Source organism: Rhinolophus ferrumequinum, chromosome 7 (genome assembly GCF_004115265.2).
Source record: "Rhinolophus ferrumequinum isolate MPI-CBG mRhiFer1 chromosome 7, mRhiFer1_v1.p, whole genome shotgun sequence".
Taxonomy (NCBI): domain Eukaryota; kingdom Metazoa; phylum Chordata; class Mammalia; order Chiroptera; family Rhinolophidae; genus Rhinolophus; species Rhinolophus ferrumequinum.
This window is the reverse complement of record NC_046290.1, coordinates 93,806,603-93,925,957: the sequence shown is the minus strand read 5'-3', so window position 1 is coordinate 93,925,957 and position 119,355 is coordinate 93,806,603. Positions and strand designations below refer to the sequence as shown.

The window sequence follows — 119,355 nt, the reverse complement described above, 5'->3', positions numbered from 1 at the left end:
CCCTGGCAAACTTGTGAGGATGAACCCATTTAACAGATGAAGAAACTGAGACCCAGAGAAACAGAGGGATTTGCCCGAGGTCACTCAGGGCTTCGGTGTTGGAATTCGACCAAGTCCTTTCATCTCACCCAATAGGGTCTCCTGAGCTCTATGGACTCCCAGGGTATTTGGAGAGACCAGACCTCCACTGCAAAATGATGACAGGAAAAGTGAGGCAAGCCAGAGGCACAGTCCCTGAGGGCTGGGGCAGCCAGGAAACCCTTTTTTGTTTCTCCGGTTTCAGCCCCAATTTGCCTCCCTCGAGAAGTCTTCCCAGATCACTTGCTTCTCTGAGCTACTTTGTCCCTTACTGTCCATGTTGCCCACCATCACCTGATCCTCTCAGCTGGTCCTCTTCTCCCAGCATGTTCTGGTCTCCTTGCTGGACAGGGCTTCACTGAGGACAGGGATGGAATCCCCTTCATTCCTGGTTTTCTTGCCTCCTAGACCCATATGTGGCTTAGCAAACAGGGCTGGTAGTCCCTGGCTGCCTGCATTTCCAACAATTGGCAGGACACTCCACATGCGCTGGACGTGTGAATGAGTGCCCAGCGCACACAAGGGTCTCCCTTTCCTCAGCTGGACTGAATGTACGCCAAAGGCAGGGCCCGAATTATCTCCTCTTTTTGGCCAACAAGTCCTACCCTGTAGGGCTAAATTTACTGTTGGGACTCAGTAAAGCATTTGGGGATTTAGGTCACTTTGCTTCTCAGGTCCGTGTCTCCTCGTCTGGAGAATGAGAATTCACATGTTTTTATGGAGCGTCGCTGTGTGCAGGGCACAATGATAAACCCTGGGACCCATAGAGGAGGCAGATCGGACCATCCTGGTCCTCTCAGAACTTAAATTTAGTTGGGAGACAGACACATCTAGGAATAATACCAGTTAATTAGATTGATGCTCTGAGCAGGGTAAGCAGCAGGCCATGGTGGGAGAGACACCAGTGTCTGAGTGTCTGAACCGCACCTACGAGGCTGAGGCCAGGCTAGGAGAAGGCAAAAGCCTGAGCACAACTGAGGAGACAGGTGATAGTGCAGGAAACCAAGAATAATGAGTTGTCCAGCTTGACCCAAATGTGGGAGAGAAGGCAGGAAAGGGAAGCGGTAGTGCTCTTGGAGCTGGGGGGACCTCTGTTGTAATGTTGGAGGGGGCATGGCACTTTTACCCACCTGGCTGAGATGGTTGGTATCCTTCCCATATGCCCTTGCCCAATCTGGAGTCCCCTGCCAACAGCTTCCCATAACTCTGAGGGCAATGTCTGGTCCCAGGTGAGTGCCTGAACACCCTGGGGGACGCTCAACCACTGAGGGGCAGGAGCTGGTGACTGACCCCCCCCCAGCAGCCCTCACTCAGTGGGACGATCCTGAGGCATGTTGTCCCCAGCTCTCAGAGGGTCCCTAGCAACATGGAGCCCTGGAGGTTACCTGCTCGCTAACACGTTCTTCACTGGCATCCGAGTGTCACCTCCCAATCACTTGCACCTAAATCGTTGGGGAATCCAAGAGAAGACAGCCAGAATTTCCCATTTCTCTGGTCAAGAAGGGGAAGACATATTGCAGACAAGATGGGAGGAGCCACCCAAGAGGGCAGAGCTGAAGGAGCCCTGGGGAAGGGAATTGTTTGCAGCTGTAGAGGTTGAGACACCCGGAATGTAAGGGTCTGTGGGAAACAGTGGCATCTTCATCCTTTCATTTGTTCTGTTATCTGGATTGCACCTCGTTTCAGAGAGGACGTAAAGCCACTTTTAACCACGTACATACAACACTCATGTCAGTTGGGGTTCACCCTGTGCCCTATGAAGTGACATTGTTCCGTCGCAGGGGCTTGGTCCTTCAGGTCACCACTGCAGCCTCCCGTTGTGCACGCTGAAGCCCAGTGTTAACATGACTGGTTTGTCTGGCACACCTGCCCAGACCACACCTTTCTGGTCTCTGTTGGGTACATGCAGGTAAGTTTCACGTACTGGGTTTTTATCTTTTTTTAATTGGTTTGTAGGAATTCTTTATATATGCTAGATCCCAATCCTTTGTCAGTTATATGCATGGCAAATCTTTTCCCAAACTAATATCTTTCATTTTGTGTCCAATATTTAGTTAGTAAGAGAATTCACATAATTTATTTATCAGGAATTTTAGATTTTAATTTAGTAACATTTGTCAATATTTTTCTTAAAGATTTGTGCTTTTTGCATCTTGTTTCAGAAAAATTTTCTATGACCGATTCTGTTGGTGATGTCTAATATCCATTCTGTTCTTCCTTAGTAACAAAATTCCAGTTTTTAGGTGGACATAATGACACCCAGTTATAAGACTACATGTCCCAGTCTCCTTTCCAGCTGAGTGTGGCCATCAGACTGACATCTGGCCAATGAAATGTGAATGGAAATGTTTTATGGAAGTTCTAAGACATTTCCCTCCTTTACGTTCCTCATTGTGCCATCTGGAAGGCAAATGTGATGGTTGGAGCTCCAGCAGTCATCTTAGACTTTGAGGTGGTATCAGTTTGGAAGCAACATGCTGAGTACAGCAGCCACAAAATTAAAAGCCTATTGCATGATATGACTGTGAGTCAGTCATAATAGTTTTGTTTTGGTTTGGTTTTGTTGCCTACTTCTAGAGTGATTACACTGGAGACAGAAATGATCATAAATAAAAGAGCTTACTTAAGCCATAATGGCTTTGGGTTTTTCCAATGTAATACACTTCCCTATCCTATGTGTACATTTTCTTTTAAAAGTTTCACAACTTTGCTTTTCCCACATAGTTCTTTAATTCATCTGGAATTGATTTTTGCTTATGTGGGAGGTGGGAATCTAATTTTATCCTTTTTCCATATGGACAACTAGTTGTCCTAGCCATCGTTTATTGAATAGTCCAAAACAAAACAGAAGGTATTTTGGAATACATTTAGTAAAAGCTATTCAAGACCTTTATAGATAACATCATGAAATTAACTTAGAGATGGAAAAATTTAAAACACTTAGATAAACACAGAGATATACCTTGCTCACAGATGGGAAGATAATTCTCCCTTAAATCAATCTATAAATTCAATGACACTCCAATCAAATCCAATCAAATCCTGTTGTGGGGTTTTCAAATTATATATGCAAAGATAAAACAAAACAAAAAGAAAACAAATTAGGAAATTAGGAAAAATAAGGGCAAGAAAATAAGATGAAATCATAGGTGAGGACACATATAGTTGTCAGAGGTGGGCCACACATTTTCCTCGGAAATTCTTGGCAACTGATACACAGAGGGAAACATGATCAGTTTTTGTCTAATAGATAAAAGCACACCATTGCCAGGTAAACAGAACAGTTCTTGGGGTCGGTGGAGGAATGGGGTGGAGGGTAGGGGGGCAGGCGGTGGGTGATGGCTATAGGGCACAGTTTCTTCTCAGGGGGATGAAAATGTCCTAAGATTGATTGTGATGATGTTTGCACAACTCTGTGACTATACGAAAAACCTTTGAATTATGCACTTTAAATAGGTGAATTATATGGTATGTGAGTTAAATCTCAAGAAAGCTGTTAAAAGAAATAAAAGGAGAGCTGACTATAATTAAATATATATATACCAAGGGTGCCAAAAAAATGTACACAAGTGGACACTTTGGTCAGCGTTGCTCAAGCAGTAGTTTGCCGTAATCAGAAGTGTTTGGATGCTGATGGTAACCGCTTTGAGCACCTCTTGTAATTGCAGAAGTCAAACGTGACTTGTGTTCATCTTTTGTTATCAGTGTATATTGAGTATTACAATTTTAATACAGTTTTCCTTTCTTAAAATGTGTATACTTTTTTTTGACACCCTCTGTATATATAGTCATGGGACGTGGAGTACAGCATAGGGAATACAGTCAATGGAAATATATAATAACAATTAAATACGATACCAGAGGGGTAGTAGGTCGGGGGAGGGTGTATCACTTTGTGAGGGATGTAAATGTGTAACTATTACGTTGTTTTGTACACCTGAAACTAATAAGAAAAATGAAAGAGGCACAAAGAAGTACACATAGGCAGGGACCAGAGACGTGGGGTGAGCACGCGGCCTCCTGACAAGCCATTCAGGGTAAACGGGCTCTGAATCAGGCCTGAAGAACTCAGGAGGGCAGCTTGCTGACATGGTCATCACCTGAAAGTCTGTAAAATCTGAGCATTTCCTAGTTGTAATCTGGGATGGTGGGTCTGAGCCCTCTGAGACAGATAATTAGAGGGCAGGCCAGCCAGACCTGGTCCAGGCCGTGGGAAAGCCATATTTCTTGTCTGCAGGAAAATGCTTCCTTTTTTGTTGGATTTCATGAACTGAGCAGTTCCCTATAACCAGCACCCAGATCAGGAAATCAAATGTTCCAGGCCCCTAGAAGTCCCCTCAAACCTCCTCCTGCTAATTATCAGCCTGGAGAAAAAGTACCTGGACTTCCAAGAGCATAGATTACCATTGTCTGTTTTATTCCTCATACACATGGAATCCTACAGTATGTACCGTTTTGTCTGGCATCTTTCAACTGTCTACTACTTTTCTCTTCTTTATAGCTGGGGGAGAGGGGTGGGAAAGAGGTGAAACAAACCTGACAGATGGACATGCTAAGGGGTCCTGGTGACCAGTGTGGGTCCTGGCAAGAAAGGGCTGGGATGGGATGGAGTATCTCCTGGCTGGCCTGAGTCAGGAGCCCACGTGAAGCAATCGTAGGTGACCCCAAAGACGATCCCTGTCTGGGATGAACCCTGCCAGAGCCGACTGCTCCTTTTCCTCAGCTCCTCAGGAGAACCCTCACACCGTGGCTCCGTACGGCGCTATGTGAACAGCACCTGCTGGAGCTGTGCAGCATGGTCGCTTCGTTGTCACACAGCCTGAGGGGGGACAGGACCAGGCCATCCAGGAAATCAGTGTATCAGGGCAGCCTGACATGAAGCTGGGCCAGTAGCCTGGACCTCTCCTGTCCTCCCTCCTGCCAGCTCTCAGGACTCCAGCATCAGGTCAGGCCAGGGTCCCACCAGAGGGTGGGGGACATGGGTGGGAACTCATGCCCAGTGCCCTCTGTAGGTTCCTGGCATCCTCCTGGCATAATCTTCCCTGCTCCAATGGCCGTGGGTGTCAGAGATCACAGATTCTAAAACATGCAGGTCCTTAGAGGAAGCTTGGGTGGCATGAGATTCAAGGCAACCACATGCTTCAGTAAATCAAGAGCGATGTTTGCACAGAGGGGCTACTCAGGCTCTTGGAAGGAGGTTTTTGGGAAAAGCACTTGTGAAAGTTCAGGGAGACCCAGGGGCAGCCGGAGTGAGGCCCCTGGCCTTCCTGGAGGGCACTGTGGGTTCCTAGGGTGAAGGGGAGGCAGGAACCAGGAGACCAGAAGCAGAGAGAGAGAGAACCCAGACTCGGTGACTTGGCCGGTTTGCCATCCATCCCACCACTGACGAGCCCTTTGACCTGGAGCAAGTGCTTAACCTCCATGGGTCTCCTTTGCTCATCAGCAAAACAGGGATGATGACAATCATAGAACACCGATTGCATGTGTGAGGACTGAAGATTAAGAAGTAATCACTGAGATAAATAAGGATTTTAAACTGAGGAAATCAAAAGCCAGAAAAAAGTTCAAATAAAAAAAATTTTTTTAAATAATGAAAAAATTTTAAGATGAAAGAAAGAAAAGAGTAGGACCAGTGAGATGGCAGCTTTGAAATATAAATGTGCAGAGAGCTAAAATATAATGCAAAGTTAAAATAAGCAAATACGAAATTAAAATGAAAAACCAGGAAGTTGGGCTTAAAACTTACAGTTAACAAGAGATAAAAGTTAACAGGTTTAAAATAATGATAAAATAAAGTGACAAAATGAATGTGATTTAAGTTAGAAGATCAAAGCCTAAAGTCTGAGATTAAAAGATTAAACATATGAAAGTTAAAGATGTAAGAGTTTAGGAAGACGCAGACGACCACCCATGAGATGAAGAGAGATTTTCAAGAGGACGAGACCGCGGGTGAAGAACTGACATTAAGAACGAAGCCAGTAATGTTTATCTTCTAAACAAGAAGTAAACTTTAAAGATGACTAAGAGAAAACCTATTTTAAAGGAAACAATAACAAAAAGCTTGAAGATTACAGATGCAGATGATCAAATAAACTCAGATTACAAAAAAAAAATGGGAACAATGAAGTGACTTGTAAATGGCTTCAGGAGAAGGAACATTTTTCAGAATGGAGGGCAAATCTGGGAATGTTTGGAGCTCAGGGAAGATGACAAAGAGGAGGGGAAGATGAAAGATTTAGGAGAGAGAGAGAGTGTGTGTGTGTGTGTGTGTGTGTGTGTGTGTGTGTGTGTGTTCACATGGAAAGGCTTCTCTGGAGGTGTGGGGTTTGAGCCAGGATCTGGGGGTTGAGCTAAGAGAAGGGGGATAGGGATACCCCAGGAAGGTCTCGGAAGGAGGGGGGATAAAGGACAGAAAGTGATGAGCATAATGAAGTCCAGGGATGTGCACCTCGCAAGGGTAAAATGAAGATGCTCCTGGTAAATTTCAGGCTCCAGGATTCTGGGAAATCAGATCCCAAGTTGTCCGTGGGGTCAGAGGGGAGGGTGGCCACTGCAGCTGGGAGATGGAGGCTGTGAGGGGCACCTAGATAGATATTGGGGCAGCCCTGGGGACAAGCAGGTTCTTCCCTCCGCTGGTATGCCTGAGGGAAAGAGCAGAAAGCTGTGCCCAAGGTTCCAGAGCTAAGTCTCCTGGTTATTTGCCCTATCCAATGTTGCCTCTTGAATTTACACTGGACTCCAAACTTCAGTCTTAAGACATTCTTCAGTCACTCCTGGGAAGTAACAGAGGGAGCAGGGTGAGTGCCTAGAGTTGGGGTTGGCAAGGGGGAGGTGATGAGAGAGTTTAGGACAGAGATCCAGGCGCTGGAACCAGCTCCATGGAGAGAAGCAGAGCCTGGAGTCAGGAGGCACACATCAAGACCCGAGGTCCTACAGGGTGGGGAGGCCACCATGATGGGAGGAGGAAGAGTGGATCACGTCCTGGTCTGTGGGGTCCTGGAGATGGAATGGACACCCACCTGCTAGTTGGCCTCTGTCAGATGGATACTCTTGTGTAGGGGCCGGAACCAAGTCCGGGAGGCCACAGGAGCAGAGAGCTCTAGGGCTAAGAGCTGGGACGTCTGGGTGCCCATCTAGCTCTGGCTTGGGAACGTGGCCACGTGCCTTCTGCGCTGTGAGCCTGTGTCCCCCTGCATCCATCAATGGTGGCGTGATGTGCAATGGTGAAAGGGATGAGGGTGACACCTGGTGGTGAATGGGAAGCATGACAGGTGAGGCTTGGCTGATGGTTCACCATAGAGCCAGGGGTGGGAACGTGTTCCACCTTCCAGCTTCACCCCCAGTTTCCTCAGGAGGAGAAGGCCTCCCAATTGACCTAAGATGGTCCGACCGATGTCATTCAGAACAGGCAGAGCAAAGAGGGGAAGTGGGATAAGAGAGGTCCCAGTTCCTGAGACCACTGACACCCCCATGTGACAGACCCTGTGCTGGGGTGAGGGAATGTCGCCTCTGATGGTCACAACAGCCCCATGCAATGTATTTCATTGTCCCAACCAGACTGGAGATGAGAAAACGGGCTCAGGGAGGTTTAGGCGTCTGGTGAAGGTCATAAACCAGGTAAGTGGCTGAGCTGGAATTCAAACCCAGATGGTCTCATCCTAAGTTCGTTCAGGTTCCTTTCATGTCCCAAGGGGCCAGTGCTGTGTGCATGGGGCAGAGGTGTCACAAGGACACCTTGCTGCTTGCTGCAGCCCACCCACAGTGGATCAGTCCCACACCCGAACGCTGCTGCTCCAGGTTCTACTTAATCTTCGAAAGGTGGGACCCGTCTGAATCTATCCCAGGAGGAGCGACCCAGAGAAGGACGCTCCTCCGAACCCCAGCCAACTCATGATTCCCAACATTTCCCTCTGTGACCCCAACACCTGGGAATCATGCTCCCCACTTTACAGATGAGGAAACTGAGGCCTCGTCCAGGGCCACATGGGTAAGCGAGTCAGAGGTGGAAGCTGGGTCTCAGCCACTGCATGGCGCTGCCTCTGGATGACGAATGTAGGACTCTGTGAGCGATCAGGTGCCTCACCCCAGCAGGAGTGCAAAAGAGGGCCCCAGTCGTGGAAAATGAGAAAGAACAGAGGAGGACTGCTTTAGAGCAGCACCTCTCAACCGTGGCACTACTGACATTTCCGGGCCGGATGGTTCTTTGTTCTGGGGGCCGTCCTGTATATTGCAGGCTACTTAGCAGCACCCCTGGCCTGTACCCACCAGATGCCGGGAGCATCCTACCAGAGTGTCTCAAGATGTTGCCAAATGTCCCTTAGGGGGAAATGCATGTTGGGTTGAGAACCACTGGGTTGGAGAGAGCCGTGCGGTGAGTCCCACCTGCCCAGTGAAGGTGGGGTTGCCACCTCCTAAGTGTAGCCTCGCAGGAGGGGCTTTAAGAAGACCCCTTGAAGAGCTTGTTGTGCCTCCCTTGAAGTTGGGGGACACAGCAGACGGGTGCCCAACATTTTGAGTCATGAATTGAGACTATGCTTGCAATGAAAGGGACTTTGAGTGCCTGCCGAGGTGAAGGGTCCTCCCCAGGTCTCTTGCAGGTTCAAGGGCAGGAGGCCCCCCACGTGAACAGGTTTCATGACAAATTGGGAAACAAAATAAAGTTGCTGTTATGATTATATCTTATGACTCCTGTTTGGATCTTGGTCTTTGGCATTCTACAAATTTAACAAAATGTGCCTAAGTGTGGACTTCTTTTTATTTATTAAGCGTGTGATTCTTTGTATTTCACGTTTATATCTTTTGTCAATTTGGAAGTTTCTCAGCTGTTTCCTCTTTAAATAATGTCTGTCTTCAATTCTCTCTATTTTCTTTTGGAACTCAATGAGACACGTATTAGCCTTTCTTTTATTCTCTTTGTCTCTTATTTATTCAGCCAATATTTTCTGAGCACGCTGTCAGGCACAATCGTAGACATTTGACCCAGGTAAACTCTCTTGTGCATTTTCCATCTCTGGGTAATCTCTTCAGATCTACCTTCTAATTTTCCAGGTCCCCGTCAGCTTTTGTTTTAAATATCTATTGAATTTTACTTTTAGTGATGAAATTTTTCATTTTAGAAGTTTTAATTAGATCTTTTCAAATTAGTCTTGTCTTTTTTTTCTTGATAGTATCATGTTTCTTGCTCCTGTTTTGAATTCAATCTTATTCCTTTAAAACTTAAAGATAAGCATTTCATATTTTGTATCCAACAATCGCAGTACTTGAAGTTCCTTTGTTGGCTTTTGCTTTGTGTATTGTTACATTTTGGATTGTGAGCTTATGTCCCTCGAAATCCGGGGACCTCGGATGATAGCACATTCCATCAGAAGGGGGACACACTGGCTTCCGCTCTGTACCAAGAGCACTTTAAAGTCATTTGCTGGCTTAGTTGTATTTCTTTTTCTTTTCTAAATCTTTGTTGCCACTAGAGCTTTTATGGCCAATCAACAAAAGATTTGTTGATTCCTTCTCTCTCTCTCTCTCTCTCTCTCTCTCTCATTGGGGAACAGTGTGATTCTCCAGGGCCCATCAGCTCCAAGTCATTGTCCTTCAATCTAGTTGTGGAGGGCGCAGCTCAGCTCCAAGTCCAGTCACCATTTTCAATCTTAGTTGCAGGGGGCGCAGCCCTCAATCCCATGTGGGAATTGAACCGGCAACCTTGCTGTTGAGAGCTCGCGCTCTAACCAACTGAGCCATCCAGCCGCCCCTCTGGCTTAGTATTTCTTGAATCACTCCAGTGGCATTAATTCAAACTCCAATCTCTCATGAGGCATGGGTTGTTAGAAAGTCTCCTGTGATTTTTTTTTCCCCCACCCAGAGTCTAGGCCAAGACACACAAGTTTCCTTGTCACCTTCCTTTGCCAGGCCAAAGTTTTTCTAGTCCATACTTCTAAGGAGGTTATAGCTCTGTAGTTGTTGACTTTGGGCAGGCATCTTGGTTCCAGTTTTCCACCTTGCAAAGCCTTGTCCTCTGTGGCCATGAAATCCCCAGGCTTTGGGTTTCCAACATGGCAAATGCCTCAGGCAGCTGCAGCTCACGCATCAGCTTACCACTCTGGTTTCCAGATCTTGGTTTTCGGTCGGTGGGGATTTCCTGTACTTTCCTACAAGCTCAGCATATGCTTAAAAGCCTGCATGTTGTATTTTATCTGGCAAATTACATCAGGAGAAATTATATCAAGAGGAATTTTTTAAATGAAGCGTAGTCTGCTATGTATTGTCAGAAACAGAAATGTCACTGTGTCTTCACTGTGTAATTGTCTGAATTCTGTGGGAGATGGTTTTCAGAGGTTTGTTCTTAAGTTCCTAGTCTCCCAAGTGCTGTTCCCTTTCTTTGGTTCTGCAGGGTTTTTATAGATTTTACTGCTGAGTATTTTCCCCCTCTCTCCTGGATTTGCTCACTCCTGGGTCCCGTGTTCCAGGTGGAGTATGGGTGGGAGCCCCTTCTCTGTGTGCCTCTGCTGGGCCTCCCATCCGGTACCGCCTGTGGGGCTGCCTTGGTGGTGGCCCCACTTCCAGCACATGTGCAGCTCCCTGAAGTCTGGGTCAGGGGACTCAGAAGCTGGATTAATGTCATCAGACCTCCCAGATACTGGCGTCAGTTTGTCTGTCCACCTTATTGTATGGTGTTATTATGGACCTTCGTCTTTTCCTATATCTTCATGGGTGTAGCATATGATATTTCTAACCCAGTTGTGCATCAAGAGGAGAACGGATAAAGACAAATACTGTATGATCTCACTTACACGTGGAGTCTAAACAAAACGAAACAATACCCAAACTATAGATAAAAGAACAGGTTGGTGGTTGCCAGAGGCAGGGAGGTAGAAGGTGGGCAAAATGAGTGAAGGGGTCAGAAGGTACAAACTCTCAGTTACAAAATAAACAAGTCGTGTTGACTATAGTTAATAACACTGTACTGTATATTTGAAAGTTGCTGAGAGAGTAGATCTTTTTTAAAAATTAAATTTATTGGGGTGACAATGGTTAGTAAAATTACATAGGTATCAAATGTACGAGAGAAGATCTTAAAAGTTCTCATCACAAGAAAGCAATTGTGAGCACAAAGGTGATGGGTGTTACCTAGACTCACTGTGGTGATCATGCCACAATACACACATCTATCGAATCATGTACACCTGAAACTAATATATATGTCAATGACACCTCAATAAAAAATGAATATGAAAACAGAGAAGAGAATGGATGCATAAATCACGGTACACTCATACAATGGAATACCACACAGCAGTAAGAAAAGAAGGGATTATTGCTACACACAAGAAAGGGATTAATTTCACAGGTGCAATGTGAGCTAAAAGAAAACACCCAGACCCCGAATTACATAAGCAAAAGTCATCTATGATGACAGAGGTAGAAATATCGGTTATTTCTTAGTGGGGGGCGGGGATGAGCATAGCTGGGAAGGGGCCCAAAGGTGCCTGCTTGGGGTTGGAAATGTCCTAGCTATTGATTTGCGTAGTGATTACACAGGTGTACACGTACGTAATTGTTAATTAATCTGGACACCTAAGACTTTTGGACTTTACTGCGTGTAAATTCATTCTCAGTAAAAAAAAAAAAAAAGAAAACCTAAGACTCATTAAGAAATATTCCAAACACCCAAAGAATTATAAAGGACCATCGCTTGACAGAACACGTGAAGAACGATGACCCCAATCCAGTGATACCCACTGACGTCTCAGGTGTAGATGGTCCGTCTCCCACTCCGTCCCATTCCAGGACACCTCCGACCTGAAAGCGCCGTGTATCATCCATCTTTTTGTGGTTATTATATTGGAGAGTTGACAGAGGCTGCATTGTGGGCTTTCCACCAGAACCCCAAAGTCCTTACTTCTTTCTTCCGTTCGAAATTTTAAGGTCAGTTTATTAAGTTTGATGATGAAAGTTATCAGAAGAATATTCTCCTGAAAATTGTTTTTTCTTAGAATGAAAAATTAGAAAATCTCAACACTTCCCGGGTAGCCTCAGACGCTGAGCCTGCAGATGGGAACAGGCAATCGGTCACTCTCTGGTCAGCAGGACTATCGCCCGGACCACCCTCCTGGTCCTCTTGCTCCAAGCTGCCCGTGCATTTCTAGGCGCGAAGCCTCTGCCCGCCACGTGTTTGCTGCCACCTCCTGCAACTGGGTGTCAGCGCATAAAGGTCACGACCTGTTTCTGTTTATTTTTTTCAGTTACAGTTGACACTCCCTATAATTTTATATTAGTTTCAGGTGTACAGCATAGTGGGTAGACATTTATATAATTTATGCAGTGATCCCCCCGATTAGTCTAGCACCCAGCTTGCACTGTACACAGTTGTTGCAACATTATTGACCATATTCTTTGTGCTATAATTTACATCCCATGACTGTTTTGTAACTACCGGTTTGCACTTCTTAATCCCTTGTCCTTTTTCACCCAGCTCCCCAACCTCCCTCCCGTCTGGCAACCATCAGTTTATTCTCTGTATCTATGAGTCTGTTTCTGTTTTGTTTTTTTCGTTTATTTTGTTCTTTAGATTCCACATATAAGTGAGAGGTCACGATCTGTTTCAAATTGCTGTTTCCCATTTATTTTGTTCATTTTTTCCTTTTTGTTCTTCTCTCACTCATTTCTTTTTAATTTCCAAGAGTCCTGCATCAAACCTGGCCTTCACCACGAAATAACTGCTTTTCGGCTCCTGCTTCTTTTCTGTTCTGAACCGTCTTTGTTTTTCTTCTGGTTTTTATTTCATTTACTCTTTCATTTAATGTTTCTTGCATAGCCGACACTACAGTAAAAATCGTCACCAAGCCGAGGGTTTCTTCTGCCCACGGTGCTAATATTAAAATGTCTGAGACATTCTTGTTTTCTAGATTCTTTTCTAGAGAATATTGCACGAAGGGGGAATTCATCCGGGTGTTTTTCACAGCATGTCAACTTGAATGTAGTTTGGGCAGCTTTGTCATTTTCTCCAGCCCCGGAGTAATGGTGAAGTGTGTGTGTGTGTGGTGGGGGGGATTTCCTGATAATTCCAGATAATGACACTGGAAGCTGTCTTCACTAGTCTTGCTCACATTCTTACAGCCTGACAGAACTAGAGCAGGCCTGGAGCTAGACGGAGGCCGGGTGGGTGGACCCTAGAGCCTCCAGCTCACGGTGCTGCTCCTCGACAGAATCTGGCAGGGTGGCCCTCTCTGCTGCCCATGGATGGCCAGGGCACATGGAGGGACCACAGTCACCAGCACAAAGCCAGGCCAAGTCAGCTGAGCACAAGCACCCCCGCTCCCTAGTTCTGCATTCGACTCTCTCATAACTTTGTTTTGTATTTATTTTTTACTAAAATGTTTTTCCAAAAGGATCATTGTCTTCATTTGCCCCCCCGATTTATTGAGATATAATTGACACATAATATTATGTAAATTTAAGGTGTACAGCGGGATGATTTCATATATGTACATATTGCAAAATGATTACCATCTCTTGTAACTTTTAAATCAAGCGACGTCAAACGAATTTATAGGGCGATCTAATGTACACCATGAGGACTGGAGTTAATAGCACTGTATTGCATGCCTGAGCTCTGCTGAGAGTCGTCTTAAATGTTCTCACCACACCAAAAAATGGTAAGTATGGTGTGTTTAATTAGCTTGATTGTGGTAATCGTTTCACAATGTATATGTATATTAAAACATCACATCGTACACCTTACGTGTGTGTGTGTGTGTATATATATATATGTATATATATATATATAGTTTTTTATTTGTAAATTATACCTTAATAGAGCTGGAAAAAACAAAATGATAGGTAGTGGCAAATGGAAAAAGAAAAAAGCTATATATACATATAATGGAATATTATTCAGCCTTAAAAAGAAAGGAAATCCTGCCACTTGTGACAGCCTGGATGGACCTTGAGGACATCGTGCTAAGTGAAGGAAACCAGTCACAAAAAGACAAATTTGGCATGATTCTACTTCTATGAGATAGCTACAGTCGTCAGACTTATGGACACACAAGGTAGAATGGTGGTTGCCACTGTGCGGTGGGGAACAGAGTTTCAGTTTTGCAAGATGAAAAGCTCTAGAGATCTGTTGGAACGCAACGTGGACATAGTTAACACTACTGCATTGTACACTTTAAAATGGTCAAGATGTTAAATTCTATGTTATGTGATTTTTACCACGATTAAAAATGAAAAAAAAGAGAAGAGATTCATTCACCCCTGCCCAGCCCTCCCCTCACCCCAAGTTGAGTGCAGATGCTGAAACGGTTCCTGATACTTTTCCCTCCTTTTTTCTGTTAACATGATAAATTGCACCAACTTATTTTTTCCCAGAAACTATATGAACAAATAAGCATATTCACATATTATTTAACAAAAATTCCTAATACAGGTTGGTGTTAATATTAACAAATCACACTCTTTCCACAATCTTACTGGTACGTATGTGGAAACATGGCAGTTATCATAATGTAAAGTTTCTTTTCTTTTTAAAAAAATAACTTATTGAGGTGAAAATTACATAATATAAAATTAATCATTTTAAAGAGGCACTCAGTGGCCTTCTGCACGTTCCCAAAGTTGTGAAACCACCACCTTTATCTAATTCCTAAACATTTTCATCACTCCAAAGCAAGTCTCTTGTCCATTGAGCAGTCGCTCCCCACGTCCCCTGTCCCCTCAGACCCTGACAACCAGCAATCTGCTTTCTGTCTCGATGTGTTTATCTATTCTGGACATTCCCTACAAACGGAACCATACGCTACGTGACCTTTTGTGTCTGGCTTCTTTCATTTAGCACAACGTTTTGGAGTTTTATTCATCTTGTAGCATGGATCGCTACTTCACTCCTTTCTATGGCTGAATAATATTCCATTGTATGAATATGTTACATTGTGTTTATGCATTCATCAGTTGATGGACATTTGTGTTGTTTCCACTCTTTGGCTGTTATAAATAATGCTGCTATGAACATTTGTGTACAAGTTTTTGGGTTGACCTGTTTTAATTTATCTTGGGTAAGTACCTAGGAGTAAAATTTCTGGGACATATGGTAACTCTCCGTTTAACATTTTGAGGAACTGCCAAACTATTTTCCAAAGTGGCTGCACCATTTTACATTCCCACCGACAGTGTGTGAGAGTTCTAATTTCTCCACATTTTTGCCAACCCCTGTCAGTGTCTATCTTTTCTTTTTAGCCGTCCTAGTGGTTGTGAAGTGTTATATCAGTGAGGTTTTGATTTCCATTTCCTGATGACTAATGAGGCTATGCATCTTTCATGTGCTTTGGACATCTGTATATCTGCTCTGGGAAGATGTGTATGTAGATCCTTTGCCTATTTTTTAATTGGGTTATTTGTCTTTTCATTGTTAAGTTGAAAGAGTTTTCCTTATATATTCTGGATGCTAGGCCTTTATCAGATACATGATTTGCAAACATTTTCTCACATTTGGTAAGTACCCTTTGGCACAAAAAAGTTTTAAATTTTGATGAAGTCCAACTAGTCTGTTTTTTTCCTTACGTTACTTGTGCTTTGGGTTCACCTCTCAGTGACTGAATCCAGGGCTGTGGCAGGGAAAATACAAGTTAAGTTTGGAGAATATTGCAGTACAGAAAACAAGGAAGTGCTTCAGAAAACAAAAGGATAGGGCATGTCAAAGACACAGGGGAGCCAACCGAAGGGCCAAAGCTAGCACAACTTGAACAACAAAGTAAATAAAATGGTAGTATTGGGTAATAACCCAAAGTATAAAATAAATAGCCATGTATCCTTAGTGATATAAATAAATAACTGGATAAATAAATAAAGGAGAGAGAAGAGACAACTCTTCCTTACAGAAGAATTCCAGTTCATAAATGGAGACAGAACGAGGAAACCAGAAAATCACTATTAGACTATCACAGTAACAATTGCCTCAGGTAAGATCCACAAATCAATGGTGAAAGTTTAAGGAGAAAATGGACATTTGCATAATCTCAGAGCATCTCCTCCCAAATAGTTATGAATTATTAAGGAAAAAATGAGTAACTGACAGTGGGGAATCCTGGCATACATCAGGTGATGGTCACCGGTACTAAGACATCAAAATCCGGTACCCCTGCCATGCGCACTGAGCGGGTACATCACCTCCACACTCAATCTAATCACGAAAAACACCAGACAAGCGGAACTGAGGGGCGTTCAACAAAATAACGGTTCAGTGCTCTTCAAATGTGTCAAGGTCATGAAAGACCAGGAAAGTCTGAAAAACTGTTTCCAACTGGAGAGTAAGCAGACGTGATGTCTGTGTGCCCCTGCGGGGTTCTCGGTGGGAACCTGGAACACAAAAGGGCCATTAGAGGAAACACTAGTGAGACCCAAATAAAGTCTGTACTCTCGTCCATAGTATCCTACCGATGTCAGTTTTCTAGTTTAGATCACTGCACTGTGGCTGTGCAAGAGGGTAACGTGAGGGGAACTTGGTAAAGGGTGTATGGGAACTCTACTATTTTTACAGTTCTTTAAAGACTGGAATTACCTGAAAATTTAAAAGTTAGAAAAGTCAATGCAGGGGTGTTGTGTGAATGCCCGCTGTCCAGAGCAGCCGGGTCCCAGGCCCCTCCCCCATAGACCAGACCGGACCCTGGGGGCTGCTTGCCCACTGGCTCCTGGGGCGTCAACGCTGGGATGCTGCCGCAGGGGTGAGGAGCTGCGCTGAGCTCTCGGGGCTGCTTCACATCATGTGAGCAATCTGCTTACCCTCACCTGGGCCATCGGGGGCGCAGCAAGCTGAGACCGGGGCTCCCAGGGCCCCACAGGCGCTCTCCTGCAGGAGAAGGACACCTTCCCCCTAGGCTGGGAGAGTGAAAGAAGTGGGCTGAGCTTTTAGTCTAAGGCCTTCTCTGGGGTCTCCTTTAGACATCACTGTGCACGAGATTGGTTTTATTTTCTCCATTTCACAGATGAGGAAACTGAGGCACAGGAAATAGAGCAATGGGCCTGGCCTGCATAGCCAGAGGGTTGTGGGCTGACCTAAACCCCATGGTGTCCAGTGTCTGAGCTCTTTCCAGGCTGGTCCGTCAGAGATGACTCCCCATAGGGTCACAGTTCTGAAGGATCAAGGCTGCCCTCCAGGCCTTGGGTTTTGCACACCCCTCCCTGAGGTCCCCCCACACCGCGTGTGCATGTCCGGGGCTTCCTGCCCTCAAGGCTGGGAGCCCCTGAGGGCCACTCCAGGTAGCAGTCTATCATGGCCACCTCCCCCCTCAGGAGGCCTCTCGCCCTCCAACAGGTCCCCTTGCCTTGACTTTGGGTTGGTTTCAGCTAAGGGGAGGGGTGGCAGGGCTATTTACTTCTCCGGCTCCTTCCCTACTGGGCCACACCCCCTGCTGAAGTCGTCTCCACAGCAGCAGCTTTCGCCCAGTTTCAGTCACAGCCCCTTTGCTTTGCCCCTTCAGGGTAGCAATGGCTCCTGAGTCCTTTGTGGGCTCGCTTAGTCCTGTCCACACCTGTGCACTCAGCCCTTTCCTTCAACTCCTGCCCCCTGCACGGCCCCACTTCCTCCTCCAGGACTGTGCTGGTCCGGCTCCTGCGAAAGGGCACGAAGCTTCCGACATTCAGCTGTTAGCTTCCAGAGCCTTGTTCAGTCTCCCAGGGAGGCACCCTCACCTGCAAAGCCTATCAAATGACCACAAAGCTTGCCAATGTTGACACCAGCTTGCTGCTGGTGACAGAATTAGTTCACTGATGTTGTAAGTGTTCTCACCTAACTCAACAAACTGTCAGCCGATCTATCGCTATTTTGCCTAACGGGGCGGTTTTTCATTTTTTTCTTGAAGGCCCACTTGTAACTCGAACAGATTCAAATCCAAACGAAGCAGCTCAGCTCCGGACTTCTTCACGGCCAGGCCCTCGTCCGGCATTCACACCCGAGTCAGACGGCCCACCAGGAACAGCATCAAGACCAACTCCTGGCACCAGGGTGCCCACAATTGGGGAGACGATAGGGGAACCCAGGGCACCAACAGTGAGGAGCAGACAGCAGGGGTCCTGGACCTCAGTCACAAGCTTTATTGTCTCGAGCACGGACTCGCCACACTTCAACAATTCCACTTTGGGAGGGGAAGGGTGCGGGGAGGACCTGGGGAAGGGGACGGCTGAGTCCACATCGGGCAGGCGGAGATCATCACTGGGAAGTCGCTTTTTGACACCTGCCACCTGCAAGCCGTGGGGGCTCAGCTCCTCCGGGTGAGGGCCTTTGGCTGTTAGTAGACTGATCAGGCCTCCTGTGGGTGGGCGAGCTGCCTGATTTTGCTGGAAATAGTATTTGACTCTGTTAGGCCACTAAAGCATCATTTCTAGACGGTTGTTAATAAAACGGCATGCGAGAGCTACCAAAAGCCAATGGGAGAGTGGAGGGGGCCGATGGGATTAACCGGCTGCCCTAGGATGGGCACCACCCCTCTGTACCCAGGAGCACTGAGGCTACCTGGGCTGCTCCAGGGACAGACTGCACACCTACCCTGGCACACCTTGGGAACGCCATGATGGGATGCCAGGAGCCCCCCTGCAGCCCCGCTGGGGTGGGACCCCAAGTGAAAACTCTCCCTGAACTGGGGAGGCAGGTCAGGCCCTCTGCGGTGGTGCTGCAGCACAAGGCATAACCTGCAGGTCCTCTCGCTCTGGAGGTGGGAGCTGCAGGGCAAAGGCTGGCTTTCCCCGCCACGCACAGGCCTGGAGAAGCTCAGCAGGGCTTGAGAGGAAGAGGGACAGACGGTTAGATTTTTCTTGCCAACAACATCCCTTAGGTTCTTTTCCTGGAGAACAGGGCTTACGAAGCTCTGGGCGGGTGCCTGGTAAGACTGAAAGGGGGCTGCTGGTACCTGTGCACTCTGGGGCATGTGCTTGGCACGCACACCCCTGAACATTCACCCACATGTGCACAGCCAGGCTGCAGGAATGCTTGTGGTGTGTGCGGGCACAGTTCTGCCAGGCCTGAGGCCCAGTCCTGGAACCCAAGTGTGTGCGTCTGTGTGGCCTGAGCGTGGCTGACTACAAACACCCCACCTAAATGCCCACGTGTGCATGTGTGACCCCTCTGAGTGTGCGTGTGCCAAGGGTCACTGGGTGCATATGCCAGGGCCTGCACGGGCGCACCTTCAGGAGAGAAGCCCAGTTTTGGAATATCTCGTCAGCCCAGAGGGCACCGTATCACTGACCAGTCAAAACATGCCTGGAGCCCTGTTCTGGGCTCCCCAGGGGCCGCCTTGCTCCAGCTTCACGCCAGGTCACTGGTGGGGGGTTGAGAGGGGCTTCCAAACTTTCCTAATACTGTGGCTCCTGGCCTTGGTGACCACCCTCTGGCCAGCAGCGTGGAGCTGTGTGTAACTGTGTGTTGGTGTTGGAGGGATGAAGGGCCTTGTCCCCCAACACCTTGAACCCGGGATTTCACTGGGCAGATGGGCCAAAGGGAACTTGTGCCAGTGCTTGAAGGAGGCTCAGGATGTGGGGACAAACAGCCCTGGGGACTGCCTTTGTCTGGAAGTGGCTACAGAAAAGGGGGTCCCCCCCCCGGCTTCTGAGGACTGGATTCCCTCCACGTGCCTGCAAGGAGAGGACCTCCTCTGACTCTTTCCTGGGACAGTGGCTCTCGGGTCTGACGGGGACCCAGGAGAAGGAGGGGAAGAAAGGGAGGGCAGGGACATGCCTAGGGCACCAAGATGGTCCTCAGGTCATCTCATTCTGGGGAGAAGGGCCTGGCCGGATTGCTTCAGCCTCCCAAACTCCAGAAACTGCCAGGTTGTCCTGGGTGTCCAGGCTGAAGGTCCGGGGCCAGGCCAGGGCTGTACCGCTTTCTGGAGAAGGTCGTGCTTGAGGAAGCCTCCTGGTCCGGCAGGGGGTCTGGGTGGGGGATTGTCCACGGCGGTGGGTACGTTATTGTTACAAACACTGTTCTTGTCTCCAAAGTGACAGTCCTGGCCCCTGCCTGGAGGAGGTGCCGCTGGGGCAGAACGGAGGGGCTCTGGTGCCAACTGGGCTGCTCCAAGGTGTCCCTCAGGGTCAGTGCTTGTCCTGGAGAGAGCAAGGGCTTGATCATCAAGTGTCTCCAGGAATGGTGGGAGGGTGGGGGGGATAGGAAAGGGAGGGTGGGCTGGGGGAGAGAGCCTCCCTGTGCCAAGTAGAGGAAACAGTATTGGCAAAGAGCCTGCGGCAGGAAAAGTCGCTTTGCCGCGTGTTTGAGGCATGGTAAGACAGGAGATAGGGTGGGAGCTGTTTAGGGAAAGGTGAGGGGAAGAGGCAAGAGCGGATGGGTTTACAAAGAGCCCTGAGTGCCTGCGTGGAGGCAGGAACCTCATAGTAAATGAAAATTGGAGGTTTTCATGTTTGTAAATTGGGATGACCCCACATGCCTCACAGGGCTGCTGGGAAGACAAAGCCACACAAGGTATGGAGGTCAGCTCCCAGGGTTGCTGGCACAGGCGGCAGACACAATCCAGCCACTTCCCCCTACATCTCCACGCCTCCACCCTGCTCACAAGTCCGATGCAGGGTGGGTCCCCTCCTTTCCCCACTGCCCCTCACCCACAGGCCTGGCCCTTGGCAGATTCTGTGGCCAAGGTTCTCGTGTCTCTAGGTGAGCACCTGTGGCCTGGGGTTCCCTGTCAGGGTGGGAGGGATGAGTTCCTTCCCCCACTCCATCCTCACTTGCCCAGGGTTACTCAGCAAGCCAGGGACAGAGCCGGGGTTGGGATCCTCCCACCTACCCAAGCTGGCACCACTAGGTGGGTGCCTATAAGACTGCGGGTGAAGGCCCGGGGTTAACTGTGGGGTGGGGGGGGGCCCACACACTTAAAACGTAATAGTCCAGCACAGACATGAAAATCGTGGGAGTCACAGGCTCCCTTCAGGCCCATGAAGTTCTAGAAAACTAATTTTACACCCATACTTTTATAAAACGTAGAATTTATAAGGATTGCTTAAGGAAGAGAGAAAATACCTATGCTTAAAATATTCAGTGAAAAAAAACAGGCGGTACAACTGAATACAGAGTATGCGACCTCCTCTATTAAACTGATGTACGTGATGCTTTGCGACCTCATAGTAAAGACTGGCTCAGGCAAGAGCCGTCACGCTGAACTGGTGTGTGTGTGGGGAAGGGGTGGTGTGGAGCCGGGTATTCACACGGTTGTACAGTCTCTCAACACAGGCAGCTCATTAGGAAAATACCAATAACTACACTGTGGAGAAATCAGATAACTCCCTGGCTAGGTGATCAAAATTCACATCAGGAGGGAAGGGCAGACAGACGTCACGTCCCCAGGTCGGATGCCCGGAGAAGGCACAACACTGACCAAGTGCTCCAGCCGGAGATGTAGAACCCAGTGCTGTTCACAGGGACCCATCAGACAAACCCTAAATGAGGACTCTTCCATCAAGAAAAAGAGTGGGGACTATACATCAAAATGTCAGTGTCATAAAAATCAAAGAAAAATTGAAAAAATGTTCCAGATTAAAGAAGACTAGAGAGACATAATTAAATGCGATAAGCTAACTCAACCTTTGAGTGAATCTTACACTGAGGGGATAAAGACGGAAGACGCTCCGAGAGTATGGAGAGCAGACTGGATATAAATCTAGTATCAACGTTACATTTGCTGAGATAGAGAGATAACTGTATCGTGGTTATGTAAAATCATGTCCTTTTCCTCAGGAAATACAGACTTAACTGTTAAGTGCCGTGACACATGCAATTATACTCAAAATGGTTTAGAAAAAAATTACAGGTATTACACACACATCTTCATAAAGAGAGCAAAAGATAAAGCAGATGGGGCATAATGTTTACAAAGTTATGGAGGAAAGGGCCTATGACATTCTGGGTACTATTTCCATTCCTGCAACGTTTTTGTAATTTTGAAATTATTGCCAAATAAAAGCTAATATATATACACATATACATACACATATAATAGCTTCTCATTATTCATAGTATTTCTGTTCTATAAAGACACCAGCAACGCTGAATTAGTGAACCCTGAGCCATTGCTCCCGGGGGAAATACCGCGTTAGGTTCCTGAGAACCTCTAAGCACAATGTTTCTGTCATTGGTCAATACACAGCCATGTTTTGTGTGGGATTCTGTGCAAAGACACCTTAGTTAATGTATACGCTGACTTATTAACAATGAACTCAAGGCCAATAGTACAGCTGGTCCTTGAATAACATCATTTCATTATAACGTTGATGAGAACAACAAAAAATTGAATCCCAGCCGGGGCCACTGTCCGCGCGGCATTTGTAACGATCTCCCCAGGCCTGTGTGGGTTTTCTCTGGGTGTTCTGGTTTCATTCCACATCCCAGAGATGTGCACACTGGGTGAACTGGCGTGTCTAAATTGTCCTCGCCTGAGTGAGTGCGGGTGTGAGTGGCCCTGAGATGAAAGGGCGCCCTGTCCAGGGTGGGTCCAGCCTCGAACCTGAGCCGCTGGGAGAGGCTCTGGCCAGTCTCAACCCTGCACTGAAATAAGCAGCTGGGAAAATAATCAGCCTACTTGTTTTTATTCATCTTCTTAAATGTATGTATAGCTCACACTTATTTCAATGTTTAATATCAGACGTGTGTTGGGTCTTTGTTTAGAAGTTTGGTGATGTTCTTGTGACCAGGAATATGCTGTAGGAACTTAACTCTTGCTTATATCAATTAGCCAGTGGTAAAACTGGTTTCGTTATGTCACTGGGTTTCAAGTCAGTTTCCAAGAACCTACTGACATTAAGTGAGGGCTGACTGTCCAACTCCTGCCTGAAGGAGGCTTATTTCACACATGGATTATCTTCATGAGGCGCACAGCTGTCTTCTCACTAGACAGCACTCAGCACTGCACTGTGGCGTCATTTTAAACAGCAGACATTACCGAGGAAAAAAACACAAAACTGTGAGCAATGTGGCACCGAACAGACTGCAAAACGGACACACTCGCAGTATGAGCTGAAGCAAGAAGGCAGAGCATGGTCTTGTCACTCCTCAGCGTGAATGTGCGGGTCTGGCGGCTCAAGTTTTGCTCTGCTCTGCACATGTCCAAGAATGACCACAAAATTGCTGCAAATATTGATTTTGGGGTTACAAATAAATTTTAGTGAGTAGGCAAGTCTGAAAATATGTAATCTATGAATAATGAGAACTGACTATAGATGTACACATATATGCACATACACACACGCTTAGGAAAGTCCAGGAAAGATATCACTTAAAAACATGAAGTCATGATCTCTGGGCCATCTCTGGGTAGCAGGACTACTGGAATTTTCTTCTTTATATATTTTTGGGTTTTTTTCTCCCAAAAGTTTCCCAAGAGGCATTAATACTTTATAATAAAAGTTTCTTTTCTTTTCTTTTTTGTTTAAAAGGGAAACAAGGCTAAAAAAAGCAGGATGGATATTGAATCAAGATTGCAGCATCTTTGTATTTTTGGTGACTTTTCAGGCTTTTTTCTGCCTGTACAGGAGGGCTATGGGAGCGCCAGTGTGTCTCCCAGGGGCCAGGGTGCCCCTTACCTCTTGTTTGTGGGCCTTGTCTTGCTGGTGGATACCGTTTGCAGAACCGGAGTTGCCGATAGCCTGTAAGAGTCAAGCATGCGCAGGGGCTGAGTGAGGTTCACCAGGCAGCAGTTCCCGGTCCGTCCACTAGGTGGCGAGGTCTTCCTGACCGGATCATCTCAGACTCCAAACTGACCAGAGCCCTTCAGAATGCAGGTCCCAGGACGCCGGGAAACCAAGGCTCTCAGGGCACAGCTGCGTCTCCCCTCTTAGGCTGAGATACCTCATGCTAAAGCCATGTACCCCTTGGACTGGGGCTCCCAGAGGGCATGCCTGTGTCTCTCCTCTCAGAACAGGGTTCCCAGAACAGACAGGGTTGCCTCCCTTTTCAGACTAGGGTTCCCAGGACATAGCCCCTGGCTTGCCTCCTGGTCAGCCCACCCTGGCCCATGGCTCACCGGGGACTTGTCGGGACAGCCCCTCATGGCCTCCATGAGCTTCTCCACCTGCTGCGCCTGGTCCAGCGCGTCCCGCAGGGCATCCTCTGTGCTCATCAGCTGGTGCTGCAGCCGCAGGAGCTCCGGTGCTGAGGATGGGTCAATGAGGGAGTAGCGCCTCTGCTCTGACAGGGCCTTTTCCTTGTCCTGCAAGCAGCCAGAGCGCAAGGGAGGGAGGGAGGGAGTGTCAGTGTGTGTGTGTCTGTGTGCGTGTGTGTGTGTGTGAACGTGTGTGTCGCAGGAGGGCGGCCTCTCCGCTACATAGGAAACATCTGGCCTCACCTCATCTCTGAGCCGAGCCTGAACATCACCGGGACGCCCCCCAGGCCTCCCTCCCTCACCTGAGGGTCCCCACAGACGCGTTTTCCCTGTCCCGGCCCTGAATGCCCAGGCTGTCAGGTATTTCACGTCCTCCAAGTCCCCAAATCCAGGTTCCTCCCTTCTTTCCTTCTTAATTCCCCCCTACTTCCTCCATATTGTCTTATGCGGGTCCCTCATCTTCACCCCCAGACCCACAGCCTCATCACCTCTTAACCTCCAGCCATCTCAGCCCCTGCCATAGTGGCCCCTCTACCCGTCCTCTCCCACCCAGCAGGACACAGCTGCCCCATCCACCATGGTCCCGAGACACACCTGCCTCATTCCCACACAAACTTGCCCCCTCCTTCCTGACAGTCGTGTGTCAGTCCCCACTGCAGTACCCTAAACAAAGAGTGCTTTCTGGTTGATTACTTCCCTGAATGGGGAGCTCACCACCCAGCAGCAGCCCATCCTACCTCTGAATTAGTCAGATTCTTAGGAAGTCTCCCTTTGCAATGCATTATCCAGACTGCCACACAGCCAGCCATATGTCTGCAAAAGCAGCCAACCATGCCCCTCCACCAGCTATGTCACTGACCCTGTGGTTCTGGGGGATTCTGAACTTTCTCTGCGGCCTGGCTGTTCCTGGGGTAGCTCTAGGAGGTCACCACTCTCCATGACCTGATAGCATGGCAGCCCCAGCCCCACCTTGGTACTGCCCTGCGCCCAGACCACCCTTCCCCACATACCAGCCCGGTCAGCTTTTCACGCAGGCCCCGGATGTCATCCTTGAGTTTCTGCTCCTTGATCCGCCACTCAGCCTTGTGGACCTCGCGGCTCAGGTCCCGTTCAGGCCCTGGGGAGTGGCGATTGGCCTCCAGCAACAATACCCTCAATTCGTTCAGGCTCCTGGAGAGGAGGGGGGTGGGGATTACAGCACAGCTACAGTCAGCCTTGGGCCCTCTGCTCCCACATTCCAGCCACTTCCCAAGTGCCTAGAGACTGGCCGTTTGAGGGGGATGCTGGCTACTAAAATGTCATCTGTACCAGGAGGGGTCAGAGTGGAAACATGAGGCATGAAACCATTTGACCACAGCCCAAGAGGGGCCAGGATTTAGAGAGAGGACAGTCAAGAGGACCTGGCCTTTCCCAGAATGCTTCTAAAGTTTTTATGTAAAAGAGAGTATTTGTTTAACTAAACAATTAAGCAAAGCAAAAAAAATATTCATCCAAGAGAGCTTATATAGCCAGGCATTTTAAATAGCTGATACCAAAAGAGTCTTGTTTCCCATGTCAACTATTTAATCAACCAGCAGTAGCTGCCTGGAGGGCTGGGATGAGAATGATTCTGAGGCCACTCCTCTAGGCTCTGCAGAAAAGCGTGTGGTGGTCAATTAGCAATGTCTGCCACAGGCACAGGACGAGAGATTAGAGCACACTCCTTTTAAGCCTTTTCCTTGCCTGCATCTACTATAGGGGAGGGGAAAACTCCCTTACTCGGTGGCAATGGGTAGTTGAGAACAAAATGGAAGTCTGCCGGCCCTGCCCCTTTCCCTTTTCTCCTCCTTCCTGCTATGAATGTGATGACTGGAGCTTCAGCAGCCACCTTGCAACCATGAGGCAGAGTCCAAGAGAAACAAAAAGGTGTTGGCACTGCTATTTTGAGACCCTGCACTAACTGTCAGCCATAACTACTCCCAGATTTCCTGTTATGTGAGAAAAATAAATCTCTACTCGCTCAATCTGCCAACACATTCCTAGCTGATCCCCCACTCCCATCCTCAGCACCATAGGAGCATTGAGGAACCCAAAGCGGTCTCTTTCAATCAAGAAAGTCTTCAGGGAAGAGATGGGCCATAAGCTAAGCCTTGAAGAATGGACTGGACTTCGTGAAATGTCCAGAAAGAAGAAAGTAAGAACTGCATAAGTGACGAGAGAGGAAGGGAGGAATGAGTCGGTTGACAGCAGGACAAAAGACTCCTCAGAGGAGGCGAGACTGGGCTAAACACCGAGAAGAAAACACCTGATTTGGACAGGCGAGGGTATGGGGAGCAGGGGAGCCGTGGAGACGATGGAGGGCCTGGCTGGTTCATGCTGGGAAGGAATGTTCCCCGGGTGTACCCGTTTATCTCCCTCCTGGGCAGGGCCATATTTTCTAGAAAGCTGCTAGGTTTGACGCAAATTTAGCATAGAAACTCCCAATTTGTATATCAGATGTACAGGAGGGGAGGAGAGGACACAGCATTTCCTTTATAACATGATGCTTGTACTCCAACAAGACTCCTTTAACTCAGGGGCTGTGAACCATGTCCATGAAGTGGGTGTAAGTAAAATAAAGAAGGGGGGGGGGGACATGGGAGACTCGTCGAAAGGGGCAGGTGCTCCCCAGCAATGGCTGGTCGCTGCCATGCTGGATGTCAGTCTAATGTTGGCAGAACTTCCAATTTTTTAAGAGAATCTGGAGAAATCTCTATTTTATGTGAAATCTTCTGATTTTTAAATGGTAATCTTTTTTTTAAAGCAACATACAGCTCCCACAAATCATGTCTATTGACTGGAACTCAGCGGTTCTCAAAGCGTGGTACAGGGGAACTTCAGGGGTCCCCAAGACCCTTTGAGGGGGCCCCAAGTGTCAAAACTATTTTCACAGTGATAATAAAAATATTTTCACTGTCATTTCTCACGAGCATACAATGGATATTATTCCTGGGGCCACGTGGCACATTAATTATCTGAAAAAGGTATTAAAACATGCTCTTCTCCAACTATATATCTCTGTAAAGCCAGATTTTCATACTATACTTCAACCAAAACAACAAATTGCAAAGACTGAATGCACAAGAAGATATGAGAATCCAGCTGTCTTCTACTAAGCCCAACAATGAAGAAATTTGCAAAATGTTAAACAGTGCTGCTCTTCTCACTAGATATTTTTTGTTTTGGAAAACACTTTTCATCAACAGCATGTTATTTATGTTACATGCATTGGTTTATTTGTTTTAAATGGATTAGTAAATATTTTTTAATTCCCCAGTTTTTATTTCTAATATGGTAAATACAGAATAAATCAACAAAAGCTCTTTGGGAATCCTCAATAATTTTTAAGAGTTTTAAAGGGGTCCCTGAGACCAAGAAGTTTGGGAACCACTAATCTTTCCTATAAGCTCTGTTTGGAGAACTGTGTTAAGAAGGATTCTGAGGCTTCATCTGAGCATATCAGAGGAGAGGACGGTGATCACTGGTGATGCCAGCCACCCGTCCCACGCAGTGCATCCGTGCCCACCTCTGGAGAAGACTGGATAATGGTAGGTGGAGTGAGGGTCAGGGCCAGAGGGTGGAAAGGGGGGTGGCAGGGCCAGGCAGGTCTGACCACACAGCCCACGGCTGACTCACCGCTCCTTCCTGAGCAGCTCCTGGCTGATGACCACCAGCTGGCCTGAGGCATCGTGGGTCTTCCGGGACACGGCCTCCAGCTCCGACTCCAGGCGCCGCTTCTCCTTCTGGAGGGCCTCCACCTTCTTCTCTCCTGACTTGCACTTGCTCTCCAGTGCTGAGGGTCAGCCGGCAGAAAAGACAGAGAGGGTCAGGATCTAGAGAGTGGGAACGTGTCCCACCCGAGGGCCAAGGCCCGGGCAGGAAGCTGGTTTTCCCGGGGGGGTCACAGTGACACATCTACCGTCTTTCTCATCCTGCAGAGCCAGGCAGCTTGGGGCTGAGAGAACAGCAACAAAAAGCAGACCAGGGCACCCAACACGGCAGCCCAGGCCCTGTGGTGGCAGGAAGCAGTCCACCCAAGACAGGGCCTGGCGTTACAATGCTGCCTGGACCAGGGAAAGCTCAAGCTCCACCCAAGCCTTGGAGGAATCTGCGGTCAACTGACCTTTGTCAGGACCAACTATGCCACGTGAAGGTAATGGATACTGGAGAGAAGGAGGGGTGGGAACCAGTCCCCAGGACGGGGGCCATCTCACGCACACCACCACTGGCACACTGGCGGACAAGAAGCAGGGCCAGTTTGTCACCAAATGACAAATTCCAGACCTCCTGCCTCTCCCCAGGTCCCCCTCTGTCCTCACTTCCCCTGTGCCTTGCTCTATGCTGCGGCTGGCATCCTCTCCCTGCCCCCAGGCCCCGATTCTAAAATCCTCATATTTCCTCTAGGGCCCGGGGGCAGATATGCTATATCAAAGTGGCCGATGAGAAACCAAAAAGTTCTGATGGAATTTCAGAGCATGAAACAGCCTCTGGCAAGAGAAGCTGGCTGGCGCTGCCAATTATATTACAGAGCACGGGTGGGCTACTATTCTCCCACCCGCTGCTGCCCAGTGGAAGTCCAGGGTAAGAGAACTGGCCCAGGCCACCTTCTTGGCAAGGCTGAGTGCCAGCGCACTCCACGCTCCACTGGCCTGTGAAGTCGCCCACATCTGCCCTGCGTGAGGGAAACTTACCACTTACTTGGGCCCTGAGCATGTCGGTCTGCGACGTCAAGGCTGTCACCTCTTTGTCCCTCTTGTTCAGCTTGTCTTGCAGGCCTAGGGGAGAAGGGAGACATGGGGGACCATCAATACTCCAGGTTCACCACTTGTGGCCTGATCACCACCCCGCTCTGAATCAGAGGCTCTGATTCCCTGTGGTCTCAGGCAACTTCACTCGAGTGGAAAATGGAGATAATAATAACGGTGCCCCTGTCACTGGTCGTGTGCACTGAGAGCTGGGTGGCCTCAGTCATAGAAAAGATAACGCACGGGAAGTGCTAGGAACATACTACCGTTCCATAAATGAATTTATAAATTTAATATAATACCAATAAAAATAACAACAAGATTTTAATGTTTGTAGAACTAGATAAGCTGACTCTAAAATCTCGGAAAAGCAAGCATGAATAGCCAAGAGTTTGGCACTAACTTCTTAAAAGTTTCACACAGAATTACCACGTGACCCAGCAATTCCACGCTAGGTGTATACCCCCAAAAAAGGTACTCAACAAGTACCCGTACAAGCATGTTTATAGCAGCATTATTCACAATGGCCAAAAGGTAGAAACGGCCCAAATGTCCATCAACAGGTGGACAGATAAACAAAATGTGCTCTACGCATATGATGGAATATCACTCAGAGCCATAAAGACGAACGACGTACTGACACCTGCTACAACACGGATGAACCTTGAGTATGTTGTGACGTGAAATAAGCCAGACATAAAAGGCCACAAATAATATGACTCTATTTATATGAAATATTCAGAACAGGCAAATCCATAGAAACAGAAAGCAGATCAGTGGTTGTCAGTGTCTGGAGGGAGGGGAGAATGGCTGGTAGTGTGTGTGAAGTCTCCTTTTAAAGTGATGAAAACGTTTTGGCACCAGACCGAGGTGGTGGCTGCAGAAACACTGTGAATGTACTAAATGCCACCGAATATTTGCCTTAAACTGGTTAATATTTTGTTAATTTTGCCTCAATTAAGAGAAAAAAAAGAATGGCCAAGAGAAATTTGGAAAAGCAGAGTAAAAGACTCAGGCTTGCCAGTAATTAAAGAACAAACAAAGCTTGAATAAATAAAACATTATAGAATAAATAAAACATTAATGAACACAGAAAGGTCATTGGAAAGGAATAGAAAGTCTAGAAATAGAGTCAGTTACATAAGGGAATTTAAAGACGATAAGGTTGGCAATTCACATCTGTAGAGAGAGGAAGACGAGTTTTTCAAACATGGTGTTGGGACAAGTGGGTACTCTTTTAGGGAAAAAAAAAATCGATCCTTACCTCACACCTTATAGAAGGATGAAGTTTAGATGGATCAGAAATTTAAGCATAGGATATGGAACTAAAATGTACTAGGAGAAACCATGGGATACATTTTTAAAATAATAAACCCAAAAGCCCCCCCCCAAAAAAAAAATTTAATTTAAAAAAATCTGCATGGCAAACACCACCATAAAAGTCAAAAGACAAACCACAAACGGGGGGAAATGTTTGCACTGTCATATATAAAGAGCTATGAACACAAAGATCAATAACCAAATAGGGGGGAAAAAATGGGCAAAGGATGCAGAAATGGAAATGCAGCTTCATTCACAGTGGGGTGATGGTGAGTTGGAATTACATCAGGGAACATCTTTATCTTTTACCATTCAGACTGGCAGGGATCAATCACAAAGTCTGATGAAACATTATTTCATCAAAGGCTTGTGGGGAAACACACTTTCAACCACAGCGGGTGGGAGTTAAAATTGGTTGAGCCCAACAGAGAAGAAGGTAATAGGGTTTGTAATAAGCAAAGACTGAAAACAGCCTACAATCCATCAATAGAAAATTGGCTAACTACACGATGGTGGCTCCACGCAATGGAATATTCTGCACCATTGGAAACAGTGTAATGATAAGGAAGAGGCTCCAAGATACATTATTAAATGGAAAAAAGTAAGGGGCCAGAGAAGGAGGAATGGTGCCATCTGTTACCTGTATGACTATCTTTACGTGGGGACAGAAGCTGGCCTTTGGAAAGGGAAACAGGGAATAGGGGACCCTTTACCTTATACCCCTTGAACCATTTGTAGTTTACACCTATTTTAAAAATAAAGTAAAACCAAACAAATAACAAGACAGTCACACAATGCCTGACACTCAATAAACTGAGCCGCAGCCCTCCTCACCTGGAGAGCAAGTTGCTGTGCACACAGTAGGCCCCTCTCACCAAATGGCAGATGATGCAAAACTAAGTGGGACTCGGCTCGAAGGCAGAACCACCCAGCCTGTTCCCGAAGCCCTGCGTCCCGCCTGCCCAGCGGCCACTCACCTTCCACAGTCTCCTTCATCCTGATCTTCTCCCCTGAAATGTCGTTCGACTCAATCATCTGAAAGAAGAGGCCTGTAAGGGGGACGCTCACCTCCCCTCTCCGCCCCCAGCCCAGCCAGCCCGGCAAGCACACTCCACCCCACACACGGTGACTTTCAGGGACTTGTCTGGGAGAGGCTCAGGTGTCCTTGGTCTGGCCTCCGACCACAGAGGACGCCCCCTCCCAGGGCCCTCAAGGCTGCTTGTGCAGCTCCCACGTGAACACCGCCTCCCCCTTACTCTGCTGAAAATGTCTTAATACAAATGTCTGCTGTATTAAATAGATGTCTCCCCGGGGACGCCTACAAAAGTCAATCCTGAGACTCTGCTTTCATCAACATTCCAGCCTCGGTTTCCCACCCATGAAACAAGTACAGACTGCCATGGAACTGCGTGTGCAAAGCATGCCCAAGGCCGCCTCCCGAAGGGACTGGACTACTTCCTTTCTCTCCAACGCTTCTTTTAAATAATAAACCCAGAAGCTGAAACATTGATTAAGAAAAAACATCTGTATGGCAAACATCAACTGGCTTCGCACTGCTTCTTGCTGCAGAAGTTTCTGGCACCCTGTCCATGCTGGCTGTCTTCTGAGCTTGCAGTCTGCCAGCTAACACAGTGGATTAGGGCAACACAGAGGTGAGCAGGCAGCCACCTCCATCAACCTGCCCCTCATACTTCTTCTCATACATCCCAAGTCCCTTTTTAGTTCTCAGCTAGCTGTGATTAACTGAGCCCTCTAGATATTTATTTACATACATGGCAGGGAAAATGGGGTACACACTAAAACATTTTTTAAAATTCCCATCTTATTATATGAGATCAAAAATCTAGTTGTCCCTGGACTTAAACCTCTGAATCTGGAAGGCATGTGGGTCCAGATGGAGGCCCCGTGTGTGTGGAAATCAAGAAGTCTTCCTGAGGTCACCACCCACTCCTCAGCCTGAGGTCTGTGACGTAGGAGCAGGGGTCACCCTCAGGCCTCTGCCCCCCCCCACGCTGTGTGGAACTACAACAGCCTCAAACCTCCCCCACTAAGGGAATCCAGATCCTGGGGTCCCAGGCCTGACCCCACTGCCCTGAGGAGCCAATCAGGCCATGTGCACACAGGCTAACAGAGAACTCTTCCTTTTCGCTCTGCCCAGGATCCTGGGAGAGCACCAGCTAAAAACGGTCACTTTTTGGGAGAAGGGGGAGGGAAGCCTGCTGCAGTGGGACCTCAAGGCATGACACAGGCCTTTACCAAAAGGCGCCCTGTACTCAGAACTCCTGAAGACTTACTACTTGAATGCTAAATACTAGTTTAAAACTACAAGGGGACCTGCAAACTCAAGAACCCGTGGTGTCTGTAAAAAGGCAATGATCATGCTGCTAGCTGTCTCTTCATGTAAGATTTGACTTTTGTCAACCTAGGTACCCTCTGTCAGCCCTTTGGCAGCAGGATTGGGCACGACCTCTGCCACTGGTGGGCAGAAACCCTGGGAAAGTTACTCTGTCTTGGGGTCTTGGTCGGCTCATCTACTATGTAATGGAGCCAGTACTGACCTAGAGGGAGTGAAGGGGAAATGGGGCAACACAGAGCCTGGCAACAAGTGTGGTGCCTGGAACCACTCAAAGGCCCTTCCTGAGCCCACTGGAGTGGACACAGCCCATGCTACCAGTGTCCTTAGCGGGATCTCTAGATTTGGAAAAACAGTGCTATTAGTGGCAGCAGCCTCTCCAAGGCCACCCCCTTCCAGCCTTCCAGACCCCACTCTGAGGACCTCCTGAACTATTGCTCAGTTCTCATTAGGACTGGCAGGAAGGAGGCCACCCTCAGATCTCCAAGGTCAGTGATCAAGTTGGAGATGGGAGCCCCGGGGATGGGCAGGCTTGACCTCACGTCCCTGCCAGCCTCAGGGAGCCTGCATAGTCGGGGTGCACCAGGGCCTTGGGGCCTGGGAGGAAGCCGATTCCGGGCTCTGAGGTATGTTTCTCCCAGGCCTGGTCTTGGGGGACCCAGCTGGGTCAGCTCAGACCACCTCGGGTCCTCATGGTCACCCAGGCCAGCTGCCCTTAGACAGATACGAGGGGCTCCTCCTCTGAGCCGGAGCCCTCCAGTCCTGCAAGGACATGTACCTGGGGGCAAGGAGGATGCTTCCCTGGGCTGGAAAAAAAAGAGGTCAGGAAGCAGCTAGGCCCTCCCCAGCCAGGTCCTGGAGCCCACGGGCCCCCCACACCGCCCGGCAGGAGGGGTGGCTGCCTACGTTGGTGTGCTGGGACGAGCACAGGGACTCGACAGCTTGGAGTCTGTTTTCGGCGACCAACAGCTTCTCCCGCAGCCTCTCAGCCTCCTGCTTGCTCTGGGCCTCCGACCGCTGCAGCAGCTCGTAGTCCAGCATCTTCTTCTCGGCCAGGGAGATCTGTTCCTTGAGGAACTCGATGGCCTGCGCCTGGCCCCGGTACTCAGCATCCAGCTTCTCCAGCTCGTGCACCCGCAGCTCGGAGTCACGGCGCTGGTCCTGGGCCTCCTGCAGCTCTAGCCGGAGCTGGCTGGCCTGCACCTCCAGCTGGGCCCGCCAGTGCTGCTGCAGCCCGGCCAGCTCCTCCTGGGCCTCCTGCAGCTTCTGCCGCAGGCCCTCCTTCTCCTTCACGTGCATGGCGGTCTCGATGTCGTGTTTGGCCCGCAGGTTGCCCAGCTCCAGCTGGTGCTCCATCTTGATGCCCTCCATCACGGCCTTCAGCTCCCCGATCTCCTTCTGCTGGGCGCCGGGGCCTGAGTTCAGGGTGGCCTTGAGGTCCTCCAGGGACTTCTGGTGGTCTGAGGCCAGGGAGTCCAGCTTGGACTTCCAGTTGTCCATGAGCCCCATGTTCTCGCTGGTGGCCTGCTGGACCTTGGCCTTGAGGTCCACCACCTCCTGCGCGTACTTGTCGTTGGCAGCCCGGAGCTTCTCCACCTCGGCCTGGTAGGCCCTCAGGGCCTTCTCATACTTGTCCCGCAGCACGCCACTCTCCCGCTGGTGCTCCTTGCTGGCCGACAGCAGCCGCTCCCGCAGCCGCAGGGTCTCGGCGGCCTCGGGGTGGTGGGCGGGCGGCGGGCCCGAGTGCAGCAGGCACTGCTGCAGCTCCTCGATCTCCCCACGTCGCAGGGTCAGCTCCTCCTCCAGCTGCAGCACCCGCGACTTCTCGGCCACTGTGGTCAGCTACCGGGGAGAGAGGGAGGGAGCGGTCAGCGGGCCGGCTGGAGAGCGAGAGGAACACAACAGGGGCACAGGGAGAGGGGGTCTCACCACTCAAGGGCCCCAGCCCCAGTGGGGGAAGGTCATGGGCGTCCACCCCTACCTGAACGCCAGTTTTTCTCAGCTGCCCTGCCCACCGCAGCTCCCAGCAAGACACCCCTGGCTTGTACCCCAGTAATTTGGGGGCTCAGCTGTCCCTGCTGCCCTAGGCTTGGGACAGATTGGTGGTTAAAGCCATATTTGAGGTTATGGCTTCCTTTCAATTCGTGTCATTTTTAAAGGGCAGAAACTACAGAGGGAATTTTGCATTATCCTGCTGTAGAAAGGCGCCCAGCCAGAATGGGCTGATTCAGAAGGGCTGTCTGGAGGGAATGGCTGAAGAAGGGTCGGTTGGATGCTTCAAAGCAGAACAAAATTAATGCTACCAGACCCGCCTTCTGATGGAAAACTCTGAAATCAGAGACTCCACCCTCCAAAAATCTACACCTTGATCACGTCAGTGGTTGTAGATTTGGAAACAATGTACATAAAAGTTTTAAATCTTTTACAAGACTAAAAAATTTTGTTTCTGAAGCTGACATTTAGTTCCATAAACCTGTTTTTGTTTTTTCAATCAAGTTGAACCCTAGATCAAGATGCCTCGTCCTTGTTGTGGGGGCTCCAGCCTGTCAACCGTGACACGGTCAGTTTCTGCAAGTAGCCTCTGTCCACACGTGTTGTGTACTACACGAGCACACATGGTCACTGGGCAACAGTCAGGGTCTGCAAAGGAACTTCCGTGGGTCTCCAGACACCCACACGCATGCACACACCCCCTCGTGTGCTGAGGCCGAAGTGCAGAAGCTGACTGCCACTCGCCACCCACCCACACTGTTTACGCCCCAGTCACTGCTCGCTGGCTGTTTAGCTCGGCTACCAGGAGAAGTCCTGCTGGGCTGTCCACGGGGCTAGGCCAGCCAGCTGTTTGATGTATGTGTCTGCACAAGGGGCCAGCCCTTGGATATGCATGGTGGCTATGGAGGGGCCAGCTGGGCCTGGAGCCTGGACTCAGAACCAGGCCCTGGGACCGAGGGGACCTTACCACCAAACAGCTTTCTCTAGCCTAGGAACCGCTTCCTGACCTATCATATCACAACAGCCAGACCCTGGGGCTGACACAAAAACCCATGTCCCGGGGACACCCTCCCTCCCCCAGCTCACGTCCTTCAGGCTGGCTTTACGACTCCCAGGTTAGAGACACCTGGATGTACAGTCCCCGACGTCCAGCCTTCTCCAGCTGGGAGAAGGGAGGCATGGATAGGTCACCTCCATGCCTGCCCACAGAAGCGGGAGAACATTCTCAAGAGGCTCTGGACTTCTGAACATGACAAAGCCTTGTCAGAGCAATGCATGGGGAGGGAGGAAAGGGGTCGGTCTCACAGGACACTGCCAGTCAATGGGACCAGCTGGGGAGCAAAATCATAGACAGCCACGCCCCCTGGTCCCCAATAAGCATCAGGTGGCAGTGGAGCTGGCAGTGGCAGCGTATGCACGTTCCTGAACCTCTACTTCCCTCCTAGAAAGGGCGCGAAAGTGAAAAAAAATGAGGACAGCAGTCAAGGACAGAGAAAATAATAAAACAGAGGAGCCCCAGGGGCACCAACGGGCCAGGCGGGCGGGCTGGAGGCGGCGGGCGGGCGCGTTACCCTGTTGTCGGCTAATTCTCGGAGCAGCCGCTCGGCCTGCGCCTTCTCCAGTAGCAGGCTCTGCTCCAGCTCCCCAATGCGCGCGTGCTCCAGCTGCGTCTGGGTCTGGTCCACCCGGGGCGGGTGGGGAGGTGGGGTCAGGGGAGAGGGCACAGGGAAAGGAAGCCGGAGGAAGAGAGAAAGAGAGAGAGGCGGCGTCATCTACCGTGAACAAGACAGAGCAGGCCAAGGAGAGGAGGTGGCTCGGGGAAAGAGAGGAGGTCTGGGTGCGTGCGACAAGGGGGCCTGCTTCCCGCCCCTCAGTGTGCAGCACGGGTTTCTTTAAGGGCCCAGGACGGGCTGCAGCAACGCTGCACAAGTTGGCCCCTGGTGGAGGTGGCAATGGGCACCCTGGGCCCTTCTGTCACCCTCAGGTAGCCCTTCCCCGTGCAGCTCCTGGGGAGAAGCCCCAGCCTGCTCCCATGCCACACGGGGAGCCTGAGGGCTAGTTTTCATCTCAGGCACAGGATTCTGCACACAGGATGGACGAAGGAGTAAAGGACCCCAGATTCCTGGCCTTCAGGCCTGAGCTGAAGGGGGATGAACCAAATGAATGGAAGGTTTAAAAATATATACTCACACCATCATGACTCTCCCGGCCTGGCCCCCCTGGCGGAGGCCAGCTGTGCCTCCCACCACCTAGCCCCAGCCTGGCCCTGTCAGTGCCCACCCCCCAGAGTCCTGCCGAGGACGCCTGGTCTCCCAGAAGCACAAGGGCACTTTTGTCCCAGCTTCACAAACCGCCACTTCACATGCTAACAAAGCCCGACATTCTCTGGGTGTCCAGACTGGCATTTGGGTTTCCCTGACAGATCTGCGAGCACCCAGAGGAGTCTGGAGCCCAGGATCATCATAGAGAGAAGGGAGAGGGGCCCCTCATGCTCCTGCTTGTCCCCTCCTCATCCAGGAGAGACAAGGTGAAGTGAATCTGTGTGGAAGTTCCGAAGGGGCAGGGCTTAGCAACACGGCACACACGTGTGAAAACAAGAACACACCCGACACTCACTCGCAAGGGAGGTGGTGACGACACTGGAAACTGGAACCACCTGTCCCAGCAATACTCTTGCAGTTCATCAAGAGCTACAGAGATGTTCATGCCCTCTGACCTATGACCTTATTTCTGAGACTTTTCCTGAAGGAACAGTTCCCTCCCTCTCTCTGTCTCAGGGGGCAGCATGCTGCACTGCTAACAAGTAGCCAAGCTCAGTCTCTTTCAGAAAATTACAGGCTGACGATGGCGCCTCAATGCAGGCCTCGTAGGGGCCGTGTCCACCCCCCCCCCCATGGCGGGCACAGCAGCTCTGCCCGGGGACCCATGCAAGATGAAGCATGACCATAAGTGCCATACTGGTGGACCCCCGGGCAAGAAAAAGCCCGTTTCACAATTCCAAGGGCAACCTCATGGATGCCCTCCAAAAGGACTCTTTCTCATCACTTTCAGAACTGGGGTCTCCACGGGGGCACCGGGGATCCCAGTGGAGTTGCTTCTGTGCTTACTTAAGATAAAATCAACATAGGAGCTTGGGGGAAAACAGCCCTGGAAGCTCTGGAAGCTAGATTTGAGGTGGGGTGGACGATTTGGCCTTCCCTTCTGCACCGGGGACTCTGCCCGGGGGTGAGGAGTGGGACCCCCACACTCCTGTGTCAGGCGTCTCCGGCCCCCTGGAGCTCATGTTCAGGAAACACTGTTAAGGCAGTCTTCCCGTCTCACAGGAGAGACGCCACTCCAGAGAGAGGAAGCCTCAGGAGCACGCAGCGGCTTTGGGCGGCGCGGGCCCGTACCCAGACCTCTGGGTCCCAGAACCAGTGCCTTTCTTTCCCTGACCAGCCTGACTTCGCAGAGGGGAGTCACACAGAGCTTTGCAAGTGGGGGACTCCCCGTTTCTCTGCCCCCATTAAAATTCTGGAAGCTCAGTCCAGCCCTGCCTGCGCCCTTCACCTACAGCTCTTTGCCTTCCCCTCACACACGTGCAGTGGGGTGTCGACCCCCCTGGAAAGCACACAGCCGAGCCTTAGGGCACTATTATGATTTAATTATTAATTATTACTGATTAGTTGGGGGAGGAGTTTCCTCAACTGCTCAAGGGGCTCCTGAAGGTGATGGGTACATGTCACTTCTCCTGATGCCCCTTCAGGCCTGGCACCAAAGCCTTCTCAACCAACAGCTGATTCTGAGTTCATAAAACTGGCTCTTTCTGTTCCCATGGGTATTTCCATGCAAATGAAAAATAACAGTGAGATGCTACTTAATTAACAAAATCATAACACTCACTGCCTGGATGATTAAACAGTACTACCCCAAGTCTAAGGCTATGGATGCCCGCAGGTGGCAGCAGGGAGCGGCACACATTTTCATGATGCAACATGGCCACCATCCCAATTTGAGAACCACAAAGCACGGCCCCAGCCTGTGACCCAGGATTCCAGTCCTGGAGAAGCCCTGGCCATGCTCCTGCCCTGTTTCAGCACTGGAGTCCCATGGACAAGCCAGACAGGGTGCCCACCTCCAAGGGACTTCCATTCTGGGAAGGGACACAAATCATAAATGACTAGTGAAGATACCTTCAGGTTGAGACTCAGACTAGGAACAGAGCACCAGGTGGTGGGCAAGTGGAATGGGGGTAAAACGAGGAGGCAGCAAAGACCTCTAAAAATACAATTTAAGGTGAGAGCTGAAGGAGAAGCAGGAACCAGCCGACCCGGGCAGGCGGGAGGAGAAGCAGGCCAGGCAGAGGAACCAGCATGTGCAGAAGCTCAGAGGCAGACAGAGCTTGGGGTGTTCCAGAGCAGAGAGGAGCACCACGTGCCCGGAGCAGAGGTGTACAGCCAGGCTGGGTCTCAAGGGGCTTCCCTGCGCCGCCCTACAGAGCCTGGGTTTTACCTTGGGTGGTGGCATGAGCTGTGTGAGCGGAAAGGGGAATGGATCTGATTTATGTTTTTAAAAGATTTGGTCATATGTTGTCTGCGGTTTGCTTCACAATAACATGAGAGGGGGCTGAAGGCGGGGGTAGCCGAAACAAGAGAGGCCATGAGTTGAAAATCATCGAAGCTGGGTAACATCTAATGGGGGTTCATGACACCATCCTCTCTACGTACATATAAAACATCTATCTGGCTTCAGTGTGAACGATGGACAGATCAGGAACAAGACCGGAAACTGAGGGGCTAAGTAGAGGCTGTGCAGTTGTGCAAGGAAAAGTGCTGTGGCCTGGCCCACGTACGTGGCCGTGGGGTGAAGATAATTTTGGAGGAAAGGATTTCTGATGGAGAGATAAGGAAAAGAGAAGGATCAAGATGAATTTTAGCTGTGGGGCCTGAGCAACTGTGTGGATTGTGGGGCCAACTGCTGAGACGGGAATGATTGGGGGGAAGTGGGGGCGGCGTTAGGGGGAAACAGGAACAAACGGAGAGATTTGTTTGGGACATGTTCCATATGGGGTGCTGTACTGGGGTGAATGGCACTCCCTCCAATTTCATACCCACCTGGAGCCTCAGAACACGACCTTGTTTGGAACAGGGTCTTTCACATGTAATTGGTTAAGATGAGGTCTTACTGGATTAGAGCCGGACATCCAACGACTGGTGTCCTTATAAGGCCATGTGAAGCGACACAGGAACACACGGGGAAGAAGGCAGTGATGATGGAGGCAGTGGCACAGCTACAAGCTGAGGGCACCAAGGGTTGCCAGCAATCCCATCTGAGCTGGCAGAGAGGCATGGAACATTCTCCCGCAGGGACTCCAAAGGAACGACCCTGCCCACACCTTGGTTTCAGACTTCTGGCCTCCAGAATTGTGAAAGAATACATTTGTGTTGTTTTAAGCCACTCAATTGTGGTAAATTTGTTTTTTTACTGCAGCCCCAGGTAAGTGCTACGGGTGCCTCTCACTCACTTACTCTTCCTGGAGATGTCCAACAGGTGTGCCAGTGCAGAGCGCTGGGGAAGCAGGGACTTATAAAGGGGCAGTGCACGCTACAAACTGGAAGCTCTTGGGGAGAGTGTAGACTGACAGGCAAATGAGCCCGGACCGAACCCTTGGACAGGCCAACATCAGAGGTCAGGAAGGAGGCTGAGAGGCTGGAATGGGCACCTCGGGGGGTGGGGCAGTGAGGCCAGGAGGACACGCAGAGAGATGGGGTGAGATAGCTGGAGGGGGACCAAGAATGCAAGGAGGTGTTCTGGAGTGTATACTTTACTTTTAAGGTGGGTGGGGATGAGTGGAACTTTGAGTCAATTTGCCTTCTAGTTGTAATGAATATGGTCACAATAAAAACAGCAGCAGTGGGACTCTATGGCCCTTGAACTGAATTAGTTGTCAGTCACTGTCCCATCCCGATTCTCCCAGCCAGGGCCAATTGGATATGTGATGTACAGCTGATCCAAAGCCGGCCAGCTCATTGGCTAGCCTGGGACCAATCAGATTCTCTCAAGAAGACAGCTAGTAGATGGTGGGTGCTAGAGGTTGGGTGGGACCAGGAGGGAGGGTGGGTGGCAGGGAGAGCAGGCAGATGTGCCAAGGGACATGGAAACATACTAAGAGAGACAGGCACACACGCAGCCTGACCAGGAGTCATGAGAAGAGGGAGGACCCTGAGCGGGAGAGAACAAGCTTAGACCTGAGGTTGTTTCTCGTTCCAGTTCCCTGAACTGCCTGTGATATTTCCCTGTAGCCTTTCCCCTCTATTGACTGGAGTTAGCAGGAGGGGTCTCTGTTCCTTGCACCCACAGGAACTTTTCCCAGAAGCCCACCTCAACCCCTGCAGGAGGCAGCCACCAGCGGGAAAGCCAGCCAAACATAACTACATGACCTGCCCCCTGGCTAAGAGGGAAACACCCACGAGAACATCCTGACCCTGGGCTGGGGCTCCTACACCAGGTTGGGCCCTGACATCCATCCTTTAGCTCGGCAGTAAAACCTGCTCCTGCAGGATGTGTGACCCTACACACATCACACATGTCCCTCCCCCAGCCAGGGTCATCTAGGGACAGAACAACCATAAGCAAACTTTTGCTGTGCCCTGAAAGTTATAGAGGTCTTAACGTGGCTCTTTTACAAAATCAGGAGCTGCAATTTCTGAGTTGAGCTCAGCATGCTCCAGGGCAGTGATTTCCAAAATGTGGTCCCTAGACCGGCATCACCTGGGAACCTGTTAGAAATACAAATTCTCAGGTTCCACCTAGACTTACTGAATGGTCAGTCTCGGGCTGGGGCCAGCCTTCTGTGACCCAACAAGCCATCTAGGTGATTAATTCTCAAGTTTGAGAATCACTGACCTAGTTCAACCTTCTCATTTTACAGAAGATCAAACTAAGGCGTGGGAAGGGAAGAGGCTGCCCGAAGCCAGTTAGGACCAGGTCAGCTTGGGGACAGGGACTAAGCTCACTGTCCCCTGCCCCGTCCGACAACTCCAGGAGGTCTTGTCCCTTGTCACCTCCCAGGAAGAAGGGAGGGCCACAGCAGGGGGTGTTCCTGTCCAACCAACTGGCCTTGTGAGCCCTGCGGTCCCTGCATGGATTGGTGAGGGGGCCCGGGGGTGGCGGATGGAGTGCTTTGTTGACTGATGCGAGCACCCCCACCCCTGAGCTCTGTAAGGGTGGGTGGGATTGGAGAGCAAAGGTCCACCATGCAGGTGTTAGAACCAAGGAGGTATTACAACTAGCCTTCCTTATGGGCTGGCTCAGGAGTCAGGACTCATGGTCTCTGGTCCCACGGACTGCTGACTTGTTCCGTGACTGGGTCTTTGTCTTTCTGAGCCTGTTTTCCCATTTGCAAGTTCTGTGATTCACCAACAAGCTAATTTCAGCCAAAATTTTACATGGAATCCAAGATGAACTAAGGACCGAAGGGATACCATTAGGGCTACTACCCAACAAAGCAGAAACAGGAGAGATCAGCCAATATGTCTGCAGGCCTAGCCATGTGGACGGACCCTTGGTCCATCCCACCAAGTGGCCCAATACAGGAAGGAAAGCCCCTCAGCTCCTGGAGCTGAGCCACTCCCACCTCTGACATCGGAGTCTCATGACCAAATCGCTCCCCACTATCCCCAGGCATGACCTTTCACCCCTCCTTATTTCCCCCTTGAAATCCCCCAGCCCCCCCCCGGGGGCCCAGAGTTGCTGCCAGGTCCTCATGGCCATTTGCCCTGCAAGGGCTAGGCCTGGGGCGCCAAGCAAGCCAGGGGCGGGACCTTTGACTGTTACCTCCAGGTCTCCCTTGGTGATGGACTCCTCCTCCACGCGGAACTGCAGGTCCTCCACCTTCCTGTGGGTGGAGAGAGGGGGCTGAGCTGCTTCACCCAGAGTGGTGGCTTCCCCAAGTCAGCGATGGCAAAGAAGCAAGGCCACAGATGGCCCAGAGTTCACGCTCAGACCTCGCAGGAGGTGCCGTCCCAGCAGAGGGGGATGTGCCCAGAGCCCCATGGCTGATGAGGCAGAGCCTCCTACAAACCTCCAGCCCTCCCAACTTCCCTGTGCTCCACGCAGAGACCACCGGCTTCTCTTAAATGGGAGTGTTTAATGCAACATCCTTCCTCCCAGGGTGGCTGTGGGAATAAATGATGGAATGACCATATATGGAAGGAGAGTGGTGCTAGGGACCACTCTGTTTTCATCTCTGCAGGAACAGACACCCACATGGAACAATCTGTGGGGAAAGAGGGTCGGCTTCTTCCCCTGCCGAGCCTGCTCTCATCCACAGGCCTCAAAATCAGGGGCCAGAGTCCTAATCCCCACTGCTCCCTGATGTGGAGGGGGCCACTCTCAGGGAGACACACTGACCCACCCACATGCTAAGATAGCGCTGGAGAGACACAGGCACAGTACAGCTCACAAAGCTGTTCTTACTGGGGCCTCTTGACAGTTCCCAGCATACAGATGAGGAAACTGAGGCTCAGAGAGGACAAGTGACCTGCCCAAGGTCATCCAGCAAGTACAGGGCAATGTTGGGACCTTTACCCAGTCCCTTACTGAACACAACTCCCACAATATCTTAAAGATCTGTTTCTGTATGGCTGGCATCAGACGCGTTGCCATGGGAACCGTATGTGTGGGCCCTGACCAGTAAGCGTCTCAGGCAGATATAAATAAGCCCTCCTGTCTCCAGTCAGATGGCAACTGCCGGTGCAGCACATGCCTTGCTGAAAGCCCCAAACCCCAGGGTGGGGGGCCAAGAGCTGTCTACTGTGCGGGGAAGGGTAGGGAGCCCAAGAAATCTGTGTGTCAGCCAGGAGACAAAGAAAGTCTCTTGGACCAAGGGAAACTCCATCCCGTCAGCTGTGTCCCACCAGGTCAAGGAACAAGCCAGGTCAGAGTCCCCACACGGAGAGAACCACAAATCCCACGAGCCACTGTGTTAGGGGGGAAAGAACCAGCAGCACCACTAATAGGCTGGTGGCCTCGGGCAAATCCCTTCCTGCTTTGAGCCTCAGTGTTCTCATCTGTGACATGGGGGCAATATCTGCCCGCCAAGCTAATGGTAAGACTGAGAGACGATGCAGCAAAGCACTCAGCATGGGGGGCTGACACCGGGGCACAAGGCATTTTAAGCATCCTTTTGCTGCTGCTTCTCTGAGCCTCAGTTTTATGACATGTGAAATGGGAACAGAGCTTTTAGACATAAGCTGTGAGCTCCATGCACGGGACCTGGCCGAGTGCTCTGTGGACCTGAGCTGGTTCAAGGGGTGGGGACATTGTATCTTCTTCAAGGTGCATGTCTCCCCAGGGGCACCAGGCATGAGTACCCTCCCAGTGGGCGTGCACATGATACGCTGCACGAGCTGAGCGGGGCAGGAGCAGTGAACCTCACACAGTCGGAAAGGAAAGCAGCAAACATGTTTGGGTCCCCACGTACTCAGCACCATGTCAGCATTTTACTGGAATTATCTCGTTAAGTCCTGCCACAGCCTATACAGATGGGGATCCCCACGCTGTTTTACAGATGAGAAGACTGAGGCCTGCAGAGCTCATGTCACTAGTCTGGGTGACACAGCCTGTAAGTGGTGCAGGCAGGATTTGGACCTGGGCCTGCTGGTCCTGAGCCTGTGCTCTTCCTGGTCATCCTTAAAGAGGCTCCGAGAAAACGTCCTCCCGGGACAGGGCGGGGCAGTGCGTACCTCCTCTCCTCCTCCAGCTGGTTGGACAGGTCTACCTTCTCCTTCCGCACGCTCTCCACCAGGAGCCGGGCCCGCTGCAGCTTCTCCTCTGCTTCTGCAACATACTGGGCCCCGAGTAAGGGCCAGGACAAGGTCAGCCTCCTCTGGGAGACCGCGGACAGGTGAGGGAGGGGTGGGAGGGAGCAGGGATGGTGCAAGGAGTCGGGCCTGGAACCCCAGCCACCCCGACTCCCCTGCCAGCCCTAGTTGGTGTGGACTGAGGCCTAATATGAGGGGGGTGGGCTCAGCTGAGTGCCCCACCCAGTGGGAACCTCAGGTCCACCTGCCCCCATACCTACCACCCCAGTATCTGTCACCTCCTTCAACCCCCAATGGCCTAAAACCCTGTGTTGTGAAGGCCCCTGACACAGCACACATGGGACCTAGAGCACACACATGAGCTTGGCCTTATTGATTCTAACACCCGAGGAAGAGGTGAGCCAACTCCGTGCAGGACTAACATCAGGGAAGAGCAGACATGGGACAGCAGCCAACTCAAGGCTTCGAGCAATGGCTCACTTCCCTGAAACCCAAATCTGCTCGAAAGCATGATCTGAAATGTGGAAAGTTGTATACAAAAAAATGTGTACATGAGTATTATTGAGACGAAGTGAGAAATTGGAAGCAAATAGGGGATCGGCCATGTCAGCAAGCACACAGCCCATGACAGATGGCAGGGCAGCCATTCAAACGGCGAAGAATTTTCCTCCATCTAGAAAATGCTCGCACTAAGAAAGTCGCAAAAAGCAGGATACACAGTTTACATCTGGGTTTTGAAAGTACGTGCACCTAGCCACAGGAAGGAAATTCACCAGCAGGAGGAGGAGGAGGGGTGTTGGTAATGCATCTTAGTCTCTGCACCCCAGAGTTCCCCACTCGGAGCGTGAGTGGCCTCCAAGCCTGGCCTGAGGGGGCTGCTGGTGCCCTCTGGGTGCCCACTGCCCCCTGCCCCTGCGCATTCACCTGCTCATGCTGTGCCTTGAGCAGGGCGATCTCCTTCTCCACCTCGCAGATATGGCTCGTGGCCTTGGCCACCTCGGCCCGCTCCAGGTCCCGTTCAGCCAGCAGCTGCTCGATGTGCTGCTGTTTCTCCTTCAGTGCTTCTTGCAAGGCAGTTGTGCCTGAGATCTTGCGGGCGTAGCGCGAAGAGGTCTCCGTGAGCTGCGGGAAGGCGTGGGTGCAGGCAGGACTCAGGAACCTAGAGCATTACCCAGATAACCCACGGCTACCCAGCGAGGGGTGGGGGACCCAACTGCCTCACTCCCAGGGTCCTGCCCTAGGCACTCTGGCCCTTGCCTACTTATGCAGGGGGCAGAGTGTTATTTCAGATTCAGGGAACTGCCTCCTCCCAGGAAAGTCACAGTTCCTGGGACGCTGCCTCATGGTGGGCTCCATCATCTGGGCCAGGAGGAACCTCCCACCCTAGACTAAGCTTGGATAGTAGGCTCTCTGCCCAGGACAGCCTCACCTTCTTCCCTCACCCAGGGTGGCTTTTTGAAACCCCTGCCCTGCACCTGTATGACTTGCCCTGCATCTATATGACCCTCCTTAATTCCCAAGGAAGGGCTTAGCTTACCGATAAGTCAGTAATATAAAAATAACAATAAATGTAAATGGATCAATTTCCCTATTAAAAGGTAAGCACTTTCATCTTTGTTCAAAAACTGCAAAATGAGGGATGCCTGTAGCCAGAGCAAGTCAGGGGCAGATTGGGACACCTGGATCTCTTCTTCCCCACCCCCACACACACCTGGGTAGCCCTCCCCAACCCCACACTCACCAGGCCGCTGCGGCTTGGCCGGCCCCCCACAGAGGAGGCCACAGAGCTGACAGAGCTGATGGAGGAGCTGCTGGGGCTGTGGGTCAGTGCTGAGACACCCATGGCCATACGCTTGGTCTTCTTGGCCTTGGCTGGGCTGGTGGATGGGAAGCCGATACGGATCACCTTGTGGATGGGTGCGAAGAGACCAAACTTGGGTGGGCACTGGAAGTACCTGGGGAAGCAGGAGACATTCATGCTGCTATCACGGCCGAAGAGACTGGAGCTTTCCCCGCCTCTCCACCTCTTCAGAGCCAAGCACAGAGGCTCATCCTTGGGGCTCCATCACCCATACCCCAAGACCAATAGATGGGACTCCCAGAAAGGGTCCGTGTTTCTCTGTAGCTGTGAACATCATTTGGGCATATTTTTTATTTTTGTGGGGGGGGAATAACAATTACCAAGCACCCGCTCTGTACTAGTCCCTTTTCATGAATGCTCATTTCAACCCCCCAACCACTCTATTGTTATCCACATTTCACAGATGAGGAGACTTAGGCTCAGAGACGTTAAGCAACTTGACCACAGTCACACAGCTGATTAAGTGGCAAAGCTGGTACTGGATCCTCCATCCCCAGTCTGCTGGGCTCCCAAGCCGACTATGCTTGGCTCTCACACATCACTCAGAGGCCCCCAGCCATATCTGCAGCCCCACTCTCACGGCTGCTCTTGGATCATCCCAAGACCCAAGAAACCCAGTTGGTTCTCTGCCCATGGGGCTCCCCATACAGAGAAACAAAAGTCTGAGAGAGACACTTGGGGCTGCTGCTCAACCTACTCCTGAATTCTGAAAGCTAGAGTGAGTTGAGAGGAATATCCATCTTAAAAACAGGAAGGCAAAGTGTTGCAATGGAAACTGAGTGGTCTTCTTCTCTTAACACCTCTCAGGTCATGGACTCCACATGGGACCAGGAGAGCTAGTCCTGTCCAGTTTCTGACTCATCTTGGAACTGTCATCCCATCTTGACTCTTCCAACATTCAGGTCTTCGCTCAGGCTGTCCCCACAGCCTAGCACACCTTCCTTCTCTGAGCTGTCACAGCCGCATCTGGGCTACAGACTCTAGCCCAGGGACAGCCAATATAGGAACGAAGGCCACCTGGACTTAGCCTCACATCCCTGACACTGCTCACCCATCAAATCATGTTCCCCCAACCCCAACAAGCCCAGACAAAGCCTTACACCCTCGACCCAGTATTCCTGGCAGTCTATTCCCTTTAATCAGAGACGACATAGAACCTGGAACCACTTGTGATCCCACCCTTTGCTGTAGAGCACCAGTCACTGTGTGATTACATCTTATATGAGGTGTGATCAAACAACACGGTGAATATTTAAATTAAAAAAATTTATTACAGTAAAAGACACATTGCTATTAATCCCCCTCAAAATACTCCCTCTCACTTCGAACACACTTATCCCACCGTTCTTGACACTTTCTGAAGCAGTTATGGAAGTCCTCTTTCATGAGTGTCTTTAGTTGTGCTATCGTGGCTGCCTTGATGTCCTGAAGCAATGTGTGAGACATGGAGCGTTGTCATGATGGAGGATGATTTATGGATGATACACTTTAAAACACACCTTCCCTCAACCGTAGCTCACACCCAATTGACTGCACTGAACAAGCTGAAACTTGTCACACACTGTTACTAAGGTTCAATGCGCCACTTCCCGTATTGAAGATCCCTGCCTCTGTTGGATGGCACTCGGCAGCAGCATTCACCGTGTTTTGTGATTGCAACGGAAAGGCTCCATGTCACACATCGCTTCTGGTACAGCAATTTCTATCAAATAAAAACATCATGGTGTGTCCTCATCCACTTTATTCACTGAATCTGGCACTGTGCAACTTCTGGCTCTTCCCCAAAGTCAAAATGACCATGAAAGGTAAACGTTTTGAATCGATTCAGGACATCGAGGCAGCCATGACAGTGCAACTGGAGACACTCACGAAAAAGGACTTCCAGAACTGCTTCAGAAAGTGGCAAGAACAATGGGATGTGTATTCAAAGCAAGGGGGGGGAGAATTTTGAAGGGGGTTAATAGCAATGTGTCTTTTACTATAATAAATTTTTTTATTTAAACACTGACTATATTGTTTGATCACACCTCGTATCACCCAGGGGAACCCCAGAAAGGCAGGGACCACTGCCTCTCCTAGCATTTGCCGCTGACTCTGTGTGACCTTGAGCAATGACCTCTCTGGCCTCTGATCTCATCTGTAAAATGGGGATGATATTCCCGCTACCTGCCCCTGTGGGCTGCTGTGACAAAAGGGAAGGGACAGCATCTACACTGTGGCATCAGACACAACACTGGCTTCCTCAGATGCCCCATCCCTGTCCCCTGCACACATCCCAGATGAAAAGGAGTCCCCTCCCACACTCCCGGGGAAGCCCGCTGTACCTGGTGCCCGCCACCGCCCCATCGTTCTTCCCAAGGGGCTCGTCCAGCTCCACGCCACACCACTCGCCCTTGGCAAAGTCCGTCTCCCCCACGTACCGTACCACGCCAGTCTTCGTCCCGCCAACCTGTTGGCACATGGAGAGACTCAGGTCCAGAAGATGCAATGGGCACAGACAGAGATGGCACAGGCACCCACGTGCCCAGCCTCATCCAATCCCTCCCTTCCAGTATGCAGGGGAGAGAGGAGCCAGGGGTGAGGAGGCAGAGAGGCCTACGGACAGCTGAGAGGGACACAGGTATAACCAGTACTTCCTAGGACTGTCCCATGCAAGAGCTTTGGAGGCAGACAGATAGACCTGCATTCAAACTCTGCCACTTACAAGCTGTGTGATCTTGGGCAAGTTACCTAACCTCTCTGAGCTTCAGCATCTTCATCTGTGAAAGGGTTTTTGTGAGGATTAAGTACTATAGGTGCAGTGTCTGGCACATACTAGAGTCTCAGTAAGTTTTTATCCTTAAAACCGGTTTAAATGGTGGTTGCCAGGCCTGGGGTTTGGGGGGAATGGGGGGTTGTTTAATAGGAGTCGTTTCAGTTTTGCAAGATGAAAAAGATCTGTAGATCTGTTGCATACCATGCGAATATACATAACACTACTGAGCTGTACACTTAAGATGCTTAAGAAGGTAAATTTGACGTTATGTGTATTCTACTAGTTAAAAAAACTCACAGGACAGGGCAATAAGTATGAATATTACTGTAAAAAATAGTTTACATTTAAAAAAATAATTTATTATGTAAAGAGTCGAATACTTCTATAGACTTAAAAAGCCCTAGAAGTTTCTCCACCTCTCCCCAGAATCAAACATTTTATTCTCTAAGCTGAATTTTTTGGTATATACCTCCACATTTCTAAACAACACGCTTACATTGTTGCTTCTTGCCTTCTCAATTTTGCGTGTCATCCATCAATTTCCCATCAAGGAAAGGAAGGCATTGCCACTGCTTCACACCTTCTTCCCAGCTTTCCACCCTTTTCTACAGAGTGATGTCTTAATTTTTTTTTTTTAAAGATTATTATTGGGGAAGGGGAACAGGATTTTATTGGGAAACAGTGTGTACTTCCAGGACTTTTTCCAAGTCAAGTTATTGCCCTTTCAATCTTAGTTGTGGAGGGTGCAGCTCAGCACCAGGTTCAGTTGCCGTTGTTAGTTGCAGGGGGCGCAGCCCACCATCCCTGCGGGAGTCGAGGAATCAAACCAGCAACCTTGTGGTTGAGAGCCCACTGGCTCATGTGGGAAGCGAACCGGCAGCCTTTGGAGTTAGGAGCATGGAGCTCTAACCGCCTGAGCCACCGGGCCGGCCCCTGATGTCTTAATTTTGATCAAATCTGGGTATTAAGTGCTATGACTAAGTAAACACCACTCACAGATGAGAATGGGAGACTGTAGTTACTCTTCCTTTCCTGCACAACTTTTAACCTACAGATAGGTTAACCTACAGATGTCTTTTATGATTGTTTGTTGGCCTAGTTTTTATGGACGTAACACTACTTCAACCCCAAACTCTTTCAAGGGTCTAAATCTCCTGCCAAGATGGTTGGCGGCATTGGGAATTCCATCCCGTTCTTTCTAAAGAAGATTTTCCTGTAGCTACGTGATCTGCTGCCGGCTGGACTGGCTGCCGGCTCCTTGGCTGAGAGACACTAGACTGCGGCCTCTCCTCACCATCACCCTGAGAAGTCCCCTCGCCTCTCTTCTGGGTTGGATCCCGTTTTCTGGATTCTGTCTTGCTTTTTTCCTGGTTTACTCACTTATTTTGGCAGAGCACATCCTCCCATAGCTTTCTAAGAAAAAGGTCATGAGGAAATAAAATATTTGAGCCTTCGCAGATCTGAAAGTATTTTTTATTCTAGCCTCCTTTTTTTAAATTGAGGTAAAATTCATGTAACATAAAAATTCACCATTTTAAAGTGTGCAATTGAGTCGCTTTTAGTACATTCACAACCATCGCTGCTATCTAATTCCAGAACATTTTCATCACCCCAACATGAAACTCCACACCCAAGAGCAGGCACTGCCTGCCTCTCCCTAGCTCCTGTCATCCACTAACCTACTTTCTGTCTCTACAGATTTGCTTGCTCTGGATGTCGCCTATAAATGGAATCACACAATAGGTGACCTGTGTCTGGCTTCTTTCATTTAGCATAGAGTTTTCCAGGTTCATCCATGTGTATCAGTATCGACACTTCATTCCTTTTAATGGCCAAATATTTCACTGTATGGATTATACCACCTTTTGTTTATCCATTCATCCACCGATGGGCATGCAGGTTGTTTTCCACTGTTTGGTTATTATAATAATGCTGCTGTGAATATTCATGTCCAAGTTGTGTGGACATCTGTTTGCAATTCTCTTGGTATCCTCACTCGTAAACGATAGTTTGGCTGGGTCTCTTCCTTCAGAATTTCAAGGGCTCCCTCTGTGTGTTCTAAGCATCTAGTTTTGCAGTTGAGAAGTTGAAGGCCATTCTGAATCCTGATCCTTTACGTGAGCCATTCTTCCGCCCCTGGAAACCTGCAGGGCTCTCTGTTTGTCCAGGGGTTGTGCAGTGTCACAATGGGGTGCACTGGTGTGGGCCTTTTCCCTTCCCTTTTCCTGCGCTCTCATGGGCCCTTTCAACCAAGAAACCCTTGTCAATCCTGGGGGATTTTCTTGGATCACTTATTTGGCTTCCTGCCTCCTTTTCCTCTGTTCTCTTTCTGTAACCACTATCACTTGGAAGTTGGATCTACTGGAAGTTGAAACTCTGGTAGTTTCATTCTTCTCTCCTCTTCTGCATAAATCTCTTGGCTCTACTTTCTGGGAGATTTCCTTAAATTTATCTTCTGATGCTTCTGTGGCGTTTCTTATATTTGTGATCAGATTTTTCATTTCCCAGAGCTCTTTTGTTCACTGAATATTAATATTCATATATTCAATGGCATTCTGTTAGGATTTAATGCCTGCATTAGTTTCTTGTTTCTCAGAGGATCGGCCGTTTGTCCCAGAGAAGCTTCTCATGCTCTCTCTCTTGCATGGAGGACACAGGTGTAGCATCCCGGGAGCCGAGCGAGGGAGAAGCCAAGGGGAAAGGAGTTCAGCCTCCAGGATAGAAACGTTCATCGCGTCCTTTTTCAGGCCAACCTGCCTGGGATTCCCTCATCCAAAGACTCTCTCTGATCTCCTCAGGAGACCAAGCATCCATCCCAGATGTCTGCTGAAGGGACGGTCACCGGGCAGAGGGGGCAGAGCGACACGGATCGGGAGGCTGAAGATTTTTCAGCTGATTCTCCCGTTCCCAGAGGCCGCCCTGCAGCTGACTGCTTAGCTTCTAGGGTTTCTGAAGAAAACATCTATTGCTTCTCCACTTCCCTCCTGCTGCCTGTGGACTCGGCAGCACTGGATTTCCAGTGTTATTGCTGCCGCCTTCTCGCCTGTTCTCTTTGTCCTTGAGGGATTGATACCTTTGGAAAAAAAACAAAACTCCCTTCGCTCTTTGAGGAAGATGCGGTCGCAGCTCCAACAGAGCTACATTCCATCTGCTCCTGCACCTGACTCACCGCTGTTCGCTCTCCCGCTCTCGCCGCCAAGGAACAAGTCAGCCGGGAAACCACAGCTTTTGAAGATACCGGAAAGACACCCGTGAAACCCAAGCTGGTGAGATTCATTGAATTAGAATTACTCTAACCAGACGAAAGGTAAAATCCTTGGAGAAGGTGTGTGCTGACTTGATCGGGGCGCAAAGGAAAAGAATCTCAAAGGGAAAGGACCAGCTGGGTTGCTGACCAAGACTCTGGGAATCACTACAAGGAAAACTCCCTGTGGGGAAGGTTCTAAGACTTAGGATCGTTTTCCGATGACAATCCACAAGCAGCTCAGTGACTTGCACAGTCCTTCTGAGCGTGTGAAACAGATTATTATACTTCCATCAGTACTGAGCCAGGAGTTCAGGAGTCGAGGTTGAAGTCACCACTGCAGATGCTTAAATCAACCTTTTTAATAAATTCAGTACCAGTTGTTAAAAAACAAAATTAAAAACCCCCTTCACCATCATTCTAGTGTAGGTTCAGAAGAGAGTGAAAATAAACATATCTACCCTATTTACCTGAACCGAAGGATGACTTTCTAAATGTTACTTTCTCTGTCACCCCTAAGTATGCCCCAAGTGTGCATGAAAGGGACCAGCTCCCTAATTAAAACTCGCTCCACTCCCACCATTTCTTAAGGACCAACTATGTGGCGGCATTGAAGACGTGGTTTCAGAACCTCACAACTCCTTAAGGTGGGCAGCAAACCCCATTCCTCGATTAAGAGACTGAGGTTCAGAGCAGTCAGCGAGTAGAAGAGCCCGCTGGGCCTTCCTCTGCTGCCTCCTCAACCCCAGGCCCCGCCCACCGGTGTCCCCTCTCCCCTCGGGTGGGCGTCTCTGGCTACAACAGCACTAACAACCCCTCTGGGCCCCGGGGAGCTGCTGCTGCAGCCTCGGTCCTCAGCTGCCTCCAAATCCTTCCCTGTCCCACCCTCCGTCCTCAGTGGGATAGAGCCAGGCAGGTATCCTCTCAGAGATGGGAGCAAAGCAGAAACAACGGGAAGTTTTCCAGCGGGGATGGGCCTGATTCCTGCCCAGGTCAGCACAACCTTGGGCAGCTCACCTACCTTCCTGAAGCCCCAGAGATTCTGCAGTGGCTTCCTCACTGGGGCCCCACTCCATGTGCACCCTCCACAGTGACGAGGCCTGCCCCTTCTCTCTGTTTTTATTTTTATTATACTATTTAACATTTTTAACTTAAAAAGTAATAGACTTTATTTTTTAGAGCAGTTTTAGGTTTACAGGAAATTTAAGCAGAAAATTCCCATATGTCCCCTCACATCTCTCCCCGGCAGCTTCCCCCCTTGACGCCTGACATTAGTGTGGCACGTTTGTTACAACGATGAGCCAACATTTGTATTAACTGAAGTCCATAGTTTACACTATGGTTCGTTCTTGGGTTCTGACAAATGTATAAAGCCATGTATCCACCGTTACAGGGTCACGCAGGATAGTTTCACTGCTCTAAAAATCCTGTGCCCTGCTCATTTTCATCTCTCTCTCCCCTCCTACCCCCTGATATTTCTACTGTCTCCCAAATCTTGCCTTTTCCAGAATGTAATGTCATATAGTTGGAATCATACAGTACGTAGCCTTTTCAGAGTGGCTTCTGTCACTGAGTAATGTACATTTAAGGTTCCCGCGTGCCTTTTCATGGGTTGACCACTCTTTTCTTTCTATCCTTGAATAACATTCATTGTCTGGATATACCACGGTTTATCTAGCCATTCACCTATGGAAGGATGTCTTGGTTGCTTCCAAGTGTTAGCAATTACGAATAAAACTGCTATAAATATTTGTGTGTAGGTGTTCGTGTAGCTGTAAGTTTTAAATTCATTTGAATAAATACCAAGGAGCACAACTGCTGAATTGTATGGTAAGTTTACTTTTATAAGAAAGTGCCAAACTGTCTTCCAAAGTGGCCGCACCATTTTGCATCCCAACCAGCAATGCATGAGGGTTCCTGTTGCTCACTAAGGTAAGGTCCCCCTCACGCCCACCCCCACTGTACGCCAGGCCCCCGTCTTCCAAGAGATGAGCCCCAACCCCTCCCTTTTCCACTACCTGGGTGTCACCTGTGGGCCTGGAGTCCCTTCTGGTTTGGGCCAAACAGCAACTAAATCTCAGGTCCCACAAAGCAATGGTGGTGGGCAGGTTGAATTCATCCATGTCTCAGGATGACTTCCTTCCATTGAGGAAGTCAAAACTGGAGGAAGTCACTTAAAATAGCCGAATGTGCCTCAGATCAGGGTTTCACCCACACGGGGAGAGAACAGGGCATCAGAGCCGCCCAGCTCTGTCACCAGGAGGCTGGACCAGCGCTGCTGTGAGGGTACAGTGAGGGGTTCATGTCCCAGGCCTGAGGCAGCCCGTGCTGGGGAGCGGTGGGGGAGGGGCAGGAGTGCTGGCAGGATGCTGGCCAGGTGAGGGGGGCAGGTGGGCAGTGGCATCGGGCCACATTCAGGGAGATGAGGGGACTGAGGCAGGCAGCACCCCTCGGTGACCGTCCCTGACAACGTCCACAGTCGCTGACCTGAATACAGCTATCAAGGGGGAGCTGGGGCTCAGCTAGTCTGTGGAGCACCGAAGTGCATGTGGAGCCCCGCCATGGGAAGGAAACAGACAATACGCTCCGCGCAGAGCTCCCGGTTGGGACGGGGAAACAGACAGGAAAGGAGGAAGTGAATAATAATATATGGAATACATGCAGTGATGTGGGAGTCCTCTGTCTCTGAGGAGTGACAGAGGCACAGAGGTCTAACAGGGGGACAGTGAGCCGTGGGAAGCCTGGGGAACAGTGTCCCAGGTAGAGACCCTGGAGGAAGGGAAAGAAGGCTCGCATGGCAGGGGTACAGAGGCCAGGATGAGGGGCAGGGACAGAAGTCAGATGATAAAGGGCAGGCAGGCAGATCGCCTGGTCTCGGGGCCATGGGAAGGTGGGTGGGTTTATCCCAAGTGAGATGGGAGCCTCTAGGGTGTAGGGACCTGACTGGGGGCAGGGAGACCCAGGAGAAGGCAGCTGTGTTGTCTGAGAGAGAGCAGCTGCCAATGGAGGTGGGGCGATGGGGATGGATTGGGGTGTATTTTGGAGGTAGGACCAGAGACCTGCTGATGAACCCCGTGTTGGGGAGGAGACAGAAACAGAGGCAAGGCCAACTCCCAAGTTCCTGGCTGGAGACACAGGTGTGCCTTTTACTGCAATGGGAAAGAGGAGGAGCAGGGTGGGGGTGGGGGTGGGTGGCCACCAACTGAGTTCTGTTTTGCACATGAGCTATGGATTGAACTGTGTCCCCACAAAAGATATGCTGAAGTCCTGACACTTAGTAGCTACAAAGGTGACCTTATTTGGAAGTAGGGATTTTAGATTAAGTGATTAAGTTACGATGAGGTCATTAGGGTGGGCCTTAATCCAATATGACTGGAGGTCTTGTAAGAAGAGAAGGACACAGATATGCACACAGAGGGAAGAAGGCCACGCGAGGACGAAGGCGGAGATTGGCAGGATGCAGCTGCAAGCCAAGGATTGCTGCTGACACCAGAACACAAGAGAAAGGCATGGAACAGACTCTTCCCTTGATCCTTCAGGGACAGCATGGCCCTGCTGACATCTTTGATTTCAGACTTCTAACCTCTAGCACTGAGAACAGCTTTCTGTTGTTTTCAGCGGTCCAGTTTGTGGTACTTGTTACAGCAGCCACAGGAAACTAATACACGTTAAGCGGAGATGCAGCATAAGAGCTTGACATATGAGACGCGAGTTCAAGAGAGAGGCCAGGCCCTGGGATCCAACCCTAGGCAGTGTGACACTCACATGTGCCTGGACTGTCACAAGCCCAGATGGCTCCATCAAGGGCACAGCACAGGGACAGACAAGCCGAGGTCAGGCCAGTGTTCTGACCTCATGCTGGGAGGAGGAGTAGCAGGGAGTGGTGGCAGGGAGGTAAGAGGAAAGCAGGGGGGTGTGCAGAACCCTAGACGTCAAGACGAGAAAGTGCTTCTAGGGAGCAGGGAGAGGCTGATGGTGGCCAGTTCTGCGGGGGAGCATTTTATTTTGAAGGTTGTTTTTAAGAGAAGCTGGAGCAAGTGAATGAAAAGACCGGGAAGGGGAAATGTGCAGCAGAGAAAGGGGACTGTCTGCCGGGGCAGGTGGGGGAGGCTGGCCTGCGACAACAGCTGGCAGTTGGGGCCCCAGACAGAACTAGGCGGAGAGAAGGGAGAGTGTGCAGATGCTGGCAGGTGTAGGGGTAGGCCACGGCTCTACTCTTCCCAGGAAGCACAGAACCATCATCTGCTAGAATGTGGGGAGGGGCAGGTGCTGGGAATTTTTGGAGAGACAAAGAAGATGCTGTGAATATTACAGAAGAGGTACTATATAGACGATGTATTACAGAATTGTACACTTGAAACCTATGTAACTTTACTAACCAATGTCACCCCAATAAATTGAGTAACAAAATATTAAAGAGGAGACTGAGGCAAAGCAGCAGGTAGGAGTAGCCGAGCTGACTCCCCCAACTAGGTTTCTGGGCCTTGAGTCAGCCTTCCCTGCAGCCCAGCACATGGGGGGAACTGGTTATTTGTCAACCCAGGTACGTGTGTACTTTAAAGAAAAGGTGAGGGGGGGCCAGACACAGGTTACTACTGAGACTCATGCTAGAGTTCCTCACTGTGACCCTGGGGGACAGGGAGCCTCCTTCTTAGCCTGACCTCACAGGTCCCACCTCTGCTCCTCCGGGGAGGAAGACCAATGGCCAGAGCTCCTGCCCCGTGCCCAGGGCCTGGGGCCATCCAGTGAGAAGTCCTGGGACAGAGAGGGGGCCAGAGGCAGAGCTAGTCCTCTTCCCCTTGTCCCCACCCTCCCTGGCTCTGATCCCCATCAGTGGAGCTGGAGGACGAGGCCCAGCTCATCCCTCTCCCCTTCCGGGGCCAGCTCCCTCTGCCCCCACCCCCAAGCACACCAGCCCCCAGGAGAGGTCCCAGCCCACTCCTACAAGCCCCTCCCAGCTAGAGCCAGGTCTCACACCCAGCCTCAAGGTATGTATCCTCCCTCAGCCAGGAAGACTTGGGGTGAATAAATGGGATCCAGGGCAGAGGAAGAACACCAGGGTTTCCCCAGGGCCCACGACTCTTCCTTAGTAGATTTTTACAAATCCGGCAAAATGAGATCATCAGCCCCTTTTTCTTTTTATTTATTTATTTATTTTAAGGCGGGCGCAGCTCGCCGTGGCCCATGCGGGGATCAAACCGGCAACCTTGGTGTTATCAGCACCATGCTCTAACCAACTGAGCAAACCGGCCACCCGCCATCAGCCCCTTTTTAAAGGTGAGGAAGCTGAAGCTCAGTCCCAGTCTCCTGCCCAGGGTCACACCGCTGTGAGGGGCAGAGCTGCGCTCACAGCCAGGCCTGGATAACCCCTAAGCCTGTTTTCCCACCACCTCGCCCCCTCCCCACCACGCACGGCCCCTGCTGGGGTCTGCCCGGACTGTGGAGGCAGGGCGACCGGCAGAACCTCATTCCTGATCTCTCAGGACAGCGCTCTTCCACCTAAGCAGGCCAGCTGCCAAGGGGCTGTCTGGTGGGACACAGCCCTGCAGAGAACCTACCAGCCCGTGGGGAAGGGTCGGCTGACTGGTCAGACTTCCTCGTGGGCTGGTACCTTCTGGGTTATCTGCAAGGCGAGGCTGGCTTTGGCTTTGAGCTTTGAGAGGTGCCGGGAGAGGGTGCCAGTAGTAGAAAGAGGTGGTTCTCTGGAAAGGTCTCTTGGTCCACCCTTCTTGGGAAGCCTCTGTGGCCATTACTTGAAGGGACACAAAGGGACAGAGACTTCACCTAAGTAGAGATGTTCCAAGGAAGACTTTGCTGTCCTGCTGAGGAAGCCCCCTTGCCTGAGATAACGCCCTTCCTGGGGCAGCCACACCTGGTAACTGAGTGAGACGGGCAGAAGGGCAGCGGCAGAAAGGCGGGAATGGGCTCAATGCCCCTATGACGGACAACCTCTCTCCAGAGCACCCCTGGTTGGCCGAGGTTCTGTCCAGCCCGCACTGCAGTCTGACTTCTGCCTCTGCCAATTCCTTCACAGATATCAACACCCCTAATAAATATATCACCCCAAACCCACCTCAGCAACTATTTCTGGAGAACTCGATCTGCCATGGCAACCTATCTGCCATCTGACATCTTTGGGGGTCAGAGAGCTCTCCCACCACCCCACGTTGACATCTGTCTCCTTGGGGCTCTGGCCCTGGGGCTCCCCTTGGAGCCACAAGCAGCCAGCTGGGCCTCTTCCTTCCTGAGACAGCTTTGTCTGTTCCTTGCTAATTATATCCCATACTGTCAACTGTAGCTGACCAAGACATTTCCAGCCCCCAACACAGACTGCTGCACACACTGGGGGTGGGGGATACAGGGAACACTCCTGGGCTGGCTGGTGGGTACAAGCCCAGAGCCTCAACCCCAGCCTTCCCCATGCCCTGCTGTGTGACTCTGAGCAAATAATTGCCCTCTCTGAGCCTCACCATCCCCACCCATACAGTAGTTAGGGCCTGGTAGTCTCTGCCCCAGCAGACCTGTCTGTGAGTCTGCATTGGCTCTCACTGGTCAATGACCCTCTGGTGGTGTCTTCCCAACCCCTTCTGTCACCAGGTCTCAACCTGCACTCCTGGTTCTTGCTGCTCTGTAATTCCTACCTGGAATGTCTTCTCTCTTCCATGACCTCAACCCTGCACTGCTGGCTGCCTGGCTGGTCCCGAGTCTGCCACACCAGGCCATGCTGCCTCTAAAACCAACTTCCCTAAAACCCATGCAGACAAACCCACCTCCTGGGATGGACTTTCAGGACCACACCTTGGGGCTCCTATAGGCTCCAAGGGGGACACACACAGCAGTTTCCCTCATCTCAGGCCAGCCAGGCAACCAAGTGCCCCCAACATGCTCCCTGGGCCTGGCAGGTGCCCGGGACCAAGGGCAGTGGAGGCCTTCCCCAGGCAGAAGGAAACGGAAAGGTGGCCTGGGGTTCCATGGTCTCACCTGGCCCAGGTCCTGTCTCTCTCTGCCTGGCATGTTCTACAAGGCTTTGTGACCTTGGACAAGTCACCTCACCTGTCTGTTTCCACCTCTGCCAGGAACCCCCACCCCAGATACCCAGGACCCGTGAATGCTCATTCAGAGAAAGACCCCAACTTACCCAGGCCAAGCTTTGAGAGAACTAAGGGAAGGAGAATTTTAGAAGAGGAAATTGGGCAGAATAGAATGGTCATTGCTGGAGGAATTTCAGTCATTAGTGAAAAAGGTTATGTGTGTGTGTATTAGGGTCGGGGAGGGGGCAGAAGGTGGGAAAGGACAGAGGCAGGACAGGTAGCCTGTTGGCCCAGCTCAGCCGTTTCCACTCTAGGTGCTATGGGGAACTGAGGTCTCTGAGTCTTGGGCTTCAGTCTGTGAAATGGAACATATGCTTCACAGGCGACTGTGAGAACAAGAGGTCATCCATGCAGCCCAGCGCACAACTCCAAGGCACCCCTGAAAATCTGACTCAGACAGGTACGTGACAAAACTCCCAATATTTAAGTAACACTGTCCCACAAAAGTGAGGCATGTTTCTCCTGTGGTCACCAGGTCTCCCTCTCACCTTCCAGAGGCTCCCCCAGGGACAAGGGCCTGTCAGGGCTGAAGTGGAAATGGACTGTGGATGTAAAGTTCTTGACACATGGCTCTGTTCACAGCAAGTACTCGACAATGGCAGCCAAGGACATTCAGGTCTTTGTGGGCCACCGTGAGATATCGGGGAGGCTCTGAGCTCTGCACCCCTCACTGCACCTGGGACCCCACAGCTGAGAAGAACACCCACCCCTCACAGACTTAATGTTGACACTAGCTAACACTTCACAGAGCTTACTCGAAGCCACACGAAGCAGGCGAAATATACCCATTTTACAGGTGAAGAAACTGAGGCACTGAGGGGCTAAATGACTTGCCCATGATTACTTAGCTAGTACATGGACCTCATGGGGCAGTGTTGAGACCCAAACGAAGCCAGGATCCAGAGGTATCTTTGATGAGCAGCACAACTCAATGAACATAAATACTGCTGATTATGTTCATAAATAACAACCACTGTCAGGCCCTCAACCAGGTCAGAAGCAGGTTTGTGGTTGGTGAAGCTAACAGAGCTTAGGCATCAGGGCCCCTAGCCTGCACCAGCCTCTTCTGAGGCCCTGACAATGCATTCACGGATCGCATGATATGTAAAATTTGCAAAAGCATAATTTTTCGTATTGTTTTTCCTAGAGTCCCCCATCCTCAAATTATATAAGCTTAGGCCTCTACAGTCACCACATCCAGGATATAATTTTTTAAGGGTGGAGTAGAGACAGGAAGGTGATATGTCAGGAGTTTACAGCACGCTCAGGGGAGAAAAGCAAGTTCTGGGGTCGGCCACACCAGCTGGGTCCTGGCAGTGCAGTGGACTAGGCTGGAGGACTAATCCAAGGGGCTGCAGACTAGGGTGGGGCGGAGGGCAGGTGGGGCTTGATCCGCAGGGTAGAAACAAATCCCTCATTCAAATTCCTCTCCCCCACCCAGAATCCAAGGCCATGAGAACAGGCGAGTTGATGAGGGAATAAAGGAATGAATGGCCCATCACCTCCTGACTGTGTTCATCACCTCCTGACTGTGTGACCTGGGCAGGCTATTTTCCGGGGCTGAGCCCAGTTTCTTCATCTGGAAGAGGGACGGGGATAACCCCCACCTCGTAAGGCAGAGGGGAGGACCCAAGAAACCAGGTACAGAAAGTGCTAGGCGTGGTACGCAGACTGGGGTATGCCCCCAAGAAAGCAGTGTCTCAGTGAGGAGGCCACCTGCTCGAGGGCTCGCAATTCTGGCTCCCTCGCTATCTGCTTGGCCTCCCTATTCTGCTGCTGCCACTGCTGCCAACTCTGCTGGAGGGCTAGGGACAGGCGGACACTTCGAGAGCACTGCCCGCCTTGTGCCAGTTTGAACGACCCCTGCCCGGCACGTCCAGTTCCCACTCTGTGAAGGGGGGCAGGTGCAAGGGGAGGCTCCTGGGATTAATCCCCTTCCTCCCCAACCTGGAGACTCATCAGGGCTGGTCAGGAATCCCCAGAGCCAACACTTCCCACCCCAAAGAGGTCGAAGACCCCACCCAGGGCCCTCATGACACTAGCCAGGCGTTGCACAGCCAGAGCCCGTCGTCGTCATAACTCGGAAGCACTCCCACATCCACCGGCTTGCTCTGTGCTCCCCGCAAAAGCATCACACGGCGCCAGATGATTACGACTTACCGTGCTGATCATTTCTTAAGTTATATAAGTGTCTAATCACTATGTTGTACACCTGAACTAATAGTGTAGTCAACTAACTGAGAAAGAAATTATTTTTTAAAAAGCATCACATGGGTGCTAACTAGGCTATTTTGCTGAACGGACAGATGATGAATGAATGAATGAATGAACAAACAAATGAATGAATGAATAGGATGAGGCTCAGTTAAGTGACTCGCCCAGCTGAGACGGAGCAGAAAGGCACACATCTAGGCCTGATTTCCCTGCAGCGGCCAAAGCCAGCAGGTGCTCTCAGACCCGGGCATCCCCAAGGACAGCTCAGTGAGACCGTAAGCCGCCTCGCCTGGGTCCCGCTGGCTTGCGATGGCTTCCCAGGGAGCTACGGTAGGAAGAGCAGAGTGACTGCATCAAAACAGGCTTCCTGGACAGGAAGACACAGGGGCCCCGAGCGTCCAGTCTCCCCGCCCCCCCGCGCTGCCAGAGCAGCCCTGACACCCTCTGCTGCACTCTTGCCCCCTCATCCTGTCCCCACCAAGCAGTAAGCAAGATGTGCTCAAAATGTGAATCTGCTCACGCTGCTGCACAGCCTCCACTGTTCCCTCTGGTCCTGGAGAAAAGCCCTGCCGGCCCCCAGCCCTGCCCTTCAGGGTTGGCCCACAGCCTCCTGGCAACAATCCTGCTCTGCTCCCGTGCCACCTGCATGGCCTCCCTGTTCTTCTGTTTCTTTAGCCTCTCTGGCTCCAGGCCTTTGCCAGTGTAATGCTCCTGCCTCCCGGTGGCGTCCATGCCAGGCCATTCCCTATCTCAGCGCTAACACTGTTCCTCAGGGAAGCTCCCCAACCAGTTCCCTCCGTGATCGGCTCTGAAGCACCATGTATCATTTCTTCGTGGCACTTACCAGAGTCTATAAGGAAATACTGATGTCTCTGATCACACGAATCATGCCCTTTCTCCGAATGAACTGTAAGTGGTTGAGGGCAGGGACCAAGTCTGGCCATGCCCACCATCAGATCACCCCAGGGGAAGTTCTGTCCATAGGGAACCAGACTGGCAAACTGGCCCCGGGGGTAGGCAGACCCCATAGAGATTAGCCAGGTAGAAAGACATGGCTTAGTGACAGGAAGGCAAGCTTTGGGGGCTGGTTTGAATCTTGGCCCTTCTCTGTCATCTCACACAAGTGATTAAACTTCTCTGAGCCTCAGTTTCTCCATCCACGAAGTGGGGATGATAAAATTACATCACAGCAGCGGCTTGAGGATTCAATGGGGCCATGGGTATAAACATTCCCTCTTGTCCACCGCCCCCATCCTAAATGCTCTTCCCAGAAGCCTCCAGGAGGAACCATGGCCCTGCAAGAGGTCTCCAGAGTGGGAGGGAGGATCCCAGGCAGTGATGCCCTCCTGGGGTACCCATTCTGGGACCCCAGGGCCCCCCAAACCTTTGTCCACTCAGCCTTGGAACTCCGGGCATGTGTTCCCCACCTCGAGGTGAAAACCCCCCACTCTGGGAAGCCTCTCTGACCTGAGCACAGGAACCTCTCCCTCCACCAACTGACCCCCTCCCCTTGACTCCTCGGACCCCAGGCCCGCCCGGCACCCTCCCGGGACTACACCAGGTGTTCTTCTCACCTACTTCTTGGAGAACAGAGTCAGCTCGGGGCTACGTCGACCACCCCAGCACTGGCTTTGGTACCATGACCCCTCCTAGGTACCTTGCAACCCCCAGTCCAGGGCTGGCTCACACTGCCTCATTCAGACAGCAGGAGGATGAATCCAGACTCTGAAGAACTTGGGGACCACTACCTCCTTCCAACCTGGCCCCAACAGCTGGGACTATGGGAGAGGAGGGACCCCTGGCAGGAAGACTCAGCCGGAGCCCAGTTCTCTCCTCCACAGCACCAGTGATCACCGTCCATTATAATTAGGTGTGGGAACCACCCAACCTTGGGACAGGGGTCTTAAGTACTGCAGTTCCTGGTCTTTTCCAGTCTAGGCCTGACATATCCACCTTGGAGGTCTAGATCAATGGATAATATCAATAGTAGTAACATTTATGGGGCACTTACTAAGTATCAGGCACCATCTAAAGGTATTACAAGTATTAACGTATTTCAACTTATACGGGAGGTAGTATAAAAATTCCCATTTTATAGATGGGAAGACTAAGGTCCAAAAAGGTTCAGACACCTGCCCAGGGCCACACATCGACAATCTCCAGAGCCCACTGAACCTGTCTCCCTGGTCCCTCCATGTGGTTCTGAAGAGGAGTGGGTGCCCCAGCCTGGACCCCACCTGAGTCCCTCAAGTTCCTTCCCTGCCGCCCTGGGATTCAGCTCTCTCATGTGAGGTGCAGAGGTGGGGGGGAACTCACCAGCACCCGGTCTCCTAGGCGCAGGTCCTTGTCACCCCGCTTCACGGAGCCACTGTCTGAGAGGTTGGAGCCTGACTCGTTGCCCGTCTTGACGGAGCTGTTGAGGACGCTCTCGCGCAGCGGGATGACGCGGCTGGTCAGCGGGGGTGTGGCCGTGCCTGAGTGCAGCGACAAGTTCTGGGCGGTCAGCGACTCTACCGAGTGGGTATCGCTGCCCGAGCCCTCGGCCGTGGGCTGCCGGGTCAGCTTGGAGGGCCGCGTGAAGATGCCCTGCAGGGCCGGGCACTCGAAGTAGCGCACGCCACCCACAGCACCGTCGTTCTTGCCCACCGGCTCGTCCAGCACCACACCGGCCCACTGGCCTGGCGCGAACTGTGTCTCGCCCAGGTACTGCACCACGCCGGGCTTCACACCGTTCACCCACACGCGCTCGCCAACCTCGAAGTCTCCCACGAAATCATCTCCCACCTCGGCAGCCTTCGCTCCAGGCTTCTCAGGGGCGCCGGGCACGGCCGTGGAGGAGCCCCCCGACGCCTGCTTGTGCAGGGGGGAGCCTGTGGGGGGAGGAGAGAGGCAGCGGTTAGGGCTGAGAGCTGGAAGGGGCCGGTGCTGGCTGACGGGGAAACTGAGGCAGGCACGGCTGGCAGTGTGGCCTTGGGCGGGTCTCATCACGCATGGGCCTTGGGCATCCCTAGGTTTCTCCCTATTCGTCCAGCCCCTCTGGAAAGTTCTAAGAATTAAAAACTCAGGAAGGTACCTCCTCAGTAGCAACACTTTCCACTGCTCAGGGTCACTCAAACTCAAGGGACAGGAACGAACCCATTACTGAGGGTTATAAGCTGCCACCTCCCTACCCCATGGACTCAGATCTTGTGAGTGGTCCCTGTGGCCCCCACCCTCTTCCCTGGACAGCTCTAGGCCCCCCAAAGGCTCCCAATCTATTTTAATAGCTGGCCACAAACATCTTGGTTCAAGGAAGGAACCAGGAAAACCCTCTTACTCCCCTCCTAAGCCTCCTTTCCCTTCCCTCCCCATTCTTAAGCTGCAGCCTGAAACCTCAGGGCTGCACAGACCAGGAAAACTGGGAGGGAGGAGGGCAGGAGCGGAAGCAAGTATGTAATCTCATTCCTAGGACTGACGCCAAGCTCTTTGGCCTAAATGGGTCCCCTGATCCAGCCCCTCCTTATAGGAAGAGTGACCCTGAGGCTCAGAGAGGCCAGGGCCTTGCCCAAAGCCACACAGTAGAAGGGGGCCTACCTCCCAGGCCTGGGCTCCGATGTGCTCCAGACCTCAAAGAAGAAGGGAAGGGAAACAACTTACTCAAGTTCACTCAGGAAATGACAAAGCAGGGCTCGACCCCCACCATGCTTCATGTGTGTCTGGCTCCTGGGCCCCACATAGGGCCTCTTGGGCAGGTGGGTGCTCAGAAAGCCCGCCTGTTTGCACCTCAAGGTCTGGAGGCTGCCCCATCTTCCTGTCAGACAGACCAAGCGACAAGCAGAGAGGGTCTCATCCTTCTCCGCCGCTACTCCAGTGGCTGATGTGCTTGTGAAACACAGATGGAGACAGGAAGCAAGTAGATGCTGCCACACCCCCATCACATTGCCTATGTTTCTGGCCCTTTCCATGGGCAGCCAGTGGGGGGTGCCACAGGGCAGCGGCTCCCACCCACACCCTCCTTTCAGCCAAGGGGCCCCGGGCCTGGCTGGATGCTATCTCAGGACTGGAAGCCAACCCTTAACGACAGAACTTCCAGGGAACGGGGAGGCCACACAACTCCAAGGCAGGCCCAACACACGAGGCCAAGCAGGTAGGCTCTCGTCTGGGCGCTGGCAGCAGTGGTAGGAAAGCAGGTGGTCACCCAGGGCCTGGGCAACCTGGATGGGGTTCTTGACTGGGGTCGGGGGAAAGGGCTGCCTCTCACCTGTGAGCTGGGCTCCTGGGAGACGAACGAGCTTCGCTGCTGAATCTGATTAACAACCAGTCATCACACCCACTAACTGATGCTCTGTGCTAAGAAGCTGACACACGGCCACTCATCTGACCCTCACAGCTCATCCTGTCGAGTGATTTTGTCGTCCCAGTTTTACAGACGAGCAATCTGAGGCTCAAAGATAACAGGTGCTTTCTCTAGGCTCCCAGGCAGCAGGCAGCAAAGCCAAACTCTGGCCAAAGGGCTCTGGCTCTTTGTGCAGGGCACTTTCATTCATCTAACAAATGTATACAAACCAGCCAGCATGCCCACACTACAATCACCCCAAATCTTGGATTGCTCTGAATGGCTCATTTCACAGAATCTGGTTAAACCCTACAGTTCTCTAAAAGCAGGGAAAAGCCTCATCTTTTACTTCTTACTTAAGGACGTCTCCTTCCATTTCTTGTTTAGAGACGAACCCCGAGTGGGACTCCAGTTGAGGGCCCCCAAGGCTCTTTTTCACCACCGAGATCCCATGAGGCAGAGGCCACAGGGCTGAGAAAACAGGCCCTGGAGCCGCACAGACCTGTGCTCGAACCCAGCTGCCCTCAGCCCTACCTGGGTCTCCTCACCTGTACCTCTGTCCTGGGCTGTTGTGCAGTGACAGGACACTGCCTGCCCCATACCTGTGGCCACGAGGGCTGACTATTGAGATTTTGGTTGGGAAAAAAACCCACAAAAGGCCCAGAAGGCAGAAGAAGGGCTTCCAGGCAGGTTTCAGTAACCGTGGGCAAGTGGCTCCACCCCTGAGTAAAACGGGGGAGGGGTGAGCAGCCGAGTCCTCTGAAACTGACATAAAACACTGACTGTAAGTTGGCTCACACACGCCCCATCCTCCCTTCCTGCTGGTCCCTGTACCCGGGCCACGTTCCTGGGAGACTCCAGTCCTGATCCAGGACAACCCAGTATCACACGGAGCTTCTGCAGGGATCTGTGAGCCCCACCCACCCCCCGCAGTGGCTTTCCCGCTCACCAGATCAGGTGCCCACCTTCATCAGGTAAGCGGCTGTGGAAAGCAGTCAGAAGGGGCCGAAGCCACAAATTGGATAGTGCCCAGCCCCCAGCCCCTCGTCACATTGCCCAAGGAGCCCGTCACCAGCGAGGTGTCAATGCTGTCATTATTAAAATAGCGGCTACCATTTATGAAGTGCCAACTGGGTACTTTTTATACGTTACGTTCTTCTCTTGCAGATTAGGAAACAGAGGGTATGAAACGTGCCCAAAGTCAGCAGGCAGGGGTCAGGTCGGCTCTTCTGGCTCAAAGCACTCTCTCTCGACGGCTCCCCTATAAGGCACACATGCATGGCAGGTACCCTTCCCATATCCGTTTCTAGAAGGCTTCCCTGTGCTCAGGGGCTCGGTGATGTCTGCTAACTGAATGGCTGTGGCCCAGGTAAGAGCTGGTCCCTACCTGTCCTTTTGCTTACAGCACAGAGGAGGGCCCCAGGTTGAGAAACACCCAATGTGCCTATTCTGGGCAAAAATCTGCCTACTCAGCTGTTCTCCTTCCCAGCTGTTCCCACCCAGGCAGACCCTCAGGTAATCTCCTTTGTTCCCTCGCCTCTTCCAGGGGCCACAGGCCCAGGGACCAGTTGTTTCGACAGCTGCTAAAATCCTGTGGCAACCACACTTGGGTGTTTTGCTCCATTTATTTTCTCTTTTGTGCCCTCGGCTGCCCCAGTCTCCCAGGGACAAACCCTCATCAAATTCCCTTCTTACACTGGGGAATTTTTAACCGCCTGAGGTTGGGAAGGTGTCGAAAACCCCTACAGAGCCCTCTTCCCTCGAGGGAGCCATTATAACACACTGGCTAGGCCTGACCAAGCCCCTTCCCATATCTGGGCCTCAGTTTCCCCACGGGACACAAAGAGCTCGGTCAGAAACAGCCAGGGCCAGCACTGATGTCCTATGGGTGCCACCTCTTTCCCTGAGGAGTTGGTGTGAGTTCTCAGCTCTCAGAACAGGCCACACCCTCACAGCTCTGAGGCTCTGGAAGCTCCCTGAAGCCAGGATCTGGGCCTTTCCCCCTCCGAGTTCTTACACAGAGCAATAGTGGCTCCAAAAAAAACCCAGGAAAGCAAAGGGCAGTGACAAGACTTCAACCTCACAGGAGCAGCTGGTCCTCTCCCCAGACATAGGCACAGGGGAATTTATTGCTGGTTTCAAGTTCAAAGTAGAACTTGGATGAAAAGGGCTGAAGGACATGGTGTGGAGTGGCAGCAGCTGGTGGCCTGGTCCAACAGTGGGTGGGGGGCCCAGATGAGATGGCATCCTCCTCTCCTGGGTAAGCAGCGACAGGTCTTTTCCATACCTGTGGAATCTCAGCCACCAGGGACCCCACTCGCTGAGCACCCAGTATCAGATGCTGGGGTGACAGGCATGGCTAAACGAGGTGCAGCACGGAGCTGGGGTGGGGAGGACAACAGGACTACAGCTACAACTTGGCTGGTCGCCTGCCTGGCTGAGGAAGGGACCAAGATCCGTGGGTGCCTGGGGTTGGGGAGAGAAGGCTCACGGCTAATGGTTTGGGAGCCCCTCCCAGAACCTCTGCCCCAGCTGGTCACACAGCTTGCTCCCTCACCAACTGAGAGACGCCTTCCCTGACTGCTTCATCTAAGAGCCAGCCCACCAGCTTCTACTCCTTTATTCTCCCAGAGATGTATCCCCTATCTTCACCCATGTATGTCTGCCTCCCAGACTTAATCCAAAGCTCAAGAGGGCTTTGCTTCCTCTCTAGCTCCCAGCCGGGGCGCCAGGCAGCAGGCCCTCACAATGCCAGCTGAGCTGTCACTCAGAGCTGGGTCCCGCTCCAGAAGCAGGAGCCACGATGGCTGTGTTGAGTACACCGGCATCCTCACGTCCTGAGCTGCAGGAGTTGTTCTCCTCCCGTCAATCAAGGAAACAAACGGAGGCTCACTCCAGGAGGTTTCTGCTTCGCCTGGTCTCCTTCTGCCTTTGTACCTCCCTGAGGTACTTCCCTGTTTTCCCCGGGTTTCTAGGGGAAAGCTAAGAACTTCTTCTCCTTTTAGAGGCAAACCTCTACCCCCGCTTTGGTCTCCTCACCGCTCCCCTCTCTGCGACAGAGCCAATCTGTGTGGTGTCAACGTCCCCAGCCCACATAAAACAGCAGCTTTCCCCACAGTACCCCCTTCTTGCTGTCACCTACTATCCTTCCCAGCACACAAGCTTTTCTCCCTCTATTTAAATGTTTGCTACACAAGTCATTCACATCCACTGCAGAAAAATTAGAAGACACAGGTTACTGATTTAAAAAAAAAAATTAAAGGACCTATAGTTGTATCATACAAACATAATACAGTTAACACCTTGACGTATGTTTTTCTAGGCTTTATCCTGTGCATGTTCATACTATATAACTGTGTGTGTGTGTGTGTGTGTGTGTATACTGCATACTTAAGAACACAAGTGGGGCCATAGTTTGATACTCCCTGGTTCTCTGCACTCCTCGAGGTGGGTATTTTTCCACCCAGCAGTGTCTAGAAGGAAGTGGCTACATCTGCAGAGGAGACTCTGCTTCCCAGGCCCTCTCTGACCCTCCACTCCTGACCTCTTCCCGCTGTGGACACTGCTCGTGTGTGGATGCCATGGCCTCCTCCCTGCAGGGCAGTGGGCCCATCCTGTCCTGTGGTGCCCGGCTCTGTTGCCCACCCTCCCCCAAAGGCTCCCTGCCCCGGTGACAGGACTGGGGGCCTCTCTGCCTCTTCCACCCCTGCCGCCCTGGTGGCCCCCCCCCTGGGGCAGTCTCCATCCACGCCTCTCTCCATCTGTGTCGTGGCTGGTTGTGTGCTGATCAAGGCTTAACAACTAGCTCTTTGAGGGAAAATAAATAAATAACCCTGATCTGTAGCATTTCCCAATTTCATGGTGTAAATTCTCCCATCCTGGCCAATTTCAAGCTACCAGCATGATGTCACTGAACACGGAGTTGGAAGAGATTATGTAGTAAAAAAACACAGATACTACAAAATCTCACTAGTAGTAACTAGTAGTATTTTACCAGTACTAAAATAAGAGAAGTATTTGTGGTATAACAGTACTAGAAGTACTACTACAAGGCATGCGTTTTGAGTATTTATTACCTATGTTTCTAATAGAGTTTATTTCATTGTTAAGTTCATACAATCTGATGGTGTAAAATAATGGCAGTGTTTAACATCTGGCTTGCAAAATTCCTGAAATTTCACAATTGGTTCTTGTGAACCAGCATGGGTTGGTGCCACCACAGCACCAGCCCCAGCCCAGCCCACACCCTGGACGCATGGCCCGGCCCATCTGAGACCCATACCAATTCTTTACAGACCCCACAAAGGAAAGACAGGAAGAGGAGACAGAGAAGCACCAAGTCCCTGACCCGTCTGCACACACAGAGCAGGTGGGGAAGGGGCAAGAGGCAGGAGAAATTGTCCTCCTCTGGTCAATACTTGGGGAACCCTGAGCTACACTATGCTCCCCTATAATCCAACCCTCTCCTGAAGTTTTAGCTACTGCCTGCATGCTGACACACTTCTGCTTTTTAAAAGACACTAAAACACTCTAATACACTCTCCTTGTAAAATATCTGGCTCTCTGGGAGATGACACAGGAAGATACAGAATAAAGTTGGGCCCCAATTGCTCCCTCAAGCCCAGATTCCTTCCCTGGACATCAGACTTGCCCATCCAGCAGTTGCCTCCTCCTGGATGTCCCCCAGAATCTCACATTCTGAACCGCCCCCCACCATGAGCTCTTCCTCTGTCCTCCCCATCTCAGAAGCAACACCCCCGCCCTTCATTTACTCAGGCCACAGATCCTAATTGCTCCTTACCCCTCCCCTCAATCCAGTTACTTATCAAGATTCAGCAATTCCACGGAAAAAATAACTCCTAAATCTGTACCTCCCTCTAGGGTCTCAGAGGCCCCTCCCAAGATCAGGCCCTTGAGAATTCACGTCTTGCCAGCACAGCAGCCTCCAATCATCGCTCTGCTCCAGTCCTCGGCCAGAGCCGTCAGACCAAGCCCTCTGCAAGGCAAACCCAATCTCATCACCACTCCCCAATCCATTTGAAATCCCTAGATAGGGATCAATTTTATGTTAACCTTTGACTTTTATAATGAACCCATGTTACTTTTGTAATAAAAATGAAATGCAATGCTTTCAAAAAGAAGAACTAAAATAGGGAATGTAATCTTTGGCCCACTTCCCACAGAAATAATTTAAAAAGAAAAAACTGACTCACTGTCTTGTCATTCACAAAACAAACAAACAAAACACAAGACCTGAATCTAAGTGCCCCAAAATAGGGGAGGCAGTGATATAAATTACGGTCAGGTCTTTCAGATTATCAAGTAACCTTTAAAAATAATCTTTAGGTTAGAAGGGAAAGTGTTCTGATGTGATGCTTGATGAGAAAAGGGTTCAAGAGTGTCCCCAACATAGCATGCAGGCATGGAAGCCTGGGGCTGGGGGAATGGGACTATAGGGAACGGATAAAAAGGAATCAATTTAATAAAACCACAATCAGGGACTTACAGGGACCCACAGGGATCATATGCCGTGAAGTTGGCTCTCTAACAAGGAGTACCTACCTATGCTAGGACCGGTCCCTCAAGGAGCCAGTCAACCCCACATGTTCCACAGAGCGTTACTAGATATAATGAAAACAAAATTTTAATCTCCAAATTCAAACAGGCTGGAGAACCAGTAGCTTTAAGTTAAGGTTCCTTTGCTGCAGGACTTTTCAGAGCCTTGATGCGAATGAGCACTGACTGCTTAGGAGGGGCTATAAATAAGGTGACCACAGGACTTGTCAGCCACAAACAGACACCTTGGAGAGAAAGGAGGTGTTATTAATACAGCCTCCTGGCAAGACCACAGGGCTGTCCCAGGCAGAATATGGGAACCCTGCCTGCCCTCATCGGCAGCCACCCCATGGGGCTCCATGCTTCCTTGCTCTGGACAGCCAGCCACCCAACCCAGACACAAGCTCTGGGAGATGGGGCCCATGCCAACACCCCTCTCCATTGTCGGAGCCTCGGGACCAGGCTGAAATGCAGCCTTGGCCGTGACGCTGAACTCCCCTCCCTGCTGGCCTGAAAGCAACATATATAAATGCCCACAAACCCCAAGGCTGCTTTGTGCTCTGAGCCCCCATCCCTCCCCAGCAGGTGCTCAAGGAAGGGAGGAGGTCTCCAGGGCATTCCTCGGGAGCCAGTTTTCCCAAGTGAGCTGTCCTGCCCAGTCCACCCCGAGGCCAGTCCCTCTGACGGCACCCACTGACACAGCCTCCAGGGAGGGCTGCGTCCACCCCTCCCAGCCCACACTGACCAAGGCAGGGCTCATCGCTTCTGGTCACCACAGGCCGGCATCACCCTGCCACGCTGCCATTCATCCCTGGAGAACAGACCCACTACCAGCCACTCTGGGGCAGCCCCAGTCCAAAGAATTGCTCAGTGTCCTTCCTGAGCCAAATGGAACTCAGAAGCCCCTACCCAGGAGAATCAGCCAGGGACCCAGGGGAGAAAGACATAGGTGGCTTACCCTGAAAAGAGCAGAGCCAGCTCCCCATGGAGAAACCCTGCTGCGGCCACACGGCAGGCAGTGCTGGCAGCTGAGCCCCCGCCCCCTGGATCAATACCAGCGACGTCAGGAGCATTAGGAGGCTGCCCTGCCCCCTGCCCGCCTCCCAGCCCAGCCACAAAAAGCTCGGCTTGGCCTTCCCCACCCTCATGCCATTACAAAGTTTAGGATGTGGTTAGGGAGAGCAGGAGAGGGTGACCTTGAAGGGAGTGAGAGCTGCCTGGGGGCCGTGCTGGTTCTGCAGGAGCAAGGGCTGGAAGTGGCCCTGCTTCCGCCCAGGTTTGCACAGCATCTGCGACAAGTCACTTAAAATGGGGATGATGCCTCCTGCCCTCCCCGGAAACAGGGGTACCAGGGTGAAAGACGTAATCCTCGGGGGGCGGAGTGGGGTAAGGTCAGTGTCTAATAAGATGAGAAGCCAGCTGCCACGCTGGGCCCCACGTGGAGCACGTCTGGCCGGCTCCCATGTCTAAAGCACCCACAGGGTGCAGGGGCATCCAGGCCCCAGCTCAGTAAGCCAGAATGAAAGCTCTGGGACCAGCCCTCTGTTGGGGATCAAAATATAGGAGGTGGGCCCCACCCCAAGTGGCCTGCTCCCTGTCTGAGGGGGAATCCCACACATTCAGCCTTCACCTCCTGTGTTCTGGGTCAGCAGCATGAGGAAAGGACAAAAGCACACTGGGGGACAGTTGTGACCAACCTAATGATAACAGCTCATTCCTCCCACCCTGCCCACCTGCCCGAGGCATAAACTGAGTGTGTGGAGCTGGGACTGACTTGGGGCCCCAGCCACCCCACCCCTGGCGTGGGATGGCAGGTGCCAGTGGCCTGAGCCAGTTTTAAACCCAGCCCAGCTTGAGTCTCAACTCCAGCCCAGTCGCGTTCTGGCCCTGTAACTCTGGACAACTCAGTTGAGAGTTCCAAGCCTCAGTCTTCTCATCTTTAAAATGGAGAGAAGAGCAATTATTTCTCACTCGGTTGTTAATGAGCGAGAAATGTAAGATGCTCTCTGCACAGCCGGCTTGTGACACAGCAAGCATCAGATGCCATCCCTCCTAGATGGACTATCTCTGGGGCTGGACCACAGTGCAAGGGATGGGAGAGGCCCTTCAAGAACCTGCCTGTCCCAGCAGAGGGGCAGGGCTGGAGGGAGCTCAACAGTGCTCTGTCCCTTCACTCAGCAGCCCTGAATCCTCCCCAGGTCACTGCAACCAGACCTTCTTGTTGGGGCCCAGAGAGACACCCGTGGCCTGGCCTGGCGGGCTCAGAAGCACACCCCATGGAAGGGCTAAGGGACCCTGTTCATAGCCTGCCTCGGCCCCTTCTTTTCCACGACTGCAGGGCAGTACCAGGCCCTGTCTGACCACTGCAGGCTGTTCCTGACCCAAAGGAAAGGCCATAGCCCAGCAGCAGTCGTGGCCCGCAGCCTGAAGGCCTGCACCCCCTTCTCCCTCAGGCCCAGGTTAGATTCCACACCCCTAAGCAGCCCCGTCCCAGCTCGCTAACTTCCATCTTGGGCCCTGGCGCCTGCCCTGGCCCATTCTCGACACTCCCGCTTGCCCCCTCAAGCTGCTCTCCACTCCTCAGTCATCTGAAGCCTCCGAGCCTTTTAGCCCCTATTTCCTCTGCCTGGATGCTCTTCTAACCTCCGCTGGGTTGGTTCCTGTCACTCAGACTCTGCACCAATGTCGCCTCCTGAGCGACTCTCCCTGGAAGGCCGATCTTCCAGCAGCGCCCATCCTGCCTGGCTGGGCTGCCCGTGACCTCCTGTGCCACCCAGGCCTTTGCCCACAGGTGTGTCCCAGATCGCCCTCCTGCAAACCTCCTCCTCCTCCTCTGGGCCACCTCCCGGTATGAGAGACCACCTCCAACAGCCCTTGGCCCTGCTGCTCCCTGTGTCACAGCTCTGGGAATGACACAGGCCCTCGTGGGGCCCTTCATGGGGCAGAGGGCCAGGGAATCAGTCCAGGCCCAGCCTTTGGCCAGACCCTCTGCCCGGAGGCTGAGCTCATGCTTTGGGAGGCAGCCACTGCCCTGATTCCCAGCCCAAACTGAAGCTTCTTACTGCCGCCCACTGCCAACCAGGCTCCAGCCTCCCCCAGACCCACCCCTCACTGCCCTGGTGCCCCTCACTGGGGTCCTAGCCTTGATGGGGGTGGCACCTCAGAGAGCACATGAGCAGTTCCATGGGGTGGGAACGGGAGCCTGAGGCGCCAACACCAGTGCCGGTGCCACCATCCCACCCTGGTGCTTCCACCTGCTCCTCCTCTCCACAGACCCGGCGCAGGGACAAAAGCAGCGCCGGGTGGCAGAACTCTCCCTTCCCTTCTCAGGGTTTCATTGCCTCAGCCCACTGCTCGCAGCTCTCTGCTCCCTCCCCCAGCCGCACGTCAGCAGGGAGCCACCAAGCCCAGCACTTTGGGCACAGGGGCATGGCCCTGTAATCAATCGGGCATTCAGAATGGCACCTCCTCTCTCTGGAACAGCCCCGCGGGGGCCCAGGCCAAGTCAGGCCCCCAGCCCCCACCCTCAGGGGCCCCCACACTGCTGTGCAGTATGACTAGGAAGCGACCAGCAGGCCTCACTGTGTGCTCCAGGCCCACTCCCTTGAGGGACTACTACACGGCCACTCAAAAGGATGGCAAAGGCACTTCCCACAGACTGTAATCGAACATGGAAAAGATGCAAATCTGGGTGCAACCTACGATTTAACCGCTTAAAACAACATATGCAGCAGGACAAATAATGGCAGGAAATTGACCACAGTAGCGGCTTTGATCAGGTTCAACGGAGGGGTCACGGGTGTTTCTTCTTTCATGTCTTCCAGGCTTCTCTGTAATGGGATCATGGATGGGTGGAAGGAAAAGAAAGCACTCCACAGTGGGTTTTGTACCCGCAGGCACTGCACATTCCTTAACTGACTTGATCCCATCAGGCAAATGTCAGTGCCCCAGCAGTGGCCCCGGGAGGTTAAGTCACTCTTCCAGGGGCAGAGCACCTTAGAGCTGGATCACAGCCACATTCAGGCCTCTCTTGATCAGGGAAGGAGCACTGAGGAAGGAACCCAGAAGGCGCTACGGGGCTCTCTCCAGTAGAGAAGAGGGTCGGGCTCAGGCCTGGCAGGTGCCCTTCTCCAGAGAGTGGGCTACACAACCACCGCCCTCACCCCCCTGGACAAGCTCAGCCCCCTTGGTGCCTTTGCTCTTCTCCACTTCCTGCAGGCCCTCCGCCTCCCCACCACTGACATTCCCCCCATTCTCAAGGCTACGCTCTTTCCCGCTTCCCCCAGGAAGCCTTCCCTGATGGCTCACTCATGGTGGTCAGCCCCCTGCCCTCCCACAGTCCTGGCAGTGAGTGCAGCCATCCTCACCTGGGTGACCACATGTCACTGGTCTCCCCATCCTTGCTCTTAACCCCCACAGCCCGTTCTCCACATGGTGGCCTGAGGGATATGAACACTGCTCCTCTGGTAACATCTTCCAACAGCTCCCATCACACTTAAACCCCAACCCCGGCCCTTCGCAGCCTGCCTCTGCCTCCCTCCCCAATCTCACTCACACTCCTCTCTACCCAGGCTTGTCTTCCTTATGTTTCTTAAAGCAAATTCATTCCTGCTCAGGGCCTTTGCATCACTTGCTCTCTCCACCTGGCACATCCTTCCCTACTTGTTTTTTCTCGCCTGGCTTCTCATGGCGCAAGAGTGCCTCCCATGAGTAAAGGAGGATTTGCCACCTTCAAGGGGGAAGCCTGGACCTTCAAACGTGGCTGTACTGGGGAGAACTGCCTGCGTAGGTCTGCCCACGGGCTGCACCACACAGCTTCCTCACCCTCTCTTGCTGGTTGTTTGGCTCTGCCAGGGACCTGGCTCTGCCAACTGCCCATACCGTTGGCTCAAACTTTCCTTGACCTTACCCAGGGCCCAGATTTCCTAGTCTGGACTTTGGCCGTTTTTGTCTCTCCAAACTTCTGCACCCGTCAGATGAGATGGACAGTGTTTCCCATTGGTGGCTGCACTGTAATCAAATCAAGGATTTGTGCCTAAAGATGTCCATCACAGTATCATTTATCAAAGTGAAAAATAAAAAACAATCACAATTTTCAACTGCAGAGAACGGGTTAAGAAAAAATTTCCAATTCCTTCTATCACATTCTGTTTGACTTACAACCCTCCAGCGGCTTCCACTGCCACTAGGATGGAGGTGAAACGTCCACCTGCCCCCACCTGGTTTACCCCCATCTCACCAGCATGCTTTTCACTGGTCGTGTTCCAGCCTCACTCACTTTCTTTCCCTCCCTTGTACTCACCACGCTCCCTTCCGCCACTGAGTCTTCACACCTGCTGTTCCTTCTGCCTGGAACACCCTCCCCTCTTCATCTAGTGAACCATCAGCCTCCAGGCCCCAGCTCACACGTCCCCTCCTCAGGGAAGGCTTTGCTGCCCTCTCAGGCCCAGGTCAGGCCCCCCTCATAGGATCTCATGACACTCAGCCTCCCTCACCAGACTGGTAGCCCCCCTGAGAGCCGGGACAACATCCATTTTTGCTCAGAGTGAGAGCTCCGGTGGTTAGGGGTTAGGACCATGCCAACAAAGAAGGCCCTTGACTTACATTTGTTGAGTGAACAGAATATTTTACAGCCATTAAAAATGCACATGTGGGATGATGTGATACAGAATTGCACACCTGAAATCTATGTAATTATACTAACAATTGTCACCCCAATAAATTAAAAATAAATTAAAAAAAAAAAAAAATGCACATGTGAAGTTTTAATGATATGAAATATTCACCTGATCATATTAAAAGGGAAAAAGCAGATTTGCAAGTTGTTTATGCAGCATGATTACAAACAGGTGAGAAGTGGAAGGACATAAATCAAAATAACAAATGCCTCCAGGGTGTGGAATTACAGGCAATTTTACCCCTGCATCAAACTTTTCAAATATTCCACAGGGGCTATCTTACTTTTAACATCATAAAAAGCAAGTAACTAACAACAGCTCTTCTCTACCATTTGCCCTCAGAGCTGGTGCCTTTAGCCAGGGCGCCCTCTGCCCACCAGCAGAAATACTTGAGCTCAGATAAAGAAAGGTTAAAGGGCGTGGCTCTGGGCCGCAGACAAGAAGGCTGGTGGGGATATGGCGCTGGCTCCACTAGGACAATCTCAGACCTTGGAGGGAGAACGAGTGGGGGTGGGGAGGCCGATGAAGGCTGGAGTTTGAATCCCGGCTGTTTTACTGGCTGAGAGACCTTGGGCAATGTTCCAGGCCTCCCTGGACCTCCATTTCTCCTTCCCTAAGCGGAGCCAACAATGGTACCTGCTCTCGGGTTGGGGGAGCATGAAAAGGAACAGTGCACATAAAGCATGCATCAGAGCCTGTCGCTAGTTCATTTTTAAAGGGATCACAGTCAGACAGAAAGAACTTCCATGTTCCTCTGGCCTCCAGGTTGGCCACAGGGCGGCTCTCCCAGGAAATCCACTGCCCCACCCGGCCCCTCACCCACAACCCTTGTCCCCACGCACCTTCCTTGGAGCCGGTGGCCGCCGTCGCGGCAGAGGCTGAAGCTGACCCAGTAGACGTCCGGCCCATGGGGCTCGAGTGCTTCCCCCCACGGCCGGGGGGCTTCAGGCCGCTGGGCTTCTGCATGGTGGTGCCACTCAATGGGTGGAGAAGGGCCCGGGCAGGTCACGTTCTCTCCGCCATCGTCACTCACCTGTGGACAGAGAACAGGAGCGATCACATCATAACATCACCCCGATGTCAACACAACGGAATTCCAGCAGTGCCAACCCTGTGAAGTAGGGACCATCATCACCCCCTTTTTCAATATAGGGAAACTGAGGCACAGAGCAGAGCATTGGCAGCAAGTGTGGGCCCAGTGTGGCGCTGCTGTTGCCAGGACGAGTGTCCTGGTCTACTGGACTCAGAGGGCAGGCACTCTGTCTGCCTCCTGGGCCCAGGAGGAGAGAATCAGGAGCAAACTGGCTGGGGGTCTGCCGCAGTGCCGTCTGAGCACGGCAGCCCCATATCAGGACCACGAGTGTCAGCACACGGCCGTGTGTGGCTCTCACCAGAGCACAGGCTAGTGTGGATTCTAACAAACATGGCAACCTGTTGGGTTACTCTCCATCGGCCCCCGGGCTCTCTAGGACCACCCAGTAACTCACATCCCTCCTGATGTGGGCCCGACAAAGCAACACCTAGTTTCATCAACCAGCTCATTGCTCTGCCTTGCCAAGGCCACACTCCAGCTCTAGGGCTCACCATCCTAGCACCTGTCTACTCCACCCAGTGTGGGGACATACACGCAGAGAGGCCTGCACCTGCCTCAGTCCTGTGCCAGGATGGACTCACGTGCCCGCTGCTTGCCCTTCCACCATTATAGCTCCCTACTTTAGGGCCGAACAGAGAAGGGTGTGATGCATACAGCACACGGGGCACTAGCATTTGATAAAGGGGACTCCTGAGAAGGGAAGCCTCCAATTTCCTAGGTGATCCGTTAAGGGCACCAGCTGCAAGGAGGATGGAGCTGGCTGTAGGGGACTGGAGGAGAGGCACAAAGGACAGGCCTCCCACCCCTTGGCCTCCTCCCCACTGCCCTGCCTCTCTTGTGCCAATGTCTGTGGAGGGCACCCCACGGGCCAGGCCGCGTCCTGCCCCAGAGCCACAGGCCTCTGCCTCGAGAAGCACACTGTCCTGGGGAGAGGAAACGCAGAACACACAGGACGAATGGAGGATTCTGGGCAAAAGCATCAGGGCCTCAGGACCTTGAGAAGCGGGGACATCAATGCCCTCTGGGCACTCTACTCTGACGCAGTCAGGGGTGGCCCAGCCTCAGCCCATCCTGCCATATCCTTAAGCCACCCTTGGTCACGGAATGTTATTCCCTTTTAGAGAACCCTCCACTCTTGATACATAGGACTTGTGTGGGTTGACCCCGCATGCACACCTGGAGTAGACACACGACCCAAGCCTGGTCGGAGCCCCTGTGATTGGCTGAGGGAAGATCACGTGACCCAAAAAGCATCAGGGCCTGGACCTGCTGGAATCTTTAGGAAGAGGTGCTCTCTTTGCTCTGGGGCTGCCTGGGTGTAGGATGGATGCCAGGAGCTACAGGGCCATTCCAATTACCGCATGGGAGAGCCTGCCAGGAATGATGGCAACACAGAGAAAGCAGAGCTGAGTCACTGGATTTGGAGGGGCTGGATCCAGCTGAGCCTGCAGCTGGTCACTTGAGCCCCTCACTTATATCAGCCAATAAATCTTCACACACACGTGCATTGTTTTCTCTTTTCACCCAAACCTGGTTGAGGGACACTGTTGTTTGAAACCAAAAAAGTTCTGACTCATCCAGAAGCCAATCCACAATGCTCACAGCAGGACTACGCAAAGTGTCCTCAGAATGGCTCTCAAGCCAGCAAGATGAGTTGGCAACACTATTACCTGTCCTGGCACAGCCGGAAGGATCAGCGCCTCAGGTGGGGCCGTCAGCCACAATAGCAGAGAAAAAGAAGCTTTCCCAAGGCACACAGTGGTGACACCTACCAGCCCCGGTGAGCCGACAGGAGAATGGGGCCGCCTGCCAACCCTGAGCTGGCCCCCAGAGCCTGCCAAATTGAACACTACGATCCCGACTGATACCCTGAGTCATTTGGTCAGGCTGGGGGACGAGGCTGATCCCTTGCTCCCAGAACCCGGCACTCCAGGAAGCTCGTTCACCGGGGAACTGCCCTGTGGTTTGTAGACGTCTCTCTCTGTGAGCCTGGTTAGGCTGTGTCAGCATCCCCAAGCCTGAAAGGGACTCACTGAGCCAACAAGGCATGTGAGAGTGGTCTCTGGTGACAGCAGTCGGGTGACTACTCTGTGGGTGGCCAAACAGGCTTCCTGCTCCTGTGGCTTAGCCCAGAGACGGACCCGGGAAATCTGCACTCAGAGCCCCGCTCGGCTGAGGCAGAGGAGAGCGGACTGCGGGGACTGAAGCGAGGCGCAAGGAGCCTTCCCCAGGCCCACGGCCCCTTCCCTGCCCAAGATCCTCCCAGAGAGAAACCACAAATCACATATATACATACATAAAGGACTTGTATTCAGAACATATAAGTGACTCCTACAACTCACTAATAAGAAGACAACCTGACGAAAATGAACAAAAGATTTGAATGCCATTTCACAACCAAGGAAGATATGCAAGCAGCAATAAGTAAGCCTAGGGAAAGCTCACTAGTCATTTGGAAACGAGGATCAAATCCTCAGGGAGAAACCACTTCACACCACCTGGAAGGGCTCAGAACAGGAACACGACAACGTCAAGTACCGGTGAGGAGGCGGAGCAACTGGAGTACGCTTACTGTTGGTGGAAGTGAAAAACAGTACAATCGCTTTGGAAGACAGTTTGGCAGTTTCTTAAAAAGTTAAATACATACCTACTATATGACCCAACTGCCCAAGAGAAATAAAAATGTATATCCATACAAAGATTTATAAAAAAATGTTCATAGCAACTTTATTCATGATAGCCCCCAAATGGTAACAACCCCACTGCCCATCACCTGGGGAACGTACAACAGCACACATACACCACCGTGTACCCCTCGGCAGTAACACGAACTACTGACATACGCAACAATGTGGACGAACATCGAAGTACATTCTGCTAAGTGAAAGACACAAACAAACACAAAAGACTACATACTCTATGATTCTAGTTATATAAAATTTCAAAACTATAGACACAGACAGCAGATCAGTGGTTGTCTGAGGGTAGGAGTAGGGATGGACTGAAAACAGGCATGAGAGAACTTCTCTCTACATCTCAGGCACGGTAGAAATGTTGTAAAGCTGGATGGCAGTGAGGGCTGCACAATGTATGTGGATACTAAAAGTCATCAAACCCGGGGGCGGTTGGATGGCTCGGTTGGTTAGAGTGTGAGCTCTGAACAACAGGGATGCCGATTCGATTCCCACGTGGGCCAGTGAGCTGAGCCCTCCACAACCAGATTGAAAACAACGAGCTGCTGCTGAGCTGCCACAGGAGCTAGCGCGTGAACTCTCAACAACAAGGTTGCCGGTTCAATTCCCGCATGGGATGGTGGGCTGTGCCTCCTGCAACTAAGATTGAAAGTGGCGACTGGACTTGGAGCTGAGCTGCGCCCTCCACAACTAGACTGAAGGACAACGATCTGGAGCTGATGGGCTCTGGAGAAACACACTGTTACACCGCAATAAAATTTATAAAATAAAATACAAGTCATCAAATCATAACACTTAAAATGGATGAATTTAATGTTGTGTAAATTAAGCCTCAACTTTAAAAATATCCTTGAAGGCTCCCTATAGAAGTTAGTGAAGCTGGTGCCGCAGTGCGATCACCTTCGCTTTCAAGGGCCTCCTCACCTCACCTCTCACTTCACCACTACGACTCTCCCTCACCAACTCCACTCCAGCCACACTGGCCTCCAGCACTAAGCACACTCCAGCCTCAGGGCTTTTGCACACGCTGTTCCCTGTGCTTAGAATGCTTTTCCCTCAAATATCCAGATGTGTTGCTCATCTCCTTTAAGTATCTGCTCCAGTACGCCCTTCTAAGATTACAACCCCTACCCAGTCCTCCACTGCACGAGGACAGGGACTTGGGTCTCTTTTGTTTACTGTGATATCCTTAGTCCTGACAAGGGTGTCTGGTGCCTACAGGAGCTCAATAAATCACTGTTGAATGAATGAATGATGCTGGCCCATGGGGTGAGAGGTCCAGAAGGCCCCCCTCACCTCCGGAGGACCCAGCACTCAGGACTGAGTGGCTTGTGGTAACCAGCCCAGCTGGCTATCTGACACCATGGCTTTTCATGTAGTCAATGTGTCCTTTGAGTCAGGGACCCAGGGTCATAACCATGTCCCTGCACTGAAGGCTCCCCAACCAGCCTTGCTGCTGATGACCCTGCATTTCCTCACCATTTGCCTGACACTTTCCCACCTCCCGGACTGTGCCTGAGCCTTTTCTCCCACCTGCTTTACTTCACCTATTCCAACCACCTATGGAACGCCTAGCCCGGTACCTCCTCTTCCTCCTCCAGGAAGTCTGCCAGGATTTTGTCCCACAGAGACCTCAGGATCACACCCTGAGCCAGGAGGGAGGATCTTGTTCTCGTTTACCTTCATCTTGCCTTCTGAGAGCTCACGGGCAACCCCAGGTGGAGCCATAGTCTCTTCTCCCTGAGAACTCTCTAGCGTGGTTCCTGGCCCAGAGCCTATGATCCGGAAACTGTAGCGAGCACACCTGCGATGGCCTAGAGGACAAAAGCCTTCAAGGGCACAAATCCCCACAGACAATCCTCCCAGGAGAGGCTTCCAGAGGCTCCCACAGTTACCCTCTCGCCCCCCCCGACCCTGATGATCCCAGCAGCCTCCAGTACGAAGAACCTATTGTGTGCCAGGCCTTGCAGGAATGTGGCCTCATTAGCCCTAACAAGCCCTGATGGGACAGTGGCCATCTCACAGGGGGAGCACCTGAAGTTCAGAAAAGTTCAGGGCCTTGCCCGACGTCACACACAACTCAGCAGCTGGGACCAGCCCCTGGTCCACCTCCCCCCATTGCCTGGCCCAGGCCTGGAATGACATTTGTGAGACCCCTGCCTCTGAGGACAGCGTCCACATTTCTTGCTTATACAGGAGACCAAAGGAGCTGGCAGGAGAGAACCAGGGCGGCATTGACTCAGGTCCATCCACCATTGCTGAGGGTGTGGGAAGGGCTGGGAGAGGAGGAGAGCAGCCCACCCCCTCACCACCTCCACCCCCGTGGGCCTCCAAAGCTGGAGCATAGGGAAGGGGAGACAGAGAAAAACAGTGAACAGGAAAAGGGGGAGGAGGCCTCGGGCAACTGGCCTTTGTGACTCAGCCCTGCTCATGGGGTACAGGAAGAGAAGGGGTTTCTTGGAAAAAGCTGGGACATCGTGATAAATTGGCCTCTGGCCACACTGTGGCTGTTGGGGGAGGCCCGGGAGGCAGGGGAAGGAGTGGAGATCTCATGGAGATCTAAAGCCCAGACCCACCACCAGTGGCTGTGGAGCTTGGCCCAGTGCCTCCGTCTCACCACCTTTGAAGTGGGGTAAAAGTGTTGCTGCCTCGTGGGGAGCACAGACAAGCGAGTCAGAGGACACAGCCCACAGGAGCTGTGAGAAGGGCAGCTGTTGCTACTGTCCGGCGTCTATTATGATCTCCGAGGGCCCGCGGTGCCCACGCCGCCACCCCCCTGCCCCGTCCCCCCAGGGACTAGGGCCCAGACGAGGCGGGTGTGGGAGGCAGGACAGAGCGGGTGGCATTCAGACTAACAGGCCCCCTTTGTGCTGCGTTCAGTTGCCATTTACTGAAGACAAACCCGGGCTGCATTTCAGGGTTTCCATTTCAGCTGCCCGGGGGTGGCGCGCCACAGTTTCAGTGGAGATGAGGACCAAGAACTTTCTGCCAATCGGTAGCCCAGGGTGCGGCCCCGACGGAAGGGCAGCCAGTGCCAAATAGGACAGTGGAAAACCCATCTCTGAGTGCCAGCATGTCTAGAGGGCGAGGGAGGTGGCACCAGGAAGAGGGCTCCTGGGCCAGACTCTGCTGGGGGAGCCGGCCATCCTCACCCCCAGGGCCTCCTGCGAGGAGGGCAGCGCTGTGGCAGGACACTGCTGCTGGCTGAGGCCACGTGGTGCAGACCTCATGCAGACCTCCCATGGCCCAGACCTCGTGGACACTTGTTCCCTCTCACAATGGCCGGTCCTCCTCCTCCCCATCCAGGGGTCCTGGCAGCCAGGGTACCTGAGCTCCCCACTCCTCTCCTGAGCCTGAAACCAGAATGTAGGTGCACATGATACCCAGAGATGAACTTACAGCGTGGCCCCTGCCCACTCGCCAAAAGCCCTCATTTGGGCCCGAGTCCCTGGGGGCGGGGGTGGGGGGTGGCGTGGGCACCGCGGGCCCTTGGAGATCGTAACAGACACCGGACAGGAGCAACAACTGCCCTTCCCACAGCTCCTGTGGGCTGTGTCCTCTGACTCGCTTGGCCGTGCTCCCCACGAGGCAGCAACACTTTTACCCCACTTTACAGGCGGTGAGACGGAGGCACTGGGGGATGGGGAGGGGATGGGGGATAGGCTCTGTGACAGAACAGGAGGCGGGGGGCTGGGGGCAACGTGGGGGCAACTAGGACGAGGCACGGACCACACTCCGGCAAGGCAACCAGACAGCTGAGGACTTAGTGGCTAAAGTGTGTGGGGGAGGTGGGGGTGGAATCCAGAGTCTCCCAGTGGTGCCCAAGCATCGGGCTGAGGGCTGAGGTGCCACGGGGGATGTAAGCCAGGGATGTGACAGGTCAGGTGTGCACACTGGCACAACCGCTCTTGGCGCTGTTGAGGACGACGGGAAGGATGGGGGCAGCAGGCTGCTGACAGACGAGGGACACAACAGGGAGGCCTGCAGCACGACCAGAGGGAACAGAGGGGGTAAGGTACTGAGCAGGAGCTGACAAATGACAAGGGCATGGGGGCGCCCAGGGTTCCAGCAGGCGGTAATCTCTCAAACTGGGAGGGACCTACCAGGAGAGACCCAGGAAAAGGTAGGGGCTGGAAGGGGCAGCTCAGTTTGGGACATACCAAGTGTGAAATGAATGAAGGACCCTGGGGGGTGGCAGGGCAGGGGACAGGAGGCAGAGTGTTGGGTCGTGGCCATTGGGAGAGTCGCTGGGGATAGCAGAGGCTGGGGAGAATGAGGGGCACAGGCCCGGGGCATCCACTGGTATGTAACGCGAGTGGCTGGGAAGGAAGAAGAGGGCACCCCAAGAACAAAATGGCATGAATGGGGCAGCTTTCGAGGAGAAGAGCCCGGCAGGAGAGCCACAGGGCCTCCCAGTCATCAGGGAGACACAGGTCCAAGCCACAGGGAGCTCCCATTTCCCACCCAATCAGATGGGCGGAAAGTCAAAAAGCCAGGCGATGCCAAGTGCTGGAAAGGCCAAGGAGCAAGGGCTGATGGGGTGGGGCGGGCCCAGCCTGGGGGAACACTGCAGGTGCAGGAGATCGAGCCAGGAAGTGCCGCTGGCTGCGTGTCCCGGAGGGCGGGAGGGAGGCAGGCAGCTCAGGGTGCTTCTCGCAGCTCTCCATGCAATAACCGGGAAAAGCGGTTTAGGGTGGGAACAGGACCGGGGCAGGATAACTGGGCTTCACTTCTATTTATAAGACTTGTTTCTTAAAGATGTACATGGGTGTTGATTGTATCTTCTCTATCCCTTTATTTGAGTGCCTAAAATATTTCATAATCACTTTTTAAACAATGATAAAAAGTAAAGATAGACATAGGGGAGGGGAGAGGAAACAGTCCCCAGAGTGAACCCCCACAGTGATGACCACCAGGCCACAGCTCCCCGAAATATGTGGGTGAGGCATGGGCTCCGCTAGTCCTGCCCCACTGGGTGCCACAAGACACACCTGCACCAGAAGAAACCCAGTGTTACCCCAACCCCCAGATGCGCAGCGGCCCCAATGACAGATGTAACCACTGTCCCCATAAATCTACTCCCAGCTGGCACCTACTGCCTGTCCCATCGAGCTTGGAAGGGAGGTTCATTTTGTCTGCATTTGACAGAGGCTCAGGGAATCGCACCCAGTGGGGAAGCTAGAATCCCCATGCACAGCACAGAGCACGGCAGGGCGGCTAGGACAGGTTCCTTCCCTTGAGTCTTGCCATCCTGAGGCAGAAGCCAAACCTCTGAGCCTCACACCAGCTGCCCGTCTGGCCTGACAGTGGTGGGGAGATGGCACTGTCTGCCCGTGCCCGTCCCAACACCCACCCTTCGCTCTCACTGGGTCAGAGAGGCCCCGCAGGAAGCTGGAGCCAGTCCTGGCTGTGCAAGCGCAACACTCAGCACACCTGCTAGCCAGTGGCAGAGGACAGGGGGCCCCAAGAAGAATGAGGTGGTGATGGGCCCTACTTTGGGTTCCAAGTTGCCCTGGCAGTACAAAGGGGCCTGGTAGTCATCCAGAACCAGTGTGGGGAAGGGACCCACCTAAGCCTCAGAGCAGAGCTGTGGCTGGAACCTGGTCTCCACCAGCTGACGCGGCTTCAAGGAAAGGGAAGGGAATGAAGCTGGGAGTGGTGGGCAGGGCAGGGCAGGGCACGGTGTGCCAGCGGCATGGACAGGAGTGCAGGGGCACACGGTGCTAGGCAGGAAGGACAGACCAATCCAAGAGCCCCAGCTGGCTCCCCCCTTCTCTGGTACCTGCAGACGGGAGACAAGCAGGGCCTGAGCCCAGAGCCTGGGTCCAGCCCCGCACACCCACCATCCTCACAGCCTCCAAGCTCAGGGCTGCAGTTCCCGCTCTGTAAAGTCAGCATCTTCCCTGTCCTGCCAACAACCGAGGCTGACTGCAGAGCCCTGGGAGTGGCCAGCCTGTCAGTCCTGCCTGAGCTGGGCACATAGGGCCCGGCCATCTTCCCTCAGTTTTGGAGGGATCCTATCTTCCAGCAAAGAACAAAGGGGGCCAGGGCTGTCAGGTTGAGGGACGGAAAGAATTGTCAATATATTTTCCTGTCATGTGCACAAGTGTGCGCGCGCGCGCACACACACACGACATGCTTTGAACCAGGGCACAGCCATGGCGCCAGAGCCCGCCCCTGGCTGTGAGGCCCCCATAGCTCTGCCAACTGGAGAACTGGAACCTTCTTTCACTAGCCCAGGATGCCCTGCTGGACAGGGTCCCCCACCAGGCCTGGGGAGAAAGGCTTGGGAACAACATGGCTCAAGTTGTCCTCTCACCCACCTTTATTCTCATTTGAAAGAATGGGAAACGAAGGCCCAGGTCAGAGAAGTGATTCACCCAAGGTCACAGAGCAAGTGAACAGGATATTAAGATTCAACTTCTCCAATGAAGAAAATCTGTGCTGGGCAATAGGGTCCCCAAGACCAGACAGAATCAGTGTCCGGGAGAAGAGGGGCTTGCTGCGGTCATCCAGCGATCAGGACACACAGGAAGGACCGGCTCCAGCATCCTGCCTCCCAGGCCACGATACTGACCCCGTCGTCTTTCACTATTGCCTTCTCCACTTGCGCTTTCTGTGGCAGCTCCATCCAACACATCTAGGCCAGGCAGCTGCAGGAAAGCCACCCCATCTCCTGGGCTTTCCTCCCCAGCCCAGCCCATCAGGCCTCCTCCATAGGGTCAGAACCTGCACAAGCAGCTAAAAATTACCCCTCAGCAAAGGACAGTCTTTACAGTAAGTGATGCTGAGTCAACTGGATAGCCACATGGGGAAAAAAATCACAAACCTTCCTGTGATCGGCAGAATAAATAATGCCCCCCGTTGATGGCCTCATATAACTAGTGAACATGTTGTTTACATGGCAAAGGGGAATTAAGGTGACAGATGGAATTAGGGTTGCTAAGGAGCTGACCCTGAAATGGGAAGAGTATCCTGGATTATCCAGGCAGGCCCAATGTAACCACAAGTGTCCTTATAAGAGGCAGAGGGAGGCAGGAGTGAAAGAATCAGAGATGGCAGTGTGCAAAGGACTCATTGCTGGCTTTGAAGATGGAAGCGGGGGCCACCAGCCAAAGAATGCGGGCAGTCTCTAGAAACTGGGACAGGTAAAGAAACAGAATCTTCCCTGGAGCCTCTACAAGGAACATGGACCTGCTGACATCCTGATCTTAGCCTGGTGAGACCCATTTCAGATTTCTGACCTCCAGGATCCTAAGATGATACATTTGTGTTGTTTTAAACCACTAAGTGTGTGGTCATTTGTTATAGCAGCAAACGGAAACTAATACACTTATTTCACATCACACATAAAACTCAATTCCTGATAGCAGATCTAACCATGAAAGGTAAAACAATACAGTCTTTAGAAGAAGACACGGAAGATCTTCATAACATTAGAGTAGGCAAAGATTTCTTAAACAGGACACAGAAAGTGCTAAAAACAAGGGAAAAAATGGATAAATTGGACAAGATTAAGAGCGTCTGTGCATCAAATGATACCACTGAGAGTGGGGGAGGGGACAAGCCACAGAGGGGAAATGACATTGGCAATTCCTATATTCTACAAAGAATTCACATTCAGAATATAGAAAAAACTCTGACAAGTCAAGCTAGAAAACTCAGTGCAAGACTTGAACAAGCACGTCACAAAAAGAGGGCATTCAAAAGACAATAAATATATGACGACGTTCACCTTTATTAGTCACCGTTATAACACCATACATCCACCAGAATGTGTAAAATGAAAGACGGACCATAGCATGTGCTGGTGAGGCTGTGGATTATCCAGAACGCTCACGCACGGCTAGCAGGAGTAAACTGGTATAAACAACTTGGAAAGCAGCTTGGCATGACACAGGAAAGCTGCACAAACCTAACTCTAAAATCCAGCCATTCCACGCCTAGGTATACCCCCAATGGAAACGTATACATACGTGCACCAAAAGACATGTTCTATTCCTAATACTCCCAAACTGAAAGTAACCCACACACCCGTCACCATTAGAATGGTGACGTCCATTCTAAATAAGTTGTCATTTAGTCATGTGTGTAAATAGATGCACACAATGGACTAAAACACAGCAACGAGAATGAATGAACTACAACCACAAGTAATGTGCATGAACCTTGCAATTATAATCTTGAGTGAAAGAAGACGGATATAAAAGCTGGAGTATGATTGTCTGCTTCCATTTAAAATTCAGTTCAAGGGCAGGCAACACTTATTTATGGATGGTGTTAGAAATCAGGGACAGGGTCGCCCTTAGGTCAGGGGGTACCGACCGGAAGTGAAAACAGGAGGGACTTCTGGGGAGCTGCGGCTTCTGAGTCTGGATTTGGGTGCTGCTGCACAGCATTTCACTCTGAGAAAATTCTCCAAGTGGTACACGTACGACATGAGCACTTTTCTGAATGGATGTTATACTTCAAAAAACAAGTTTAAAAATACGCGGGCAGGAGTGGAGGAAGTAAGGGTGGTCCCTGCTGCCCTGAGGCCTTCCCTCCCATCAGACTGCCTCAGCCGGTGGCCCCTAAGCAGGGGACCTACTGGAGTTCTGTCTTCCCCGGGTTCTGTGAGCTCCCTGCAGGAAGGCCCAAGCCCCCAGGGAGTTCAAGTGCCCAGGGTCTGGCCCACAGTGGTACCGTGCTCACAGGACAACCTTCCTGGGCACAAACCTTCTCCCTGGGCTTCCTCTCACTTGACCCGTTGCCTGCAGGGGCTAGGTAGGAGGCAGAGCCCACTGAGGTCCAGGCCTGGCCCCCCTGCAGCATGAGAGGCCCAGACAGAGTAGAGCGGATGCAAACCAGGGCACACGGGGCAGGGCCACGGTGCGGCAGCCTGCAAAAAGGATGAACCAGCCAGGGGGACAGGGGTACCATCTACACCTCTGAAAGGCAACTTAGGGCTGCTGGAGGGTAGAGGAGGGGCGGAATTTGGTGGCCCCAGGGGTGAGGGCCTTCACTAAGAAGACCTCAAAATCAGTAGTTTGTTTTACTGCTTTCAGAAAGGCAACCCCCACCCCCCCACTGCCCCCAGCCACCAAATTCTGGCAGACTGCCGCAGACACCCACTCATACCGATACACACTGGCACATCTTCAGGCCTTCGCACATGCTGTTCCCTCTGCCTAGAATGCCCTTCCTCTCGGCTGCTGGCAAACTCCCTCAGCTCTCACTGAGAGCAGCTTAAGAGGGCAGGGTCTTTGCACATCTTGTTCACTGTTGGGCTCTGGGTACCTAGGACAGCGCCTAGCACACTCAGGACCTCAAAATAAGTTTAATAAACACATGAATGCATGAAAATGCCCTCCTCAGCCACCCTCATCCTTCCCAAGCCCAGTGGGAGGCCCACATCAGCTTGTTCACACCCCATCAACGCACTCACCCGGCTGGCTTCAGGCAATGTCTGGAGAAGACAGAGAGAAGCAGCTCAGTTTCTGAATGACTCACATCCTGGTGGAAACCCAGCACCAAGCACGCTCCACGCACACAGTGGACGCTCACTGGCTGTGGGTCCACTGAGCAAAGCAGGCAGTGAGCCCCCCATTACCAGGGGAGATTCAGCAGAAACTGAGGCCTGCTCGCAGAGCAGGTTTCGGCTGCAGTTGACACAGTTGTCTTGAGAAGCTCTCCGGAGCTTGTGCAGCTATTACTACTGTCAAAAACAACATCAACAGAAAGCTGCTGAGTGCCCCCCACCCCAGGGCTGGCCCACCGCAGGGGGAAGGGCGACCCCATGTCCACACCTCTCTGTGCTCCTTCACTGTGCTTCGCTCTGAACCCGTGTGGGCATCCTTAGTGTGAGGAGTGGGACGAGATCCCCCTTGGCTGAGCTGCTCCAGCTAAGGGGCCACAGATCTGTAACATTTGCTCTGCTCCAGGCAGCAGTCTAAGAGCTTCATAAATATTAATTCATTTAATCTGCACATCAGCCCTCTGAAGAAGATGCTACTATGAGGCCGGAGAAGTCCAGGCCGGAGAAGATGCAGCTGAGGCCGGAGAGGTCCAGGGTGACTTGACTGACCCATGGCAGAGGTCGCATTGGGACTCGGGCCCCCTGGCCACAGAGCCTGTGCTCCTATCCACTTCTCTTTACTTCCTCAGAACCAACTCTCCTCCAGGCACCAGGTTGGGGGGGAAAGGACAGAGATTTAGGCAAGAGTTTGAAAGGGACCCCACAGCCCTCAGTGCCCAGGCCAGTCTGCAGCACCTCTACCCACGGACCCGGCCCTCACCTGTCCTGGCCTTGTTTCCTGGGCCCCCCTCCCCGCAGCACCCTGCATGCCAGCCTCCCTGAACTTCTGCTTGCTCACAGAGATACCTACCCCGTCCCTTGTCCTGCCAGGAATGCCTACCCCCTTCTTCTACCCCTTAGCCAAGTCCTGGAGCTCAGCGGGTGTGCCCAGAGCTGTCTGAGCAGCCTGAATCCCAGACCCCCACATGTCCTCGAGGGACAGGGATTCTCAGGGCGGGGACCAGCGTGACTCCTGGTTTACTGGGTCTCACCCACCCCTACAGCCCGTTACATACTTGTGGAGGGGGCTGGCTGCGAGCATCAGCTGCTGGCCAGGACCCTCCACGAGGAGGATTAGAAGGATGAGAAGGTTGTGCCGCCCCTGCCCCCCTTTCTGGATGTCCATTTGCCCCAGGACCACACAAACAGGCTCCTCCCTGGAGCTGCTGTCTGTCCCTCACTTAGGCTGTTGCGTTGCGTGCAGCATGGGCTTACACGAGACAATGTGACAATACAAAGCCACTCCAAACTCCTGTCTCCCTCTCGGAGCTGGCTGCTAGAAAGCTCGGAGTCAGGTTACCTCCACTGGGGTTGAGGCAGTCCCCTCCGGCTTCATCTGCCTTTTCTACCCTGGGTTTCCTCTCACCCCAATTTTCCCATGTCTTTTTCATCTCATTTTACTGCGTTTATCTTTGCAAATCACCTCAAGTCCTTTCTGGAATCATAGAAAGAACACACAAGGCCCCCTCGGATGTCTTCTCTCATCTGCTTCCTGTCCCCTGAGCCCAGCACTGCCGCTGCTCTGAAAGAAGCTAAATGTGAGCTGAGTGACTGAACCTACAAACAAATTTATAAGGGAAGAGTCTATGTTAGAAAGGACCTGAGCAGAATCAGGATACAAGGTAGCAAAAAATCCAAAGAGCCAAATGTTTCCTTCCCTCATCACTGGGTCCCACAACCAGACACTCCACTTAGAAGAATGGGGGCTCCATGCTGAGCTCCCACCCACCCACTCTCCTCCTGCGCCCAAAGTTCTCCCTCATTTTTCTCCCTTTGCGCCCATCAGGAAGGCCCTCCTTAACCGCCCCAAGTTCGCCCACCCTTCAAGATGCAGCCCCAGACCTAGTCCTCCAGGAAGCCCTCGAGGCCATCCCACACACCTAGGGCCCTGCCTGCCTGAGTGACACTTAGAAGTTCGGAGTTGCACCCCTAGTCAGGGCAATGACCCCATTGGGCATTGAGGCATCTCTTCTACTCTGGCCTTAAAATGTTTCTCAAAGGTACTAATCTTGTTTATATTTTCAGGAAGGGGGCTGATGTCATCCTAACTCAATAAAAGTTTCTTGAAGGCAGTTCCGAAACTCAAATGCACTGTGCTCCTTGAAGCCATCACCTACTGCCACCCTGAGCAGGGCCTGGGGCTCCCCAGGGAAGAGCTGGGGCCAGGCTAGGTGCAGCAGGAGCAGATCGGCCCTGGACACCCATGGGATCGCCTCCTTAGGGAAGAGAGGTTGGAACACCAGGCAGTCCTCGTGAGCCTGAAATTCCACCCTCTCATGGCATAGAGGCCAAAAGGGCAAAGAAGGAAGTGGAAGGGGAGTGGGTGTCTTTTCAGCTGCAGCTGGAGTCAAAGGTCTGATTCCAGGAACGGAGCAAGGGCTGCTCAGCAAAATCGGAAGCTGGTAGGTAAGTGGACAAGGCCCTTGTCAATCAAAACCACCTGACCTGCTCTGCTTTCTATTTAGAAGGGAAATATTTCACTATCATTTTGAGGCATTTCTTTGGAAAACATGAGTTTCGTATTACTGTTTCTGTGCACACTGGCAGTGCAGGCCAGAGAAGGGAATGGTGGGACAAGGTAGGTCCCATGCTGGCAGTGGGACCCCCAGTCTCCAGGAGCAGAGTAGGCTCCTGAGCTAGAGCTGGGGGAGCCCATGGGGCACAGCTCCAGCCATGCCGTCTTTCCCCTAAACTGGCCAAGTCAGTGCACCCGTTTCTCCTAATGAATCATACTGCTGAATGGTGGAGACCCACACTCCGTATCCCGTGGCACTATGGTAAATTGGCCATGGGTCTGCCTCTCCCAGCAGACCGAGAGCTCTCAAGTATGCCGATGCCCCCATTCTCCCATCCTCCCCCAGCATATACCACGCATCATAAACGCAGCCGACATTGTATGAGCTGTGCCCAGCACTGTCTCCCACCCCCAGCCCCAGAGACCAGCTGAGTGGATGGGATGGGCACCCTCACCCAGGCCGGGCCCACCGGTCTTGCTGGCACCCCGAGAGGGAGGGGAGCGCCTCTGGGAGGTCCTGTGGCCTCAAGCTGAAGCCACCATTTGGGGCAGCCACGCCAACAACCCAGAGAGAGCCAGCCTACAGGGAGAAGAGAAGGGACAGATGCACTGGGACAGGCAGAGAAAATGAAACCACAGTCCAAAGAGGAAAGCCGGAGGAGGGGCTGCCTGCCAGCTTCCCTCGTCCTGGGGGAGCCGGCCGCCTGCAATTGTTTGCTGCACAAGTTCCCTTCCCCTCCTCTTAACTCCCCTTTCACTTAACCTAATTGGAGAAAGTTCCTGTCCCCTGCAACAAAATTATCCCAGATACATGGTCAGAGCCCTTCCCCCTTCCCCTCAAGGGCAGGCCCGCTCATGAAGCCATGCCCACTACTCAGTTTATAAGGTGAGGCGGGTCTGCGTAGAGCCAGCACTGGAGAGCCGTGCTGGGAAGGCAAGGCACAGGCGGCTGGTGCCCTTAGGGCCAGAGAGCATTTGGACTTTGGACTTGAACAGATGGGTGCAGGTGTCTGAGGGAGGCACGGCCAAAATGGTGCTTTAGGGAAATGAATATGGTACGTGGGTGAGATAGCATGTAGGGAGGGGGCGTGTCTCCCAGGCACACGGTAGGCGCTTCACAAACGCATGGAGGGCAAACAGGGAAATCTCTCTGTGCCTTGATTTCCTCATCTGTAAAACATAGGGGATGTTATTAAGATATCCACGAACTAACACATGCATTTAAAGAGCTAAAAACAGTTCCTGGCATACCGTAAGCACTCAGTACGTGTTGTTGTTTTTAAACTACACAAAGGCTGATGTTCTCCCCAAGAACCACTGGGCAGGTGCTATGGTCTGAACGTGTCCCCCCAAATTCCTATGTTGAAACCTAATCCCCAGTGCGATGGTCTTAGGAGGTGGGGCCTTTGGGAGGTGATCAGAGCATGAGGGTGGAGCCCTCATGGAAGGATTAGCGCCCTTATAGTAGACACCCCACGGACCTCCCTAGCCCCGTCAGCCATGTGACCGAACGAGGAGATGTCTGCAACCTGAAAGAGGGCCTTCCCCCGACCATGCTGACACCCTGATCTCAGAGTTCCAGCCTCCAGAACTGTGAGAAATAAATTCCTGTTGTTGATAACAAGTCTGTAGTATTTTGTTAAAACAGCCTGGCCTCAGACAGCAGGGAAGCAGGAGGGTCAAGAATGCAGCTCCCCTCTGGGCACGGAAGCAGAGGTATGGTAGATGGCATCAAGAGAGCAAGCTCAATCCTTAGCGTGGCAGGGCCAGGGAGGGGAAGCCAGAAGGCAACTGTCCCCCACATCATGGACCAGAGTGGAGGGAGCAGGGATGGCTGGGGCTGTGGGGATGGTGGCTTTCCCATCACCAAGGGCAACTGAGGAATGGAGAGGTCCAGCCACTTGCCCAGGGTGACACGACTGATCGATGGCAGAGGTCGCAGCCAGAGCGGAGGGGGCAGCCGAGGGAGGAGGCTGCACGAGGGAGAGACCAGCAGGGCCTGGGTGGGACTAATAGGCAGGACTGTCTAACAGTGGACAAACAGCCGGGGAGGGGATGAGCCACCTGTGTGCGTGTGTGTGTGTGTGTGCGTGTGTGTGTGTATAGGCTGGAGGGCCATCTGGCACAGCCACAATAACAAACCCTAGGCATTCCCTCCGTCACAGCGCACACACTTCATACACATCCATTCATTCAATTCTCTCAACAACTCTAACAGGTAGATATCATAAGTATCCACATTTCACAGATGGGAAATTCGCGACAGAGAAATGTGTAGTGACTTGACTGAGGTCACACAGCTAGTAGGTGGCAAAGCTGGGATTTGAACCCAGGCTGTCAGGCTCCCGCATCTGAACTCTTAGTCGCCAAAGTGGACAGGAGATGCTGAAAAGGGATTGGTGTCCAAGGGTGAATGCCCCACTTGGGATTTCAGGCTCCGGGTGCAGGCTCCGGGTGCAGAAGTCCAGGCACCACCTTCCCCACCTGCCGGGTGCACCAGGGAGCTTGCAGGTGCACACACTCGTGTGCCTTAGGCTCCCCCCAGGTCCAAACTGCCAGGCTCTTCTTCCTTTGAAACTCCTCTCCATCTCAACCTCCCTCCACCTGTCACAGCCTACACCCCAACATCACTCGCAGGCCAGGTGCTACACACTCAATGCATCCTGGGCTCATAACGCATGGAGGAGGATGTTTGAGGGGCCCCACCTGGGAAAGTAGGAAGGACAGAACAATCCCTTCCCTCAACAGAACTCCCCTGCTTTAAATCCCATGCCCCATCACCTAAATCCTTCGCTGCTCTTCTAACCCAACAGCCACCAGGCCTCCTGTCCCCTTCTCTGACCCCTGGCCCCCCTGCCCATGCTATTTCCCTGCCTGAAGCCCCTTTGACATACTGGCAGCACATTTCTGCACAGGGCTCCATCAAGCCTCCTCCCCACCCCCACCTCCATGTCTCCCTCCTCCCCCTCCACTGCACTGGGGTCAGCGGTGCTCCCTGGGGGCAGCAGTGCCCTGTCCTGTGTATCTGCCAGCCCCTAGCAGTGCTGGGCCAGGTGACAGCAGCTGGATGAATGGCTTGTTGTTTACATTACAATTGGTGGGGAATCTGCCACACACACACACACAACGTGAGTCGGCCCCCACGTGGTGCTCCCTGCACCCTCCTCCTCCTCTGCCAGCAGCCCTAGGACAGCCCCACCCCACCAACCTCCCCTGGGCATCTTACAAGGGTGAGGGCAGCACCCCTTATGTAGAATCCCATTTCTCACCCAGAAAGGAGAGGTAGGGTCTTAGAGACTGGGGAATGCGCAGCAGGATGTGTGACTGCTCTCAAGGTGCCCCTCTGCCCATCCTCCCATAGTGCGGGTGGGGCTGGGGCCTGCGTGGCAGTGCCCACGGGCACCCGCCCTGCGCAGGCCCCGCCTGAAGGGCCCAAACGGGCGGGTCCTGGAGGCCCAGCAAAGCATCCTCCAAGGCCGCGGCCCCTCCCTGTGGGGAGGGCAGAAAATCTGCTGCCTCACCAGCCACCAGCGCCAGCTTGCGGGGGCACCCCTGCCCCAGTCTCCTCCAAATCTCTCCACCATGCACTTCAACCAAGTTTTGCAAAGGGCAGAGGCCAGGCGACTCCAGCCTGCGGGCGGGGGATCCCTGTTCTTCCAGACCTGGGGTCTGGAGAAGGGAGCTAGGGCGCCTCGCCCACCAGGCTGTGCCCCCGCCCCGGCCTGTGAGCCCACAGCCCTGCGGCGTGTCCAGAGGCCAGGCACTGCCCTTGGGAGAGGGGACGGGCGGCCCCTCAGCAGATGTGCTGAACCCCTGTCTGTGGGGAGGGGAATAGGGGGTGCTGGGGATGCCCTCACCACGGGGACATGAAGCCCGAGAAGCGTCCCCCAACGCCAGCAGCGACACCTCCGCGCCTGCAGGCTGGGGGAAGTTGGGGTGCACCCCAGGACTGGCTCTGCTCACGCCCACCCGCCAGCCCGGACCCTAGGGCCTCTCCCACGCGCGACAATGCCCCCGGGCCGGCCCGCTTCTGCCCAGGCCAGGGCCACCGTCGCCTCCCGCATCCCTCGGTCCTTTGTTGCCCAGCGAGCCCCCTCTCTCGGGGTCGCCCCGCTGCTCCTACCTTCGCCCCTCCAGCTTCAGGCCGAGCGGCGGCGGCCCGGAGCCGGCCTCCTCCTCTGCCGGCCCGGCCGCCGCGGGGGGAGAGGATGCTGCGGCCGCTCCCCGCAGCCCTCCGATGGAACACCTCCTGGCGCCGGGACTCCGCGTTCGCCTCCGGACTCGGGCCTCGTGCCGCGCGTGTGCGGCCGGCAGCCGGTGGGAAAGCAGGAGGCGCTGACCGAGGACGACCGGCCGCCGCCTGCGCGCCCCGCGGCCGAGCAGAGCCAGCGGAGAGGAGCGGAGCGAGCGCCCCGGCTCCGGGAGGGAACAAAAGGGGCTGGCGCTGGGGCGGGCGCCCGAGGGCGGGGCCTGGCGCGGCGGGGGCGGGCACGCCGCGCGCGGCCTCGCGGTTGTCCGGCCGCGGCTCCCGCCGCCAGTGGGCGGGCGGGAGGAAAACGCGGCGTAACCTCGGCAGTTGAGGGTGTCCCGGGTGCGCCGACACCCACCTTGGCGCTGGGCACCTATTGGCGCTTCAGTCGTGTTTGGTGAAAGAGCATCCTCCAGCCTTGCTCCGCTCACAAGGGTGTCCCAGACCATTGGAAGTGATGGAAAGTCGTGAGGCAGGGGGAGGAATGGGGAGGTTCCGGGAAGGCTTCACAGAGGAGGTGACGTTGGACTGGACAGGAAGAGATGAGGAGGGGATGGTGTGATCGAGGTGTGAACTCCAGGTCTTACTGAGCTGTCCCAAGGCCAAGGAGTTGCGGATAAATGGCACGGTTTTCTTGGTGATTTGCTCCCAACATGTCTTTGCAAAACATGGTATCCAAGACACAGATGAAACTGGCACCCTCCTCCCTGGGATAGAATCTCTCTCCTGCAATATTAGAGGAGCTGACACAGCTGCCTGGGCCACCCCCCTGAGTGGTGGGACAGAGGCTAAGTGGCAGCCCAGGGACAAGAAGTAAATAAATCCCAACACAGGGTGCCTGGCTGTGGTTGTCCTCTGCCTCTCTGTCCTCTTTCCCCTGGCTGGTTCTTCGAGCCTCTGTCTTGCTGGTTCTTCTACCAGTAGTGCTCTCTCCCTTTTCTGTTTCACAGATCATCCTTCCCCTGCAAAGCCCAGCTCCAATTCACCTCCATTTCCTTGAGCATGGGAGTGTGCTTATGTTGGGGGAGGTTATGGTCTGTACAGTGAGAGAGGGACTCACTCCAGAGGGCAGGTACCAGGCACAGTCTTGTTTATATCTACTAAGGCACCCAGTACGGTGCCTGGCCGAGGGCAGACATTCAATGACGATTGTTGAATGAATAAATTTGCTAAGCTGCCACCAACCATCCCTCTACGGCCCTGGTGTCCATGTTTGAGAAATGAGTTAACTTCTGGAACTTAGTTTCCCCATCTGTAAACTGGGGGTGGTGTTTCGCTTCATACAGCAAACGTGTAATGGAGGCTGGGCACTGGCCAGCCCTAGTTGGCCCCCCGCTGGTGAGCAGTGCCAGACCTGAGACCAAGTGGGGAGGAGGGTGCAGACTGAGCACCCAGGAGATCAACCTTCTGGAGAAGGTGTCAACCCCATGGGAAGGGACGGCATTTGAGGTGGAAAGAGCTGTGTTCAGGAGCCAGGGAGAAAATCGTTCCACGTCGTTGGGATGGGTGGTCCAAGGCACAGAGCACTGGTAAGAGTCCAGCTCCATCACCTCTAGCTGATGGGCAATTCTCTGGGCCTCTGTTTCTGCATCCACAAAATGAAGCTGGTATTAGACTGCCTCCTAGGCTTGTAGTCAAGGTTGAACACATTAATCCATGTGAAGGGCTTAGAACAATGAGCGGCCTATTAGGGAGTTAGCATTCAAGAAATGTGAACTTCTTTTCAAAGTGCAATGTCGTCAAAGGGCTTGAGTGCATATTAGTTTGGATTTTCTCCTGTGAGCGAGAGATTTCTAACAGGGACTTCTCTCACCATGGAGAGGAAGAAGCACAAAGAGTGAAGGACAAGACTTTTCAGGTGGCTCTCCTGGAAATTAGTGGAGGGAAGGGAGCCCAGGCTGGCCGCAAAGGCATGAGGGTCCTGATGACAGAAAGCAGGTGAGGCCCAATCAGAAACCATTCTGCAAGTTCTCCTGGCGACTCACGGGGGCAGGCTGAGACCCTGAGAGACCAGCTGGAAGGCTGTGGGGGTCCAGCTAGAGGTGGGGGGATGGGACACTATATGGGAGCAGGAGAAGCAGAGAAAACAGGGAGGGGCCAGTCCAAGTCACAGTTTAGGGTCATACACCCCTTTGAGACCGAAATCCATGGAGACTCTCCCCAGAAACATGTGATATGCGCGCGCACACACACACACACACACACACACACACATACACACAGTTTTGCAGACAAGTTCGGGCAGTTCACAGACCCCTTGTAGCCCCACCTGGTCTGTACACACAGGTTCTAGGGCAGGAGAGAGAGCTCAGAAAAGACAGGGCAGGTGGGATGTAGCAGAGAGAGTGACTTGCCCAAATGGGTGGGTTCCTGACCCAGACCAAATGGCATGTGGGTCCTAAAGGCACCTCTCCCTTCTTTGACCCCTGAGGCTTCTGGAACCAGGAAATAGTCAAAGTTCCCAGGACATCGGCCCATCAGGGATGGACTAAGAAGGTTCCTAGGTAGAAACTAAACCATTATTTCGTCCCGGCCCCTCATTGCACAGGTAGGGAAATGAAGTCTAAAGAGAGGCAGGGATTTCAGGTCACACAGATCCTGCCATGAGGCACCTGAGCTCACCTGTGTCCACCCAGCAGGTTCAACCAACCCCTCCTGTCCTCAGGAGGTGGGCAGAAAACCCACCGGCCCCTTCCCTCACTGACAGCCCTCAGTTCCCTCAGAGTACTTACCTGGACTGGGTAGGTGGAGTGGCAAAGCATGACTCACCTTGAAAGTAGCACGGTTGCCCTTCCTGTTGTTGGGCTTGTTCTAGGTGAGAGAAGATACACTTCTAGCTTGTTGAAGCTTGGATTTGGGTTTTCTGCTTCCTGCAGCTGAACAAATGGTATAGACGTGGAAGGAGCTGGGCACGATGCCCAGGATGTCAGGGCTGGGGATGGAAGTGTGGGGGCCGAAGAGGACTGGGGGAGGCTCTCTCCCAGTAGACCTCTCACTCAGGGCTTTTGTCTCTACAAAAAGTGCTGATTTGGCCATTTTCTTGCTGACCCTGGCCATGACCAGCAGCCCTACAAGAGGGGAGATTTATGGGAAGAGCACCTGGGAAATAACTGGGTGCCAAGGCAGAGGTCTCGGAGGCCTGTGGTGGGGCAGCCACAGGTAAGGCCTGGCCTGCAGGTTGCTGCCTCTCTCATAGACTTCTGTTGTTTGATTTCATTTTTTAGGACTGAAAGGACACCCCTCTGATGGGCTATTTTATCGTCTCTGAATCTCTGTTTAGAAGGAATTTGTAATAAATGGAAAAACACTTCTGTATTTATGTCAAATGAAACACATGTCATAAAATTGTGGATATGGTAGAATCTCACCCTTGTAAGCTATACAGGGTAAAAACTGCTCACTGTGGTGGGTTTTGGGTGGTGGGGTCCCATGGGATTTTTTCCTCCCCCTTTCTGGATTTTCCTAAACAAGGATGTGTTACTTTTAGAATAAACAAAAGAAATGTAAACCCAAACCCTTTTCTGTTGGAAGCACAAAAAATGATTGTTTGGATGTTGTAAGTGGCCTGGGGCTGGGAGCGACATCACCATGGAGACATCAGCTGAGGCCATCACTCTGCAGGCCACACCCCTACTCTCAAACCTGGGGACTTTTCCAGAGTCCTGTTCTGCCTTCTCTGGGCCCCTTCTAAGGGTTGATCCATTCAATCAATATCGCCTGTGGTAGAGGGAGCCTAGCAGTAACAGAAGGTCTAAGCTACGGGGTGCTATGGGCATTTCCTGTTGGGACTTGCCAAAGTCTTGGGGGCCTTTTTCCGTGCAGCCCCACCCATTTCCTAAGGGCTGCTGAACAAAAGCTGGCATTTCCAAGCTGACTTGTTACAGGGATGGTTCTGAGCACCTGAGTTCCTGTAAACTCCTCAGGACACCCATGAGGAGGGTCCATTACTGCCTCATCCACAGATGCGGCTCTGAAACCCGTCCGTGTTCACATAGCAGGTAGGGAGTGGCGCCCTGTGGAATCCAGGCCGCCTGGGGCCAGAACTGGTGTTTTAATCCCCACATTTCCTGCCTCTTAGATGAAGCAGAGGCTGTGAATGGCAGCAGGTGGGCACCTGTTCAGGTGGTATAAACCCTCAGCTGAGACCTGATAAGGTGGGTTGCTTCTTTTGGAGTAACTCCTGAATGGGCTTCAACTGGGGCCCTGGAAATGGGGGGATGCGGAGGGAAGAGGTCACCCCCTCCTTGCATGGACAACACTCAGTCACTAAGGGTCAGGTGGATACATGTTTAAGGACTTTGCCGCTGGGGTGGAAATCTGCCTCAGTCCCCATGGCCTCCACTGCCCTGCCCCTGGGGTTCCCTCCTCCATGGGTCCCGAGCTGGTCTGCAGGCACCCTTTTGACAAGGAAATCTCCTTTTGACAAGGAAAGTCTCTAGAAGGTGCTGGCCGCAGGGCTTCTCTCAGTCCCTCCAAGGCCTTCCTTCCAGGTTATTCCTCATTTATCCCCCAAGTTTGCCCATCTGTATATTGCATCATTCAGCTGAGGTGGTGACACACCCTGGAGGCGGGTTTGTTTTGTGTTTCTGTGAGCCTTTTGCCTGGGGACACTGCCAGTGTCTTTCTCCCCAGGACACTGACCCCTGCTCCTTCCAAGGCTGCCTGCCCCTCACCAGGCTGCACTTCCTCTGCAACACAGGCCTACAGGGACATCTCTTCTGGGTCTTTTGGATCCTTCTGAGAAGTCACACGAATCAACAGTCACCCCACCAAACACATAAAAATTAGAGACTGACAGAATGTTACCAGTTGTTATTTTACCATGAAAAGACACTGGAAAAAATAACCGTGCTGTTGCCATCATGTCCTACAAGAAAGGATGTTTTAGCACCAGATAAAGGAAAGAACCTCATTTTGGAGTACAGGGCAGCTCTTTAAATTAAGTAAATCTGGCTTTCTGGAAAACTCTTGTTCACTTTGCTGCTGATGGAAGAGCTCTTGGTCAAGTTTGGCAGCTGTTCCTGGAACGTTTGGGAACCAATGTCCTAATTGCACTGCCTGGTCTGGCTCTTCTTGGATGAATCCACACACCCTTCCATCGCCCACCACACAAACACACACACACACACACACACACACACACACACACACACACCCCTTCTGCGTGTGGCCCCCTGAGCCTTGGATGTGGCTCCAGTGTCTGTGAGCCAGATGTTTGAAGAAAAGCTAGGAGGTCATTTGTCCAATCCCTGTTGCTTTTCAGCAGGAAAGATAAAGTACCATTAGATTAAGCACCATTAGGAAAGCCACCAGCCCTCTTAAAAACCACAGCATCCTGTCTCTACAGTTTATCCCTGTAGCTTCATCCCACAGATGTGGTCCATGTGTGTATAATATATAAAAGTTAGAGCTCATATTCAAACTGCTGGTGTCCCAACAACAAAATCCCTTTTACGGCTTTTAAATCCTTTAGCCCTGTTTCTGCCTAGTGTGTGGCTACCAAATTACTTTGAAAAGACAGATACACAGTATAAAGTGACAAGAGCTCTGATGGAGTTATGGGCAGAGTGCTTTGGGCCACATCTAATTCTCAGTGTGTGCGGCCAATGTGTGTCACTTGGTGATCATATCCCAGATGTGTCTCAAAGGATAAGTGTGCGGCAGGCAGAGTGAGCGCCCAAAGGTGACGTTGGGAGGAACGTTGAGGAACTCAGGCGACCGGGACACGAGGGAATGGGGCTAGGGTGAGGGCAGAGGGGCAGCAGGCGTCGGTCAGGGATGGCCTCAAAGGCTGGGCTGTGGAGTGGAGCTTTCCTCTATGGGTAGTGGGAGCCCTGGAGGGCTCCAGGCAGGGGAGGGGCATGCATTTTAGACCTGGAACCTGGCTCCCTAGGCTCTGCAGGGGCAGTGTGGTGACAGTTTGGAGGAGCAGGGCAGCCACAGGAGGCGCTGTGGACAGAGATGAGAAGCATGGCTGCTCAGCCTCACCAGCCTCAATGCCTGGCAGGGTGTGGGCTGAGAAAGAGCAAACCTAGAGGATGGGACCTCCACACCGGGCTCCCAGCTCCTCCAGGTGAGAGGAGGAGCCCAGCCCCTCCCGCCTCTGAGGCGGAGGGGAGGTTTGCTGCCTATGGTTGGGGTGAAGGGTGCACCTCAGCTGCCTGTTTAAGAAAGCAGGACCAGGGACAAGAGCACACTTGCTTTGCAAGCCTGCTGCCGTACCGTGAAAGTCTGCGTCCTCCACATGCTCCGGAAGGGCTGTTGTGTCCACTCAGAGCACAGCGCTCCCTGTGACCCTCAGGAATAGAGGCTGAATCCAAAGAAAAGTCATGCCACACACAGGGCTGATTCCAAGGGGTCCTGATCAGGTGTGGGGAGCACCTGGCTGCCCATCCCTCTGAGTTGGGATTACAATGATGCTAATGTGCCTTTCAATTTGGAGAAGCAGTGCTGGGAGGGGTACGTGGTGGAAAAGGAGGCACAGGCTTGGGAAGCTGCAAACCTTGAGCTTCGTGCAAAGCATGTGATGCCCCAGCTATGTGATCCCTGGACATGGGACTCAGGTCCCAGCCTCAGTCTCCTTGTCTGGTAAATGGGAATGACAGGCCCTATCTCCACACACAAGGACAGATAGACTCAGTCCAAGCCGTAAGCACTCTGATGGGAGCATGGCCGGGGTGCTTGGGGCCACGTCTAATTCTCAATGGTGAGGCTAAGGAGATGGCACGTGTGCCCGGAGACGTACTGCAGTGGGGCTCTTTCTGTACAAAGCGTTGCCATACCTGTCCTTTCGTGTTGGTGGGGCAAGGAGAGGCAGAAGCAGAGACGTTAGTCCAGAATGGTCAGTTCTGGTGAAAGCTTTTACAAGGGTGAGAGGAGGGTGGGGCCAGATGAACATTTTTCGCCTTTGGCAGCAGGGAGGATGTCTGCGAATGTCGTTAGTGAGCTGGGTCCTCTCCTGCCTCCGCCTGGGGAGCTAAAAGCAACCTCTGCACGAACCCTCCATGGGATCCACATGGAACACATGTAATTGCCATGTGCCTCAGTTTCCCCACCACGCCTCCACCCTCCTTCTCTTTCAGTCAGCTCCACCCTGTCCTCCCCATGAGGCCCTGGGGCTGGTGGGCTGTGCAGCCGAGGGGAAGAGCTGGCGTGGAGCCCAGGTCCCACACTCTCCTTTTCCTCTCTGCGACTCCAGCCTCCCAGCCAACCCTGAGTCCCAACTGAAGTCCCCGGAGCCCTGGTGGAAGTCAGAGGGACTGCACAAATTAAGAGTGTGCTATCTACCAAAGGCCACTCAACATTGTCTACCAAAGGACCCCTGTCTCCCAGATCACAGGGCGCCAGCCTGCCCACACCCAGCCTGCAGCTGCTGTCTCCTCACGTTTCTTGTCCACAAGGATCTCTGCCTGTGGCCCAGAGAAGAAAGCCAGTGTGTTGCTCTGGGCCACACTTTCCCACTGTCGTGTCTGAACAGCTCCCCACAAATAAGGGTGCATCTGGGACAGTTCACCGGCCAAAGACCGATTGGCACCTTTGCCCTGGGTTTGGAATCAGCATGCTGACCCTGGTCTTCTTACTGGAGCCTCCTGAAACCGGAGATCAGAGTCACAGCAGGGCCGATAGGTCAGGGTGGGGATAGGAATGGAGCAGGGGAGCTTTAGGTGGGGGGTGGAATAGTCTCTAGATCAGGGTGGGGATGGGTGTGTGTGAAATAATAGAAAACATACATTTGGTCTCTGTCCCCAGTTCCTGGCACACAGCACCTAAAATTCTTGTAATTTCCTAGGTGATAAGAGCACTAGGGGCATCTTTTGTTCTCATACTTGGTCTTTGACCCTGGTTCCTGACAGAGCCCCTAAAACCCCCCCACCCCCATCCTCCGGGAAGGGAGGACTAGAAATGAGTTAATGATTGATCATGCCTATGTGATGGCGCCTCCATAAAACTTCGAAAGTATGGGGTTCAGAGAACACATCCACATAAGAGGGGGATGGTGTACCCCAACTTCACAAGAACAGAAGTGCCTGTGCTCTAGACGCTTCCGGACCTCACCCTTTGCATTTCTTTGTCTGGCTGTTCATCTGTATCCGTTATCATATCCTTTATTACATAGTAAACCAGTTATCATAAGTGAGTATTTTCCTGAGTCCTGTGAGCCATTGTAGCAAATGATTGAACCCAAGAAAGAGGTCATGGGAACCTCTGATTTTACAGCCAGTGGATCAGAAGCAGAGGTGACAAACTGAACTGTGACTGGCATCTGAGGTTGGGGACAGGGGCAGTCTTGTGAGACTGAGCCCTTAATCTACAGGGTCTGCACTAACTCCAAGTAGATGGTGTCAGAATTGAATGAAATTGTAGGACACGCAGCTAGTGTTGCAGAGAATTGCTTGGTGTGGGAAATCCACACATCTGATGTCAGAAGTGAAGTATCATGTGTGAGTAAGGAGACACGCCGGGAGTTTTCCTATACTGGGGGAGTCTGTGCGTCAGGGTACAGGTGGGATGGGGGGTCTCTAGATCAGGATGGAGCTGGGGATGGAATCCTGGGCTGCACCCCCAACTCACTGTGTCACTTTGGGCAGGTTTCTCCTCCCCCCATCATGGTCTTTTGTTCAAAAATGGGGGAGGTACGTGGTAAATTGCTTTTGGTCTTATAAAATCATCTGAAATACATTTATAGGCACGACTTACAGATAATAAACTGAACGCCTATGTTAAGAACACCTGGCTTAAGAAATAAAACTTTCCCAGGAACTTAGAATCCTCTACACGCACAGTTCCATCCCCTCCCCTCGCCAAAGGTACCTGCTTTCTTGAATTTTGGGTTCCTCCCTTTGCTTTTTTTTTTTTTTTTTTGCACGTATATACCCCTCAAACAATGCTGTGTTTGTTTTGCATGCTTTCAACCTACATGTAAATGGCAGCATGCTGTAGGTATTCCCCTGTGGTTTCTCTTGTGCTGCAAAATGTTTGGGATTCGGCCACACAGATGAGGGTGGCCACAGCGTGTCGCCTTGTATACTATCCCGCAACGTACTCGTTCTCCTATTGACCGAACTTTAGGTTGTTTCCAGTTTGGGATCTTGTTTAGTTTTGTTCTGTGTTTGCAGTTTGTCCCTGCCTCACGGTGCTCATTGCACAGGTGTCTCTCAGGTGCACAGCTGGGGGGAAATAACAGTCTTGGGGAACGTGCGCCTTCATCTTTACATGGTACCGTCGAATTGTTTTTCCTCATAGTTGTACCAATTTACATTTTCACAGCAGCATGTAAGTTCTTTTTGTCCAATATCCATGATGACATTTTGTATAATCAGATCTTTTCATTTTTGCTAGTCTGATTGTTGTAAAAAACAAAAACAGCAAAACAAACCAACAAAACCTGATTACAAATGGAGTCGAGCATCTTTCAAAAGTTCATAGGTCATACGAGTCTCCTCTTCTGTGAAACAGTTATCTGTGCATTTGTCCATTTTCTATTGGGTGGTTTGTCTTTTTTCTTAACGATTTGTAGGATTACTTATATATCCTAGACAACTTTTCTGTATCTCTTGGAAGAATTGCCAAGACCTCTCCAAGTTTGTGGCTTGCCATATAACTGTTTACTGTATGTCTATGAATGGGCAAGTTTTTAATATGAATATACTAAAATTTATCATCTTTTTTTTCTCACAGTTTAAGTTTTTGGGGCCTTGTTTAAATCAGAGATTTTCAGTTAACTTTTTAGCAACACGGCTCTTTGTTCAAAAGAAGCCACCTATGGATCCCCACACAGAATGCCCACCCCCTTACAGGGCCAGTTCTTTCCTTAAAGAAAATTTTCTGGACAAACTATCATAAATCAAAGACCTAACTGCCATGGAGATTAACGTTACACATTTTTCAATAATTAACAAAGTAAACATGTAATGCTCAGTGTTTAAATACTTGAATCTTTATTGCAACAACAACAACTACAACAATGAAACTCAGAAAAGCAGAAGAAGAAATCAATGGAAGTTCTGCAAACGCAGCCCAGGGTCACCCAGGGCTCCGATCACAAACCAGGCCAGGCTCCAGGGTGCTCTCCTATTTGGTCACTTTTTTTTTCAGTTAAAAGTAATTAATTCACTTTACGAAATGATTCTTTACTTTGTGAAGTAATTTCAGAACATTGGTAAATGTTATAACAAGCTCTTGCTCTGCATTTAAAATATAGATATATGTTTAATCCAAGTTTCCAGGGAAATAACTGAGTAAAGCTTAGTATTTGTTTTAAATAGCAAATGTATAAATGACACAAAATCACGGTATTTTGGAATGTTATGGGATCCTGGAACATTTTGTCCAAATTTCTTCATTTTATGAAATAGGAGACTAAGATCCATTTTCTGGAGCCCTTGAGATGCAAGAATCCCACAGCCGGGCCCCAGGGAGATGAAGAGTTTCCTAGAAGCAGAGGGGGCACTAAGGGAATTCTCTCCCCTTACAAGGGCTTCTCAAACCTGAATGGCTGTTTGTCCTCCTGTGGCCCAGTGCGAAACTGATTGTGGCCTTGCACACATAGCGGCCACCTCAGCCTGGGACCTGCATCCAAGGACTGGTCCCTGTGGGGTGGCTGACCTCCTGCCCACCCTGGGCCCTGCCAGTGGGCCTGGCATGACGGGCCACCGAAGTGCACTTTGGGTCTGGTCTCCCTCACCTCTTTAGCCCTGCCTGCAGTGGCACCGCCTTTAGCAGGGAGGTAAGGGTCCCTGCCAACGCCACCTAGACTTTCTTCCCACCTGGCTGCCTGTTACAATGTGCATACGGCCATTTGTCTTCCAACTGGATGGCTCAGCTTCCAGGTGGCAGCAGCCAGGTGTGGACTGGGGTGGGGAGGGGACTGCCCCGTGGGCCCTCCCAGCTTTTCAGCCTGGAGGCCCTAGCCCAAGGATCCCAGGGATGGGATCCATGAATCCTGTTTCCCTAGGAGGACCCCCTTTCATGGCTGCAGCTGGTTCTCTGGAACGCCCCTTCCTGCTCCTTCCTACCATCCAACCAGACTGAGGCCACAGACATCTGGAACCCATTATCCCTGTTCCCTCCTTCTTGCCTCAGGTAGGAGATGAGATGACACCTCAGACCCAGGTCCTGGTGTACTTTCTGGGAAAACACAGGAGGTCGAGGGTGTCTTTGCAAACACAGAGGCTATAGGGCTGGGTAATGCAGCCTCATTAGCCTCCCCCCCCCCGTTAGAAGTCTAGTCCTGCCACGTACTGTCTGTGTGACCTTGCACGACAAACTTCATTGCTCTGTGCCTCAGTTTCCCTCTCTGAGATAGCATTTTCTGTAGGGCTCTTCACACAGCACGTGGTATGCTGTAAGTACTCTGTGGGAGCAAATGATTATATACTCACAGAGCAAGGATTGCAAGGATTTGCACCAGAGACTAGGGAAACACAGGGGCAGGGGTCTCTGGGAGAGAATGACCCCAGTGCATTGCAAGGGCCTTCCCAGCCCCAGACAGAGAGACAGACTCTCCAAATGCCCTGAGATTGATCCATCCACCCCAGCCAGCAGCCCTGTGTCTGTCCCCCACAACACACACACACACACACACACACACACACACACACACACGCTGCTTCCCATTAGGAGGTGGCATCCTGTGCTCCTGCCTTCCTTTCTTCTCTCCCATGCCCCCAGCTTTGCCCCCCACAAGGAGGGCAGATCCAGCCCAGGGCTGTTTGCAGTCTCTAGCCCGTCTCCTCTCTCCCCGGAGCCCACGGTGAAGTCCTAGCCTATGGCAGTACTAATCCAGTGGATTCCCAGATGATCCATTTAAGCTGGAATGTTTGACTTCCTGTTTTGTTTTCCATCAGCAGTTCCCAACCAGAACTTTCCCATAGAAAATATTTCTTTAGGTTACAGACACCTCACTCTGAAGATAAAGGAAACTTAGGACACTTTTTATTTGGATGAAAATTAAAATGCAGGACTGCCCAAGGAAACATGGAGGTGTAAAGCCGTGGTTTGGCCTGGTGGCCTGGGTTCAAACCCCCCTGAGGCACTTGTTGGCTGCCTGGCTTTGGACAAATTGCTCAGGGCCTCACTCAGTTCTCTCCTGTACCTGCAGAATTTCTTCACTGTAGACTTGTAGACATTAGATAAAATGTCACAGTAAATGGCTTCTAGCACAGAGCTTGGTATGGGAAAAACACTCGATGTCCAAGGAAACAAAACTTCTCCCTAACCTACTCCCAATCGAGGTTTTATAGGGTAGTTGGAACAGAGAACAAGACGAAGGGTGAGGTAAAAAATCATGAGAAGAAATTTATGTTGAAAAAAAATTTAAAGGAAGGCATCAGCAAGGCAGGGGAGGAAAAACCCTGAAACTCAAAGAAGTAAGTCAAGGCACAAACCTGAGTCCTTCGCCAATTATAATTAAGGAAGAATTTTGTGTCATCTTCCAAGAATTTTCACATCTTTGGAAAGAGCACAACTTGGACAAAGAATGTTAGATATTCAACCAACCCATAAGGTCTCCATTACTCATGAAGAAGTTTCTATGGGCACTTTAAATATATATATGTAATGCATATTGCCAAGTGAGAGGAGCCAGTCTGAAAAGACCACACACTGTACGATTCCAGCTACGTGACATTCTGGAAAAGGCTAAACTATGAAGACAGTATAAAGATCAGTGGTTACCGGAGGCGGGGAGAGGTGGTAGGGAGGATTGAATCGGTGGAGCACGGCTGATTTTTAGGGTGGTGAAACTATTCTGTATGATACTGTAATTGTAGATACTTGATATTATACATCTGTGAAAACCCATAAAACTGATAAACATAAACAGACAACCTTAATGTAAACTCTGGGTTTTAATTAATAATAATAACGTGTCACTGTTTGTTCATTAATTGTAATAAATGTACCACGTTAATGCAAGAATGTAATAATAGGGGAAACCTATTGCTTGACAAGGGGTATACAGCAAGTCTCTGTGCTATCCGCTGGATTTTCTATAAATCTAAAACTGTTCTGAAAAATACAGTCTATTAAAAATTGTGTACTTGCAGAAAGTGTGATAGGGTGGAAAGAACTTGGGACCAGGTGATGGGGAACCCTGACAGAAAATCACTGATTAGCTGAGTGGCCCTGGGCAAGCCCCTTACCCTCTGACCTTGTTTTCTCATCTTTAAAGTGAGGCATTGGGCTTGAACATCCTCCTCTGGCTATGAGGTACCCTGACTTTACTGTAACAACATTTTGGAAGGATAAACGGGTGAAAGTCTGAGTTTCTCAAAAAACAGCCCAAAGAATAAAGTTCAGGGAATGTGAATGTATGCTGCAAGTAGTTTAGTTCCAGGGACACCCCCCGCCCCCACCTCGCAGGTAGTGTAGAAAACGCCAATTCTCCCGCTCTAGTCACCTTGACCAGCCAATTGAAATATCTCCCAAATACCACGCGGGCGGCGACAGCAACCAAGACACTAAACTGCTTCTAGTCCCTAGCAGCTGGCGGTGTTTCTTCCCTTCTTGGCTCGGCCTAAAAACTCATATTTTATTCATGAAAATTGAGGCCCTGGGAGGCCTCGGCATAAACAGGATGTAAATATTTGCGGGTGGTGGGAGAGAGGTGGTATTTGACCAGGGGCTGTCCAAAGTGGGGACCTCCAGGACAATGCTTGCTTGGGACCCGCCCACCTCCATCTCCTCTATAGGTTGGGGGCGAGGGGGGGGGTATGCAGCCTGTACCCCTGATTAAAGACCGGATTTGGAACTCCAGCGCCCTCCAAGCGAGTGGGGAAGTTCCTTCCCCTTCTGCTGCATCCCGTTTCCCTAATCATCCTGTTCCCTTCCTCAGCTTGAGACTTAGGACTAGATTTCTGGCACTTGCAGAAGTGCCTGGCCTCCTCTCCAGCTCCTCAACTGCCCTTCCTGCTTCTGGGCACCCCTTGTTTCAGCTTTGTGGAGTCTCCGCTGTTCCCCAAACTGTACCTTTCCATGGTGCTGTCCCTTTGTTTAGTCCAGTTGCTCCACCTGGTTTGAATGTAGCCCTGTGGGCTTTCACTGGTCAGTAAGACCCCTCCAGATGTTTGCATGGACTGCACCCTTTCCTGGAACCCAGGGCCACCCCATCTCTCAGCTCCCTTCAGGAGAATAACTCCTGCTCAGTTACCAGGCCCTGCAAGAACTGTCCCTGATGCTTTCCCTCCAAATCTGGGTTCGGAGTCTCTCTTTCCCCCACCCACAGCCTGGGATTGCCCCTATTTTAGTACCTGCAGTGCTGAAGCCCTTCTTGTCCATATCTCGCACTCTGATAGGACTGAGACTCTGGTCCTGTTCACTAAGTAAATACTTGTTGAATAAAAGGATGGATGGATAGATGGAGACATAGCTCAATTATCACCTGTGTCTGTGGCCATCTCTGATTCTCCCCTGCCCATGGAATGCTTCACTTGCAAGCATCTGCTCCTAGATGTCATACCCCACTCTTTTAATGCCTTACTTACACACCCTGTGCACCGCTCGTTTCTTGCGTGTCCCCCCATGCCCTCACCCCACAGCCCGTGCATGTATCAGTGCCCACAGGATACGTCCTGGACATAATAAGCGGCAGTCTTGGTGGATCTCACAGGGTAGGGAGGATTCTCAAAGTTACACCCTGCACCCAACAGCCTCAGATATGAGAAAAACATTTCTGTCTGTGAGACATAACCTTCTTGGAATTGACACCCTGGAGGCTTCCCAAAGAATGTGGTGTGTGTGCTCATGAGTGGGCATGCTGGGACTAAGCTTCGTTTAAAATGTTTATTACATCTTCTTCAGATCCGGAGACCCAAGCTTGGCTGTGTCTGGGATTCGGAAAAACACCAAGTACACCCCAGTATTGCAGCACCACCTGGCCAGACTGCATCCAGGTGAAGTATCCCATTCCCAGTGGAGGTGCGGAAATGGTAGGTGTGATCTCACGCTGAGAAATAATGTCCTGGGGAGACTGCTATTGAAAGAAATGTCAAACTACTTAGGTGAGGTTTTTTTAAGTGCAATTAATCAACCCCTTAATTGATCCTGTGTAAACATGTAGTTTTTTTCAGTGTATAAGACTTCTTAGCTTAAATGGGCTCCCTGAGCTAGCACTTGAAATATCCCCTGCCACAGAGAGCCCAACAGGAAGGAAAAAAAAAAGACCTGCAGAGAAGCCTAGAGGGCCTGTCCTGGCCCCCACAGTCCTGTCCTGTTGGGACAGTGCCCCGACCCACATTCACACTGCCGTCCTTGCATTTTTCGACGTCTTAGAGCAGAGGTTCAGCCCTGCTGTGCACGCGGGCCTCCAGACCTTCTACACCAGAACCTCTTTGGTGGACCTGGGCCTCAGCATTGGTGTAAAACTTTCTAGGTGATTCTGTGCAGCCAGGCTTGCGACTCCTTGACTGGTGCTTCCTGAGACTCTGCATTTCTAACCCGCTCTCATCAGATGCTGGTGCTGCTGCTCCCTGGACCACGCTTGACATGCAAGACTTTAGACAGAACAATTTTTACTTGAGATAAACATTTTAGGACACGAGTAGTTCACAAGTAATTCCTCTTGTAGCAGACTGACGGAATTACTTGTAGACTGCTACAAGTAATTCCTCTTGTAGCAAACTAACGGAAATGCACGGAGTGCCCCCTCCAGAGCTTGGTCCACCCAGAGGGAGACGCAGCTAACATCCGGGGCTTCAGGCAGACATACAGTTTCTTCTTAGATACTTTGGATTACGTTTTCTCCGTGATTTTTTTTTTTTTGCAGGAGTCAGTGTACATTGATGACCTTCACTTTTTAGTGATTGTACAGTAGGAACACACCATAAATAACACACCAGTTCCACTACTGATTGACTTTTGTCTCATTCCTTGTTTTCTCCCATTCTAAATAGCTGCAATAAATATCCTAGTACAGATATCTTTGTGCACATGTGTAAACATTTCTGTAAGACAAGTTTCTAGAAGCAAATGCTGGGTCAAAGAATGTATACTTATGAAGCATTGCTAGAAACTGATAAATTAGTTTCCAAAAGAGCTTTACAATTTGTGCAGAACAGAAAAATGGGCAAATAAACAAGTCACAGAAGAGTATGACACACATTAAATGCAAAAGGTCAACACACGTTAACGTGCTTATCAAGAAAACGAAAACAGCTATTATATATACATGCATGTTATATATTAGATGTAATGTGTATATTACATGTAATGTGTGTGTGTGTGTGTATATATATATATATATATATACACACAGAGGGTGCCAAAAAAATGTATGCACATTTTAAGAAAGGAAAAAACTATTAAAATTGTAATAATATATACTGATAACAAAAGATGAGTACAAATCACATTTGACTTCTGCGATTACAAGAAGTACTCAAAGTGGTTTCCATCAGCGTAATTTTAATATAGTTTTTTTCCTTTCTTAAAATGTGTATACATTTCTTTGGCACCGTGTGTGTGTGTGTGTGTGTGTGTGTGTGTGTGTGTGTGTGGTTTGCAAACCAGATTGGCAAAGAAAAATGTGCACTCCCATCTCTCATCTGCCATTGATGGAGGGATAACTGGCCATACCTGTAATGAGCTCGGTGCTCTGATCCCCATCACTCAGCAGATTTAGAAGTAGCTACAGGGAGGCCAGGGCAGACATGCTGACTGAGAACAGGAAGCAGGAAGAGTGTGGATGAATAAACAAACAGAACAAAATTAGAAGTAAAGAATCTAACAGTCCCATGATCCAGGCTCTACAGTGTGGGGCAAAGAGTCCCTCCCACACCCGCCTGTAGCCTGGGGTCATCCCCGCGTCGCAACACACAAATCAAGAAGCCTCTGCAGTGATAACCCTAAAGCATGATGAAACATTCTGTGCCCTTTTTCTTAAGAGGGCAAGGAAGTATGTAAAATGATTTTCAAAGTTTCCCAGTTGTTAAAATTTAACAGAATAGTTAAAATGAAAAACTTGTCATACGAAGGGCACTTAACCAAACACGTTATTTACGCGTATGTAGAATAGCTTGTTCTCTGGGAGGTTAGTAAAGCATTATTAATCAGGATTGGCTTAGAGCAGGCAGGCTGTCTTTGAAATCAACAGGCTCACCCACTCTAAAATGCCACCTTGTGACGAAAAATCAGTGTCTTCTAAAAGATGCATCTTAGGGTCATGTGTAGAGACATCTTCCCTACCCCTCAACAAGGTGATGTCGGGGGACAGGACTGGAGCTTTTCTGCTGAGGGGTGTAAAACTTTAAAAAACAAGCATCCTCTTGGACACATTGGCTCAGGAGCTCTGGGTTTAAACTTGAGCTGTGCTTCCTTCTAAGGCCTGCCTATCTCACGGGTCATCTCCCCATGTAGCCCGAGCCACTCCAGCCACAAGTGACCCTTCCCTCCCTGTGCTCTCTAGGTGTCACCTCTGCTGCTTGGGACATCTGAACACCTGCCAGGATTCTCAGACTATGAATTTGTCGTCAAACTCATTTTTGCATCTCCTACCGTGGTCAGAGCAGTGCTCCCAGGACAGCGCTAACACAGGGCTGGTCCTTTGTGGACTGACCTTGCGAGCGTCACGTCCAGGTCTCTATAGCAAGGCCTGTCCTCATCGGAAGGGCTGCCTTCCTTGGGATGCCTGTGGAGACAGCCAGCCAGAGGTCCCCCTGTGACTTTGTTCACTGGAGTGACAGGAACAAGACACATCCTTAATCAGAGACACACACCATACTCAGGGAGAGACTCAGACAGACACAGGCACGGAGGGAGGACATTTCTGGTGGCAGGTATGCCTCCTCTGTGGACACAGTGACCTTAACCTCAGGCCACTAAGGCCCCCAGGAGGCTCCTGGAGAGGCCAAGTGTCCCTAGAGAGGCAGAAATGAGAGCAGCTGCTCAGACACAGCGAGGGGCACAGACCCAGGATATGACCTTTAGGCTGGATCTAGGCTCCACCTCCTACTCATTGAGAGACCTGGGGTAGCATGTGCCTCAGTTTCCACATCTGTAATGGGCACAATAACAACCTCACAGACGGGTTGCGAGGAAAAGCATAAAGCCCCTTTACCAGGGCCAATTGTTAGTTACTATTACTGATCCTCTACGGGCCTGAAGACTGTCACCAGTCCCAGATTCATTAAGGGGACACGGGACAGCAGGCAGAGAGGCAGCTGTCCAAGGAGGAAGGAACAGGACTGAGGTGGGGAGCTGGGGACTTGAGGCCCACCTGAGTCATTTGCAGCACGACCTCAGTGAATCTCAGCGGCCATGGTTTCCTTATCCATAATAATAATAATAATAGTACTGGACCACTGAATGGCACTTTCAAAAATTATCTCCTGGTATTGCTGGTGGGAGTATATGCTAGTACAACCCTTTGGGACACAAATGGTAACACCCACCCTGTGGGAATATCAGCTTTCTGGTGGGCCCTGAGACAACTTTTGTGCATCGAAAAGTTTATTTGGAATGTTACTTTAAAACTTTGTTTTGACTTGTGAAGTTACAAATTTGAAAAACTTTGTTTTTCCTCAAGCTTTCAAGTTCACTTTATAAATCTAATTTTTCTTTTTATAACTGGCAAATTTTGACAATAACCTTTAAAGTCTTTTTAGATACAATATAATTAAATTTTCTGAAACATGTTAAGCTATGTTTACAAATTTAACATATTTGATTTCCTTTTTAAGAATATCATTTATCTGACAAACCTTCCAAGTACTTAAATATATCTTATAAATCTAATAAATTAAGCTTGTAATATGTTGAATCTCAAGTTCTCTTAGATATCCTAATACTATTTTTAAGTTTAGAAAGATTTCAACCTAAAATCACTTGTTTAACATAATTCAATTTTAAATTAGAATCATACAGTTCCCGTTAAACATTAGTATGCCAAGTTCTCATAAGCATTTCAAATCCTCAACATATCAAATATATAATGACTGAGTACTACAAAAAAATACCAGTATAAAATTTTGATTTCCTTCATCATATCTGTACTCCTGAAACTCCCTGAGATTATTCATTCATTTGAAAAGTATTTATCAGTATCTGCAAAGTACCAAGTACTCCCAGTGCAAGGCACCAGCGGTGGCTACAATGGAGATAATCCTTGCCATCATGAAACTTATTCCAAGGGGCATGTCCACACAATACATACATAATATATGATCAGCTAAGTTATATGTTATAGAAAAAGGAAAGCAGGGTAGGGAGGAAAGGAAATGATGAGAGGAGGGGAAGCCTCAATGAAGAGGTGACACCAAGCAGAAACCAGAATGAGGCAAGGGGAAAGCCGTGTGGACATCTGAGGGGAGTGCGAGTGCAAAGGTCCTGAGGTGAGGCTATGCTTGGCCCTTCTCGTTCAAAGCAAGGAGGCCCGTGTGGCTGGAATCGAGTGTATGAGGGTGAGGGTGGTGGAAAGGGTGATCAGGGAGACAGCTGCATGGAGGTAAAACGTAAGAGGCCTTGTAGGGCTTGGGTTTTTTATGCTACCTTGACCCTGAATATTCTGTGAGGATTTATCTGGAGACCTCCAGAAAATCATTGTAATGACCCTAATTAAATGGAAGATGCCCTTACCTGGGACCAAGCAGTTCCACTTCTAGGAATCTATCCTAGAGAAACTGTCTCAGAAACAAGGACAATACTCTATGACAGAAAACAAATGAATTCACTCAGCAACTTTTTATTGAGCACCTACTCTGTGCCAGGCAGTGAACAAAAGAGATAATTTGTATTCTCTTGGAGTTTACACTTTAAAGGATAAAATAGACCTATATAGATAAATCTCAAAGGCATAATGCTAAGTGAAACAAACTGAAAGTTATTCATAGAATGATTTAATTTATGAAAAAATTTAAAACCCACCAAACAATAGTACATCACGGTCAGAGATAATCTATGTCTCATCAAAATACAAAAGTATATAAAACATACAGGCCCTGAGTTCTGACCGCCTAGTCTAGATCCACTCTACCTACCTACCCCCTACTCACCAAGAGACGCTGGGGACCATAGCTTGACCTTTCTATGCCTCAGTTTCCTCTTCTGTAAAGTGGGAGTGGAAAAGGGAAGAGGAAAGAACAGGGGGAAGAGCTTATGCTCTTTTTTTTTTTTTTTTTTTAAAAAGGAAGCAAACCTTTAACATCTATCTTGATGGTAAGTTTATGAATGTTGATATTATTTTCAGTATGTTTGAAATGTTTTATAATTTAAAATTTAGATTAAATGATCATAAAACAAAAACAAACACTTCTACACACATTTCCTCCATGTGCCCCTTGTCGGCCCTCAGACCCTTTACCTCATGGCACCAGAGAGATCTAAAGTATCAACTAGGTGGTGTAGCTTTTACCCGGCCTCCTCCAGGGGCTCACTGCTCTAGTCCTGCATGAGACTCAGCTCTGCAAGCCCGACTCCCACTCATCCCACATCCATCTGGCCACTGTGTGCTCCACTCTTGCCGTCATTGGGTCATTCATCCCTTCAGGACGTATGGCACACCTGCTCTGGGCCAGCCACAGGCAAAGGGATACAGTGGTGACCAGGACAGAGAGTTCCTGTTCTCAAAGAGCTGCCATTGGGGTGGGGGGGGGAACAATAAACAAGGCAATAAACCCAGATAATTATAGATTGTGGATAAGTGCAATAAAGAAATAAACAGGGGCCGGCCCGGTGGCTCAGGCGGTTGGAGCTCCGTGCTCCTAATGCCGAAGGCTGCCGGTTCGATTCCCACATGGGCCAGTGCCAGATGGCTCAGTTGGTTGGAGTGCAGGCTCTCAACCACAAGGTTGCTGGTTCGACTCCTTGACTCCCGCAAGGGATGGTGGGCTGCGCCCCTTGCAACTAACAACGGCATCTGGACCTGGAGCTGAGCTGCGCCCTCCACAACTAAGATTGAAAGGAAAACAACTTGACTTGGAAAAAATCCTGGAAGTACACACTGTTCCCCAATAAAGTCCTGTTCCCCTTCCTGAAAGAAAGAAAGAAAGAAAGAAAGAAAGAAAGAGAGAGAGAGAGAGAGAGAGAGAGAGAGAGAGAAAGAAAGAAAGAAAGAAAGAAAGAAAGAAAGAAAGAAAGAAAGAAAGAAAGAAAGAAAGAAAGAAAGAAAGAGAAAGAAAAAAGAAAGAGGGTTATAAGAGAGAGAGTGGTGGGAGACAGGGAGGGTATTAGGAGGTACCTCCCAGGCAAAGCCAACAGGTGTTCAGATCTCAGATTCAGGGTTCAGATCTTGGGTCAAAGGACCGTCCCCAGCAAAGCCCTTCCTGATCTCCCAGGTGGGGTGGTATCGCATTGCTTATATCCTAACTAATCAATGCCTTTTCTAACACTTATAATTAAATAAACACGTGATTGTCTGCTAGGTGTGTGTTTCCCTCCTGTAGTGGGACCTCCTTGAGGGCCAGAAGCTTGCCCTGGTGGCTATAGGCACTGAGTTTATATTTACCAAAGACAGAAACCAAAAGTCAGGCTAAATGTTTACCAGCTTCCAAATTCTACAAATCTAATCAGAGTGATTCCTGAGGGCAAATGTTACCCAAATGACAAATTCTTATACCAGATATATGTAGGATATATGCTTTTTCACGACAATAATAGTCTTTTAATATTGAAAATGCTAGTAAGAATGTCAGAAAAACTAACGGGATGGAACACTGAAGTGCCTGAAAAAAAAATTATTTCACTGATAGTATCACCATTTTAAAAAACAGCTAAAATTCATAAAGAAATCTACTGGAAAACAACAAATGAATTTTTAAAAATTCAGTGTAAACAAGGCAAACAGCATCAAGCAGGTTTAACATTCTGAGCCAATGGAGGCTGACGGTGGGTGGAAAGCAGGCACGTCCCGTTATCCTGATCTGGAGATGCCACCAGATTTTCAACCCCATCCAGCAACAGTGGAATTAAGCTATAATCGAATGATGTCATTTTAGTCAGGGTGTCATTTTAACCAAGATTTGTTGCCTGTCCTATTTGATAATTTCATTGGAAGGCTCTGGCTTTAGGTAAAGGATTTTGTTTTCAATTTCATCTCCTTTCTAGTCTTCCCTCTTTTGTACAACTAACTGCCCTCTTGTGAGAAGAGAGTCTGGGAGCTAAGCCTAGCGGTGAATTCAATTTCCTGGGATTTCAGATTTGTTTGGTGGGAAGAAT

The 119,355-nt window shown here is 51.4% G+C and overlaps 1 protein-coding gene across 2 annotated transcripts; it reads right to left on the bottom strand.

Annotated features, from left to right (window-relative positions):
* Positions 1-18,118: 18,118 nt before the first annotated feature.
* CLIP2 (CAP-Gly domain containing linker protein 2) lies at positions 18,119-97,414 on the bottom strand. 2 transcript variants are annotated; one of them, XM_033110208.1, is made up of 17 exons: positions 97,084-97,414; positions 77,946-78,136; positions 63,871-64,424; positions 48,575-48,699; positions 46,131-46,344; positions 45,314-45,511; positions 44,312-44,415; positions 42,402-42,462; positions 36,158-36,262; positions 33,501-34,436; positions 31,219-31,276; positions 28,868-28,951; positions 27,813-27,969; positions 25,169-25,328; positions 24,081-24,266; positions 23,641-23,703; positions 18,119-20,160 (listed from the first exon to the last, which is right to left on the bottom strand). In XM_033110208.1, the coding sequence occupies exons 2-17, from the start codon at positions 78,067-78,069 to the stop codon at positions 20,149-20,151; spliced, it is 3,141 nt and encodes a 1,046-aa protein (XP_032966099.1). In that variant the 5' UTR covers positions 78,070-78,136; positions 97,084-97,414; the 3' UTR covers positions 18,119-20,148. The 2 variants fall into 2 exon arrangements, with proteins under 2 accessions (XP_032966099.1, XP_032966101.1); XM_033110210.1 differs by lacking the exon at positions 36,158-36,262.
* Positions 97,415-119,355: the final 21,941 nt, after the last annotated feature.

What these genes read in the sequence shown, in the direction of transcription:
- CLIP2 (XM_033110208.1), bottom strand. Translation starts at nt 78,069, where the DNA reads ATGCAGAAGCCCAGCGGCCTGAAGCCCCCCGGCCGTGGGGGGAAGCAC. An exon ending in TCACCAAGGGAGACCTGGAG is followed by an intron (nt 36,263 to 42,401) that starts GTAACAGTCAAA and finishes CGGGTGGACCAG; the next exon opens with ACCCAGACGCAGCTGGAGCA. An exon ending in GAGCTGCTCAGGAAGGAGCG is followed by an intron (nt 25,329 to 27,812) that starts GTGAGTCAGCCG and finishes CCTCCTCTCCAG; the next exon opens with GAGCCTGAACGAATTGAGGG.